This window comes from Cnephaeus nilssonii, assembly GCF_951640355.1.
Source record: "Cnephaeus nilssonii genome assembly, chromosome: 17".
Lineage (NCBI taxonomy): Eukaryota > Metazoa > Chordata > Mammalia > Chiroptera > Vespertilionidae > Cnephaeus > Cnephaeus nilssonii.
The window spans coordinates 11,139,025-11,283,203 of NC_137088.1; the positions used below are offsets into that span (position 1 = coordinate 11,139,025).

Here is a 144,179-nt window from a genome sequence, read left to right on the forward strand (position 1 = left end):
CTGTAGGTCAGGAATGGGGGCAGGGCTCAGCTAGGTAGTTTTTCTGTTCTCTGTGATGCTGTCTGGGGTCACTCAGGTGGCCGCCGTCAGCTAAGAGTTGAGATAGAGCTGGAGCTCCCAAAGGTGGACTCTCATCATTTAGGGTCTCTCATCAGGGCTTCTCTAATCATCCAGAATTTATCCTAGACTTCCTGAGAGCATGGAGCGTGGGCTTCAAAAGAGAAGTAGAAGCTGTCTGTCTTTTTAAGGCCTGGGTTTGGGAGTTCTAAATCCACTGCATTCTAGGAATCGGACAGACACCCACTTAATGTTTACTGAGTTAATACCAATGTTATCAACAGAAATAATTATAGTCGTAGAAGTCATTTGTTGAGAAGTTTTCCTGTACCAGGCACTGTGCTCAGTCCTTTTTTGTATTAATTCACCAATCATCCCATAAGCTCTGGATGAAATTCTAGCATTACCCTGGTTTGAGGAAATGAGAAAACTGTGGTTTGGTTGAAGTAAGGGATGGATGGAGATGCATCTGGCTTCAGCCACACTCTTAACTGCTGCGCTCGACTAGCATTTCAACCTGCCTAGCATACCTTGGTAATCGTTGACAGAGAGGAAGAAATGTGGCAGGACAGGTGCCTCAGCTGAATTGCCTCTCCCATCAGTCAGGGGTGTCTGGGACTCTTTATAGCCAATAAAGAATAATATAGTTTGGAAGCACTTTCTTGTACATTGGCATCTGATCATCTTGTCCTCTGAGAGTTTCCCCCAAGAGATAATGAAGAAGGCCCATCTTTCAACCCCGCGACCTCTTTGGAAGATCACAAGGCTGTGTGGTAACTGCTGTGTGGGCAGTGACTCAAAGAAGCACCTGGCCCTAAAGAACTCAGGAACAGTAGCCTGGACACTTGGGGTTTAATTCTGACATCACTACTAAGCAGCTGTTTGATCTTGAGTAAAGAAAGTAGTAAAGTATTTATTTGATCTTTTTGGTGTTCTTGATCATTGCAAGTTGAGTGGATTGAGGGAATTGATCCAGTTTGTTTCAGTTATAGTTGACATACATTATATTAGTTCCAGGTGTACAACATAGTGCTTAGATATTTACATAACATAAAAGGGTCATCTGGTAAGTCTAGTACCCATCTAACACCATGCATAGTTACTCTGATATTATTGACTATATTCCCTATGCTGTGCTTTACATCCCTGTGACTGTTTTTACAAATGGCAATTTATAGTTATTAATTCCTTCCCCTTTTTCTCCCATCCCCCAAACCCTTCTCCAATTTGGCAACCATCAATTTGTTCTCTGTATCAACGAGTTTTTTTTTCCTGTTTCTTTTTTTTCATTTACTTTGTTTTTATATTTATACTAGAGGCCTGGTGTACGAAAATTCAGGCACTGGGCAGGGGGGTGTCCCTCAGTCCTCTTGCAGTCTGGGAGCCCCCAGGAGATGTACTACGGCCGGCTTAGCGCTGCTTCGGAGGCGGAAGAGGCTCCCGCCACCACTGCTGCGCTCGCCAGCTGTGAGCCAGGCTTCTGGGCTTCTGGCTGAGCGGTGTTCCCCCTGTGGGAGAGCACTGATCACCAGGGGGCAGCTCCTGCATTGAGCGTCTGCCCCCTGGTGGACAGTGCGTATCATAGTGACCGGTTGTTCCGCTGTTCAATCAATTTGCATCTTATATAGGACTAGAGGCCTGGTGCACGAAATTCGTGCATGGGAAGAGGGTCCCCTCAGCTCGGCCTGCACTCTCTCCAATCTGGGACCCCTCAGGACCTCTGGCTCCTAACCGCTCACCTGCCTGCCAGCCTGATCCCCCTAACTGCTCTCCCCTGACAGTCTGTTTGCCCTAATTGCTCTCCCCTGCTGGCCTGGTCCCCCTAACTGCTCTCCCCTATCTGCCTGATAGCTTCTAACCTCCTCTGCCTTGGCCCCGCCAACATGGCTTTGTCGGGAAGGATGTACGGAAGGACATCCGAAAGGTTGCCTGGAAGATGTTCAGTCTAATTAGCATATTACCCTTTTATTAGTATAGATAAGTGAAATCATATGGTATTTGTCTTTCTCTGTTTGACTTATTTCACTTAACATAATACCCTCTAGATCCATCCATGTTGTTTCAAATGGCAAGATTTCATTCTTTTTCATGTATGAGTAACATTCCATTATATATATTTTCTTTATCCACTTGTCTATCAAAGGACACAGGTTGCCCCTGTATTTTGGCTATGTAAATAATGCTGCAATGAACATAGTAGTCCAGTTTTTTTATGGCTCTCTTAATCCAAAACTATTCCTCACCAGGACTCTCAAAGAGAATTCTTTCTTCCATGCCTATTTCTCAGGCTACTAGAGACGCAAATGTGATATTTCTTCTTTCTGGACCTTGCTATACCCCCTGACATGGTTTCATATGATTGTCAATCTACAATTTTCTGAAATATTACTATTTAAAATGCAGTGTTTCAACTATTGCAAATGGTATGAGAGTCCATGATCACTTCATTCCCTTTTAGCATTTATACCAACCTGATCTTAATTGTTATTTGTATGAGCCTCTTTACTTAACTGTGCTTAAAGTCAAGGACTGGGTCCAATTCATCACCCTCTGTTTAGTGCTTATCCATACCTTGCCTTTAGTAGAAATCAATACTGGTTCATTGAATTCCATTTAGCAACATCAACTTGCCCTTTCCTCATCATGTTGTTAGTTTTCAGGTTCCTTTATTCAGCACAGAAAATGCCATTGGCTGTGATCAACTTCTCACTATTATATTGCCTGCACTCAATAGATTCTAGTCTTCAGGTAAGAGCTTCTCCTTCTAAAGGTTCTGAGTGGCAATATGGAAGGGAGATTAAGATGACAAGTTCAAAAGACTTGGGATTGAATCCAGGCTCTAATATTTGTAAGTTGTTTGCCATATAAAATCTCTCTGAGCCTGAACCCCCTCGTTGCCAAAATGGGGATAATAATTGCTATTACAGAGGATGACCAGAAGGATTAAATTATATACTATATAGCAAGTGCTTATTGCCATGGCTGGTACATAATAACTGCCAAATAAAGAATATGATGATTATTATTACCACTACCACTATTACTATTTGCTACCACTACCAACTACTGAATATAATTCTAAAAAGCAAGTATCAACCTGTAATTGCTGCTTCAGTAACTGAAAGTATGTTAAAGGATGGTCTGGCTCAGAAACAAGGGCTGTATGCCCTTAGAAACAATAATGACAATGCACAATTCACGTTAGCTCTGATTGATGGATGGGGGAAGAAGAAATCATATTTTTACAAACATAAAGATATAAAGTTAGTTAACTCCTCTTCCTGAAGAGCCCTAGTGTTGTCTTGTTTAGTTCAGGAAATGCAGTCAGCTTGCTAAGGCAGATTTCATTATGGTTGTTCATTTTGATGCAGATTGCAAAGTGGGGGGAGGGGAAGGAGAGAGAGAGAGAGAGAGAACAGGATAGCTGTCCTGCAGTCTGTGCCAAGGAAGATGCAGATTTACAAATGCAGCAACAGCTACATTGCCAGGCATCTTACTCACTACCACATACAGCAGGATCCCTGCTGGCATATGGTACACACACACACACACACACACACACACACGCACACGCACACGCATACACACGCATACACTACATCCTATTTGACACAAGGGAAATAAAGAAATCACCAGAGCTTCAGAGACATGGACAGCTTCATCTAAGAACTCAGGGATAAAAATGGAAATTTCAATTTTCGGTGAGTGACTTGTTTGTTCAGCCTCACAAAGTCCATTTTTCTCCCTGACTGATCCCATTTTCAGATAGAATCATCACACGTCCAAATGCAATTGCCTAAATTGAATACGTGTGACTCATAGCCATGTTTGCATAGTATTCTTTCAACTCAGGAGACGGAGCTAGTGATTTTGTCATCATCAGCCAGCCTCCATCAAACATCCAGGACTCATTTGTTCTCATTAAGAAACAAAATTACTGACCACCTGTGCCACTGACATATGTCTTGGGAAGAGGTGCAAAAACTGCAGAGTTGGGGGAAGTGGCTCATAGGCTTTCAAGACTATTGATTTCTGAGTCTTACCAACCTGAACTATTTCCTTTTATTTCTTTAGCCTGCAGTTATTCTGTACACCTATATCAGAGTCATTTCCCCAACGCGTAGTTCAGACCCAGTACTACTCAGGCCAAAGTCATCTTTGACATTTTGACTCTGAAAAGTGATTTCTAGAGAAGACTGAATTTGGCTTCTATAGGATTGGTAGGATTTCTACAGGGTGGGGCCCTAGAGAAGATAATGCAGGGGAGGGAAACAGCATGAACAAGCAGATAGGGCAGAAGGAGTAGAGGGAATAGAAAATAATTCTATATTGTGGAAGCATAAAGTCTCTCTAGTCAAGCTAATGCTGCAATGCTCACAGACTTACCTTGTAAGGTCCTTGAATTAGATCAGATTAAAAATAGATGAGAGAGAGAGATAGACAGACAGATAGAATTAGATTTAAAGGGTGGGGGAGTAGGGAGGAGAGAGAGAGGGAGGAAGAGTGAGAGAGAGTGATAGAGAGGAGAGATGTATTAAAAGAATAGAAAGAAAATTTTTTTTTCAAAACTTAATACTTATACACAAATAAGTCCAAGATCATGAAGAACATCTCAGATGACGTGGACACTCAGTGCTTGCACTTTAATCTGTTTTCTACAAATGAGGCAGATATTTATGGTTATTGAAAAATGGTTCATATTGGAAAGGACAAAAGTCTCTGAAATATTTTCTTTCATGTTTTCTAACTTACCTTTATAACTGCTACAAAGGTTAAAAGGAGTGGGAAAATTTTGAACACAATGCACGCATTTGAATCAACCATTAGGATGTCTGCCCAGATTCTGTCAAATAATTGTCCGGGGTCGCTCTGTTCCCCATTGCTGTCTAAAGCTCTGTAGAACTGCCCACCAGCCCTACATGTTCTAATCCCTGCCTAGTGCACCAGCTTTCTCTTCCAGCTCTCCCCTGGCTTGCTTAGCTTAGTAGCAACCACAATGGCCTTCTTGGAGTTGCTACCAGAAAGCAAGCTGAACCGTACTCAGATCCCTTCACCCCTGAGGTTCCACATTAGAGATCTATTTTCTTAAACTTGATAGGACTTGCTTTCCCTTCATTCAGTTATCTCAAATGACATTTCCTAAGGAGATCTCTGATCACACTGTCAAAATTAGCCCCCAAACACCCTTTCCACATTACCACTATCAATTATCTCCACTATTTTAAATGATCTTATTATTTTGTCTACATGTGTATTATCTACTTTGTAGAAAATGATAACTGATTGTAAAATTTCATGAAAAGGCAAAAGGCCTTGACTAAGCATCAAAACACTGAAGAACAAAGCTAGAAGTCTCACCACTAATATCCAGACTTACTATAAGCATGGCCATTGTAGCTCAGTGGTTGAGCATTGACCTATGAACAGGAGGTCATGGTTTGATTCCTGGTCTGAGCATGTGCCCCAATTGTGGGCTCCATCCCCAGTAGGGAGCATACAGGAGGCAGCCGATGAGATGACGATTGGCTCTCATTGATGTTTCTGTGCCAGTCTTCCTGTCCCTTCCTCTCTGAAATCAATAAAAATATATTTTAAAAAATAGACTTACTGTAATACTGTAGTAATCAGGACAGCATGCCATTGTTGATAGAAGAGATACATAGACCGATGGAACAGAATTCTATGCCTGGAAATAGACTCACACAAATATAGCCAACTGTTGATACTCTGTCCTCAAGTAGGTGGTGCCTAGCTTCTCACTCATGAAGGGTGAGCTGAGTAAATTACCTCCTCCAAAGGAAATGGAAACAGAAAAAAAAATTGATAAACCTGACAAACACTCAGCCAGGCGATCAAGGTCAACATCGACAATAATGAGTCATGTTGGTAGTGTGTACACTTGCTGTACTATGATGAAAATGGCACTTTCTCTTGTGGTCTCATCCCCAAACCCTTAACCCCAGTCTCATTAGGAGGAAACCATCAGCTAAGTCTCATTTGAGGGACATACAAAATACCTGAACATTAGTATCAAAACTGTTAAGGTCATTAAGAGCAAGGACAGAGACTCTCACAGTCAAGAGGAGCCTCAGAGATAAGATTGCTAAAATTTACCGCACTATCCTTCATGGGATCTGGAACAGAAAGTGGACAGATAAATCTAAGGACACCTGAATAAAGAATGGACTTTATTAATAAGAACATATCAGTACTACTTCATTCATTATACCAATGGACCATACTAATGTAATATATTAACAGTGGGGGAAACTAGGTGAGGTATGTACAAGAACTCTGTATTTTTGGCAGTCATTTTATAAATCTAAAACTGTTCTAAAATAGTTTTATTAAAAAAAAAAAGCAAACTCTGAGCTTGAATTTTTTCTCACCCAGGGGAGTGCAGGCCCTGAATTAAACTGAATTTGATTTAGATAAATAATGAGGCATTTTTTAAAACCTCAGATGGTGGAACAAGGAACATAACCACTGCACATGTTTAGAAAAACAGATCAATCTGATGAAGAATTTTACAGGCTGTCGAGAACGGTTATAAGTACATAAACACCTAGCCAAAAGGACATCGTGTCAGCTAAATTGATTGACTGTTAAATGGAGGGTAGCTTGTGATTACATCTGTTCGACAGACTCTGTTGTATCCACAGCATCAAAGCGGTGTTAGTGTGGGCCAGGAGCCAAGAAGGGGAAAGAGCCACGTTTCAGGGACTGGGTGCTCTGGTGGCGTTCATTAAAGTCGGAAGCTGTCAGGCATCGTGAGTGATGAACTGGAACAGGAAGCAATTGCCATTTGTTCAGATCTTTCAGGGGAAGCAAGATGTGCGAACAAGAAGAGTTTGAAAAAGATCTTCGTTAGTGATGAAGTGATGCATCAAAGCTTGCAGGGGAGGCTTTGATGCCCAGAGGCCCAAGAAAATGGATGTGTCAAAATCAGAAGTGAAGCCCGGGTTGCTTTTTTTTCTCCCCTCCTTGGGCACCAATCACCTTGCTCATGCAAAATTAATCGCACAGCATCCATCTATCCTGAATAGTTAGAAATTAAGACACAACTGAAAATGTCTGTGTAGTCAAATAGAATTGAACTGTGCCCTTTTCCTTTAGAAATTGAACAGGTGATGTATTGTGAGCAACCCTCTGCTCTGAGCAGGGGCTGTAAAAGAATGCAGGGATAAATCAGCCTCGGGTCCTGTAATCAAGGTTCTACTTTTCAGATCAAGACATGAACAAAAATGACGTACAAAGTCATGCCACGTGAAGGATACTGTGAAATATGCTAACATTTATTATGAGTCCAGGAGCTTTATTCTACTTGAGAAGATTGGAGGGGACGATTAGGGACAAGTTGATGAAAGACGATGTAGCCTTCTTCTTGGGTCTTTAAGATATTGGTAGGATTTGACTTAATGGGGAAGGCCATTCTAGGTACAAGAAGAAACTTATACAAAGACATGGGGGCATTGAAGCGTGGGCATATGTGAAAACCCTAACATGCTAGAATGGGAGGCTCTGAAACACATATGCAGGCTGGGACTGCAATAGTGAAAGTCCTGATCTGAGTGATGCCAATGCTGTCGGTTGCCTGCCTGTGTTTTTTTGTTTTTAGAAGACTTTATAAAACTCTTACTAATTTCTGGCATATTCTTATGTTCAGATGCAGTATCCTTTGGTTTTTCTCATTCATAATAACCCAAACTATGGCTGTGAATTAGAAGAAATGGTATATGTATGCAAAGAGCTCTGACTTTCCCAGATTAGCATCAGTAGAGTGTTACAAAATTGTCTATAATTCCTCCCTTCTCATCATCCATGCTCCATACAATGTGACTTTGCAGCTCATGCCACCAAGAAGTGAAGACCGTTTTCTCCACCACCTGAATCTGGTTGGCTCTGTTTTTGCTTTGGCTACTAGGATGTGATAGAAGTGACATGTGTCACTTCTGAACCTTCTTTCTTGAAGCCCCTTGTTGCCATGGGGCAACAAGCAGGATAGCCTGCTGGAGGATGAGTGACCACATGGAGCAGATACAGTCCATCTTAGCTAAGGCTGTTCTGCAGCATCCAGCCTTCTGTCAACTTAGCAGCTGATCAATCAGACCCGTGAGCTCAGCCCAAATAGCTCAAAAAAGGTGTGATTTTCTCTGTATTAATCTTGTTTGGATTTTGTTGAGTTTCTGAAATCTGTGGGCTGATCATTTTTAACATGTTAGGAAACATCTTGACCATTTACTCTTTATTGCATCTCTCTGTCCTCTTTGGGACTACAATTACATGTATGTTACACCATCTGTGTCCAACACATTTCCTATGCTTCTTGGTCTTTCACATTATTTTTGTGACTCTGTACTTCAGTTTTGATATTTTATCTTGTCTGTCTTGAGTTCACTAATTATGTCCTCTGTTAAATGCCTCTTTCCACCCATTCAGTAGTTCTCAGTTATATGTGCTATATTAGAGGCCCGGTGCATGAATTTGTGCATGGGTGGGGTCCCTCGGGGTGATCTGCAGGGATCAGGCCCCAGCTCACACCCCCAGTCTCGCTGCCCTGCAACCCCACCTGGCACCCTACTGTGGCCTGCTGCCGCCTCCTCACCTGCTCCACCATCCCGCTTGCGGAATGATCAATTGGGGCCGGTCCCCCCCAGCCCCCTGCCGGGCTCCCTCAGCACCTGGGAGCCAGGCAGTGGCCCCGCCCCAAGCTGGTATCACTGGTCACCGTCTGTGGGGAAATCGGCAGGGTGATTGTGACTCAGCTCGCACACACCTTGCCATGGCACTGCCCGCTCACCTGCTCCACCATCACGCCGTGGTAGTGGTACTGCTCTCATTGGGGCCCATCGGTGCCCATCGGTGCCGGCAGCACCTCCACTGCTGCCTGCTGCCAGCACTGAGTCACTGATGCCCACCATGTTCCATGCTGCCCCCTGGTAGTCAGCGCACATCATAGCAAGTGGTCCAACTCCTGTTTGAACTCCCAGTCGAACAATTTGCATATTAGGCTTTTATTATATAGGATTTTTTCAATTCTAGAATGTCCTTTGGATTCCTTTTTGTAGATCCCAAATCTCAATTGAAATTCTTCATCTTTTTAGCTATTTAAAACACCTATTTTCTCTAACTTATTTGTGATGGCCATTTAGAACTTCTCTAGTTATTCCTGTACCTTACTTATCTCTGGGTTTGTTGCCATTATTTGAGTTTTTTTATATTCTCTTTGCATTTCTTATACCTTTTTTTGAGTTGGACATTGTGCATAAAAATGTAGAGACTTATGAGGTTACTTTTTACTCACATAGAGAAAAATAATGAAGTAAACTCATTTTAAAATGAATAAATAAAATACTAAGTTGGAAACCAGAACATCTGGACTGTACTCCTGACACTCACTGTGAGTTTTCAAAATCCACCCTACAGAGTTAGGGCCTCTGCTAACATTAAATGCTCTCAACAGTCTTGTTAGGTGACAGTTTACAATTCAGTGACTTCCTACTGCTACAGTGATGTACAAAGTCTTATGGGAATGAGAAGAATAAACAGTGGATAAGCTTATAATACCTTTCTGATCTGAGGAAACTGGGGCCCACAACATTTATTTACTTGCCTGGAGTTGTAGAAATGACTTAGTGCTTTCAAGAAATCAGGACTCTGAAAAAGCATATTTATTTTAAGAAAAATTCTAAATGTGGTTAATGCAGTTGTTCAGTTAGTCTGTGCTGTTGGTATTCAATGAGTGTCTAGTAAATGTGATTTATAGCAACAGTGAAACTAGAGATGAAATGTTACTTGAATTCAACAGAACACCCCAATTGTCCCAAAGTTCTGAGATATCCAATATTATTTACTTTAACAACTAATCCACAGCATGAGACATGAAGTACACACACACATTCTAACACCTGGTACTTCTTTTTTTCCACTAACATAGGTTCAGTTCTATTTTCTCTTCTAAGAGAGTTTTATACCAAAACTAGAGGCTCGGTGCATGAAATTCATGTACGGGGGGGGGGGGGGGTGGCGGGAGAGGGATTCCCCTGAGCCCAGCCTGCACCCTCTTCAATCCTGGACCCCTCAGGGGATGTCTGACTGTCGGTTTAGGCTTGATCATGGGATCGGGCCTAAACCAGCAGTCAGACATCCCTCTCACAATCCTGGACCACTGGCTCCTAACTGCTCACCTGCCTGCCTGCCTGATCACCCCTAACTACCCACCTGCCATCCTGATCACCCCTAACAGCCTCTGCCTTCTGGCCTGATTGCCCCTAACTGCCCCCCACCCCACCCCGCCGGCCTGATCGCCCCTAACTGCTCCCCACTGCTGGCCTGATCACCCCCTACTGCTCTCCCCTCCTGACCTGATCGCCCCTAACCACCTCTGCCTCAGCCCTGCCACCATGGCTTTGTCTAGAGGGACGTCTGGAAGGTCTCCCAGTCTAATTAGCATATTACCCTTTTATTAGTATAGTTTCTTTACTTCAGCTTCATTGAGGTATAATTGAGGAAACTGTGAGATATGAAAGTGTACTCCATGATGATTTGATCTATGTATGCATTGTAAATGGATTTCCCTCATCATGTTAGCTAAAATATCACCTGACTTATTTAGGATTTTCATCTACTTTAATCTAGCAGAAATTGGAAACTAAGGCAGGATTTCAGGAGAAGGGAAAAACAACAGTGTAGGTTCTGAATGCCTGGAGTCACTTCTGAGTCCTCTGCCTTCATGACTTGACCATCGATAGGACACTGAGCCCACAGTCAGGCAGCCACCGTCACAGTGTGCGTCCACCCTGGTGTAGTGTGGTGCTTACACACTTATGTGTAAATAAGGCTGAGTACACACATTGCATCTTCCAACTGTCCCAGGTAGACACACCCAATACATACAGGGGCTAGTGATAGTGTGGGTGTCTCGAATACTGATGGAGACTGAGTAAGGTGTGATATGCCCCTTTTCCAGAGTGAGTTAGGGAATAGCAGGACAGGAAAGGAGACTGCCATGATGGGTTAGATAGCACAAGAGAAGATATCAAATGGCCACTAAAATGCATAGGTTGCCAGTGTACCTTAATAGTGAGAGTTTCGGGGCATTTTGCAGGCCAATGTGGCAGCTTCTTTTTCATTCAGAATCACATACAAGGATGCACTAAAAAACTGACCGTCCTCTATTAGTGAACACTGTTCAGCTGATATGGCATTCCACCTTTCCATGTACACATATGAGTGTGAAGCTGTGAGAGGTCCAAGGGCCTTGCACAACCTCAGTGCAAGACTTAAACTCGACTTCTGACTTCAGGCAAAGGACGCTTTTTACATCCCACAGTGCAGGTAGCGCAATATGTTGGTATGAAGGAACAACCAGGCCTCGCCTCCTCTGCCAGTAATACCAGCTGATTAAAGCCACCAGTTTGAACAAATCAATCAATTAGTTGCTTGAAGATATGCATAAAATTAGATAGATAGATAGAAATAGATAATAGATATGGATACCTGTGTGTTTAAAAATATTGTAAGACACAGAGTAGATTTTGAAAAACTAGAGGCCCCCATGTTCTCCTTGCCTCTGTTACACATATTCCAGTTGTAGCTTTACATTTCTGCACGAAGAGAAGTAGAATACAGACGTCGAGTCCTCTGGTACAGTAAGGATCCCTCCCTGCTGGAAAGTAAGCTCCCTGAGCCTGGTCACTCTCCAGTGAGGATGACATGCAGGCCTCGCTAAGCAATAAATCATGAAACGATCCTCCCGCAGGTTCAGCTGCAATTGTTTTCATCTCCTCTTTTTTTAAACACGTCTTTTAATGGCATCTCCCTGCTTCTCCCTTAGGAAATTATTTCATGGCATAATTGCCCTTGCTTCGAGTGAAATTTTCTTAATGTCCAATTTAAATTGCTGCTTTTTCAGTCGCAGGCCATTGCTCTCTATTACACTGCTATTAGGCACCTTAAGTAACTCCTCTCTCTTTTGAAGAAGATGAAATTGGCTTGTGCATCTCATCGGAAAATGTGGCCTCATTCTTATAGACCAGTGGTCGGCAAACCGCGGCTCGCGAGCCACATGCGGCTCTTTGGCCCCTTGAGTGTTCTACCGCCACTTCTTCAAGATAGACTCGCCCGGGGCCGAAAACCAACTTCTGCACATGGGCCACGAAGTTTCAATTGCACTGTACGTGCGCGCCCGCACGTGGTATTTTGTGGAAGAGCCACACTCAAGGGGCCAAAGAGCCGCATGTGGCTCGCAAGCCGCAGTTTGCCGACCACTGTTATAGACTAAAAATTGGAAACACTTGGAAAAGACAGATCATGCTACTTCTTCAAAGTGGCGATTTTCCTGTGTCTGTTTTTCATCAGCTTGGAAGCAATTCATGGGACTGAGTTATTTGTGTCAAAAAATCCAGACTGTGCTATGTACTTGGTGTGTCTTCCAATGTCCCTGTAATGGAAAGGGAAGCACACACCTATTTCTTCAAGGAAATGGGAACTGGTGTGAGCTGCCTTTTACACAAAAAGGGAGAACATATTTGCACACACAGAGGTGTCTACTGACTTTCTTGCTTAAGAACCCAGGAGAGGCAGCTGCAAACTCCCACCTACAAAAGAAATCAAACTGCAGGAAGCTGGGGAGTCTTATGATAGCATCACGGCAGTGTGAGCATTGATGGTTTCCAAGATATTAACACACTAAAAACTTTGGGGAGACAGAGGAAGCAGTATGGCCCTAACTTGCCACCACCGTTAGCCAGAAGTATTTTCTAGGGCCATTCATATGGGGCCACTGGATCTTTTAGCAAGAAAGTGATTTGAAACTTTCCAGTAAGCTGCTCTATTTTGAATACCAAGACCTCCATCTCTCTATGCCCTATTTTCTCCCTCCCCACCCCTGCAAAGCCTCCAGTCCCCTCTATGTGCCAGACACTGAAGGAGTGAAGCTGTGAGCACTCAGAACGACTCTCCTCCAACCAGCTGCTGCCGGTCTGGGCCTGTGCCTCACCGTGAATCCCTGCTGGGTTTGTTCCTTGACTGTCTATCAAATACACTTTTCAATGTTCACCCCTGTTCAGATTCATGTCTTCCCCTGTTTGCTCAATTTCTGACCTCTCTCCTCTCCTTCTGTGCCAACACTGAGAGTAAAATGGAATAAAGCAGCAAAACAAAACAAATCATAACAAACACAAGCATCCCGGCGCTCCCTGAGCTTCTGCAGTCAGGGGGCTGGTGAATATCGCGGTGGAGAAATCAGCTTCATGCCCAATGGAAGAATCGGATCTGTGTGAGTACATCAATCAGGAATTGATTTTCCTCTGCGGAAGATTATCAGATGCCTCTCACCCCCGCTGTGCGCACACAATGCCTAGAGCCGGAGGAACCGCTCAAAGAGGGAGACACTCTCGCCGCTGATATCACAAAATAGTGGCAAATCGTTTTGTAGAGAAGATGAGAGGTCACAACACCCCACAGAAAACACGTGATACAGATTTGCACTTGAGACAAACACTAAAGTTGCGAACTGGAGGAAAATAATCTCAAGCCCTGTCTTGGTAGAGAGGGCTTGGGGCAAAATCACATGGGAAGAAGCAAGGATTTCTGGTCTTGCGTAGAAGTGGCATCCATAAGGGTACAGAAAACCATTTTATTTTTTTCTGAGCCATAATGAATAAGAGCACTCACTTTTTTTTTTTAAAGAAGAGGGAATAGGAATTCGATATCAGATTCCACTGCATATTGTGTATTGATACCAAATATACTGTGACAAAGACTTGGCAGCCTTCCCAGGCTGTCTCCAATTTCCACTCAGTCTTCGTTCTACCCTGACAGGTTATAGTAACTGTGCCTTGTAATGCAGCCTCGGATAGGGCACTTACATGCAGGCGTTTCTGTCCCAGAGGCAAAAACAAGATACACACCGCGAACGCTTGGCCATGCGTGCAGTGAATTGCTAAGAGTTAAGACTTAGAAGCTAGGACTGGCTCTGACTTACTCCAGCCGTGCTGTAGCTGCAGCTCAGTGCCAGACCTTAACTATCCTGTGTTCATCCCCAGTTGCTGAGGGAAGAGCCTTTTCAACTCGAATCCATCCTACTTCTTGAGGCCCATACTTCCTTATAAACCATGGCTGAGATCATATTACCTTTCATTCAAACATCTTCAGAAGCTTCTGTTCGCCTGTTCACTCTTTGGCTTGCAAGGTCATGATGAATTTCCAAATAATCATCCTGTCCCCTCCTATCTAGTCACCTCCTACTCCAATCAACCTGAATTATGCTCATGTTTCCTGTTTCTTTCCTTTTCTTTCAGGCATGTTTCTTGCCTGGGATTATAACTCTTCCACCATCATGTCTGCATGCCCAAATTTCATTGGTGAGGTAAAAAGCCTCATAAAACCACAGCCAAAAACCATCTGCTCCTTCTCTAAAAAAACACCTCCCTTTAACATGTATTTTTCACATGAGACCTGTGACTAATTTCCTATATCTTTCGTGATTTATAGACTGCTCTAGTTAATTCTGAAAACTCGTAAACTTCCTAAGAGCAGGGGCTTCACCAACTGTGGCTCAAGGTTTTGAAATTAGTAAATGTGCAATAAATGAATGTGTAAGTCACTCATGCCTTTCATACTCACATAGAGTGTACAGGATCATTAGAGATTCCTATACTTATATATCTATAGAACTATTACTATAGTTTTAGATGTAAGTATAAATACCAAGTGCTTCAATGTTAATAATTTTGAAAATAAAAGAGTCTAGAAATATTGGCACTATGGCATACCGTCTAGGTTCACACATTCATGGAGGAAGTGTGCACTCAGTCACCAAAAGCTATCGGAAGTAGGTTGTGATACTGCATTTTTATATTTAACATGGTTTCTATAGAAATAAAGTAACTACACTTGCACTCTTGTTTTAGGACTCTACTATGATTTTTAAAAATGTTCTTCATGATATTAGTCTTTTGCTATAATATTAGTCTTTTGCTATAGACTGTGATAAATGGATATTGGGTTCAATTAAGTTTGAGGAACTGGACACGTTATGTCTCCCTCTTGGAAATTCATGATATAAACTGATAGATTAAAGGCTTGCATAAATCAGAAGGTTTTTAAAAAGATTACTTAACCTTCATCAACCATGTCTCCCAATTATAATTGTCTATGGTCTTTTTCATATAACAACTACAAGTATCCTAAGAAAGGAGTCTTCCATGGAAATAATTGAGAAACTGCTATTCTAAGATATTACTTATATATTATTTAGGAAGCCCAAACCATTTGTTTTAATTCAGCTGTAAATTACCAAGTTGGCTGTGATGGTAAGTGGGGATTATCCAGATATACTTTGCACACCCTCTTATTGGTAATAATAGTTTTTAGGCAGAGAGTATTAACAAAACTACTAGTCAGGTGCTATGAAAGTAAAGCAAAAGCTCTGGGATTTTATTCCTATAAAACCTATTAGTGGGCCAAAGCTGACATTGAGTTCTGCTATTATTTGTCAAATCAATCTTAATTGCAGAATCTACAGGAGAGTACATGTTTTGGAATTAGACAGAAAGAAGGCTCTTTTACTTTTTATTTTATTTAAAACATTTTTATTGATTGATTTTTAGATAAAGGAAGGGAGAGAGAGAAAGAAACATCAAGTTGTTGTTCACTTATTTATGCATTCCTTGTTGATTCTTGTCTGCGCCCTTACCCGAGATCGAACCCACAACCTTGGTGTGTTGGGGCAGGGCTCTAACCAATCAAGCTACCTGGCCAGTGTCTGGAACAAGGCTCTTTAAACAAGTTTTTGCCAATGTTCTGAATCTTTGTGACTAAATGATAGCTATATTTTACCTTATTTTCAGTTACTGGGACAAACATTAGCCTCTGAGTCAATACGAGTGGCACGTGACATCGTATGACCCAATATAATCAATGGAATTAGACCATGCCCCCTTCTAATTTCCCCTTAAGAGAAGAAATATTGTTTTCCAGGTAGATGGAACTTGAATGAAGGTAAAACAGGGTTTGATATAGGACTGCTGTTACCAAGACACTCAGGTTTTCCTAACTGGGGAAGAATAGGTACATGTATTCAATAGGCCTAATACTAAAACCAAAGTATATATTTCAAAAATGTGAAGTCAACAAATGGATGAAATAGATGCCATCTAACTACTGGGACCCATGTTGTATGAGGACAAGGGATTGCAGTTGGCTAAGTGTTTGCCTACTACATCTCCCAATGTGATTCCAGTTCACTTACAAACCCTTAGAACATCTTTTCCGTGCCTTATTAATGAAATAGAGCTCAAAGGGGAAACCAGTGACATATAAGCAAACACATATTGCAAGAGAGAGTAAACCAAACTGGTGGTAAAAACATGACCTTCCTCCATAAGGTCAAATAGTTTTATTTTTGATTAAACACTACAATACAGTATATATCCATTAAAAAAAGAAAACTCTATAGTGTATATAAATTATTCCTTCCAGTCATCAATTCTTTGCTTTTCCATTACAGCTTTGGTACAATATGAGTTCAGCATATAATTTTTAAATACTTTTAGCATCACAAACTCAACACAAAGTACAAAACTAATAATCCAAATTAGGGATATTATGGTCTACACAGTGGTATTCAGTGGTAGGAGAAAATCTTACCTTGATGAATTCATGTCACTAGCTAAGCTATAAAGGCATACCTAGCAGACATGACAGAAATATGCACCATTAACCAGCTAATGTGTGTATTAGTCTTTGTTTTTTGTTTGTTTGTTTGTTTTTACAGAATACCAGCAGCAATCATTTGAGTGTTGAGTGAATAGTTAAGTCCTCAGCCAGTTTTCCCACGTTGCTCCTCTTCCCTTAAAGGCCATGAGTAATGTCTGAAGAAATGTACCACAGCCGGAGCGCTCAGAATTTGACCTGCCACCCGGCATTGCTCATGCTCGCACAGTTTGTCCTGCAGCTAGCTGACATCACGGGGACAGTGCTGGAGGGGCAGTGTGGGCCAATCAGCCTAAGGTTGTTCTGAGGGGTCGGCGGTGTGACATTACAGTAAACAGGCATTCCAGTGGCTGGGAGTGACCCTTGACCTGTCTGGTTAGGTAGCATGATTGGCTGTTGGTATGACTGCTGGGGCAGTCCTGGAGAACCCTGGGTCATTGGCACCTGTAAAAAGACACAAGAGAGAACTGTTCATGAAGAGGTTATTTTGGGGTACGCAGTGAGATACTGTGATGTCGTGAAAAATATTCAAGTTTTTGGGTTCACGAATCTCAGCTCTACCCTTTATTCGCTGTTTCACATTGGACAAGTCACTTAATCTCATTTCCTAGACCATTTGCATAATGTCAGGTACTTCAAGTGCCACCTAGAGGATTGCAAGGATGATGTACACTGCTTGGTACCTGTCTGGCATGCAGTAAATGCGCAGAGGTGTTAGTTCTGAGCCTCTGTCCTCTCTCTTGTGACCATTCTGGGACAGCACTCTGGACCTCCATTCTGGATTTCTCTGTTGGGAAAGCCATGCTCCTATTCTGGTTTTATGCAAACAAAGTGGCCTAGAGCCAACTGTAGCAAGAGGGGCTTTTGTCCCAGGCACCTAAGTCCCTCTCAGCTTTAGAGAACATCTAACATGGAGCTGGAGGTAGACATTGACACAGTGTGAGTAAGGATTGTCAGGGTAGGAGGGCTGAGGATCGGTTCTTCAGGGCCAGAAGTACCTGGTTACCTGGTGCAGCTAAACACGATGATTAAAGCATTTTACTACCCTTCACTTCCTCTTCTAGAGTGCATAACACTATGGGAAATGCAGTTGTTAGGCTCCATAAATGTCCTCTGAATGAATCTGAGATGCCATTTTAAAATCTCATAACTTATAATTGTGGTAAAATGAAGTTTTGGGGGGTATGTAAAACAATGAATGGTAAATTGAGGGCTTTCTCCCAATAAGCAACATTTCTATAGAACGCCCAAAGGTCTTCATCAATAGAAGTTTGGACTAAAGACTTTTCTTGCATGAATAAAAAGTTTATATGGAACCACACTTGGCAAGGAAGGTACATGCCACGGTAATTATAGAAGCAGGCATTTCCCATGTTCTATTCGTCTGTTATAACCTTGCCTCAAAGTCAACCATGAATAGTGGCTGTGCCTAGCACCCGCCCAGCATGGGGGTGTACCCACAGCCTGTTGTTTGGCCAGTGCTATTTTACAACCTTGCTGATGTGCACCTGATAAGAAGACATTGTTGGGTAGGAGACCATCACACTTTGCACCGGAGTTCCTGGTTGGTTGCTCATGACGCTCTGACTCTGAGCCTGCTGCACTCCCATCAGGCCTTGGAACCCCTGTTGACCAGACAAGACGGGCTGGTAACCTGCAAAGGAAAACCATCTTTTGAACTGGCTGTGCCAGGACAAACACAAGTGATATTTGGTGGGGTGAGAGCATTTGTTTACAAGCCAACCTTCAGACATCTCAATCTCCACATTAGGAAAGTGTTATCTAAATGCTTGTTTTGTAAAAATGCTTTTTTGGGTAGGGGTTCTAAGAAGGACAAGAGTATAGCTCTCCAAAATTGATATTTCCATCTTTATGCAGAATAATCCAATGAGCATGTTGTGACAATGGTAAATTCATGACAAACACAGGCACCTCTATTAACATCAGTTGACAGATATAATTTATATCTTTCCTATGTCTTTTGCTTTGGTTTTGCTGACATTTGGAGAATTCACAGATTATCAAGTTCTTTTCTAATTAAATTGACACACTCTTACTTTTTCACCTTTCTGCATAACCTCATGTCACCCAGAGGACACAAACATGCATTTTACTTTCTATGTCTCATGAACAAAACTATTCCCTCCCTGACTGATTTGATGTCCTTTTCCTTAGACAAAAGACCATAACAGCTAGTGAAAGGTATTTCATGTTTTTGTTCTGCGATAACATTCTGGTAAAACACTCCAATAAGTGACCACATACATGTAACAGATGATCCAGAAGGCAACATGTAAAATTTTTATCTGTTTGTGTCCTTCTGGGTGGGTAATTAGTTGAGTTTCTTTTCTTTTGGTGGGCCAGCATTTATTTGTTCTAATTATTTTAATCACCACAAGTAGTTTAAGTATTCTTAAAGGAAGCTATAAACTGTTGTACATGTTGTAGAAAAGTGATGATTTAGGTGAAATGTTATGGTAGCAGAGAAATGAAACAAATTTGCTTCCTGCTGTCAACAAGCTCCTTCCAGAACCCCAAGTTATTAAATGCACTGACTTCCCTAGGAATAAGTGCAGCTTCTCTCTCTCTCTCTTTAATCTTTATTGTTGAAAGTATTACAGTTGCCCCCCCCCCCCCGCTCTTTCCCCCATTAACCCCCTCCACTCCACATCTGTCTCTTCAACCCCCAGGCCTTCACCATACTATTGTTTGTGTCCATGGGTTATGCATATATGTATACAGGTTCTTTGGTTAATCTCTATCCACCCACCCCCTTCCCTACCCCCCCTTCCCTCTGAGATTCCACAGTCTGTTCCATGCTTCTATGTCTCTGGGTCTACTTTGTTCATCAGTTCATTTTGTTCATTAGATTCCACATATGAGTGAGATCATATGAAACTTTTCTTTCTCTGATTGGCTTATTTTGCTTAATAGTGTTATTAGCTTAATTCTCTCCAGGTCCTTCCATGCTGTCTTAAAGGATAAGCGATCCTTCTTTTTTATAGCTGCATAGTATTCCATGGCACAAATGTACCACAGCTTTATCTACTTATCTACAGATGGGTACTTGGGCTGTTTCCAGATCTTAGCTATTGTAAATTGCACTGCTATGAACATATGGGTGCATATATTCTTTCAGCTTGGTATTTTGGATTTCTTAGGATATATTCCTAGCAGTGGGATCTCTGGGTCAAATAGCAGTTCTATATTTAACTTTTTGTGGAAAATCCATACTGGTTTTCCTAGCAGCTGCACCAATCTGCATTCCCACCGCAGCTGCTTTCTTAATACAATTCTCTGAGGGAGAATCTTTAAGATCTTAGATTTTTCTCAACATGAACATTAAAGTCTTACAACTAGATTTCAAAAACAGGACAAAAGTTAAAAAAATTCCTAATCAATATTTATTATTAATAAATAATCTATATTTTGAGTGCATGTGGGAGTTTTACCTTACATTGAGGAAGGTGAAGAAGGATAAAATTATAGTATAGTCTTTATGGAAGACAATATTTTACTACCGTTGGCCATACAAAAAAGTGTATCTTCGTCCATTTTAGAAATATTGTGGAAACATGGCTGGCCAAGAACCACTGAGTTAGGAGGTCGGCTATATTCACCAAAGAGATGGCACAAGGAGTGGTCCGTCTGGAATACCAGAGAGAGCAGCTTGAGAGGCCTGCCTGTGCCCGCCATCAGTGGGTGGAGCAAGTATGTCATCTAGAAAGTCACCTTTTGGCTTTCTCTACATGCCCCATTGCTTTACGTTCATATTCCTCACCTTACTTCATTTTCAGAGTTTTAATGAGTGATTGTGAAGTTTTACAAAGTCACCACCTGTTAAGAATATAATTAAGAGTGATGACCTCCCCAGTAGCCACACTGTGCCCACAGTACCCAGTTACGGCCTTCCTTTACTAGGCTCTGCGGGTTAGACTAGTGACATCAGCTAAAATCGTTTACCGTTTATACAGCAGGGAAAAACCATCAGACTAGGAAACAAGAAAGGTGACTAAGGCCCTGGCACAGTCCTCACTACCTCTCAGAATGCCTCATACGCAGAGACACTTGGGAGAAATTTCTTTTAATATTAATTGCCTATAAAAAATTGTTTTCTATTATTTCCCATTGTCTAGGTCTCCCACTCTAATTCATATATCTGTTGACCCTAAAAAAAGTCTGTTGCTGTTTTACTATTTTGTTTTCACATTTCTCCTAGCCACACACCATTTATTTTCTGGACGTAGAAAGGGTAGCCACACCAAATTCATTGTAACAATAATTGTGAATACAGAGAACATAACAGTATGGTTGTAGAAAACTTGGGACCGAACAGTCTTCCTGACCATTTAGTTCTATAGCAAAGGGCAGGCAGTGTGAACCCATCCATTCTGAAGTCCCTGGGATGGTAAATATAATAAAGCCTTATTTTCCAGTTGAAGAGTCAAAGTACAGGTTGAAAATTAGAGAAATGTCCTAAATTTTTGACTTGGATTTGGCCATATGGTGAAAGGCCAGCTGGCCTCAGTGGACCTTTGGCAGAATACCCACAGCTATCATATAGACAAAAAGAGGGGAGGGCAGCAGGGGAGAGAGGAGGTCAGGAGAGGTGCGGGGGAGAAGGGGCAGTTGCTTCTATTATTTATGTATTTGCTTAGTGACTCCTCCCATCCTTTCACGGAGTCTGTTCAAAACTGAATAGAGGTGGCCTAGGAGAGAGTCACTATTATACCAGCTTTAAGCCCAAATGGGGGTGAAGAGAAAATAAGTCTTATGATAATAGAGATGTGATGACATTCAATAAACAGAACGTTTCGGAAGGCACAGATGAGATAATATTCAAGGAGAGAAAAGAGCGAGGGGGTGGTGTGGCCGCTTCCCAATAAAGGGGCAGAGTCTGTGGGAGCGCGATTCATCTTTGCCGAGAGCCCAGGCCAGGCGCAGAGGCTGCATGCCTCCCTCCCAGCGCCCCCTCTGCCTGATGATTTGTGAACTTTAATATTCAGCTATGCATAGCAATGGGCTACCAGCTCTGTGCTGGGCTTCCCACAGTAAACACACTTAAGGCAAATAAAGATTTATGTGGGGAGCGCATGAAGCTCTACAATTTTGAAATGAAAACTTAAGTATAAAGAAAGCCCAATTTATATTCATGAATCCCATTCGTTACTCCATTTGCTCTCCGGGCAAGAGATTTACACCTGGAATGGTTTAATTGGAGGTACGCATTTCTGTAAATCATGTTACAGCGGGTAGGTAGCAGCGTGGTCCTTCAGACAGGAAGGAGGCCGTGTGGAATGTGAGTCTGAGCTCTGGTCCAGAAACAGACAAATAGACATGCAATAGCGGTGACCTAAGAATGAACTGACAGAGTCTGCCTGGGACACAGCACACCCGAAGGCAGAGATGGCAGCGTCGGTGGCAACCTGCTTATCTCGTCTATTCAAATGAGAAATATGTTCCGGTTTGTCAATTCTCAGCTGTGAAATGATCCATTTTCCATATTTATTGAGGATTAGCAAGATATAGTACATCCTGGGAAACAGAAACAGCACCAGTATCTGCCCTGTAGGCGTGCTATGGAGATCATGAAGACATTAGTGATTTTTATTATTTCTTTCAGTCAAGGTTAATTCCATTTTCAAGTCACATGCCTCCTTTATTTTCTGGAGGTAAAAAGGTTAGGAGTGGACAAATGCCTCCTAGCAAGTAGAAGCATGCATCCCCCTAAGATTGAGGAGTTATAAAATTTCAAATGCCTGGGCCTTATAAATCTGAACATGTAATAGTGTTTCTACTAAAATACAACCGTCATTGAATATTATTTGTAGTTTGAGTATAACTCGTTAATATTCTGTCAAGGATGTAAATGGATTGGGGATTATAAATTGGCATGATTGCCTGATCGACATTATTTAAGCTCGTACTTTACCTGTACTTTCAGGCTTTTGTTTCCCTGGCTATTGGTTTTGGAGGTTGAAGATGGGGGAGGGGTGTAGTTAAGAGGACAAATATCTCCAGAACAAATTAGCTGAGAAGCTAGGCAGTTCTCATCACCTCCCCAACCCACCCAAGCAGTGTACTTTTCATGTTGTGTTTATTAAGTGAAGTATTCTTAATATGACAGAAGGTATTTGCAAGTGATTGAAATTAATAATCTGCTAATATAAAAATCACTGATCTTGGGAGAGTCAAAATACAAATATTTCTCCAGCTTTAAGAAATATTTCTCCCAAGTTCCTAAGGAATGAGCTAGCTGTTTGACTGTGAATCCAATCTCTGCTGTTTGCATATAACTTTGCGATGGAGTTGCAGTAGCTCAGCCGTGGCCTAGCTGGGGAACAATATGAAGAAGAAAAACGCTTTCCCAGGCCTGCCTCTCCCTTTGCTGACTTTTTATAGTTCCTGCATTGCACCACTTTCCAATATCTGCCTGGTTTGTTCCTTGAATTCTATCAGTTCCTCTTCACTTTCATCTCCTTTGAAGCCCTTCCATTATAAACTAGCTAACCAGCTCTACTCCGTGATCACTTACTCTAATCCAAACAGTGAATGAAGAGCTTTTCCCACATTGTCACAACAATCCTGAGAGGCGGTCACTGGTACTAACCTTTTATTAAAAAAAAAAAAAAAAAAGACAACTGCGATTTAGAGGGAGGTAGGAAATTGTCTGAGGCCGCACAGCTAGTAGGAGAGAAAGCCAGAATATAAGTTGTAGTTTTCTGACTTTGGCACCCTTGCTTCTCCTCATTAGATGGTAGTACTATTTCTTATACATTCTTCCAACTTTCATACCTTAACATAACCCCTTCAACGTGGCAGATACTCAATGGCCATTTTACTGTGTTAATTGTTTTCTCAGTACTTAAAACAATTGAGCAAAGTGGACAAGAGTTACGATGTACATGTCGCTGAACGAGATCTTGCTAGTATCCAAGAAAGAAAATCAAAGGCAAAGCATAATTGAAATCAACCCAAACCTCTCAATAACAGTGTTAAAGTTTGTCACTCAGATAATGGGGGCACCAGACACACAATTGGGCTAGAGTGGGGTGGGGTTAGTCAAATGGACTCTAGTCCTCCCATTTACCTCATTAGTTTCTAATGAGCTGATTCTATAGTTTTCAATTTCTAGGACCTTTTCAATGAATGGCTCTCCTCATAGTCTTTGAATACTGTATATTTCCTCTGAATTGCTTTATCAACATGATATTAAAATATAAGGTAAAATAATTTATGTCTACATTAAATGTAAGATCAATTTGGTCATTTGACTCTTCTAGGCAACTGGTTGTCCTGAGGACAGTCTCCTGACTTCTGAAAACAAAAAAAAGTATTCATATTTTGAATGATAAAATAGGTAATAGGAAAAAAGATAAACAGACTGCAGAGTAATCTAGTATGTCAGATGAAGGCCCGGAGAAATCAAGATCCCCCAGGCCACGTAAGAGATTATAGACTGCTGTCATTATGCTTTGTATGCTGTGAACACCATGGATTTGATCCCAAGGTTTACTTCGTTACGAGGGCACTGTCTCTCAGAAAGGAAGTCCTTTCTAGCTTCACCTGCCTGTGGCACTCCGGTGCTCCACATGGCTTGGGAGGGGAGAAGAGATATGCAGCATGACAAACATTGTGTCCCTGTTGTTTCCTGAACCAGGGGTCCTCGGGCACTAAGGAAGGCACCCGATTTCATTGGTCTTGGCAGAGCTGTCCTATCTAATACAAGTCCAAGGTGAAAAAACCCAGGTGTGACAATGTAGGCCAAGGGGGGCCAGCTTTGAGAAGCAAGGGATGAATCTTTTGAAGCATTCTCTATGCCGACCTCCCAGGGTATGGGACCACAAACTCTAATTAGGAGTTTTGAGATGAGAAAGTAGTGTAGATTAACTGGAAGCCTTTGTTAATCTTCAGACTTGTCAATTAAGATATTGGATAAAAATACCTAGCCTTGGAAATCATAATCGGATACTATTCTGTTCTTAGGTATGAAGTAAAATAGCATGAAACACTCCTAAGAATTCAAAAGGAGGAGGACAAGAATTTGCGCTGCCCCCTCCTTAAGACTTATCATGACTTCTTTGGTCTTTGTGTCAATGTCGGCCTTCACCTTATTTATGGACACTCTCTGCATCTATCCTTTCTTTTGCTCACCACTTATTATTCAGTGGTTTTGGTTTCTTAGGAATAGTTGCAGAATGACCTGCAGGGAGGCTGCGTGGGGAACAGGGTAATGTAGCCCGTGTCCCAGGGACGACCAGTCCATCCTAACGAGTTTGAGGAGAGCTGGGACAGGCCATAAGTGGAAGATGCGTCCTGAAGCAGTAGTGTTCTTCGTACGTGCTCTTTTGCTCATTAGCTTTCATACTGCATAGAGTGTACTTCTTAAAAGCCTCTTTACTGTCCCCTGAGAACATCCGCGCATGCATGGGTCATTTTCTAATGGCAATACACATCAGATGAACCATCCTATTACTGCAAGCTCGGGGCCTCTTCACTGCAATTATACCGTCCTGATCCATGTTATCGCAACTACAAAGCTGGTTTTCTTTCTTTTTTTTAAAAAATCGGGGCAAACATGAGAGACATTGTTAAATGACTAGAGGAATGGATCATGCACGGAATTTCAATGAATGCCTCTGAGGGAAGCTAGCATTGAATTCCATTTTAAATGGAAGAGGCTGTCATATTATTGAAGTAATTCTCTGAACTTTTCGGGCCCATAGTGCTGTGCTCACAGCCAGCGAGCTTCAACGACCCAGAGAGAGAAAAGCTGCATGAAGGCGCACAAATGTTTTCAGTTCTTAATGAGGCTGCGTGGCTTAGAAGAAAACGCGGCGTTCTAGTGTCGCATTCTTGCACCTTTACCAGGGTTCATTATGGACGTGCTTAAAGCCAGGCTGGGTGGCAGCAAACTGCTGCTGAAGCAACATAAGGCGTCAGGACAGAGTTGGCTCTAATAACTGTCCCCTCAAATAACATCCCCCCTGGTGGCTATTTTCATTGACGAATTGCTTTTGATCAGTCAGATAGAATGGGATAATCATGAGGTCAAAAGTCATGGGGTCAACATCATTGTGATCAAATTACTGTCACTGTCAGATAGCTACAGGGTGTAACCTAGCCCTGGCCCACTGTTGTTGAAAATAAGTGCTATGGGCACAGATTCAATCTGTAGAAATCTACTTATCACTACAACAGGCAAAATTACCTCATGGGCAACCAATAGTGGGCTAAAAGTGCCAGTGTCCTCTTTATAGAAAAAATATTGTACATTATTTTTCCCCAGTAGTCAAAGATATCTAATTTTCTTTAATTTCAGACTGGCAGGGTTCTTACCCAAAGATCATTTTAGTGGTGGGTTTAAACAATAATACTGTCTCATGGTGGAATCTACTGGAAGGCCATAACCAGGACAGAGACAGTGAAGACCTGAACTTAAGGCAGTTGTGGTGGGAATGGAGAGAAGAGACACTTAGGATGTGAAGGATGTGAGCTGTCAGCAACTGGCATCTAGGAGTTTTAGTGGGGTCACATGTTTGATGGATAAGAGCTTGGATGAATTGACTGTACCAAAATCATGGATATCAGTCGTCTGCTATAAAACTGAACTTTCTGATCAACAAAAACGCTGATTTGTAGTTCTTGATAATTTTCTTGGTGTAAATATTTCTACCATGGTCAATTTCAAGCTTCATATGGCTTAATCAGCTGGCAACATTCCTGACACACACCCCCGCCCCCGTTCCGCTGCTCTAGTGAGCTTGAATGAGAGAGCTCTGGCACACCACTGACTAAATTCAGTGTCAAACAAACTTTCAGTTCACTTACATTTTGTTCCTTTCATCCTTTTTTTCTTCAAGTCTTATTTACTATTTGTTTTTTGACCACTGGTATAAGAATGACTGTAAGCTACTCAGAGCTTATGCAGTCAGTGGAGACAGGCACAGACATCTATAGTACACTGGATGTCTTTAGATAGGAACACATCTCAGACGTATGGACCACTTCTGGTGTGAGTCAGAACCGGGATGCATGTGAGAGAAGGTTTCCAGAAGGTTGTTGGAAAGTAGTATTAGAAGGTGAGCAGGTGTTTGCTCATGGGGTGGGATGAAATGGGAATAATCAAAATAAAGCGGGTATAAACATAAGGACTAGCATGTGAGTAACCCAGAGATGTGAAAAATATGGTCAAGGTGTCTAAGTGTTTAGAGGTGGCAGCAGGTTAGAAACGGGAAGAGGAATACAGAAAGAGAAAAAGGAAGCTGGGCTCAAATCCTAGGGCCTTGAAAACCATTTATAAAATTGGAATTGAATGTTGAAAGAGTAAGAGTGCCATGCGAGGTTTATAAGCAGCACAATAAAATAAGGAACAACCATTTCATCAAGTTTCTTCAGGAGTCACTTGGTGATTGCATATGTAGAGGTAGGGAATTGACTAAGAAGGGCATGGCAATAATCTAGGGTACAGTCAGTGAAGGCATGAACTAAGGCAAAGTGGTAGAGGTGGAGAGAAGGACCACGTTAGAGAGATACTTAGCATGTGAGCTGTCTGAAACTGTCATCTGAGCTGCAGGGAGGGTATGAAAGAAAAGAAAAACCCAAGAACAAATCCCAAGGTTCTCATTTGGTGAGAGTTGATGGTAGTGCTGGTGCGTTGGCCGTACATACAAGAGGGACAGTAAATGGAGATGATCAGTAAATACATAAGCAAAAGAATTCTGGGGCTCACAGAATTAGGCAAACAGCTGGTCTCAGAGATACAGATGTGGAAACCATGAAGACATAGCTGCTCTTGGAGCCAATATATTTATGAGTGGGTACATATTGAGAAGATAATCAAAATGGAGCTCTAAGGCACAATATTACTCAAAGATTGATCTGAAAACACACACACACCTGAGCTTGGTATGAATTTATGTATGCCACCTATAACCAAAGTTTTCCAACGAGAATTTGTCAAGTTTCATTATGGAGTTTGGGGAACATGACTTCCAATTCCCTATTATTCTGTCTCTTCATCAATATTCCAACAAATGGCCTCAAAGTAAAGCCAATGATGTCACAACTCCAAACAGCAATGGAGAGATACTTCCTGTTTATTTAAATAATCAACTCCTGATTATTCTTAGTAATAGCAATAAGAAATATCTTGCATCTCACCATGTGGGAAATTGTTATTTAAATTCATGGTTTTTATCTGGATCGAGACAACAATCAGAAGTCTTCCAGCTTGTGCACACAGATACAAAAATGTGCTTATCTTTTCAGCTGGCTGGAATTGGAGGCTATGGTCAACACTTAAATCCGATTTCACAATAATTAAAGTGAAAATAAAATTGAAGGACAAATGGTCCGTCCTGAAGACTCTTTCAATCATCCCTCTAGGGCAGGCTGTCTCCATGGTGACAGAGCAGTTTTATATTCTTTTTAATGGCCTGCTCCAGGGTAGGAAGAGAAATGATCCAGATCATTCACTTGTTAACTTTTCCCTTCAACCCACGGCATTTAAGGGGACAACTCACACTTCATCATGGTTAAAGCTTTATAAGCACCCAAATGGAGTGTGAGCATCTTAAGAGAGTCTTAGCCTTTGTGCCTGAGGTTCCCTTCCAGGTCTCAGGGGGGCTCCCCTGCCTGGTACAGCCAGCTCTCTAAACCTTTAGGCAGAGGGAGCCCTCTGGGCCCGATACCCCACTGATGTCTTCAGTGTAATGATGATGCAGATACACTCAATCCTGCCTCATCCTCTTGTCTCCACCTCTGATCACCTGCTTCCTGCTTACCCCTCCCCCTAGACCCCTACAAAAGAGCTCTTTTCCCTGGATCCGTGGTTCTCAGCACTGACCTGTTTCTGAATCACTTGGAGGTCCAGTTAGAACATCAATTGCTAGGCTCCATCCCCCACAGGTTCTGATTCAGCAGGTTGGGGCCCAAGAATCTGCCTTTCTGACTAGTTCCCAGGTGATTCGGATGCCACAGGTCTGGGGACCACACTTTGAGAATCACTGCTGGGCCTGCCGCTCAATCGATCCTTCTGCCTTGCATCCATGTTGTTTAATCCACCCCTTTCCCCATCATAGAGTGGGTGGTGGGATCTGACAAACACTCTGTGGGAGGCCACCTCCCCCTCTGACTTCATTTTCATTATCTGTAAGATGGGGACAATCCTTTCCTCAAGGAAAAAGCTGACCAAGGTCAGCTGCTTCCTCTTACCCTCTTTGCCTTCTGGAAAAAAGTTCCTTCTAATAGCAAATCAAGAGGGCTCGGCACTCTTCCTGATCCCTCCCCTTGCTGTTGAGATGGGGCAGACATAGGTCCAGAAAAGAAAGGGAGGAAGAAATATGGGAAGAAGCTGAAAATGGAGTGGAGAGGGAAGAAAACACTCATCTGAAACATCATGTTTGGCATTCTCAGCTTTATGTTAGCATTGGGTGAGACATCTGGGAAAACCAGACTTTTGTAGCCTTGTGTTTTTCAGGACATAACTGTGACTTTGCTAACCAATGGTTATGCTCTCTTGCGATTGAGCCTCAACCTTCCTTTGGCCCAAATGAAAAGCAAGCACCAAGGGACCAGGACCTCCCCTACTTTCTGTGCTACAGCAGACATCTCGCATTCGCTGCTTTTCTGAATCTCTTCTTGGCCTCATCTAAGCTGCTGTCACTCAAATGGACTGGGTACAATGGTTCTAACACCTCCTGGTCCACGGAGCTCTGGTGACGATGCTGGGGTGCAGAGGGCTAAGGAAGACTTGCACAGGATCACACACAGAATTTCTCATACATGGGGTCAAAATCCCACTTCCCTGCTAGTCACTTTGTCAGCATCCATACTATAGTGCTTCTCCAATAGGACAGACTGGACAACTAGGGATTTTTGTTTCCTTGCCACACATCTGTCAGTTCTGCTGCTGCTGTTATATCATTAATGTGACCTTGGAGAATTCTATGTACCTGAACTAGAGCTCATCTAGCTGGCTATCAATAGACTTCTCTAAAATAACACACAGTAGGGCATTAGGGAGAAAGAAAATAAGGGTTCTGAAGATTCAAAGAAGTTATAATGAGTTGCAAAAAACAGAATCAAACCATCTCTTTTGAAACTATCAGCACAACTATATCCCAATATTTGGATGCAGATATTAGCAGTTATATATACCAACAGGCAGCATTCTGTGGAGGTCCTATAGTGGGTTAGTAGAGACCACATTTGCACTCCATCCAGGAAAAGCAAGCATTCTCCATTCTTCATTATTGTGTGTGCCTGACTCTACTCACTGAGCTAAGCCCTTTCGATGTGGGCATAATTATTGTCCTCATTTTACAGAGGACCACAATGAAGCACGGGGAACTGAGTAGACTGTTTGGGGCCACCCAGCCCAGGAGCGCCAGAATTAAGTCACTAGTGTTCTGCTGGTTTCGTTGCCACCACCTGGTCCTGGCAGGCGACAGAATCCCACTCGAAGGGTTCATGGGAGGAGATGCTACTATACAGAACATTGCCAGATGAGTAGGCAAGTTAAGGGGCCAACAGGAGAGAGAGGCATCAGAGCCTAACAACAGTGGGGAAGGGTTTTCTCCCAGCGGCCTGAGGGCCTCAGGGGAGGAGCCAGTGTACAGAGGCCTTCAGTAAGAGCTGAAGGGGCCATCTGGAGAACCGAGTGCACCCAAGGCCAGCGACAGCTGAAGGGACTCTGATCTCTCTCTCCTTCTTCCCTCTGATCTCTTGTCACTGATACCTTCCATTAGGAAAAACACCCTCCCATCCCCACTCCACCTTCCCCTATCCCCTCCTCCCCCCGACCCCGGGAAGCACAGGGCAGAGGAACCTGCGAGAGCAGTGTGTGGTCAGGAGAGAAAGACAGAGAGTGGCTATGTGGTGGCAGGAGAGGCAAAGGGAGACGAACCAGCAAATCCCTCCCCTTCAGTGATTACAGGAATACACTCCTGCAAGCTACAGAGTCCAATGAAGATTTTAAAGAGAGTCAGATGATAATTTCAGCCAAGCACCGTCTCTTGGTTTTATAGATCTTTTTCCCCTTCAGAAATGATCCTTTTTAACACCTGATAATATGTCAGACTGTGCACTTAGCATGACTGCTTTTGGCAATTAAGTAAATGTTAACTCTCAGATTTTTATGTCACTAGATATTGGGGCAGAATATTTGACTCTTTGCCCTAATGCTTGCCTTTCCATTTAGAGGAAATGGCAACATTTGTAGGGAATTGATAATAATGTAGGAAGTACTATTAAGTAATGCTACTGTTTAAATACCCTGTAGGGCAAAGAATAAAAAGTTAAATTATGATTCAACTCGAGCAGTGCGACTCATTTGGTTGAACTTGACATTTTCCTGCGCTGGCTGCATCTCCAGAAGGCTGAGAGCAGATGGATAACAATAGGCAGAGACTATTGGAGGGGAAATGAAAGATAGAAGGGGGGCCTAGTTTATTTCTGCAGCGATACCTGCATTCCCCAAGCTTATTTGGTTTAGAAAATGCTCTGCCATAAATTAGTCTCAAGTTTAGTACAGTTAGCTCTAACTTTTCAAACATTTAAAGCAGCGATCCTAAGATGAAATAGTGTGAAGGGGTATTTAAATGAGACTTGAAATAAGCATTCCGGTGTTAAAGCTGAGTTTCTGCTTCTTAATGGAAAAAAAATCACAGGCTCTGTAATCAGACAGAAGGGACTGACTGCTCTCTCCCACCCCCGGTTCTGAGACTGGGGGAAGTTATCTCAAATCTCTGAGCCTTGTTTTGCTTGCCTGTTAACTGGGGGCTAATAACTTCTAATTCCCAGGGCTTCTGTGAAGGTCAGGTAGATATCGGGTAATGTGACTCACGCATTCTTCAGCACCTGGCATTTCCTACATGGCAGCTGGCATTTATTTCCATCAAATGGTGCTACCTAAATGACAGTGTTTTCATTCCCTTCAGAATCGTTCCCTAAGTGAAAAACAATTGGGAATTGTAACAATACCTGGATGGACTCCACCTGCCTCTTCCTCCCCCCAAAAATCTTGGCACTGCTCCTTCTAGCTGACCATAGTCCCACTTCAGTACCCTCCAATGCCTGTGAGCCAAGGCCCGGTCAAGTGCAGTCCACCTGGACGCCACGATTGTGCTCTTCTGCCCCTGGGTTGTGTGGAAAGGGTAATCAGCGAAGCAGTTCTGTATGGGAGGGCAGGCAAAGCACCTGCAGAGCAGCGAGTGCGAAAGGCAAGCTGGTGTGCCTTGGGAGCAATTACTTGGAAGCAGGCAGGAATCATTAGGAAAGGCACGTGGGCCCGGACTCCAAGCACTGGTGGAACGCTGGTTTCTAGGCTGCTGCTTCAGGACAGCCAGGGCGCCGGATTCTTTAGTTAGAGGCTCTACTCCACGTTTCATCCCACAGACCGAGGCCTCCTTTTGTTCCCATGCAAGAAACAAACCCACTTCCCCTCTGTCTCCTGTCTCCTGATTGAAGCTCTACTGGCACCTCCCGCAGGCTCCATCGGCTGCCCCTGATCCGAGCCCTCAGGGAAAGGAGAGCTCCCTCTCCTCATCAGAAGCTGTCTGAGGGCAACAGGGTGCCGAGTGCATCCTGGGCACCTTCCGGTCCTTTGTGGTGACTTATTAAATAGAGGAACCTGTCACCACATCACAGAGAAGGTACAAAGAGGGGCCCAGCCGCCGCCTCGGCGTCCCAGCACCTAGACCCCGAGATCCTTGCAGAGCCACGGAATACCTCCACTTTAGCAACATTGCTAATCTCTTTTGTACTAATTTTTTGTGCTAGATGATAAAGCAAGTGATTTTTAAGAAAAAACATTTTCAGTTGACATTGATTATATTATAGTATTCTTTCAAATGCAATATTTGATATTCATTATATATATGGACCAATTTTACTTTTTCCCATTTAACAAATGAAAAATGTTCACGTGCTTTTTATTTAACTATGTTCGTAAAAAAAAAATCATGATTTGTGAACAAATATATTCTGAAATGTTGGCCCAAGTGAATAACAACATGGACATTTCAGTTAAAGACATGTTAAAGTATCATAATCGATTTTTAAAATTCTTTTAAACTTGATGTTATACTTTAAGCACTAAAAATTAACTGGCTGGTTTTGATGATTTTGTTTTGTTCCTAACTTATGAGATAAAGAAAAGGATTCAGGCTGCTCACTGCAAGCACTTATCCACAGAAAGACACACTGAAGATTAGAGATACCGAAGTCCTTCTAAACATACAAATGTCACCACTTTCCTCTTTTGAACTTTAGAATATCTTTGTTTACTTTTAGTCATTAGTTTTACTTAGTATACATTGCCCACAGCGGCACAACAGAAAAATTAAAATCTACCTCCTTCAATTCTAATAGTTTGTTTTTTTAAATAACAGAGTCAAAGAGATACATACAGTCACCCTATATATAACTGCACTGTTAATGCCTGTTTCTCTAGTGTAATTAATATCCTCCCTTTTTACTCTCAAATGTGTAGGAGTTCAGGTGATAATTGTACAATGACTATATACGTATACACTGAGTGGCCAGATTATTATGATCTCTGAACGCATAATAATCTGGCCACTCAGAGTGTGTGTGTGTGTATACATATATATATATTAGAGGCCCAGGTGCATGAATTCGTGCATGGGTGGGGTCCGGCCAGCCTAGCCAGGGGGAGGGGACATGGGTGGTTGGCCGGCCTGCCTGCTGGTTGAACTCCTGGTCGAGAGGACAATTTGCATATTAGCCTTTTATTATATAGAATATACACTGAGTGGCCAGATTATTATGCGTTCAGAGATCATAATAATCTGGCCACTCAGTGTATTTATGTATACACACATATACAAACGTGTGTTTGCATGTGTATCAGATGTGTATATATAAATATGCACATATACATATATACTAGAGGTCCGATGCACAAAATTCGTGCAAGAGTAGGCCTTCCTTCCTCCATCTGCTGGCTTCCCTCTGGCACCCGGGACCCGGGCTTCCCTCGAAGCCCCGGCTTTGTCTGGAAGGTCGTTCGGTCTAATGAGCATATTATGCTTTTATTATTATAGATAGGTAAATATACTTTTTTTAGGAAACTAGTGGAGATTTTATTGAAATGAATTTAGAGGAAGTTTACTCTTTCTGTGTTCCTCATAAATTGCATCTCCACATTTGTTGTTCTCTGTCTTTAACCAATGGTCCATTATGCATATGTGTTAAGCAATGTATGGCTTAGAATTGAAAGTATTTAAATGTTTGGCAGATAATTGGGTTCAAAAAAGTGCAAAAGAAATGAGTGACTGAGGCACTGTGTGCTCTCTTCTAATCCCTACTCACAGCCTCCCACTCAGTGTCTTCAGAATTCCTTTTGGGGGAGGGAAGAGGGATGGAGTAGTTATAATAATTTGCAGTATTAATCTTCTTTAAGTTGACAGTTTAATGTTTGCAACAGCAGGTACTTCCAGAAATCCTTAAATCTACTGTTTGGGAATTGCTTCTTAATTTCCTCACTAGCCTTTGAAAGGGGGGAGACCAGGGCAACGAAACAATAGGCACCAGTGGGAAATGTATTGATCAAGGACACTGACATTTAACAGAGAGCTCTATGGATCTCATTGAAAATATGATGAAAGTCTTGGGCTCTTTTTCTAGTCAATTGTACCCTGACACATAAAAAACATTTTGCATAAAATTTTTCTGGTTTCAGGAACTCCAGAAATGTAGTCACAAAATACTGAATTGAAAAGTCCTCATCTAGCCGGAAAGATGAGTAATTCTCATTCTTTTTCATTCAGATGTATGAATGAAATTCTAATGGAGTTCACTTCCCAATACGCTCGCCAGTAAGAAGTTAAGCACTAAAAAGGAGTGGTGGTGATGGGGGGCAGGGCTTGAGGTACCCACAGGGAATACGTGTGCCTTGATGACCAGTATTTTAATGTCACTTAGACAAGCTCAGGCATCTCTGACTGATCCAAGGGAAACTACCAACAGAAGTAAGATGTTCCTTTGAAACATCTTTGTGAATTGAATATTGAAGGGAAGCCTGATAGGGGCATCCCAAAATACAAGGTGGGGCAAAGGTAGGTTTACAGTTGTGTGTATGCAAAACAGTTTATTCTCCTATTGCTCCTTATTCATTATTGTGTTCTTTTCCATACGAACAACTGTAAACCTACATTTGCCCCCCACTGTATAAAGTCTATCATTTAAAATGTTTCTCACTTAGTACTATTTTCAGCCATGTTTTTAAAAATTGTCTGTCATATGAGAAATCCTTTTTAATCTCTTGTTAAATTGGTAAGCACATCTGTAGGGTGGGGTGTTTGACCTTGGCTACAAGCACAGCTGATACTGAGCTTCGAGGCTGAACAGCCAAGGCAGGACACAGACACCCTCTTACCAAAGTGCTTGATGAAAATGGAGTCGGGGGAACCTCCCCACGAACACATGGGCTTAGCTGACACCACACCTCTCCTGCTACCGGGGAACACACAGCCCCAGAAGCCCAGACTGAAATACATGTCGCCAAACGTGCAGCATAGCACAATGATTAGTTTCATTATGAACTTACTAAAAACACACAGAGCTGTTCCACTGGAGAATACAATTTTAATTAAGGAAAGTTAGTATTACAGCAGGTGAGGGCCCTGGGAAAGCTTCTGTGATGAGATTGCATGACCAAGACTTCCTCAGCGGCCTGGAATTATTAACAAGATCTTGATGAAGGGTGTAGTTAGGTGAGTGGCTTAAAAATAGATGATTACAACTGCTTTACCTCGGCGTGAAAGAGCTGCTATTCGATATCTAACACCCAAGGCTATACCTCTAATGATGCCTCCGTGGATGCCAATATCTCATCGTAAGACATTTCTTTGGGAGGAAGCAGAGATGATTACTGTCGTGTTTTGCAGGCACAGATTGTCAAGGCATGAGGGGCCGTGTAGTATTGCCAAGACCTGGCCTTGGGAGCTAGACTCTTTGTGGACCCTGAGGGAGTTTAGCCCTCACCCCCTCACCTTGTCAAACCTCTGTTCCCATCAACTGTAAAATGGGGAAGGTGATACAATTGTTGACAGCAGTCTCCTAGGATTGGGGAGGATTAAGTGGTAGAAAGCTGTAAGCATACTGCCTGGTATATGGAAAGCACTCAGTTGCTTTTATTTAAAACTTAAAAAAAAAAAAAAAAGATCTGAAGTTAGAACTTCACTTGCTTTTTAAAAGTACTTTCTTACCATGGTTTTCCCAAAAGGCTTCACGCTCTAATAATATTCTTTCTCCCTGAGATGCTGTACTTTTTACTTAAAGACATCGTGTTGAGGCCTATCCTATGAATAACTAGAAACTCGGTGCTTACTTGGGCTGAGGATATGGCTAAGAAAGCTACTTTATAAAGTACAAAATCCTTTTTCATCTCACATCAATAAAAAGTAAAATAGCTACCAGGAACAGGCCGCCGCAGGCAAAAATAATTACAGTCTAATAATGCCAGGCTCCGTGACAGAAGTGAGATTCTGGAAGAGCAGCTGACCCGGCTCCGGCTCGCCCCCTGCACTGGGAGGCTGACATCCACACATCAGCCCAGGCAAAGCCTGTGCAGCTGTCCTCAGACATCCAACGCCCATTCCTTTTCCTGCAACTAAGGGATCTGTGATCACCACACAGATGATTGCCCCAAATAAAGGGGAATAAAAAGAGGGGAGGATTGTATCTTGTAGAGGTGAATTCACTGGACTGGAAAGAAAACAGGTTGGCTTTGAAAAAGGCATAATGGAGATGTGAATAGAGGACCACCCAGGGAGACACTGCCTCACCTCTGAATGCAGTAAACATACCCCATCTCTCACAAGGATTGACATGCCATGCCGATCACTGGGCAATTGCTTGGCACCCTGAAGGCCAGCTCATGACTTTTACGTCGTCGTGTCACCCTGAGCTAGTGACAACTACCCTGGGCCCGAGTTTCCTCACCACCATGTCCCTGTGTAGCTAAGGACTCGAGCTGAGTCGGACCCGTTTAAGACCTCCTCTGAGTCATTCCGAAGTTCAAACAGAATTGCTTTATTTGAGGATAATGAAGAAATTATGCCGACACACCCTTTTTAAGCTCTGGAAGATGCTTTCCATTGATATATCTCTCCTTTTTATCTCCCTCCCAAGAATAGCTGGTCCTGATACCAGATCCTTCAACAGATGCCCCCAAATGTTTCAAATACATTTGTCAAATTTATCACAGGTTCCTTTCTGACGGCATGCAACAACCAGATGCAACCAGAATGAGAACTTGAATGACTTAAGAAGAACTGCTACACTTGCTACCCAAGAAGATAATATTGAAGCTGAACCAAATCCGATATTAAGTTAAAAAAAAAAAAATAGAACTCTGCCTGATGTGAATTGGATTTTTCCAAAATCTATGAAGATCAGTCTATATCTATATCTTTTGGGAGGAAACAAACAAACCAAAAAAAGTCCTCTTGATTTGAATCGAGTACAACGTCCCAAAAACCTTTAAAAATATACTGTTAATGTATATGCAGTGATTTAAAAAGTCACCTTTCTTCTCCTTCCTGATGACAATCCCTTTAAAGAGACTGCATCTGGGTTATGTATCTTTGTTTCACTGTTCTGACTGTGCTTACTCCATACCCTCCATGCAGTTACAATGCCTGCACACAGCAGATGCTCAGTACATGCACTATTACCGAGTGCATGTTGATAGAAAAAAACAGCATTACTTCCCAACGTTACGTAGAATTTCACCTAGACGTTTTGTTTCTAAAGAGTGGAACCCGGGGGCCCAGAAGTAAAACGGGCAATGGACAGCGAAGTGCCGAAGGCCAGGGAAACTGATCGAAAGCCCAGCAGGGAAGAACGGTCATCCTCAACTCTGATTTCCCTTCTGGCCACGGGTGACTCTGGCTCTCTCAGGAGTGAGAGAAAGGAAATTGTCTCAGATGGAGCCTCGGGTCACACACAGACGATGAATGCTATAGCGTTGGGCGCAGCACAGAACTCGCTAGACCTCAGTTGCTTAGATGACAAATGAGAGTACTGGGTGATTCCTTCAGCTCCAGCCACTCGTGACCTTAATGTTTTGCCAATATTGGCAGGCATTCTCCTGCTCTACTTTGAAAACCGTGCATCTTTATTGATGATTCATCAATTCTGTCACACCAAACTGCCACCATGGACCAAAATGACACACGACAGCATATCCTCCCCATTGTCACAAAAGACACATAAATGACAGGCCGTCATGGAGAATTGTGACATGAGAATACAGTCGGCAGACTCCTGCTTATGGCTTTAACATGGGAAGTTTAAGTCTGCAGGCTTTCCACCAGGCTCGAAGGTTGCTCAGCAACTGTGGCAATGACCAACGTTGGCGCAGTCACTGCTACCAGTGAAAACTCTTAATCAAGTATGTTCTCACTTCTGAAGGTTGGGCGTCATCCAGCCCATTCTTCTGAAAACATGGCAGCGGCTGTGTCACCACCAGTGGCCAGTGCTGTTTGTGGGGGAAAGAACCACATGCTATCAGAGTGCTTTGTCCTCCACTCATGGCGATAAAAGGCCGCCATTCCAAGAACCATAGCAGCTTCAACTATAAAAGCATCGAAGAGTTTCTAAGACTAAGAAGGCTGAGCCATTTACTAATATATACCCTAAAAGACTGCAATTGATAAAACCAAGCCAGTCTTTCCTAGGCCAAGATGAAAAGAAATGAGTGAAAGGAGAACTTCTAGACATTTAAAAGACCAAAGATGTTCCTTCTTCAAGAGAGCTTAAAAGCCCAATAATGTTGCTCCTACTGGGAAGAAGTGCATCCTATACAATAGGTTTGCCTTTAATCCCAGAGATAACAAAAAAGAAGTGTGGTTCAGATGAGTGTTTTGCAGTCAATAGATACTGTGAGTGAGAAGGCTTCTAACTGCTTTTCTATTTGCCTGGATGCAGTGGGTTCTATTAACCATGACAACACAGCGGATTTAAGCAGTGAGCAACCTGGATTGTGAAAACTCTGAGTGGGCTACGTACCCCCACACTCCCACAGCTGTACACTTTTTATTTTTGTAGGTAGAGGTACACTCTTCAAGCCAAAGCAGCATATGCTCTTCTAAGCAATGCCTCTACTCCCACACTGTTTCTATCTCAAATTGCCTTTTCTGGTTCTTGGGAGGTGGTATGGCTTTAAGAATGTATACCTGTCTAGGCAGGTAGCAATGAGACAGTTTATCAAACTATCACCAAATGATCACCAAGGTGGCCTGGATGGACTACCAAGAATAATACTGTAATCTGACAAAGTATTACTCATTGCAGTGAGGGAAGCCATACAGCAAGGGAAGTATGGGGTGTCTTACCGACAGAGGATAGAAGACAATATAGGGAGTTTAGATGGCATTTAAAGGAAGCAGAGCAGGGCTGTGTCTGGACTGTGTTTCTTTTTGGACTACACCTTTAAGACAGAGGTGGAATGTCTTGTTCAGAAACACCTATCTGAAACCTTGCACATGAGATGTTTAGGCTGCTCCTCTGTGTAGGTCTTCTAGGCAGGAGTGTGAAGTTTTATTCTTCCACTGATATCAATTCAAACAGAAAGATGTGATAGTTTGTCAGTTTAGAGGACAAGGTTTATCTGGTGGCTGGGGCACTGTAGAGCTCCAACAGGATCTTGGGAGACATGTTTCCCATTCATGTTGCTCCTGCTGTCCTCTGTGTCTGTTATTCCAGCCGAATGAATGGCTGGGCACATTACTTGCTCAGTGCAAGCTAATTTTTACTGTCTCAAGTTATAGATATAGAATCATATAGAAGTAGAGAGAACTAGATGGGAGAAAAAGACAGGTGTGTGTAATGCCTCCAAGAATTATCGATAATCATTTCCTTTCACCTTTCATCTAGGCTTAACACAGGTTGACACCCCTACGGAGAAATCCCTTTTTTCTAGCCCTTTCTCATTTCCATAACATCCCTAATGCTTTAGTAAACTGTCTTTAAAAAGAACTCAGGATATTGATAAACGTCACCAATTATCACCCGTGTTTAAAGAACAAAATTGCAAGCATTTAATGATAAAATAATTATAGTCCTAAAACTGTAATATTGTAATAATTTAGAACAGGATGCAGGTGGCCTCTCAGTGAAAAGACAATTAAATGAGAGTGAGTCATGCTCAATTAAGCACTTGGAGAAAAATGTAAAACTCAACATGCCAAAGTGGCATTTTTAGTAAAAAGCAAATTTGTGAATGGGATGCCATTCCAAGCAGGTACCCATGAAGGCATGCTATAATTTATTGTGCAGCTCCTTTCTTCAAAGATGTGCTGCTTTAAATGAATGATATTGCCATAAATCAAATATCAGTAATTTTTCTTTTCTAAATGGGTATTTATAAAACAGTGGTACTTCCATAAATGATTGTAATCACAAATATCTGTCTTAGGCCATGTCCCATATTTTGGAAAAATGAGTAAATCTTCCCAAAATTATAGTTTGCCTTCCAGTTAAGCTGCTTGAAGCAGAATTTCCCCACTGAATCCATTCTAGGCAATGGGATCCCTTCAATGGACTCAAAGAGGGAGGGGCACGGGGTGGAAACAGAGGTAGTGGGAAGGAGAGAGGTAAATTGCACCTACTTACTAGTAAAACAGTCGAGACTCTGAGATCCATCTTCACCTGCATCCTCTTCATCCTTTTAACACACACACACACACACACACAGGAATGCATGGGCACTGAGGATATGAGCCTGGAGCTGGGGGGCGGTTTACTGGATTAGATATCAGAGAGGCAAGGTGGTGGCTCATGGAGCCAGAAACTGTATAGAAATGCGGGCAATGGAAAGATGAAAAGAATGGGGTGCATCTTGATTAAACTGGGGATGCTGATGGGAGAGTTGTGATGCCAACTTGGATACTTACATTTAGGATTATTTAAGGAGTAGAATGGGATCACTACCTAGAGGTTGGAAAGCACTGGTTTGGAGATACTGTAATTAGGCCTAACGAAGGGGTTTATAGAGTTCTTATTAATAGCTAGTGGGTAGTTTGATATAAAAATGAACAGCACTGCAAACTTCCAGAGATGGGTGGAAAAATCTAAAATTCATACCAGTCCCTTATTGATAATAAAGACAGAAAGAATGAAAGCTAACTCAAATATTACAATATGCATGGGAAAGCACTTGGCTTTGAAACAAATTTGTTTCTAATTATAAGACCTGGCTTCTTTATAGACACTGTTTTCTCTGCTTGGAGTGAACTATTGAGGCAATTACAAACAAAAGTAGTTTCTTATCATGTAAGAAGGGATGGCAAATTAGTTTATAAATATTTAGCAGTTTTTAAGGCAAGCCAATAAAAAAGAACACAGTTTATTGTCCATCATGCTGAATAGAGTCCTGAAATAGTATTAAAATTAGATTGTTTTTCTCATTGGGAACTCCAGACATAATATTGTTATATAATACTATTTTTTTTTTCTCCCGGGAGTCTAAGGGTTCAAATCAGGTTTGAATTTGGGTTCCATCATTATGAAATAAAGAAGAAATTTGAAGTCAGTCCCAGAGATTGCTATGGGCCCAAATTTGATTCTGCAGCCTGATTTATTGGAATGGCTGTCTATAGAATTGTAGAGAGATGGGTATTTGTCAAATATCAGGTTTCTCCATCTTATACCTGGCAGACCCAACAGGACCCATTTGTGCTTAGTCCTATTTCTCTGTCAGCTAGTTTCACCCCACACTGGAGAAATGAAGAGATAAATGAAGTTTAACCCCAACTGCAAGTATTTAATGGCCACATCATTATAGTAATAAATAAGTAATAAATTGCTGCCATAAGATAAAAATTGCTCCCCCCCCTTTTTTTTTTTGGTGAGCTTACACGATTTCCTTGGAATACTTCTGTGCATCTTAAATATATGTATATAATGAGCTTCCTAATTTCATTTTAGGAAATGTGTTATGATGCATTACAGTTTACACAAATAAAAGTCTTGGAGAGCATTGCATCTATAAAGCATGAAGATAACTTATTGTTCTGGCAAATGATAAAACTGCTTACAGTGGCAGCTGTGATTTATGGAGGCAATTCAAACACACTTGGAAAGTATATTAGCTCTGCCTCTGCCCACAAAGGGCGCATTTGAGCAGGGCAGGACACTCCAATGATAAATTACAGACCAGATCCAAGTGAAGGCGATTGGCACATAAAATGCCTAAAGGCTCCAAATTACAGCAAGAATGTGTTTTCCATGATAATCCCTCACATGCAGTGGCATCTAGGGCAGGCAAAGAACCAAATTAGTGCCTGATTGTTTTATTTTGTGATAGTGCTTAAAAAAAAAAAAGTAATGAAGCTTGTCTTGTTTTCATTAATAAAGGGATTGGCACCTCCATAGGCATTCAATATTACCTTAAGCAGGCGTGCCATTAAAACTACAACTGCTGGAGATTTACCGATTGGCTGAAGAATGGAACTTGGCAGAACCACGGGCCTATGTTTTACCAAAGAATCCAAAATGCCCAACTTTCTCTTTAAAGAGTTCAAACACGGCTCTAGCTGTGTGACACGCGTTAGAAACCCAGCAAGTTTCATGTTCAATGGAAGATCATTGAACAGAACATCTCACTTCCTTGGCTATTAGATACTCCCCATATGTAGGAAAGGGAAGACAGAGTCTTCCGAATCACTGTCCATTTTTTCTGCGGGCTTCATGCGGCACTCGGAGCTACAATTACCCATCACTCTTGCATTTAATCATTGATGAGCTAGTCCTAGGATTACCTGCATTTTACAGATGAGAACACGAAGGCGGAGTGGCTAATTTCTTCCAGGTCACACAGCTGTAAAAGGCAGAGATGTGAAGCCTGGTAATCTAACTCCTTAGTTCTTATTCTTAACTATTCCATTATATAGGATGCATTATATGTAATAATTATTGAGGCAGATCTGTTTAAAAGAAAGAATTTTTATCTTTCTGTCTCATTTTGTATCTCAGTGGGAGGAAACTACTTACATTCAATTAATTTAATAAGTATTGAAAGCATTCTACTTGCATTTACATTTTCACGTCACCTCTTTGTTTCTTGGGGAGGCTGAGCTTTGTTCCATGGCAGGAAAGCATGCGAAATCATACCCCAGCTATGCCCCACTGACAAGAGGAACTGCTGATTGATGCTCAGCACGCTGATGCCTCTTCACTTATGTAGTAAACTGAAGGACCCAGGGCAAGAGAGAGGACCCGGTTAACTACACGTTACAGCATTTCTGTACCAGACCCCATGCTTTCTGTTCTTACCTCAGCTGCTTAGCTATCACTCAGAATCAATGTCAGACATGTTTCTAACAAGCTATGTTATCACCCTTTACATGCAAATCAGAGGCAAAAAAAAGGGCAGGGCAAGGCAATCCTGCTAAGAATGTGACATGTTGACAGATGTAAACCAAGAACTGAACTATAGTCTTGGGGGGATGTTTAGGGTAAGAGCAGAGAATGTTATGCTCAGTGGACATGCTCTGTTTGGTGAAGTGGGAAAGTGAAATAACTTCTGCAAAATTTCTATCCAGAATTTAAGTTCTGTTACTTAAAATGATAACTGTCTTTTTCTAAATAAAGTCATTTAAGCAATTTTAAAAATTCTTCAGCGATTGCACATACATTAGACAGTAATGTATTTCTCATTATTTTAACTCTGTGTTGTGACTTTGTATTTCACCGAGAGAAGATAGAAAATTACCTCAGATCCTGAGAAGTCAGGAGGTTCTGGAAACTCCTTGCCATATCTCAAGTATTTTAGAACCCTTTATAGACTCATCTATATGTCTGTAACTATGGATTTCTTATATTTTATATGTAAACCACAGAGCTGTAATTTTAATGTGGTAGACTTGCATTTATCTCTCTACAACCATATAGAAAAACAAAAATGTATATATTTGCAAATGGAAAACTGCAACTATTTATTCCAGAAAAAATTATCCCGGGTAACCCTTTTTGCTAGGAAATCCTGTGTTCTTACTGACCTCTTCTGTGACCACACAAAACTATACTTGAGCAGGTAACCTGGAGTTAGGGATGTAGGTGTGCCACTTTCTGAGGTCAATGCCTGAGCTCACTCACTGTATCCTATGTGGTTTTCTCCCCTCAGGGATGCATGGAGGAAAGCACATAAGAATCCAAATTTAACTTTGAAGGCCTGGGTTTATATCAGCCTTAGAGCAAAAAAAAGAATACATAAAAAGAAAACCTGTGCTAAAATCTGTTGCCATATCACTTTATGTCATTCACAACTGATATTTCTATAAAAGGCTAATATGCAAATAGACCGAACAGTGGAACAACCGGTTACTATGTGTGCTGACCACCAGGGGGCGTGTGCAGAACATAGCAGGCATCGGCTGCCATCGGGGCGAGCCTCTGGTGGTTACTGAAAATTTTTTGCTCCCATGCACTGCAGTCCCGCCCGGCGCTTGCACCTGCTGCTGTCACCTGCCCTGATAGCTTGGTGCTGTCAGCGGGTACATGTGATGGTTGCTGGCCCCAATCGCCCCTGAGGGCTTCTTCACCTCCCCCTGCTCCTGAGGGGAGATTGGGGCAGCAGCTGCCACTCGCACCCACTGCTGGCACCAGTTCCAATCGCTCCGTGCTGTCAGCATGTGGGAGCAGTGGCGGCAGGAGCGGGCTGCCGGCAGACAGGGGCCTACGGCGGAAGGGGCCGCATGGGGGCACGGAGGATGGGCTGAGACCCACCCCTGTGCCTACAGCAGCCTCGCGGCCCACAGTTCCTTTCAAGGTGCATGGATTTGTGCACTGGGCCCCTAGTATATAATACAAGCCATCAGCTTTTAAAAATCAAAGCCATAATATAAAAGTAGACATTTCTAAAATACTATTATCATGCAGAAGTATGCACATTATACAGTTATCATTTCTCCTGACAAATATATGTCAAAAATTTCTCATGGGCTAATGCTGTTGTTTTTCATCTACCTTATATTTGTTTAATTTACCGACAAAAGTTAAACCTTTCACTCTATACTCTTCTATGGGACAAGGATGGACACTAACATTTAAGTTCCTAAAATAAGTTGATTTTTTAAAATGTATCTTTTTTACTTTAGTCATCCTTAGAAATTCAGCCTCCTTTGAAATCTTTGAGCTACAAAATAATTATTAGTAAAAATTTACTGTCAGTGCACAATTTCTGAATGTTTCCACAAATACTAAAAGGTGATGAAAACTTTGAAATGATACCACTTAACACAGGATTTCTGTGCTGGTACTGTGGGATGGCCCTGCCTAAGCCTCTAAATTGCCACTAAGTCAGTAGTGATTCCAAACCCAAGAAAAATGTACTATATTCACTTCTGTGAAGTTTATCAGATTTTATGGTGACCCTATAGGACTTGTGATTGCCAAAAACAGATCCACTGGATTAACCATTTTGGTAATCCACCTGGTCCCTTGGGCTGAGGTAATGGCTCTTTTTCTTAATTGATGTAACTGCCCAGTGAAAAGCATGGTGGAGGAGGCAGCCATTTCCTGACTCCTGAGGCACCTCAATGAGAGACAGGTGGATGTTACATACCAAGATGTTTACACACTTTTCACAAACTACAGTTCTTGGACAGGATTTGAAATCACAACATGGTGTGGACTCCCTCAGCCGTGTCCTAAGGCTATGAAAGAATCCACTTTCCACCAAGAGCTCAGTGGGAATGGAATCATCTTGCCCAAGGCGGGCGAGATGATTCAAGTGGGAGAATTGTTGATCAGAATCACTGGGGTTTTAATGCACGCAAAGCATTATATTAGAGAATTTTTTATGGGTTTCTTCAATCCTAGCTGTGTAGTCATACAGAACCACTAATTACACACCCATGTCCACAGGTTTTCCTCCATCATGTTGAACTATTTGATCCTATATTTGTACCCTTTAAGACTCAGAAAACCTGGTCTATCTGAACATTAGAATCAGTACATTTAGAAGAATTAAGTAATGTTGAGGAATGATGGTGCTCTATGGTTTACTCGGCTTTGTAGGCCAAATCTGGTTTTAAATTTTGGCTGTAAATACAATGCTAAATTAAGACTTAACAAAATGTCAACATATAAAAGTCTTCAAATTAAGGTTAAATTATACACTTAGAATGATCCTCTCCAACATTTAGTCTTTTTTTTTTTTTTGAAACTACCATTTGTTCATTTAAGACATGTTGACTGTGTACCTGCTCATGAGGTTATCAGTAGCAGGGATATGAGTAGTCAGGGTTATATTCTTTCCCTAGCTTTTTTGCCTTTCCCTAGCTTTTTTGCCTTTATGAACCTGACATTTACTAGAAATAAGGAGACATTAAAATAACAAAAATATATGAGGACCGTAAAGTTCCAGATTGAGGTACAATATACTAGTAATCTGAATAGCGTCACTCCTGTGTACATGTGCAATGCCAGTTGCCAATGTTACTGACTTTATGTAGAAGAGCAATTAAGTAAAATCTGAGAAATAGTATCAGCACTTCCCTAGCAGCATCACAAATACGGTGTTCAAGGTATAGTCTATCTTGTTTACTAAAACAAACAAATAATATTTTCCATGTAGTTACAGAATATCTCTGTAATTTTAGCTGATAAATAAGTGAAGAAATAGCAAATGACAACTGACTTACGGAAAAAAATTAAAGTGTAAGGATAATATATAACCCACATGCATGTGAGTGTGTGTGTATGTATGTGTGTATGTAGTTAACAAGTTTCCGACTTTGGTGCTGAGTGCTCTGTGTTTTGAAAAAGCTTTTATTTAAGTGTGTTACAGAATCACAACAGATTTGAAAGGATTCATACACGGGTGGTACCAAGGGCTTCAGTGAGGGATGACACCCTGGGTCTGTGTCTCCAAATATTACGGGATTTCTGCCTGGGCTTATTTAGTAGGGGCTACATAAACACTTTCTTAATTAATCCATGTTTGGCTGCAAAGTCAGTGTTCTGCTTTCACTTGGGAATTAAACCTGTGTTGAAACAGAACTCATGATACATACCCTGAACAAACTTTTTTTTGGCTAATATTCCCAGCGTCCCACTCTCCCCATAGTGCTCTTCCCTAAGAGCATCACCATCACAAGATATTGTGGATATCTCCACCGTACCTGAGCTCCCACTGTCTGTCATTTTGAGGAATAAAGAATCGCACTGGTTCTTCATTCCTCTCAGATCACGTTTCCCTCTGAGCATATTAACCCTTTGCACTCGCTTGCTTTTTCCTCGATTCCTTTATTCTACTCGGGATTCAATTTTTTAAATACCCCAGATTTTACAAAGCACAGCAGTAGAATAAAAAACTGGAGTTTCTTTTCATACAAACTTATTAATTTGGATTTTTTTATATTTCAAATTATTGATACATTCAAAGAGTAATTTTAATCTCAACATCCGAGTGCAAAAGGTTAAAATATGCTCTTTAGAAACAGAGTAGAACACCAGTTTTGCCCACAGCCTCAGTGAGACACCTTCATGGGCATCAAGGCACAGAGAGGAGGAGGAGGTGGTGCAGGAAAGCTGTTCTCCAGTAGGAAGTCCCTGCCTTCGTGTGAGCGATATTCATGTATAAAGAATGAAGACTGTAAGGGTGCAGAGGCCCTACAAGTAGCTTTGTCTTACAAATAGTCAAAAACGCTAGCCAGGTATCACATTTTTCATGTACCTTGCCTACACCTAATTCCTTAGCCATCTCCTAATCTTAATCATCTCTGAACATATCCCTAACCACACAGAAAGCCAACATCTGCTGTATCAGATGGTATTCCTGACAACATAGATACCTTTAAAAATATGAAAGGAAATGTGCACCCAATTTGACCCTGATGCTATTCTGCCCCCCAGGGATTCTTTAGAACCCAGGGAAGGAAACAAATCAAAAGAATTCTTAAAGTGGATTAGCTTTAGGCCAGCGTTCTTAAATACCAGTGGCATATTAATTGCTTGAGGATGCATTTTGGAAAAGCTGATCTGAGTATTACAATGAGTTATACTTAGTTTAAAACAACACAAAACAAAAAAAACTTCTTTGAAGATACTGGAGAAATGCATCTAATAACACTGCTTGGGGAGAGGTGGTGCCCAGCCCTCAGCAATTCAGGGAAATCTAGCTATCTGCGTTATTTATTTATTTAATACTCACCCGAGGACAGGCTTAGAGAGAGAGAGAGAGAGAAACATCGATCGGTTACCTTCTGTAAGCTCCTTGACCCGGGATGGAACACACAAACCAGGTATGAGCCCTGACGGGGAATGAACTGGCAACCTTTTGGTGCACGGGTTGACACTCTTACCAACTGAGCCACTCCGGCAGGCTATCTGCATTTCCTATAAGCTCCCCTCTCAGTGGTAACGCAGGTGGAACATCTCTCTAGAAACAATAATTGAGGAGCCACGAGAGTGCATTTATGTTCCACCACTACCTTTCCGAAGGAAGGGTCCAATCCCCATGGTTCTGTGGTGGGGTCTTTCACTCTTTAAGAGTTTCTGTGGGCTTTCACGATGCCCCCACATTCGTCCAGGTATGGAATGTAAGTTCTGATGAAGTAAGGAGGTTCGCCTGGCGTCTTAAGACATCAGGCTCCCAGATGGTTTCTTTTCCTACCTCCGCACCTGTGAGCTCCCCAAATAAAGCCATCTGTGGAGATTGCACAGGGGTTCTGGCTTCCCTGGAGACTCTCCCAGCTTCCAAAACCAACCGAGGCTGCCGCTACAGATCTAGCAGAAAGAGCCAGGCGGCAGCTGTCGCCATAGAAGTGCTGGCTGTCATTACCAGGCGAATGTACAGAATTCATGTCGCCAGTCTCCAGGACAATACCAGAGACCCCGAGGCCACCAGAGGAGAGGCACAGGCAGAGAGCTCCCTGGTTGCTGAAAGCTGGCATCACCAGCCCACATAATTTATAGTCTGTTACTGTCACCACAGACCAACAGCAAGCACAACAACAAATGGGGGGAAAAGCAAAAGCTTTCCGTTGGCTGTTTCTCACAGACCCTTGAATAAATCTGCGCATGTCCTTCTTAGGTTTTTCATCTCTGTTTATAAACACTCTCCCAGATACAATGTGATGCTTAATACGGGCCGGGGCAAAAGTACGTTTACATGGAAAATATCTATTAATCATAGGTAATAATACAAGAATAAATTGTTTCACATACAACTGTACACCTACTTTCGCCCACCTCTGTATAGTCCACCTCCTTGCTGAGTGCATGATGTAATTCCTGCAGCACTGAGTGGCTCAAATGGGAAGAAACAAAGTTGGGAGAACTTCTGTTTGTGTTCTGGTTGACTCCATTTTGCAGTAAACCAATCTCAAGTGCCAGGGTTGGCCAACAACATGATCAGAACGCGTTGGCAAAGCACACTGGCTTTCTGCACTTAGTATCTCTCTTCATTCCCTCAGTTTAAAAAGCATGGGCAGGCTCTTAAAGCCAAGGAGAGAGGACTCGGGAGAAACCGAACTCGCCCACAATTTGATCTCGGACTTCTAGCATCTTGAACTGCAAGGAAATGAATGTCGGTTGTTTACACCACAAGGGCAGAGACTCATTCTCTTACCTTTTCTACTTGTTACGAATAGAGGTTAATCTATGGGTGGATTCTTAAATTCCTGATGCTCCGAAGTGAACAGGTGGTTTGATGACCAGGAAAAAGAAGAGGTAGCCTCCATTCGCTCAATATCCTTCAGCAACCGACAAGCTCAGCCACAGAATAACTTAGAAATCAACGACTGTATGCGCATGTTCTCTATCATGGTTAAGAGGGAGAAAGTGGGTTGCGAAGAGGTTGAGCTTTGGACTCACTGCTACAGGTTTATTGATCTCCAGGGGCACAGGGAGAGCTTAGGACTTAAAATCGCATCAGTGAATTCCGCATACTTGCTGAGTGAAGTCCCTGAAATTAGGTTGCTTAGATTCACCTTCTATAAATGCACATGTCTATTTTTAAAGTGTTTGAGCTCACGGGGACTTACTTAGCAGCACACTAAATCATTGTGTCATATGTTCTGTCTGCCAAGTACTACATTAATTTTTACAGGAGTTATCCAACATGACATTGTGTCCTGCCCGAGTTTAAAAAATACCTTTTATACACATTTCAGAGACCAAAAATACATGTAAAAATAAGTGCTAGTAGTCATTTAAATTTAGTTCATCTGGACAATCACATTCACGCACACACAAACTTTTTTAAAGCCCCATTTCCCTTTCTATTTGAACGTTTAGAAAAGCTCAAGGCAACAGTGAGAACATGCCCATTTCAGAGCTGAACTGTTTCATTAACGGGAAATAGAGCAAGTGGTGGGCAGGGGGGTCTTACAGTCAATGGCTCATCGGATCAAGAGCACTGGCTCTCATCTCAAGTGTAGTTCCCATGCCTGGCAGCTAGCAGTGCGAAGGGCACTAGGGAAGGAGCCAGGGAGCAAATGCTTCCCTGGGATTTTTCCCAACATGCCTGTTGTCAGGGAAACCACCTCCTTTGTGTGGTCTATTCAGAGGCTCTGGAGGTAGAGCTTAACTCAGAGTGTGAGCTCCTTGCACTGTGTCATTTTTAACAATGGAAAATTAAAGAGACAAAAATGGTTGACAGGAGGAGGAAAACGTACCCTGAAGTTCTGTAGAGTTGTCCCTGTGTTGGAAAAGCAGCAGCAAAGCCAATAAGAATAAGAAATACGTGTTGAGTATAGAACTTAAAGGAGATAAATGAGAGATTTGAAAGCCCTAGTTCCCTCCCCCCAGCCCCCACCCCAATATTTGCTTTCTTCTTGGAGAGGAAACCAGGAGCACAAGGACTAAACTGAGAAACATTTCATGTTGTAATTGCTCTTTCTCTCTGAGGTACTGGTTGGGGGATCCCACATGACTGAGGCAATGTGCTAGGCCTCCCTGGATGTACGAGGTTGGGAGTGGGGTGATTAATTATTGCTATTAAAATTGTGTCACATATGATTACAAATTGACATTTAAAATTTTCCATTTATTTGCTGCCAGTCTATAAAAATACAATTAATTCCTGTATGTTACACTCTGCAACACTGTTAAATTCACTTATTAGTACTAGTACTTTCGTAGACTGTTTTGAAAATTTTAGGTAAGCATGCATGCCATCTGCAAATGCAGTTTTACTTCTCAAAAAATAGTGTCACACAAATGTTGTAAGAATCAGTTATAATGAGGATTTTTGAATAGATAAAAATGCATTAATAAGAATGTGGCATGATCTATGATTTCAACCAGGTATGTGTCTGTAACATGCATAAACAAGCAAAAATAGAATTCATTGTTGTGGTAGTGGGAGTTTTTGTGTTTTTTAAAAAATTACTGTAAGTACTGTTGAAAACAACAATTGTGTTTTCACAATTTATAAAAAGCTACATGCACACACACTATTAAAACAACAAAATTAACATTAGGACTGTCTTGTCTTTCTCCTAATTAATGCATAATTTTTAGCTATGGCGGGAGCTTTTCTGATTTAGTTTTTGTCCTGGGATTGTTCTCTCTGACTCACCTCCCCAGTAAAAGCAGAGCCTTTCCTACCAGATAGATCTAGTTGGTCCTAATTGGGGAAATCAAGGTCTCCATCAAGATTCACTCAAGAGCACATGAACTTCTGTAATGGAATACCATCCACTCTGGTTAACACCGTCCTTGCATAGAGGAGTGATTAGAGTGATATTTGTTTATAAATTGTTTCCTTGAGAAAAAAAAGCATGCAAACCTACTTGGAGCTAAGCCTGAAAGATTCTACTGCCTGGTCTTACAATACCATGGTGTGAGTACTCCATTACAGCATCCTGCATTTCTGGCCTCTATTCTGGCCCCTCTTTCTGCCATTTATTTTTTTATTCTCGAAACAGTTATAACCCACAATAGCTCATAACAAGTGCAATGGTGCTGGACCTACTGCAAAAATAAAAAACCAAAACCAACAGAGTAAGAACATCTGAGAGAACCTTAAAGATGCAGTTTTAATGAGTCTCTGGGAGCCTCCAAGGAAGTGGAGTGGGAGTCAGGGACATGTTAGCAGGCAATTAGGGGTTGGTGGGAGGCCTTGAAGGGCAGCAAGATCTCTGCAGCCTGGGAGGCTCAGCTGACAACTGTGGAGAGCACCTGGATGAAATCACAGAGGGGGGGGGGCGGGCACAGCTTCAGGGATTTGGACAACAGTGTAAGTGCGACAGCTTGTGCACATTGCTAACATGTATTCACTGAAAGAGCATGTGCAAAAAAGCCTCTGCCATAACACCTGGATCAATGAGTGACTCGACGTGCGAGCTCCAGCAGCTCTAAAGAGGGCCTGTGAGTCACTGTGGGTTAAAGGAATTATACTAACTCTACCGGGCACACAAAACCCTGTAGCCTTCCTGGGTTCTAGTCCTAGTTGCTTGGCTCCAGAACCGTTATGTTGCTCTCATTTGGACAGAGGGCCCTTGGCATTTTAGAGCTGGTGGGGCTGATTCAAATTTTGTTCTTCTGCTGATGATTTGGGGAAAGGGCAAGCTAGGGTGGAGGTTTGGCTGGGTTTAAATTGTGTCCCTGCAGAAAGTAGCTATACGCGAAGACGAAATCGTTTTAAAGAGCAAGCTTTTCAGGGCTACTCACTTCAGGGGTAGTATCCTTTCCAGTCGCTGATTTGCAAATTGCTTTCCATTCAAAATTGGAACACTGATGTTTTAAGCAATCATGAACCCCTTGGAAATGACTAATTTAAACACCAGCTGAATGCCTAACCGCTTTCCTGCGGATGCCACTGTATCTTTGAACTTGGAAAGCAGGATAAAAGTCACATCGTTCAACATGCTCTTCCCTCTTTTATCACTAAAGCTCTCTAAGTGAAATCCCAAATCCTGAGGGCTGACTGCATGCTGGCTCCCAGAACAGCAAGGTGAGAGAGAGAAATAGCCAGCACTCTCTGTGTCTGATGGGGGGGGGGGGGGGGCGGGAAGATTCTGCACGTTCTTTGCAAGCATCTGAGTGTTAGATTTTGAATGTCTCTGGAAGAATAAAGTGTCTTGTCTCATAATGCAGAGGGATGTGATGAGTGGAGTGGAAAGAAATGAGACTGATAAAGGGAAAATGCAGACAACTAAAACATGATGTGGAAAACACCCAGAGTTTGAAGTGAAAAGCCTGTTTAATATTAGGAGAAAGGAAAAGAAAAAAAAGTTTAGAGAACTTGTGTAGAGTCAATAATTAAAGACAGAAAATAAAATAAGAAAACAGATTTGAGAATGGGGTGGAAATGGAGACTATGAGCAATTACAAAAAGGGGGCGCTTCCTAAGAAAAATGGGGTCGCTCATAGATCCAGGTGACAACTGACAGCAGGAATTGTTGGGATCAAATGAACAAGAAATAAAAGGAAGATGGGGAAAAAGGGAGAAAACAAAAGTTCTTAAACTTTTCTTAATTTAGTTCCCCTAAATCATTAGGTAAACCTAATCATTAGGTAAACCTGACACTTGGGACAAGGTGTTTGGGTTCTTTAGTTTTTTTTCTAAAGTATTCAGATTCCTTCTTAGAAAAACGGGAAGGTTAGAGTTTTCAAAAACCAGAATTTTTATGCGGATCTTGTCACCTTTTCTCAGCATCTCTAATTTGTTTAAGCTACTGCTTTCCACTTTCCCTTGCATAGTACAAAGAAAATAGGAAGTAAGGCAGATCATATAGCATTATCTTATCTTTATAGAAAAGTAGGAATCCTAACCATGCCAGTAGTGCTTAACTACATAACAAATGAAAAGGTAAACACCAGAAGTTACATCAAATGCAAAGTGCTAGAAAGCAGCTACTCCATACGTGTTAGATAAATCCCTTTTCTTATAACTTCCCAGGGGACAGGGGGAACCTTGCCGTCTCTATTGGCTTGGGAACTTGTTTGATTTCCGGGCTTAAAAATAGCATGATTCCTATTATTGCTCCTAATAATGTTAACTTTCCCATAATCGCAGTTTAATACTTTTCATTCCCATTTCCATAAATGGAATAATTAGACCAATTAATGAAAGAAACATGAGCATTTCCATAGAAACCGTTTCTAGACTAATATTTTCAGAACAGCGTGTTCCACATGGGCTTCTCCATGTGACTCCCACTGATGTTAACAGAAGTGAGACAATTAAATCCTCATGTAACTCTTAGCTAATTGACCCGCCGCTGTTAGTAACATCACGATGCCGACACCCAGAGTACAAACCGCTGCTTCAGGCCTTTCGAGTGGAACAATTTTGGGGTTGCTTCCCTGAGTGGTTATTGGTAACACATTTTTTCTCAAATTAAAAATATATATTAATGGGCCTTTGAATATTAAAATGTAGGAAAAGTATATGTGGAATGCTTACACAAATAAGTCTGCATTAAAATAATCACATTTGGGAATGACCATTTAAGATAAAAGGAGAAAGCCCACTGTCTATGTATTAATCTCTGATGGGTCACACTGGTATTCCAAATTCTTTCATTAGCTGTGGTGCGCCTTCTCCCCGTCTCCAGCCGACCCCAACGGCAGGAGAAAGTCAAGGTGAGGCATCATATGGACAAAGAAAGAGAAAAGGTTTCTTCTTAACATAAAACCTCTCTCAATTCCATTGACACTGACTGCTTAATTCGTCAAGCTACAACTCCAGAATTCGCTGTCCACTTTGCGCAACTGCTCTGCTTAAACAAATTTATAGACTCCATTTAGGTACATTTTGCCCCATTCCAAATGTGTTTCAGAACACTAAAGAGGTAATAATCTCCCTTCTCACTAGGCACTGCTAATAGAAACCACACGCTAATACCACAAAAATATTCTACCTCAAGGGAAAAACAACTAAAGCTAAACGTGTTCTTATTTATTGAACTTGTATGCAGACCTATCGGGAAAGGAACTGGGGCTTTGGCCTATTTCAGATATACACGTTTCATAGCTAATTACACCTTCCTGCCAGAGACACCCCCGAGTCCATTCCTTTACTATGCATCTAGAAGGAAAGGAACATCAAGAAGGAAAGACTTGCTGTGAACCGGGGGTGGGGAGTGGGGCGCGGGGGGAGAGATAAGAAGGTGGCCAGGGCCTGGTTATTCACTGCCACCTGAACTCACCTAAAATGAGTTGTGATAGCAGCATTATTACATTACATTTACAGAAAGTCCCAGATTGCTAAGCCCATGATACCAAACCTGCTGTACTCCTGAAAGTGGCCCAAAGGTTCTATGACATATTCTTTGGGCTTTGAACTTTGAAAAATGTGTTTATTCATTTATTAATGTGAATTGGTTTGTTTGGCTGTCTATCTCCTTGATTTCACAACATTTAACTACAGTTTTGCTCTAAAATCTATGTTTGAATTGAATGGCTGAGAGGTTTCCAATTAGCCTTTGAAATCTTTACATTCTCTTTCTCTCAGACATTCCCTATGCATGCCAACATGAAAATAAGTACACATATTATTCATTCTTTCAACACTTATGAGTATTTGCTATGTAGTAGAATCATGCTGTGTTTCTTTTCTAACTCATAATTTGGATTTGTAAACATTAGCACATTAATTCTAGCTGTATACTAGCTACAATTCATAAAATCATATGATGACTATGAAGTATTAGATTTGTGCCTAAACTACAAATAATGTCAAATAAAAGAGTATCTTTGGGTGGTGCTTTTCTTTTGCAATGCCTTATATATACAGGTCAGTCATGGCTAAAAACGTGCTGTCACATTGTGCTTATGATGGCAGACCAGCAGCATGAGCATCACCAGTGAGTGTGCTAGAAATGCAGAATCTCAGAATGCACCCCAGAATTACTGCATCAAAATATGCACTGAACAAGATCCTGGCAGGCACATATACACATTAACGTTTGAGGAGCACTGGCATCTGAAACCCTCCCTCGAAAACCACACAACCACATGAGAGGGTGGGCGTAGCATTTACAAGCTCAGTTAGGATTCTTTACAGGCCTAGAGTTGAATTGCTCTACCTAACAAGACAAAAGGCACTTTGGACTTTTGTTCCAGAGAGGAACAGAAAAATCGAATGTCCTATTGTATAGTTTGTATTTTCGACAGGCAGACCCCCCCCCTCCCCCAAACTCTGTATTTCTTCCTTGAGGAACACACAACTGGTTTTCAGGGTATTAGAATGAAGGTTTGAATCAATGCAATCTCTATCCTAATGGTCAGACTGTGTATCAGAATGACTCTTGGATCATGCTGTTATCCTATCAGTTAGCAAAGTAAAGCCACCAGGATCTACACTCCCTGACCTGGCTTCCTCTTCCCTCCCCATCCCTCTGTATGCCTTTCTTTCTTTTACAGAGATTTGCAATCTTTATCTCACCCATCATTCTTCTCTCTGATCAACTAGACAACAGAAAGCTTGGTGGAAGGCTTATTTCCATCTTCTCTGTCAGGGCAGGGGAAGATGATGGTGAAGCTCCAATTTCTCTCTAATGAAGGGTGGCGGTGGGGTTGGGGGGGGGGGGTTGTGATAACATATATCCAAGTTTCCTGGATAGTTTCACTTCTCTTTCTGTGCTCTCCTTATAACCCGCATGTTAGAGGGTACTGAGTTCACAGTCAAGGGCCAAACCTCCCAGGTCAGACTCTGTCAGCTTGCGTGAGCCTGCTATTCCACGTTGGGTGGGTGGGGGGTGGGGGCTGGCCTTCAGTTTCCTCATTTCGCAAAACTGAGAGATTAAATTCCTTTTCTATTTCTACTATTCAGGTCTCAGGATGGCCGTTGGACAGAGTGTAAGAGCAAGTCCAAGGGAGACTTCTGTTGAAGAGTGAGAAAAGAAGCTCAAAAACTTCTAAAGACCTCACCATTGTCTCCTGCAAGAGATTCAAGTCCACAGGCTTAAAGAAACATGGCAGAAGCCACGTAAGATTTTGCAATATGATGCATTTTTAAGATGACCTTTTCATAATTTCTTTCTGAACTATACTTTGAAAAGTAAAACATTTTCATGAAAAATGTTCAATACAACTGGCTTTTACCCTAAATGACTCATTCGGCAGATGGGTGGGAGAAGGGGGGATTTTAAAAAGCAGAGGTTAGAGGCATCTTTACAGTTTTCAGAATCCACACCAAATGATTTACTACAGACATAAGTTCATCTAATTGAAATTCACCCAAGTTCTGTGTTTTTTCGCCCTTCCTGCTCTGCAGCCATCTTCTCTTTTTATTCTATTTTCATGATACTTAAGATGATGGTCTATTAGGAAAGCAGAGCTGTTGGATTGTCTGTTTAAACAGTTATCCACATTATTCTTCTACCTAAACCTAAAGTAATATTACCTGACATTAAGCAGCAGTATTGAAAGCTTGGCAAGTAAGAGATATAGGCAGCAACTTATAGATCAGCTATATATGTTCAGAGGGCCTTTACCTTATAGACTATTTCTATGGAATTTTCTAAGTTATTTTAGGGAATGAAACAAAATAATAGCATGCTCTGAATAACTCCCATCCTGAGTCTTTGAGGATACTGGGGACAACCTTTGCCTTGGAATTCATTTTAGGATTTTTAGAAGTCTTATAGTTGGAGTCATGAACATGCACCTCTCAGCAACTGATAAAACTAAAACTAGTAAATAGAAAATAAGCAAAAGTATATAAGTTCTGAACAACAAAATATGATCAGGATTTCATTTACATGTATAGAATGTTCCACCCAACAATAGCAGAATACTCATGAAACATTGACCAAGATAAACCAACATCAACAATTTTATAAGAATTTAAACAATGTAGAATGTGTTCCCTGATATATAACGGAAAATCTCTAAACACACAATACATCTATCTCTACATAATCCATAGTTCCAAAAGGAAATCTCAAAAATTAAAAATACATAGCATATTTATATGTGTAGTATATTCATTTTGTGTGGACACAGCTAAAGCAGAGCTGAAAAGGAAACTCATAGCACTAAATGCTTACATTAGAAAACAGTTTTCAAATCAATAATCTAACAATCTCCAGAAACTACAAAAAGTAGGGCAAAACCTAAAGTGAGCAGAAGAAAGAAAAGAATAAAGGTAAATGCAGAAGTCAACAAAATTGAAACCGTTAAACAATAGAAACAACCAATGAAACAAATAGCTAGTCCTTTGCAAATATCAATAAAATTGATAAAGCTAGCAAGACTGACAAAAATAAAATGAGAATTTAAAAGTCACCACTATCAAGAATGAAACACGGTATCACAACATATCCTGTAGCTATTAAAAGGATAATGCATCCTGCTAACAACTTAGATGAAATGGACACTTCTTCAATTACCACAAACTACCAAAAAGTCAGCAAAGATGAGAGTCTGAGTAGTTCTATAACCATAATTAATTGAATTCATAATTAAAAAGCTCTGGAAATTATCTTCAAATATAAAGTAAACAATAATGTTTCTAAAAATCTCCAGGCCCAGATGGTTTAACTGGAATATTCTATCAAACATTTTATCACCAATTTTACACAATTTCTTTCAAAACATAGGAAACTGGTTAACCAAAGAATTTGCATACATATATGCATAACCCATACACACAGACAATAGTATGGTGAAGGCCTGGGGTGTAGGCTAGAAGGGGTAAATGTGGGAGGAAAGGGGACATCTGTAATACTTGAAGATAAATAAATTTTTAAAAATTAGAAGAGAAACACTTCCCAATTCATTTTATGATGCCAGTATTATGCTGATACCAAACCATGATTTATTCATTCCCAAAAGCCCATTTGTAAACGCATACAGGACCTTACAAGCACATTTTTGTTTCTTTTAGGATATGCCCAAGATTTTGGAGATCCAAGAATGACGCTACATATATTTCCTTCTAAGTGGAGTTGGAGACACTATCTTATAGGAATTCCCCCTGCCCTTTCCAATGTGTGATTTATGCATAAATGTTTCAGCCACTCTCTGCCATCTGCTGTTGTCCAGCTCTAGGAAGTCATGTGGAAGCGCATGGTGCATTGGGAAGCAAAAGTCCAGGTTCCTGATATGTTCTGTTCTTAAGCCAACCTGTGCATTTGAATAATTAATAGTCATCTGCTTCTGTAACAGAGGCCTGGTTATTTAGTTCCAACATGCAAGTTTCTGTGTGATCATCCATGGCACCAATGAAGACAGAACCAGTACCTTTGCTTAAGTTGTTACCATGAAGTGGTTAATGAACACCTGGCTGTTCCTTTCAACTCAACCTTGGGACCCAGAGTAACCTATTTCACCTCTCTGAAAAGCAGGAGTGCTAACAGCTGTATTTCCCTTATAATTTTGCGGTGGGGAGTAAACATTGCAATGTTGGTAAACACTAAGTACAGCATCTAGCCCATAAGAGATCCTGATCTCGTGTTGTATATAATTATTGCTAACATTTCTGTGCCTTAAAGATGTTATTAAGAGTAAAATCAATGAGTAGCGGCAGCTCATCCCGGGCTAACCCCCTGACTGTTCCCAAGGCCTCCTTTTCTCTGACTTCTTAGTGAGCCAAAGCAGTCCAACCTGGGCTCAGTTCCCCCACTAGGCCCTTCCTTGTTTCACTGTCCCCCGCTTTAATAAACGTCCTATAAAAAAAGAAAGTAAAACCATGGCGACATAGGTGTTAACTAAAAGCAGTATAATAATTGCCTCCTAAGATGGGCTGGAAGGTTTGTTCCTCAGCACTTCATTTCAGTGTCTGGCCACTGAGCAAAATCTGCTCTCCAGTAAGACACTCTCGCATCCAAATCTTTCAAAGCCAGAATGATTTGAAAACCATAGTTGTTTTTGTTGTGTGTGTGTTTTTTTTTTAGTTGTAACCTAACTGCCTTTCTATGGAGTCTTGGTTATCAACAATTGCCTCATAAAGAAAATTGCCATCTCCTCCACTGTTGTGGGTATCTGCTAATGCCAAATTGACAATAATCAATTTTTCCATTAGAGACATAAATTAAAGATTTTACTTTTCCCCACATAGGTAGCTACAAAGTTCAAATACCACTTTGCAAGCCTGCTAATAATTTCTCCAAAGTTTTTAACATTCATGGCCTTTATTTATAATCATCACCAACATAAGCTGCTCCTGCCACATGCTTAGCACCTTGATCACCCATTCGCAGAGCAAAGCGTTCAAAATCACCCATAGAAGGCTCTTCTGACCCCTCTATGAGCCTCAGTGTCACTTAAGTGTTCTATTTATCAATTATGGAACATCCAATTCGCTTTCTAAAATCCCACTATGGATACTGTTCAGGCTTTAGAAAGATGTAGTAACTTACAGCAATTTCAGGGACACTTTTTCTATTGTAATTAAATAAAGATTAAGAACGATGACAAGAAGCAAATTAGGATTAAAATCTCATTTGGTTTCAGCTGACATACCCTTGTCTTGTTCTAATGCTTAATCACATGATAGCTGGATTTGCTATGCTACAATCTGGTGTCAGTGCCAGTAAAAGATGGAAGAGAGTCAGATCCAGGATGCAAAACTGTAGGAGACAGGAGGAAGAGTGAGGCAGGGCATAGGGGTGTGCCATGCCCACACTGGTTCAAGGTCAGCTTAAAGATAGAGAGGGCCTATCTTTGAGCTCCTTCAAGAAATAATGTTTTTATAGCTATCTCAGAGAGGCTATGTCCTCTATGAGATAGCCCACTGACAAAGAATTGCTCCCCCAAACAACCCTGCCATGTCCCTTTTTGAAAGTCTCAGACATTGTCACTGAATCAGCAAAAGGGCCGCCACCTGTAGGACCAGGAGCCTCCATGAATGTCACAAGACATTGCACAAGTCCTGGATTTTATTAGCAGAGGTGATTCTCAGTGAGGTCAGGCGACATCATCTGCCTTCCCAAACCTTCAGCAAATTCAACACGGCAGTGGATTTTAGGTCTGTTGTCACCTGTGATGACCACAAGAACTAGCTGCTCAAAGGTCTCAGTCCACGTGTGTATACTGATGTTTCACTTCTGGAGAAAGCACTGTTCATGTATCATTTCTCTTTTCTCACCTCCCCAACCACATGCGCTGCCACTCACTTCCTTCCTACCTAAAGCACTTGCTTCTATTTTGAGCACCATACTGCTCCCCAAGGCATTCTTCTAATGGCAGTGTCATTCTCTTGCCTGGGGGTGGCATTTCCATGGTGAGGTGGGAGCAGGGACCAGTCAAAGCCATCAGGCTGCCACGGAACATGGTTGACGCTAGTTAGTGCTCTCTGAGATGGGGAGGGTGGCTCCTGCGTCCCTAAATTCTCTCACTTGTAAAGAGATCACATGTTCTTTCTTATGTGGACACTCGTGAGGAAACCTGAGGCTTGTTCTTAACCTGAGTCCGCTGCCCAGTTAACACATCCATCCAACTTCCTCGGCCCCTCACATGGGCCCAGAGATTACAGGGTTCAAGGGTTCCAGAACATTTATAACCACATTCCTATTCATCAACTACACTCTAACACAAGACCGAAATATCTGTTTCAGTCGCACAACGGCACGAAATGAAATTCCAAATTATTTGTATAATTAGCGATATGCACCTTTCTCCTCCTAAAGGCATTAGGAACCAAAAGCAAACCTTCACCATGGCCTTTGGACCAATAGCTTGAAAATTATGAATAAGATAATTCTTTGATACACATTCGCCAAAGAAAATAAGATAGTGCAGAATGCACACAACACATTACTGTAGTCTATATCGAAACAGATAACACAATTACTACCAGATGACAGAGATAATAACTTTTTCCAACACTCAGAGAAAATTGTACCAAATGCTCTTTTTAAAAATTTTTTTAAACCTTTCGTTTTCTTATTACTGAAAAGGGGTAACGTCAATTCAGAGGTCAACAGCGAATGTTTCCCAAACTGACACAGTGTTGACACAAGACAGTCTGGTTGGATGCTACATGTTTCTCTAGTTCCTCTCCCACAGCCTTTAAATGGCCACGAGGTGACCTGAAGACCATAAAGCTCTCCCAAACACAGAGGAACGTAATCACCGCTCCAATCTGACAAAATGCTGCCGCTGTCAGCATGAGTGTTGTTGGGGGGAGTGGGGGTTGTTATTGGTATCAATCCTCAGCAAGAACTGTACGTTTTGTCATAGCTTATAACAGTGGTACATCTTCTGTTTCTCTCTCACACATACATCTGTAGCTATTATATTCACACACTGAGTGCAGAAATCTGGTGACAGATTACGGAGCAGGCATGGGTGAGCAGCCCTGGGGGGGCACTGCTCTAACAGGACCTACTTACGGAAGGCAGGCAGGCTCCCCAGTCCGGCGGTCTGGTCTTCAGCATGACAGTGAGCCCTGCGGCGTGGTCAGCAGGAGGGACAGACCCCTCCCCCCAGCACAAGTCCCTCAGCCGTGCCAGGCGGCTGCTGCTGTCTGGGCGCCGGCATCCCGTTAGGAGTGTGACACAGTAGGGAAAGAGACCGGTTCACTGTGAGACCTGCTACTCACTCTCGTACAGTGCATCGGCCCCCCTTCCCACTGCACAGTGGCTGCCGGGCTCTGGCCGGAGGCGGGTGGCCCTCGGGACAGGGAGCCGTGGAGTCCGAGTTGCACCGGGACACAGGCTGCAATGTCAGTGGCCTCCTTCTAAAGACAGGGCTTTGTAGGACGGGGTCCCCACCACCTAACGTGGTCCCCTAGCCGTAGGAACTGGGGAAGAATGCTCTTGAAGTTGAAATCGGGAAAAAATAAAAAGGTCTGCACTGGGAAGACGGGTATGGTTGTCTCTCTGCTTCAAAATAAACTAAGAGGATTCCAAACTAGCTCGTGGAGACTGTGCTTAGCATGCATGCCTGGGATGCTGAGTGACGGGGACTTCACCTTCTGGTACCTGTTACTTTCCCACCTAGAGGTAATCCAACGCCCCGTTATCTTCCCCGGAAAAGGGAAAGGAGCTGGTTTAAATTGCTGCACTTGAATATTCCTCCGGAGGGCACAGCTGAGAGATTTACGTGCAAAAGTAAGTGGGTTAGAGGAGGAGACGGGAGACCGATTTCAAGTACCTGCTTGCTGTGCTGTCTGCGGCATCTGCTGGCCTCTCTGAGCACTGTACTGAACCGAGGCCATGGGCCGGTACTGCTGCGTGGTTGAGGTAGGGTACTGACCAGATGGGTAGTAATATATGGGCATCTGTGGGAGAAAGGGAAAAACAGCAGGGAATGACAACTGTACATTAAGTAAAGTTTTTAAAATCTAAAATATATTGTCATCTTATGACATCCTTGTAGTAGATTATAAACACAGCCGTCAAAATCTTCTCCAAGCCTAGGTGGGTGCTATCATCCCATGAAGAGTGGAAATCGATTTCCCATGTCCTTGAACCTGCCCCACGAGGCAGAAATGATGACTCTGAAGACTCCTTAAGAAGACTTGCAGCTTCCACTTTGTGGGAGGAGAGACCAGGCACCAGGACAAGACTTCAGGCTACCCAGCTGGAGAGGATCATGGGGCGAGCAGAGGCACCCCAGTCAACAGGCTACACCAACGTTCTAGGCATGGGGGTGAGGCCATCTGGATGTTCCAGCCCCAGGCACGTCACCCCAGCCAATGCCATGTGCAGAGAGAAGAGCCATCCCTGCCGAGGCCTGTTCAAACTGCTGACCTAGTCATGGTGGTTGTTTGAAAACACTGAATTTTGTGTTTTATAAAAATGAAACAAGTATGCATGACAAGTCAGACAAAACTGACCTTCAAGGTATTCAACAGTTCATTCTCTGCATAAGTTCAACATGTTTCCATGTCTGCCCATGGACTGCATCTCAAGAGTTCTTTTCATTGTTCCATAGTTGAGTAATCAATTTTAAAATGTTTACTAAAATCATTTAAAATCACTATGGGTTATAACCTATACTTTCATCTTTATTTCTTCTAAAATAGAAATTCATGGATGTCCAAACTGATCATGAATAATGAACACTTGTTTTGTTTTCCCCATTCCTCTTTCTACTTTTAAGTCTATTGAAGGGGGAATAAAATAATTTCTGTTGCAGACATACCAGGGGCTCTGAGCTGTCTTTGCTCTGGCTGTCCACTAACAGAAATTCCTTCATGGAGGAAGGACATTTTTTTTAATCTTTCAATTAAATATTCTTCCATCTCTTCTCTTTGACAGCAGAAATGGATAAGAACACTTCTATGCTATTTTATAGTAAAGTATAATTATATGCTACATAATTTTCCCAATAATTATGCTTAAAGTATTTATTAGCAAAATAATTGATATAATAATGAAGCCCTTTCTCCTATAACTTAAAATTATTTTTCATATCTCCTTAAATCCTATTAGCAAAAAGATATCCCCGAGAAGGCCACTGAGGATGAACTATTAATCACTCAAAATAAAATGAACATCTGAGTGAAAATTATTTCATGGTGGAGGGTTTTGCATGGCTTGAAAAGAAAATTATTTATTCAAGATATAATGGTGGTGAAACAAATGATAAGAAGTTGACACCTTACTTGAAGCAGCTCATCCAATACAATATTTCATAATTAGGATGGAATTTGCTTGAGATGTGTGTGCCTTGAAAATGGACCAGCAAATGCCTCTCTGCATTTTACATCTTGACAGTAATCACTTGCAATATTCTGCAAGGGACACCCAGGAGAGTCCCCGAGATGTTTGGTGCTGAACAGCAACACATCATCAGTCTTGGAGAAGACAGTAAAAATCAGTGATCTGTGGCGTCATACATGCTCCAGTCAATTAAATATGATTAATGGCTACTTGTGAGCGCACCAGTGAGCTCAACTTCCCCCTGGAGAAAGGGAAGAACAGTGGATGCTGGCTTAGCTTCCTCCTTTATGTTACCGAGGAGCGCCTGCCTGGAGCACCCGGTTTGCTCCAGAAAATGCTTTGAATCCACAAGAAGGGAAAGAATGAGCTTGGCCGGCATGGCTCAGTGGTTGAGTGTCGACCTATGAATCAGGGGGACATGGTTCAATTCCCAGTCAGGGCAAATGGCCGGGTTGTGGGCTCTATCACCAGTGTGGGGCATGCAGGAGGCAGCCAATCAATGATTCTCTCGCATTATTGATGTTTCTCTCTTTCTCTCTCCCTCTCCCTTCCTCTCTGAAATTAATAAAAATATATATTTTGAAAAATAAGGGAAAAGGACAAATTTCCAGAGCAGCAGCAAGAGAACACTCAGCACCCCCCTGGAGTAGGCTTCCTTCTTGCCCAAGGCTTTCCCTTCCTGGGCAAGCCAGTGAGCAGGGCGCCACAGGGAAGGGACTGCCTCCGTGTGGCCTTGTACCAGCGGGGTCTGGAAAACAGATGTTTCCCCACCGTATCATGGACATTTGGGTCAGTTTCATTGAACTTCCTTTCTGAGCCCCAAGGCTTTGCACAAGGACAGACCAAGCCCTGCAGGTGCGGAATACACGTCTGGACCCGAAGGAACTGGTGATACTCCACATGGAAAGATAGGGGTCCAAGTGCACTACAGATCAACTACATACAGGTCACAGGTGTGAGAAAAGAGCACACTCACCTGTGCAGGTGGAGGCTGTTGCACAAATCCCTGTGGGGAGGGAGGGGCCTGGAGGACTTGTTGAGAGATGGAAGGTCCAGAGCCTGAGAACCCGCCTGTGGGGAGCTGTTGGCCCGTGGAGGCGATGACATAGCTGGGCTGTTGGTTAGGCTGTGGCATGAGGGATGGTGGGTAGACAGGGCCGGATGGGGGCTCAGGGGTCTCTCCTGAGGATTGCCTGCTCAGGTTCATCTGACCGAACTGTGTTGCCACGTCTTCTCTCTGCAAGACACAGAGATTAAGGAGGAAATCAGTGAGATCAGCTTAGTACTGGGAGAGGCAGACACAGGCCACATGCTTGTCACTGTGGGAGAAGCAGGCAGTACACATTGAAAAATAAATAAAAAGAAAGGAATTTTGGGTCCAGAACAAGAGAACATAACAAGAGAAATCAGATTTAATCATCCCAAGGAACAAGATGGCAAACAATTTGACCCAAATCTCCCTCTTTCAGTGGAAACTATTTTTTTTCATTAAGGGCTTGGGCTCCTCAGGATGGTGCTGAGATAAGGAGGGCTTGGTGTTCTGTCCTGAAGGGTCAGCTGGTCTTCCCAACAGTAACCACAGGATCTGTCTCTGTGGAGAGGAAGAAGGACCCATGGTCATGGTCACCCATGGCGGCTGCAAAGATGGAACCAGGACTGGCACCACCAACAGGCTGGGTGGGACCCCATTTGTTTATTAGGGAGTCTTCGCTCACTGGCCCGGCCTGAGATTTAGTGGCGATATTCACTGTTAATTGTCCAGAAGGACCTAGTACATGGAGGGAAAGTGAAGTGGAAATTGGGGGATGGGGATGTGAGAGGAACAACTACATCAGGGGCTTAGGGTGATGACGGTTTCTATCTTGACACTGACTTTTAGGTATTTCCAAACCCTCATACCAAGTTGACATGTTCCTGTGTTTCTGACTTCTGATTCTGAATGCATTCAATTTCTGTTAGCTGGTAAACTCTTTAAAAGGCACCAGCTTGCAGAAGCACTCAACGTGGGGCAGATGACAGAAAGGAAACCAGGATTTTGAAGATAGGTTGCAAAGATGGAATGAGACATTCTCACACACACACACACACACACACACACACACACACACACACACAGTCATAGTCAGCCCAGGGCACCCACCCGGCATCAGCCAGCCCGACACAGGAACGTGGTAAAACCAAGAGAACATAAGCGGGGAAGTCAGACACAGTAAGTCCTACCATGGGGTACTGCTGCGTTGGAGACACAGGCAGGAGATGCTGGGGAGGAAAAGAAACTCCTGGATATTGCACTGACTGGGAGGAAGCCTGCAGCCCCTGGACAGACTGCGGAAAGAAAAAGTTGATCAGGTAACAGGGAAGCATGGGGGTTGAAATCCCATCGAAGGCTGTCATATCTGAAGCTTACCACCCTCCCAACACCCCCTACAGGTCCTCTTGGATCCATGCACTCTGGAGAGGGGAGCCGGCCACCAGGGAAAGTGAGAGCCATGCAGGCCAGGGCAGCCAGCCTTGAGGGAGGCTCGTCTGCTCAGAGTGAACATTCTTGCCAGAAGGTGCTGCTGCTACATGTTCATGCTGTTGGTTAGATCCTCTGGGTCTCAAAATATTGCCCAGAACCTTCCCCCATGCAAAGATTTGGCTGTTTTGGGGCCATTTGGTTAAGCCAGATAATAACGTAAGCAGAGCAATTTAAGATGCAATAAAGAAATCTACCACCTTCAGGGAGATTTGCCAAATAAATCTACCACCTCCAGGGACTAAGAAGTAAGGAAAAAAAAATACTTAAAAGGAAGTTCGCTCCCGCTAACTCCCTGGAACACCTCAGGTTTCACATGTCACCCGAGGCAATGGAGGGCAGCTCTGCATCTCTAAGGCTTGTGGGAACAGCCAGGCCACCTTGGAATTAACTGGTTTCTTTTCTTCCCATTGATTTAAAATTGTAATACTGACTCTCTGCAGACACGAACACTTGTTCTGTGTTGGGAATGGGTGAGCCAGATGATACCAAGGCCTGGGAGGGAATGTAAGTTCCGTTCCCAAGAAGGGCTCTCTGATACATAAAAGTAGCATCTAGACCTAAGAAAAAACTCATCACGCATTCTCCCTAGTTCCACGTCCTCCCCAGGTAAGTCATTGGATGGGGCATCGTTTCTATCTAAACTTAAGGATCCAGGTGAGATCCTGTCCCCCTGCAACCAAGGACTCCAGGCTGCCAGGTTTGACTTAGAAGAGGATGGAGGAGAATATTGAAGACCGCAGTCTCTGTCTTGGACCACATCCCCCTGCCTTCCCACCAGCTCCTCACCTGAGTGACCAGCGGGCCTGCCATGGGCGGCTGCGGTGGCTGCACCTGCTGCTGCGGCTGAGGAGAGGGCTGCTGCCGGGGCTGCTGCTGGGCCGGTCCCACCACGGCGCCTCGCAGGGGCTGCTGACTGGCAGGGGGGTTGTAGATGGCAGGGCTTCCATCGGGATTCACAAAGGGCTGGCCTGCAATGGAGTCAGACAGAGCTCGGTCCAGGGGGGCTCTCGGCTCTCCTTTGCCAGAAAGAACCACTCTGATTCATACTAAAAGGGCAACCTGCCCAGGCGGCATGACTCAGTGGCTGAGCATCAACCTATGAACCAGGAGGTCACAATTCGATTCCAGGTCAGGGCACATGCCCGGGTTGTGGGCTCGACCCCCAATGTGGGGAGTGCAGGAGGCAGCCAATCAATTCTTTCTCATCATTGATGTTTCTATCTTTCTCTCCCTCCCTCTCTAAAATTAAAAAAAAGACCCAAAAAACAAACAAAAAAAGCAACCTCAGGTAAAGAGAGGCAGTGGGAATCCAGGACCCCCCACCTTCACCCTGGGAAGATTGGCTGTTTCTGAGCCATGCGCTTAACCGGGAGAAGAATGTAAGCCAGAGCAATGGAAGAAGCAGCACAGAAGTCCAGCACCTTCGGGGAGATTTGCCAAAGCTGGGGCGGCTGTGTGCAGACGCCCCAGTGGAGAAGCAATCTGCAGGAAGCTCTGTGTTTGCTGCCCTGACCTCACAGCCTTCAGCGGCAAACACACACCCAGAGGGGCTGCTTTCCTCTTGCGCGGCCCCAGCGGCGTTTGTTACACGTTAGTTACCAATACGTTTGTTTAGCTTCCCCTGGCCTTGTGGCCAATGCAGTGTCATTGTCATTTCCACAAACACATGTTCAACAGAACATACCACAGCCATCCACATGCTTCCCTGAATAGGCGCACGGGGGAGTGCATGGGTTTAGATTTTAAAGGTCATGCATAATAAACGTAACACGGAATCATCTTGTAATGGCAAAGGGAAATGTGGTACTTTGCCTTTTTATTGCGAGTATTTGGGGAGTGTTTTAGAGCAGCGGTAGCCAACCGGTGCTCCGTGGACCACTGCTGGTCCGTCCGGAGGTCCGAGAGGTTGGCGCCCGCTGTTCTAGTTTACAGAATAGTAGTATTGGAGCCTCATCTTGACTCTGTGAGGAAGGAAATGAAAGCCCTGCAGAAAGCTGATAGGAATTAGGAGCTGAAGGGGAGTGAGTCAAGGGTAGCAGACGAAAGAGAAATGGGAGGGGGGAGGTAAAAGGGAGGACCAATAGGTTTCCAATGTGGCAGGTACAGTGACAGGCACCTGCCATGCATGACCTCAGCTCTTCCAACAACTCACAGAATGCAATCTCACCTGACTGGAGACAAGGAAATAAGGGCTCAGAGGGAGCAAGCAACTTACTGAGAAACAAACATCAACAACAACAACAAACAGTAAGTGAGAGGACCGGGAAAGGACCATGGTCAGAGTGACTCCAAAGTCCATTCACTTCGCATCACACCCAATAGCTGAAGCCCACCAGCCAAGTCTACATAAAGAGTAGCTGGGACACTGAGGTACCATGGGAAAGATCCACCCATCACTGGAAAGCAACAAGCCATGCACGAGAGGTGGGGCCATGTTTCAAGATGAAATCACACCCAGGACTGGCAGATAAAGAATGAGGAGGATCAGAATATGGGGCAATGGACTGGCAAACTGTGTGAGTCCTTCCTTCCCTTTTCCATAACCCCCACTACCCTATGGGAAAGGGAGCAGTAGGTATGTTTGTCCCCAAGCTAAAGCCACAAAAATATTCTCTAGGAATCTGAGCGAAATGCCTGGGAGGAGGAGGACTCCCAGCATGAGGCTGGTGTCTCCGAAGAGGGTCCCCCACCTCCTGGCATTGGGCAGAGGCAGCTTGCTGAGTCCTTCCCAAGCACGTATCTGCAGCCTCTCCTTGCATTGTTCAGTGTGCAGGGCTTGCATGGGCATCTGATTCGGGAAGGGGCACATGATGGCTGAGGACACCGGCCTTGTGCTTTTATAACGTATGTGAAGAACAACCAAAGATCACCAACGACTTGAGGAAAATTAGCAACGGCAACCGCCAAAAAAAGAACAGAGAGGGAAATATAAAACCTGACCCAAAGGAAATGATAGTCTGGTGAAAAAAAAAATTGTATGCTATTTAACAACAAAGAACAAACTGTTCTCAAATGAGAGCTAAGTTAATTAGATAATGTTTGCTAAGTGAAGGAAACCAGTCCCCAAAGGGTAGCTACAGTACAATTCCATTTCCATTTCATTCAAGATCAGGCATCCTTTACCAACGCAATGGAACTCGGAATAGTGGTGTCTCTAAGGGACCATGAGGGACGCTCCTGGGAGACGAGTCATGCTCTATGTCTTACTCCGGGTGATGCTTACACAGGTGTTCACATATGCAAATATTTACTAAGGCCACACGTCAGATGTGTGCAGATCATGCCCATCACCTTGTGCACTTTGTCAATGACATTAAGAATGGAAACTGGGATAGGTTGGTGAGGCAAATGCTGGTGTTGTAGTGAAATCAAACCAAGTTCTCACAGGCAAAGAGCAATGGATTTGACTTCAGCTCAGTTAGGAACCATATGGGAGCTTAGCATTCCCCATCATTACCAGGAAATTTCAACCCAGATATGTGTGTGTGTGTGTGTGTGTGTGTGTGTGTGTGTGTGTGTGTGTAACAAGCAACTTTATGCTGCATTTCCATGAACATACCTGCCAGAACTGATAACAGTTTCATAACCAATCACACATGCTGTCATGGAAGCAAATGTGCCAGAATTATATTCACGGAACAATCACTAAGTTGAGTAGCATTTTTTTTTCTAATGTTCTTTATGGACACGTGTTTTCCTGTCACTGTCATTTAATTTTATCTCTTTCAAAAAATAGCTTTCTTCTGGATTTTAAATCTGCAACCCATTTTTCCCACAAACCAGCAATTTGGGAAAATATGAAAAATAGTTTAATCTCCCCCCAAAAAATTCTATTAGCCCATTTAGCATTCAAATCCTCTGTGCCCCCACCTCCACCCCATTTTTTGTATCTTTAAAAGAGGAAAAATTTAGGTAGCTAATATTTTTAAAAAATCTTCACAGCAACTTTATATGAAATCATTTTAAAATTAGTCTATGTGCTTACACAAATACACAAACATACAAACATATAAACAACAATAGCAAACTAAAAGAAAGAATCTATTCTATTCTATCTGACTTTCAACATCTCCAGGAAGTGTGAAAACCTGAGCATAATTAGGGTGAAAAACCTAACTACAGATAGTCAGATGTTCTTTTTGATACAGTTTAGATCCCCTTTGTGAAATATTGTCAATATGATGTGGACCAGAAGAAAGAAGTGTTTCTAAATAATTACATAGGAAAAGTACCAAGAATCCACCTCGGTAGAGAGTGATGGCAGGTTCTTCTGGAAGGAGAAGAAAGTATGAAAGATTGATTAGAGGAGAGGTAAAAATAATGGAGGAAAATGAAAGAGGTGAGCTGGATGCCAGGAAAGAGAATGATTTCCTAAGAGAACAAGGATGGGTGAATCTTGGTTTTCAAGTTGGGCAATGATAACCTTTCCACCATCCAGATGCAATGACCACTGAATACAGCAGTTAGTTTGAATGGCAGCTGAAGTCCAAAGGGGCCAGAAAAACTCGCTGACCCAGGGTCTATCCAGCTTAGAAGAGGTCTTCATGTCAGGACCTACACTGGCATGCCCAGCAGGCCCTGGCACGTGTGTTGGCACAGTACAGGGAGTGCAGTCACAGAGGTGAGCCCGTGCTGTGCGCTGAGCCAGGGCCGAGGAAAGGTTCCATGCAGAGTGCTCATTCCTCTCCGATACGTGACATTAGGTGGATCATGTCTCCCCTCTCCTCCCAACATGGATGATGTGTAATAGGTATTATTTTACGAATATATACTTATTGAGCCCTGCACAGTGACTAAGACTTTGTTATCCATTCCAGGATGCAAAACCAAAAATAAACACACAACGAAGTATGACCCTTCGTCCCCAGAAATTCTGAGCTTATAAATATGCCGGTAATAACAAAGTGAACCCATGGGCAACTGACACAAGAAGCAAAGTAGTCACGTGCTCTTGGTTCTTAACACCAAGGAGCGTCTGCCATGTGCTTGGCAGAAGGGTATTTATTTTAAAAGGAAGAAAGGGGGCGAGTTAAAGAGATTTTTCTTTTCTAGGGTTTAAAAGGTGATCAATCTATAATGATAAAAGCATAATATGCTAATTAGGCCAGACATCCTTCCAGACGACCTTCTGGATGAAGCCGGGACTGTGAGGGCCAAGACAGCCACTGCAGCTGAGAGGGCCGAGCCCCTTGGGCGAATTTCGTGCATCAGGCCTCTAGACAGATTATAAGGGAGCTGGTGATTATGGATAGGCAAGGATTCATCCAGATCTTGCAAAGATATGTTTATAGGTAGCACATGGAAACTTCACAGGGCATTTAAGACAAAGGTGGGAGCAGTTTGGGTGAATAGATGCTAGAAGTCTTGTGAAAGAGAAAAAAAGGAGAGGGTCACGGAGGCCCATCGGGACCACGGGGCTGTTCAAAGTGAAGTTCCCGGGGGCAGCCCTCACATCACACAGTCATGCACCTGCACAGATGAAGGCAAAGCAAAGTGGAATGACAACCTATCCCGGCACTGACAAGTACTTGAGGGATGCCAAAGGCGACTGGCATCTCTGGATAGCACTGAGTTGAAAGAAAATAGCCAAACAAAGTTGAGTTTCTGCTAGAAATTTCCGAAAGGAGGCCGAGTCCAAGAAAGATCCAAGTCAAGGCTCAGAACAGGCTTGTCTTGCAAAGACATGACCTAACAGAGGGGTAACTTTGAAACACAGCCTCTAGATGCCTGAAAAGCAAAGGAAGAACAGGTCCAAGGTCGTGAGCGCTGAGTCTAGGGCCAGACAAAATGGAAACTTGTGGCTGTATTTGGGGAATTGCAAGGATACTTGCCCAAATATTTAGTGCTTAGCAAGAGCCAAGTCAATTGTGCTGACAAAGGAAGTTTCGTTTTTGTTTCATTTAGAAGACATGACTGGCAGGAACTTCGTATTTTCAAATCATTGCTTGTCTTACTACTGCTTAAAACAGATATTTCATCAATCCTAATTTCATACCTAGCCACATTCTCAAATATGAGACATTAGATGAAAAACTGCTCTCTGTCTGTCTGTCTGTCTGTCTATCTATCTATCTATCTATCGTAGTTGATATTTCAATTAAAAGTGATTATTGAGCACCCATGCCTAAGCACAGTGCATAAGACTAATTTTTTCTCCAATCTAGGGAAGTAAAAAAAAAAAATAGCCAAATATGGTCCCTTCACACTGGGGCATATAAATGTGCTGGTAACAAGGAAATGAACCCCAGAAAAATGGACATAAGAAGCAAAGTAGTTATATCCTGTTGGTTCCTAACAGCCAGGAATTTCTACTATGTATTTGGCAGAAGATGAGAAGTATGGCTTTCATTCACAGAAATGACAGAGAAAGAGGAGTTCCAGCCCAAAGCAGGCAGATTTCCAGTTTCAGGAGCAGAGTCCTATAAGAGATTAGACAGGTGGAGAGACAGACAGTCATGATCATATACACACCACAAACACACACACACATATATACATACAATTATGTGCATATTTTCAATTTACAAAAACATTCTGTAAAGGAAGAAACATCATAATCCACCTTACATCTCACCACTCAACCATAGTATACAATGTATGAATACATTCTCCTTCTTGTCCAGGGATAGATTAAGGTCTAGCATGTGTCAGATGGGAGAAGTGTGTATGGCAAAGCTGTTCATTCAACAGCTTTATTAGATCCTGTTCCTTAGTTAGGATCCATTCTGAAAGGAGAGATTTTGACAACAGCTCTAAATGACACCATCCGATGAATAAGAATTAGGACTTGGCACCAGAAAGCGCTTGCTTTCTTTTTCTGTAAACAAGATTACAGATGATAATATACACATACACATGCACAGCCACACTGTCATTACAAGTAATATTCTTGCATTATACCCGAAAAATACTCTGTTGTGCTTTTTTGAAACACTCCACAATTTGGCTGGAAATGAAACAACTCAAAACTAATGCTTAGTTTTGTGCTCTTGTCTGCAAAGCCCACCATCTCAATTAAAAGAGAAAGAATTTACGCCAACAGAGTCCGATCGTACTTCGATCAGCGCCCAGAGTAATGAATAGGATGCTGGTTTTCTTTTAATTTATTTTATAGTGCTTTTCGATGATCCAAATAAGATAAAGGCAATCTAATATTCTCCTTAGAAGTATCTAATCAGAAAGCTTTCAAATGGTTTTCAATAAAATGATTATGCCTTCTTTTTCCCTAAAGCTGATGGCATTTTCAAAACGTCTCAAACGCCATGCCTTGAGAATGTGCCATATGTTTTCATGAAACTGTGGCAATTATTCAAGTAGCTTATTTTACTATCATTCTCATGTTTCTCTGAATTTCCTAATTGCTGGTAGCACCATAAATGTGAGAAGATGGAGTCGGATCATTTCTATGAGAGTACATCTGGTTTTGCATTTTCAAGTTTAGCACATCAAAGAAGTACATTGCAATAACCTCAACCAAACCTCAGATATATTTTGAGACAATTCAATCACTACAAAGGCTTCTGAAGAAGTGATGAGTCAAGGTCAAACCTTCTCTCAACCACTGCACTGCTGACATTTTGGGGCTGCGTACTCCTGTGTCGTAAGGAGCTGACCTGTGCATTGTAGGATGTTTAGTAGCTCCTCTGGCCTCTACCTCTGGCCAGAGGAGCTACCTCCTCCTCGGGGTCATGATAATCAGAATGTCTGCAGATATTGCCAATGGCCTTGGAGGCATGGGCAACATTGCCCAGCGTGGGAAGTCTCCCTCATAAAGCAAATGCTCATCCGTCTACTGGCTCAATGCTCTGGGTCTATGGAAGTTAACCAAACACTAGAGAAATTTAAAAAAACTAAGAGCCAATAGCCTTTTACCTTTGAAGAAACTATAATCAGGAAGTTGCCACTTTTCCAAACTCTACCAAAACCAGTGTAGGCCTAAAATCTCTAAAATACACAAGAATTTGCTCTCTGTTCCCTCTTCGCCGCTGATATTCCTTATTGTCCAGTAGGAACTGGGTGAAGTGGCAAGATTAGGAATATCTGCTATAGTCAAGAATCCATTGTGTCCCAATTAATGTCTCAAGTTCATGAAATATTTTGGATGCAGAGACATTTTTAACATCATAACAGGCTATGCATGGATTTATTCTGAGAAACACCACGTTTCAATTAGTGTATCCCAGTTCATCACTCACTGATCCCAGATCTTAGTTCCTGGAAATACATGGGAAACACTGTGGTCAGTGAAGAGCGGACAGAGAACAGTGAGCATTTCTGGAAGCATCTGTATCTATATACCTATATCAATACTGATATCAGTACGGAGATGTAGGGTATAGCAACAGATCCTAAATCAAGACCCTCCATAGAAGAACATGCACCAGGCTCAAGAATTTTCAAACAACTCGCTAATAAAATCCTAAGACTGAGCACAAGAACAAACTTCTGGTCTTGAGTCCCTGGTGAAGCAGAGGAAATGGTACACTAACCTGTGTGCGGATTCAGAAGGATGCTTCCGGGAGGGATGCCTGTTGCAGCTTCCAGTGGCAGGAGGATGTAGCTGGTGCTGCCTGGACCGACCTGGCCCCCCATCCCACTCTCCGCATAGGGCACACAGCCGGGAGAAGTGGCCGCCACGCCCGAGACCAGGGATGTGCTCTGGAGAGGCGGATGGGTGCGGGACAGCGATCCTGAGGAGCCGGCACTGCTGGACGACTCAGAACCTACCACAGAGATACAAATCGACATGTCATTCATCAGAGAGAAGAGGACAAAAACCACAGCTCTGGGTCTAAATGCTACTTTAAATAATCCATCATTAAGGAGTTTGAGGTGAGAGCTGCAGGCAGGAATAATGAATGCCCCTCCCACATTTTGGGCTCATATTTTATTGAAATATCGGCTACATAGTTTTCAGATGTGTCAATTTCCTTAAAAACGAGATTAAGAGTGAACACTCTCTTAGCTTTCTCACATGCCCTAGGGTGATTAACTAACTGGTAAATGGTACCCTAAAGCTCTGAACTCAGTGCCTGAAAACTCCCATCACCCTGAGTAATTAAAGCCATGGGAATGTCTTACTGAACTGGAGTTATGAGAATAAAATGACTGAAACAGAGCTTCAAGAGACCAGTTTAAGGAGGAGTCCTGTGATATGCTAATCATATCGATGGTTCTTAAATACTGGTTCTTCAACATCTGTAAAGTTAAAATGTGAAGGCACAGAGCTGGAAATCATCTTTTCCCCCAGATGCGAGTAGAAGTGGATCATTCCTATTGGGAGAGCTTAAGCTCCGCACTGTAGTTCACACATTTGCAGCAATCTTATTAATACAGCCAACAGGTGGACCAAGGAGGGTTTGGTCTGCATGACAATAATGAAGCATCCTTTAAGTGACACAGAATAGTTAAGTCATAGGGCATGCTTGTGGACTGTGGCTTTCTTACATGTAGGTGACTAGGTCAGTGTGCATGAGCTCCCAAGGTGGAATCTAGCCATAATCATCTCCCTCTCCTTTCTCTGGGACAAAGAAACAGTTGCTACATCTATGTCCGTTAGGCAACCAGAGTCAAGTAGCTGCGGGGACCTTGACCATGGCCATTCTGGGCATCAACCAGATTATTAACCAGAGCATCCGAGAAAAAACACACCAAGCAAAACTTAAATATCTGTGAATTTAAGCCAATGTGTGATTTGGATGCTATCATAGATTACAAGAATGCAGTACAAAAAAATTTTTAAATTATTAGCACACACTATTGACTTTGGACATTAAAAAATGCACTCTTCTATGGCATTAAAGGTTAACATATATAACACATATATTAACCTTGTTTTCAAGATTCTAAAATGTACCCTTAAAATAAACTGGGATTCTTTGAAAATAAGGGATAGAAATAGAACAGGCCATTACAGGGAAGAGGGGCCAGTGGTGAGTGCTGTTTTTTGAGGAGGAGGAGGATAGTGATTTTTCTTGAGCATTCATTATGTGTGAGCACTGTATAAAGCCTAATAATAAGTACTCTTACTGCCTATATGGATAGGGAAATGGAAGCATAGAGAAGTTAGGTAACTCAAGTTGACTCACAGAGCTAGGAAATGACAGAGTTAGGATTTGTTCTTGGCAGACTAATATAGATTTAACCAGGACCCAAGTGCCTCCTAAAAGCATGCATATGAGTATACCATGGACAACCACAGATGTTCTCAGTTGGGAATTTTCTCTTTTTCCATGACTTGGTTCTTAATATTAATAAACTTTCAGGTTAATTCAGGATGCTCCAACTAACCAGTTTAAAATACTAACGTGGTTCTGAATAACATATGGTGGTAGGGGGAAATAAAGGATCTACACAGAATTTTGAAAATGCAAGGAGTAATTCTGGGACCACATCACTGATATTCTGACCCATAAATCACAGCCCCAGTGCAAACCGTAGAGTTTGTTTGAGGACTTGCCATGTATGATCTGATGTTACAGTCCAAGTTTGACACTAGTATAGACTCAACAACAACAACTACAACAACAGTAATCATACAATAAAACTTCTGACCCCCAACATGTAAGGTCATATAAAAATGATCATGCCTATGTCTGGGCGGAGGGGCTAGACAGTGAGAAAGAGCTGGAGCCAATGAGGCATGTCAAAACTCTGATTGGAGGTGTGAGCTAGTGAGGACTTGGGAGCCATCCCTTTAAAATGAGATCAAGAAGAATAGTGCCCTAATGATCTCCAGGTCCATCCATGCTGTTGCAAATAGTAAGAATTCCTTCTTTTTTACTGCAGCATGGTATTCCATTGTGTAGATGTACCACAGTTTTTTAATCCCCTCATGTGCTGATGGGCACTTAGGCTGTTTCCAAATCTTAGCTATGCATATAAGCCTAACCAACAGATACAGACAACAGGAGGGTGAAGGCATGATTGGGTGGGGGGGTTGGAGGGTAATGAGGGGATAAGGAAACATATGTAATACCTTAATCAATAAAGAAATTTTTTTAAAAAAGAATAGTGCCCTGTCTGTCAGTTTCTGTGGGAGGGTAAGAACCTGACTTTGATAAACACCAATTAGCAAACACAGATGATGCAATCACATTGACCAATCACCTCTCTAAAGTCATCCATCACTTTTCCACCAGCTCACTAATGCTCTCCTGCCTTTTGTTTAGCAGGGTTGAGTTTAATCTCCATCCCCTATTGTTATAGTGGTAACTCCTATTGCAATAATTTTGAGATAAAGTCTTCTTTGCCTGTCTAACTCATCTGATGCAATTTTTCTTTTTTTAAGGACCCTCAAACATAAGTATTCTTTTTCTGAATTCAAGAAAATTCCAGTTTCAGGTCAGAATTCAGTATTACAAGGCAGAAGAAAGTATCCAGGCTGCATCAGTGTAATGATGAAAATAAACATGCAGAAGAGGAGTGGCAGCAGGATGAGGTGTCTTGCATTGGCTTCAAAAACACTCTAACTTTCAACAAATTAAAAAAATACTCTAGGGTGTAGACTAGGAAGCGGGCAACAAAAATGCCCTTGCGTCCAGAAAACAAAATGCCAGGCCATGTACAATAATTAAAACGGAAGGCTATCTATTTCTCTAGAACAGTTGTTCTCCAGGCATGGTTTCTGAACAAGCAATCTGCGCTTCAGAAATCCTTCATGTGATACTGATGCAGCTAAAGGTGAGAACCCCTACTGTGGAGGTCAAGAGGGAGGGATGATAGAGAAACGATGGAGAGACACAGGGGTCGTATTCCTATTTTTCAACCACATCACCACTGCCAAGAAACTGCTGAGGTTGCAGCACAAGCACCATCCAAATTCTCACCCCAAGGAGGATGTAATGACATGGTGATGTCATCCACCCCCCAGGGCGTGTGCTGGACATCTGTTCGGTGGCCAGGTGCTCAGTGTGGGGGATGCAACAGGGAAAAGGCAGCCCAGGCCCCAGAGACTGTGCTTGTATGTTCAGACTTCAGTAATATGCTTCCTCTGAAATGTAGGAAAACATGTTTCCCACTTGGAAAAAGTCCTCTTATTGTCTATACAACCTGCTTAGCTCCAACCGATGTCCGATGTCATTCGAGGAGAAGAGCACCCGAAATGTCACTGCTCCAGACTTGGTTTCTGAGACGTAAAAGAACCGTTTGCAAGCCCACTGTGCACAATGAGGTCAAAAATTGGAAACTTGTGCTGCTCTGAAGTTTCCCGACAGCAGAACTGACAGCTCTGCTTCCTAAAAAGCAGCTTGGGAAACTGTGAGTTTGTTCTGACAGCCTATCTTGAGCCCCTTTATTATTATTAGTTTACTTTTTTTTCATTCCATTCCTGCACCTAGACAAGCTTTCAAATGGAAACACTTAGATTTTTAAAAAAATGTCTGAAGCACTTACAATTTCTGACCATTCTTCAAAGAACGTGGCATTTTTGCATTCTTGAGGTGTTTTAAATCTTTCCAAAATGCTTGGCTTTGGAGGGGATTGGGGGTTGGTGCATGGAGAATGCCGATTAATTTAAAAATCATAAGAGCTCTTTAGGTGTACTGGAATTTTCAAGTGTGCCATTTAAGGCACTTGGTTTCTGCCTTTTAAGAAGATGTAAAACTATTGAACTTTTCTTAGTTTACAAGTGCTTAAGTGCACCACAGTGGATTTTCTTGACTTCAGTTGCTGCAATAATGGGATATACCAAGAGCAATTAATTAGAGTTAGAAATCAAGAATTCTCCAATTGGTGAATAAAAATGACAGGAGGCAGTGTGAGCTCACCTGAATCGTTCCAAGTAGCAAGATATGTACATTTAAAGGAGTGACTCTGACTAAATGCTATTAATTTTCTGCCTATGTAGGAAAACACGAGATAATTTCTCTGGAGGCGTCTGTCAACAACATAATTATGTTAAACTATTAGCATAACGAGCCTAGATTTCATAGAACACCCCTAGCATGAGTGTGATGCTTGGTGGGGAAAGTACTCACAGCCTAGGGTGACCCATGTCTAACCTCTGGCTGGTGTTGCCCACTCAGCATTCTCCTCCTGTCTCTGGCCTGCCACTCACCTGAGACCCCAGGCCCTGAATGCACCCCCAGTGTACCCTGAGACCCAGGGCCTGTTAGGGAACATCAGTACTCACCCCCACCCTAGCTGAGAGTCAGGGCCTCCCCACTTCTGAAGTAAGACCCAAACCAAACCAAAACAATGACAAGTACATACTAAACTAAAATGGTGATGGAAGGAGACCTGACTTGGGGTGATGAACACACGATAATATCAATATACAGATGATGTGCTATACAATTATACACCTGAAACCTATACAATTTTACTCACCAAGGTCATGCCAGTAAATTCAATAAAAATAATAAACAAATACCTCAATAAATACAAATAAAAACTTGAGTTCATGGAGTGCTACTAAAGGGTCATCTGTTACCTTCCTGGGATTTTATGAGGTATTTTATTCATAGACATTTGAAAGTGATTTGTAAACGATGGTGAGAGATTCTTGGGAAAAAGAAGAGTTAAAAATGGAAGAACATGTGGGGTATTTTGCAGACTCGTGAAGCCCATGGTGTTGATGCTTCCATCAGTTTAAATTTGTTTCAAGTTCATAGTTCGAGGTCTCTCATCATTATGAACTCCCAAAGCCTGCCCATGCAAACTTGAACTATCAAACTCAAAAGATCACTATTCACTTAGAAGAAGAAAAAAACACCACCAAAAAAAACCAACAAAACAAAAAAACACAATAAAACCCAGATGCATGGACCTGGCTACTTGGAAACTCTAAACCTTTTGAGGACCACTCTCCTTATCTGCAAAGCAAGGATGGAAACATTGCATGGCAATAATAAAAAACAAACAGGAACTGGTGCTTATGAGGGCTAACAACCTGCCAGGTATTGCTTTGACTATATTAACTCTTGGTTTTGACAATAACTTTGAAATATTGGTGCTATTATTATTATTATTCCCATTTCTCAGATGAGAAAACTGAGGCTCACAGAGGTTAACTAACTTGCCCAGGATCATACTAACATTATACCAAAACAGGAATGGAAACTACTAATACCAAAGTTACTATGATGTAGTTTTATGGAATAACTCATAGTGTTAGATTTTTAAAAAGCTAACCTTCACAGGACAGTTGCCCCGTGCACGTGCCTTGGTAACCATTTTTATATCAATCATTGAAATGTAAGTTAAAATAGTCTATTGAGGGGGGTTAGAGTAATATTCTATTATAATCTACATTTTATAGATAAGGAAACTAGAGATTAGAGAGGTTAATAATTGGACTTTCACACACAGCTAGCCAGAGGAGGTACTGGTATGTAAACCAGTGGTCAGCAAACTCATTCGTCAACAGAGCCAAATATCAACAGTACAACGATTGAAATTTCTTTTGAGAGCCAAAATTTTTAAACTTAAACTTCTTCTATCACCACTTCTTCAAAATAGACTCGCCCAGGCCGTGGTATTTTGTGGAAGAGCCACACTCAAGGGGCCAAAGAGCCGCATGTGGCTTGCAAGCCGCGGTTTGCCGACCACTGACTTAAACTGTACCTTCTGACCTCAATCGATCCCAGATGAATATCATCATCATTAGTTTACTCAAAGCCACAGGGAATGGTGCCTTTACGGCTCGGGTAGACTTCAGAAAACCCCCCAGAACTTAACCCCCTCCAGTACTAACTACCTGCTTTGGACAGCTTCCCGGTACTCCTGCTGCTGGACGTGCTGTCACCCCTGGTCAGCACCGTGATGCCCCCAAAGCTCGCCGTCTTGGTCATGGCGGGCCTGAGATTGCGGCTGGAGCTCTCGGAGTCTGTGCTGCTCCAGGCCCTTTGGTGGTCGCACCACTTGAGCTCATTCTCCGAGCTGCTCTGCCGACTCCCCGACGTTCTCCCCGAGCCATCTCGGTTGCCCCTGCAGCACGGCCGGCAGAAAAAGGCACGGGGACAGGGTTACATTCCAGGAGCAGCCGTGGACACACAGTGGGACCTTTCTCCAAAGAGTCGTCTACAGAAGACCCTTCCCGTCAACCCAGATGCCTCACGGATGGGCGGACGCATCACACAGAACGGGTTACAGACAGAGCAACACCCAACTGAAATGCCGGGCGACCCCTCTGCCGGTGAAGGAGAAACAACTAGAAAAACAGGGTGGGAAACATAATTGGAGACTTCTGTGGTGGAGAGGAGGGAGGATCGAGCCTCCCGACCCACGTCAACAAGGAATCAATGCTTGGAAACACCTGAGATCTTGAAAGAGCCTCAAAGCAACGCCCACCCAAGAGGAGTTTTGTCTCTCCCTTCGGCATTAAGTAATTGGACTATGGGAAATGCACACAGTTCCAGAAAGGCCATTTATTAATGTCTTTTCTGACGTCACGAGCTATGTGTCTGAACTCATGAAAGCTTTGACGGACAGCCCAGAAATCACAGGCACTGCCGGTTGGCTGATGGTGAGACTGTTTCTCAGGGATTTACCCTTCACAGGCAGAGGAAGGAGCCTTTTAATCCTTCTCACATGGAAAAGCCGGTGCTAACAACAATGACAGACATTCCAGGGGGACCCATGGAAGTAACAAACAAACACCAAAGCTCCAGAGGTGGAATAATACACTTGCTCAAAATTCAAATAGAAAAAGAGGGAATGTGTTGGAAGAGAGCCAATAGCCACAAGGGAATTTTGAGGACTCCAGAGAATCTGGAAGTAGTGTACCAAATGGCATGTCTCTTCTAGAGAAAGTGGGTGAAATTTGCATTTTCATTGGTTTCCAATCCGCTTAAAGAGTAACTTAACATTTTCAAAGCCTTTTCTGCAGTTGGAAATAATGGATCCTTAAAATATCCTTAGATTCCCATGGATTATAAGTAAACGGGGACGTAAATCACAGGCAGTAGATATAACCCCTATTTTCACATGACTGGGATGTGACATACTCCAGCTTGATCCAAATCTCACAGACCGGATCATTAGCTTTGCTGATCAATATTCTTCTAAAGATAATAATGGACTTTGGGAAGCTAGAGGTATGCCTATCTGATTGAAACATGCGCCAAATTGTACAGAAGGCACAGAGAAAATTTTAGGTTTTACTTCAACTTTACTTACTAAGCTTTTTATTTTATTTCATGAAAATGGAAGGAGGTAAACGGACCCAGAGATAATAAAAATGACGTCGCTCATCTGTGACAGGAACTTTGTAAAGTGATGGGAGGAAGCGGAACAGAAAACTCACAAAATTCACTTCCTGCCCTGCTGTCCTTGGTTAATATTTCCTTACAAACATTCTCTCTGTTCTCAGGGCCTTAGGACCAGTTTTAGAAACAAGGACCATCTTAAAAAAGACAAGGTTGCGAGGAGGAAGTCTCAAACACTCACCAATGGCCGGGTGACCTTAGTTCTTAAAGTCCTTGGAAATTTAAGAAAGCCAGAGGAGGTAGCCTGGAGGAAAAGTACCCTCTTCTGCTAGAAAGAGGAGTTTTTCCATCCCTGATTGTCTCCCTTTTCAATCTCCAAATTCAACGTCATTCTTTTCCCATTGACTTCTGATTAATTGCACCCATCTTTGACAAAGCCTGCCTAAATAGTATCTAGCAACTGTAAATGTACAAAGGATGTGTCAGTAATCTCAGTTGTAGCTAATTTGGAATGCTTATTATCAGGAACATTTGAGTTGGTTCTTAACCTCAGCATACAGGGTGCGTCAGAACGAGGTTCTCCACGTGGGGGTGATCATAACTAATTCTGCTTCACTGGTCCCTCTCCCCGTTAACTCTGCACCTCCCTGGGAGGAATCCAGACTTCCCCTCAATGCCAGTGTTGGTGGGCCTTTCTCTGTAAAGGAGGTGCCCGCCACTATTCCTGGGTGCAAGCTAGGGTGCTGTCATTCACACCCTTCCCTCTGGCACACTGTTTCTAGAATATTGTGTAGTTCCTCTAGACTTGTGCCATATCCCCTGGCTAATAAGGCAACCTAAGGTTTCCTTAAGTTCTTCTACTTCTCCACCAGCACAAATCATCATCCTAAGTCAAGATCTGCGCATGTTAAACGAGGGAAGTTAAGCCCTGGCAGGTGAAGTTCAGTTAGTTGAGAGTTGTCCGGTGCACCAAAAGGTCACGGGTTCAAGTCCCAGTCAGGGCACATGCTTAGGATTGTGGGCAGGATCCCTAGTAGAGGGTGTGCAGGAGGCAGCTGAATGTTTTCCTATCACATGACTGATTCTCACAGTCTCCCTTCCTCTCTCTCTAAAAAAAAAATCTTTTTTAAAAAAAGAGAGAATTTAAGTTGCTGCTTTAGAGACAGCATTAATGAAATTCAGAATAGTGCAGCTAATTCTAATTTATGATCTCTAGATATTTACATGTTGAAATCACATTTTATAATGCTCTATCTATTGATTATTCTCCTTAACACTGGCAAGGTGAGGTCCAGAATTGAATTTCATATCTATTTGGGTGCGGCATCATAAGCATCATTAAAAAAAACAACAACATACCCTCCAGAGACTTTCTAGTCCGGGCCCCTGACTACTGGGAACCAGGAAGACAAGGGAGATGAGATGTCTGGCCATCAGGAGGAGCTAGCCCTCTGTGCACAACTACAATTTGATCCTAGAGTAGTTATAAAGCACATACTCTATTTCTGTGCTGATTAACATAACTGACAACATTTATTTTCCTTTTTGTCTGAAAGTGATTCCCCGCCCCTCCAGGTTAGGTATGATGTACACTTTGAATTATTTGTACCATTGTGTGGATGGCTTTGTGCTCCATCATCTTCCTTGAGTTTCTGTGCGTGGAGATTTTGGTGGGCAATGGTGTCCATATTCAGGATGGCTGATCTGAGGAGGTGGTGGCTCTGGCTAGGGACCAGATTTGGGGCTAAGTAAAACTAGCTGGCCAATCAGGGGCAAGGACCCACATTTTATCTATGTTGCCTAACCAAACCAGGTCATGGTGTGTGAGTGTAGGAGTACTGGTACATTCCAGTCCTACCTTGGGCTTTCGAGAGAAAAAGGCAAGGTTATTTTCTTAATCTTCAAGTGTGAAAAGTATGTAATTATACAAGTGGAAGGCATTAGATTATGCAGTTCAACTAGAAATATGAAGGGGGTTAAAAAAAAAAAAAAGAACCTGTGTCTGTTGCTGCCAAAGTGTAAAGGGAACAATTACTCTCCCTTTTCTAATGATGAGGTCCTAAGTTCAGATTTACTGCAGGGAGATACTAAGCACACAATCCATTTATTTTCTTGGTGTTTTTTTTTTCTTCTAAATGAGCAAGAGTTGTCTTTCTTTGTTTTGCCTGTCCTACAACAGAGATGAATCCTAATATTCACAAAAGCACTAACATATTAATATATGTATTAGGTATTAAGTGTATAAAGAGCACTGTGTATATCCTTAGTTTCATAATGAATGCTAGAAGTACATTTAATAGAGTAGTGATATAGGTATGATCCCTCTGTTTTAATGGGGCTTCTATCCTAGCTCACAACTTAAAAATATATAATTTATATTATAGTTACTTAATTATATTATATAATTTAATATTATAGCTAATTATATATTCATATATATATATAAATATATAATCCAATACCCATAGCCCACAAAAAGATCTTGACTTAAGTAGTTCATTATAATTGGAAGCAATCTCTTATTTTTATTTAGAAATAAAATCTGTTCTTGAAAAAAATACTGTTTGAAATAGCATGATGGATAGTAATAGCTAAAAAACAAGAACTCAAATAGAGTTATCAATGATTTGTTTCCAGTGTTGGGAATGTATACACAATTGCAACCTGCCAGAGAAATTTTAACTCTGTAATTCACCAAAGTTGATTTGGGAATGTTAAATCAGTATGCTTCTAAAGTTAGCCCTTGAGAAAATAAAAACAACCAGAAAATCAAAGGAAGACCGCTGAAGGATTGTATCAAAGTAATGGTCTCCCAGCCCTGGATCTCACATTATCCAATATGGCTTCCACCCTAGCTCTGTAACAAGCGTTACAAAGAGATAACTGAACATATTTTATTTCATGAACAGAGATATTTTACACCAATACACTTATACTTAACATTGATTCTGCCACATAATCTGAAAACACAGTTTTAGAAAAGTAAACCATACCAACCGAAAGAGCTGTCTTTTCCTATAGGTCTCATTGCATATGTTACTGTCTTCCAAGAGCCTACTGGAAATGAAAAACATGATTTTTATGATATAAAACCTAAAGGTAATAAATGGAAGTGTACTCTAGTATAACACACCTGTCTTTCAAATCAATCCCATATACTGTCTTATTTGTATGACATTTAATTTTGCCATAATAAATTAATGTCAGCATGATTTTTCCCTACCCTAGGATTCAAACACTGATGTTAGTAAGTGAAAAGAAAGAGGTGAGGACATAGAGGGAATAGAAGAGGAGAAGACAAGTAATTGATATAGATATAACAGATATTTAATTAAATATATTAGCTGTGACTATTTTTTCTTGAGTAATATTTAAGTTATTCCTTATTTCTTGAGCATAGTGAAATATTGACTTTCCAAAGGCAGGTATCTAAGAGATATATTTATTTTTGTAGGGAATCCATTCCATTAAATTTTTGCTTTATGGGAACATCAAGACTTATTCATATATGCAATGTATGTATGTCACCAATTATTGTATTGATGAATACAGCCTAATAAAATTTAATAAAAGGGACACAGTATATTAGCAGTATGTTTGTATAAAACCCAAATAAATGAATAAAATTATAGAATAAAGTAGGAGAAAATGATTGGCTAGAAGGCTAGGGAATAAGATCTCCCACTAAACTAAATTATAAATGCTCACTTAATCTTTTTGGTAAGGATATAAAATTTTGGAATTATTCAGAACTATCCCTAAGATGTTAATGCTTGTGGATTCTTAACTGTACTGTAAATAAGAAATACCAGTCTGAATCTGCATGAATTTTAAAATTGTTTTTGAATGCTCATGTAGACTTGATTTCTAAGTTAATCTTTTCTTCCAAAATAAGACTATTCAATTGAGGGACTTAGTTACTTGAAGATTTCTAATTGCTAATATAAATGATGGCATTTCCCCCCCACCAATCATTTCTAATGCCCAGTTCAAACTTTCTGTAAGCCTTGGAATTTAATCAAACAGTCTGCATTTTAATCAATTTTGTAGGGGCCACCCATTAAGTTGACACCTGAAATAAAATTAACTGCTACTTTTAAAATAAAAGTAACCACCACTTTTAAAATAACCATATTTCTATTCCAAGTTACCCAGTAATACAGTGAATGTGGAATTCTTAATTCCCCTTAAAAATCTGCAATTAAATTAATGGAGCATTTTAATACCTATGTCAGTTTAAAACTATTTTTAAAAGGTATAAGCTAAATTTGAAAATTTTCTGCTCTTAAGCTCCAGATTTTGTATAAATTTTGTAACCTATTCATTTCATAGCAACCACCTCCTCCTACTAACTCGCAAGCCAAGTGTACTGCTAAATCCAAACTAGTTTAGATAAGACTCCCAAGTTAGGCCTTTTATAAAGACTGGTAGGTTATTTAGAATGAGATACATAAAACAATAGTGTTCTAATTATTATTTGTATAGCTATATATAATTATGGAGCACAGAAGTAGTTCTTAATACCAAATATACAAGTGCTTTTAGCAGCCTCGTTAATAAGCCAATGAAACTGCAAGTTCCTGTGGGGTCTCAACATTTACACTTTTTCATGCCTGGCGAGAACAGTGGCAATTACAACTGTTGGAAGAATCAGAAATTGAGACTTTAAATAACAAAAACATTTAAACTCATGTTTGGAAGTGACTGAGAGAATTTTTTTTCTCAATGAAATAATGTTTAGACATGCTAAGTAACATATATGTGTACATATATAGGTGTGTACGCATAGATATATGTATTTGTTGATACATATATTTAAGCACACGCTTATATATGAAATGTATATCTCTATGAGTATACAGGACACACATGACGCACTTTGTTCCTCTAAAGACACGAAAAAGCAAATTCCATTTTACCTGTTTTCCACAAAAAGGCTTTCCTGGGAGCAAACTGACTGAAAAATAAAGAAAGGATTGTATCAGAGGTTCTGGATATGCTGAAGGGATCCCAAATCCTTGCCTGATTTTAAAACTCATTTTTCCCCTCCAATGGGGGAAATTTTTAAGAAAACATATGTACCGTTTTTAGAAAAAAAAAAAGGGAATAAAAAAGGAAAAAAATAGGTTAGAGTCAGAGTGGAAACCATTCTCATGCAGCACACAGTACTTTTCCACCAGAGCACCTCTAGGTTTCAAATAGATTGAAGCCCGTTCAGCATCAAGGTCAGAAGAAGAGAGAAGTGGATTGAACTGCCTGCCGGAGAAACCTGTGACCCTGGGATCCTGAGCTAGCGGTCTCTTCTGGGGCTGGGGAGATGCAGGAGCCGCCAAGAGCGCCGATGGCAGGTTCAAATCAGGGCAGAGCGTGCAAGCTTGGCACGATCCACCCCAGGAGGGGAGAGCGCAAAGCCACGATCCTGCCGTTATCACCCGGCAATGATCAACTCTCATGAAACAGATTGACAGCAAGACGCTTACAACTGAAGAGATGCCATCAATCAATCTTAAGGGGGAGGGGGGAGCAGAAGACAAATGAAAATGAAATGAAGCTAATTAAAAATCAAAAGGTCACCCTCCATGTAAGATTTCTTCGTTTTTCACATAGAAAACCAAATGACTTTCCTCTTAGCTTCCACGCCCCCCCCCCCCCCCCCCAGTACTTATTTCTCTGCTCTCTTGTGTTTATACACAATGTAGGGAAAATAAAATTCCATGATCATTACATGAGAGGGAAAGGCAGATCAAATTAAATTTTAGCAACAGAAAAAAGAGAAGTCCAAACAAAATCTGGTGCCCTGGTCCTATAATATAGTGACTGTGTGTGTGTAGGAATTAACAGAAAACCATTTTCAAACGGTTGAGTTTCTAAACATAAACATATCCACCCTCCTACAGTGTCCATTTTCTAAATGATGGACAAGTGACCTGCTAAAGGAATAAAAACAGGTCCATTTTAAGAGAGAATAAAACTAAAAAATAATAGTGACCTTTCAATAGCAAATGCTTGAATTTGAAGATGCTGTTAATGTAACCACTAGTCAGAGCAGCGAGCAGGATATTGGTTTCTCGGTCCTTTTTATTGGAGAAATCATTTCCTTCCACTAAAACCAAAGGGCTAGATTTGGGCGTGATGTTTTTCTCAGTGGTCTGAGCATCCTGGTGAGGGCATCTTTAGAACCACTCCTGTTTTAACCTTTGTGCATCTCACATGCATCCTTGAAGTCAAGTGTGCCCCAACCTTATTTAACAACAGGCAAAAACTTTAGTCAATTTCCAAAAAAAGCTTTTCATAAAAGATCTGTGAGTGCAGGAAATATCTTGCTGTCTTTACTTCCTTTAGTTTGGGTTTTGCTACTGGCTTGAGTCAAGTCATGGTAAGGGAAAGAAAGTGAGATTGTCTCAGAGATACATTATGAATTCAGTTCTTTACTACAGCTCAGCTCGGGCTGGGAAGAGGTCAGTTACATTTACAATGTTCTGGCTGGGTTTCGAAATTACTGAAACTCTACCACTACTTTGAAGGAGTTGATCAAAGACATTCTGACCTCTTCACACGCCTGAATCTAATGGCATTTTGGGAAGAGTTAAGCAGTCTAAACTCTTTGAATTAAAAAAATAATAATAATAAAGCACCTACAGGTTAATAATACCTTTCCTTAAAACATATCCCAAGAGTACTTTTTCTGATTTTTGTGGAAAGGTCATAAAAATCATCTCATCATCCCTCCACCACATTTTCATAAATAACACAGAAATGGCTATGGGCCGTCATTCAGTAGCTGATGCATATAAACTTTCAAAAATAAGTAGTATTAATAACTTGCACATTTTAATAGCAGGGAGAGGTAAAATTGTCACAGGGATTAACGCAGCGTTCCAAGCTGTCACGCACTCTCAGATATAAAGGGCTCATTTTTTTTTTTTTAAGGTGAAATCGATTTTGCCTAGTGGGTTGCAGATTTCTCTCCCACATCCCACCCCCAATCCAGGTGGCACCAAGTGCCCTTATCAGTCCTCGCAGAGGAGGAATCCCAGAACATGAAAGCAAGCCAGGATGCGCTCCTCCCCGAGGCCCTGTTTACACATCAATATCCTTCAGAAATCACTCTCCAGACAAAACATGTCTTTTTCAGATATATTGCTTTCTCAAATGAACCCTCCCCAAACTAGCAGCATTACACAGGCTTCATCATGAAGCAAGCTGAAGGAAATAGAAGTTATACTTCAAACATGTCTGACGACCAAAATACACTTATTTATTATTTGAGAACTAAATTGTTCTGTGTTCTGACTTACAACAATTTAGTTCTCAAATAATGAACACATTTGTCTCCAGGTGCCAAAGTTCACAAGCTGGATGTGAAAATTGTTTTCTAGAGAATCCCAGAGTAACCTGGATATTCCGATTGTGCACCTATGTACAAAAAGCACACACACACAAGATACACACACACCTTAGACATCACAATACATTTCATCTATAAACTATCAAGAATGCATCAAATTTTTAAAATCAATTTGAATTTTGCTGAAGTGCAAATGTTTCTCTGGAATTCTCCTTTGCAACTTCAAGTAGAAAAAAAAAGCTGCTTAAGTATATAAATATATCAACTTGTTTGAATGACTCCACTACTTAATAATTAGCAAGGAAAACTGTCTTTATTACCTGTTTTTAAATTATGAAAGCACTATATTAAAGACCAGCTAAGAAAGAGATTAGATGTCTAGAACTTAGTTTCCTTATGCTGGATTCTTTGCATTTGTTTTATAATTGATTTCATAGAGTTTAATTATTATCCGTAGACCTCAACAGTCTGGGCAGCAGTAATGATCCCTTGGGGACCTGGAGTTGCAGAGATGAAGGTTATTAAAGTGTCCTGTCTTTGTATAAGTGATAGGAAGATGTGTTACTATATCTAGGGTGTCCTGCCAAAATGTATACACACGTAACAGCTGATAGCTCAATTGATATTTCTTTCTTTTCAGATTTACCCCATTAGAATGAATAATTATTCAAAGTATGTATACATTTTTGGGGGACACCTATATATACAAGAAAGTTCATATCACTGTTATGTCCTTGAGTTTGTGTTAACAGAGGAGGAACAGTAATATCCTGTTAATGCAGGGTAACCCCCAATGATCCTGACTCTTAGTATTCACTGTCTTGTGTAGTATACTTCTCTCATGGGACCAGGGCCAGAGTATGGGTTCAACAGGATACAGCAGAAGGGGAGGCATGTCACTTCCAGGATTAGGTTATAAAAGACGGTGTCTTCCATTTCAGGCCATCTCTTTCCTCTTGGGTCACCTGCACTGGGGGAGCTAGTTGCCATGTCTTACCGACACTCAACAGCCAATGAGAGGCCCACGTCGTAAACACTGAGATCTCCAGCCTATAACTGAAGGCTTCCATGTGTCAGACTGCACCATCACTAACTCTGACCATAATAAAAATCTAGGCCACCCATGTATAGAATCTTCTAGTGTTCCACCCAAACACCATCCAGCTAGGGCTACCTCCATCTCCGTCTCTCCCACTCTCCTCATTCTAGAGTTCCAAGCATGAGTATTCCATCGGCACAATTTGATTGTAATATATCCAAGAAAGGCAGAGGGGACCCGGAAGAGATGCCGGAAACCTGTATAAATGTGAAGGGAATGGACAGCTAGTGTTGCTTCCTCTGCAGCCGCATATTAAAGGACCAGCACCGGCTGGAGGTCCCGGAATTGGCTTGGGCTGGAACCCACTGAGGACAGCAGTCCTCCTCCAGGCTGAGCTTTGCAAGAGCCTCCAGAAGCAAATGGCAACAGATCTACTGGCAACAGATCAACCCACCTGACTCAGTAGATCTGGAAGTGTCGGCCCAGTCTACACAAAGGAGCTCACACCCCTGCTTCTGCAGACAGCAGACAACATGACAGGAGGCTGCAGATGATTTCACGGGATGGAATGGCTATGGCGACTGCTTGCTCTTCTCATTTTCTTACATTTAAATCCAGCCCCCCCCCTTTTTTTTGGTACCTATTAATTTTTACCTAATTTAATTGCATTTTATTTTGACCAGAGTAAGTAAAAGAGTTAAAAAAAAAAATCCCCACCACATCTTATTAGTGGAAATTTGAACAAAAGAGGTTGTTTTGTCATTATTCCCTTGAAAACTGTTTACAAAACTAATTTGCTCTGAAATTGGGGGGGGGGGGGGAGGAGAGTATCATTATTTAACTTTGCTATAATAAAAGGCCCATGCTTGCTAAGAATGCAGAAATAAGAAAGATAGAAAAAAGTAAGTTCTGTGCGTGTGTGTGATCAGCATACTCTTCTTTTGATTCTATTGCACAGTGTTAACAGGAAAAAGACAGCAACGAGACACCTATCTCCTGGCCAATACTGGCGTCAAGGCATCTCTTCAAACCTGGCACCCTGTCTCTGTACTCAAGGCCTATTGAACTGACCAAAATTATACCGCAGTTCCCACACGGGTCACATGCTAGGAACACGCGCGAGCCCCTGGCTCCTTTTCCATCACTTCCCTGAACCCGGGCCTCTTCCAGAAACACCTGGAGTTTGCTGCAGGTCGATGTGTTCCCTGGCTCCAGCTTCCTGCGTCCCTGCCAGCTCGCTGTCTGGGGAATGAGGCTGCCTTACTGCTGACGGAAGGACCGCACTAAAGAGGCAATTAAAACAACTACTCACATCGTGTGCAAATATTCTGTCCCTCACTCTCTGATACTCCTCTTCTCTCTCTTCAATTGATTTACTTCGTCTGTCATCTCTAAATGGATGCATTCTGTTTTGCTGAACAGAGAAAAGAAATCAGGAGGGTTATCCAAGTCGAGTTGTTAGAAGTCTGCGGTTTAGCAACTGTCAGCTGAGGATAATAAATGTTCACTTAAACAAATGGAGCATGAAAAGTCTCACTCCTTCTGGTCCCCGAGGAAGCTGTGTATGTGTGTGTGTGTGTGGGGGGGGACGGGGCATGTGTGCTGTGTGTGCATGACAAGCAATGCCAGGGCATGTTCGCTGGTGGCCTCCTTGCTGGATGCAAGTAGCACAGGTGTTTCTGAAACGGAAGTACCTGGATGTGCCTCAGGTGTTCAGCCAGTTCAGCTATGTGACAGCTCACCAGTGATGGACTCTGTCTCCTTTGCTAACCTGTGTGGCTTTGACTTCTCAGAAGGAGGCAGAGTGTTGGTAAACATGCAAGTGACGGCTAGATCAAGGTAGCTAAGGGGAGAAATGGCTTTGAAAACTTGGGGACTGGAGAAACCCAGCAAGGGGGTCAAGAAATAATGGGTGGGAAGGAAGACGTGGGCACTATTCCTCTATATCCTATTTTTTTTATTCACTCAATGACTGATTCTGGGAATTGCATCTGGCATAGGAAGTAGGAATTAAATTTGAAATGTGCTTGTTGATCGGGGTCAATATCAAGACATCTAAGGTGACATTCAAAGAACCCAGCATAAAGACTGCTCTTCTTCATCTGAACCACATCCTGCATCTCACCTACCCTCCCATCTTTGTCTTGCCATTCCTCACAAAATGCTCTGCCCTAACCATGTCCATCCATCCATTCAACAAACACCCACTCAGTACACGACGCAGGCACATGTCTCAGAGTCAACTCGAGCCACGGTGGAGCTCGGAGGTGGGTGCTGGTGTCAGTGGTGGTGGGAGGAAATGAGATACAAATGATGAACAGCTTTCTTTCTTTCTTTCTTTTTTTTAAGTGCATCGGAGACGCACATACTGCCTTCCAGTGACTCACCGAGAGTAATTAAAATAATAACTTGAGTGAGATGCTTATTATCTTGCCCTTAAGGGTTTTAAAGCAAAGACATTTTCAAAAAATCTATTTTGATTGTCAGAGACACAAAGTGTAATGGCATTTACATGGCTTTCTACTGCTCTTCTTTGCATGTGAAACTTGTTTTCTTTTGCCATTTACTTAGTCTTCTCCCTAATAGCTCTGGATCCCACACCATCTGGAGAAGAGATTTAGTAAAACATCTCCCCCCTTAGCGAGGTACCATTGAGTCAGGCTACCTACAACAACACAACGTTTTATCACAAGCGAAATACACAGAGAGAGAGAGAGAGAATTGTGCTACAGTTCATGCAAAACAAGCAGACAGTTTACACAGACAATAAAACATGGGCAGGAGGAGGGTTGGGAGACTAAAACATGAACTTGGTTCTTTGCTGTGAAGACTGATTGTAGGGTAGTTGCAAAATCCACCTGTCCTCACCATAACAAGGTTTGTTCTTTACAGCTACACCGGGTGATCAGCGGTCCGCTTTGATAATCCAGCTCAATTTGTGCACAACTGAAGGACAAAGCTGTAGGGAGTGGAAGGACTGCCATAGTTACACAGACATCTGCAAACGCGACTGACAGAGCTTTTCCCAACAGCTCGGAGCCTGTGGCATCCCAACCCCAACTCATGCAGCAGGAACTGCGCCAAGCACCACCCATGCAGCCCAACACAGAGCCATCGCTAAAGCAACCAGGACGTGGGTTTTTGGCTCCCCATTGAATGCCAACGGGGGAGGCAAGGCGGGCAAGGAGGCTGGAGAGAGGGTGGTAGTATCAGAGGCGGGCAGGGAGGAGGAAGGGGGGGCGGGAGGAGGGCCAGGGAGAGGGAGAAAGGGGCCACAGAGGGACGACAAGAATATCAGTCAGCCCACCTTCAAAAACAACGTCAGCCACTCTCAAACTTGAGAACCAACCTGATTGTCTTCTTTATCAATACTAGAGTTATCTCGCTTCAAGATAAACCGCTTCTGGGATTCTTCACCTTTGTCATCTTTTAAATGTTCACAAAACCTTTGCTCTGGTCTGCCAGCAAAGTAAAACATATCAATAAAAAAGTTTTGCCTCCTGTTTATAGTTATTTCTTAGTGTTCTTTTTTTTTTTTTTCCCCCACAGTGGCATTCAACTTTAAAAGAAAAAGTTAACACGCGGTTTTGATACTGGAATCTCTGGCAATATACAGGTAGGTAATGATATGGCCCTTCACTGGTGCGGTTAGAATACCTCTGGTCGGTTTGAATGCGGAGTCTTTTTGGCTGCACGCTGCTCACCATGGCTGAAGTTTAAAAGCTACTGTAAAGGCCTGCACATATACAGTGTGTAGATGTCCCTCTAGTGATCTGGATCGCCATTACTTTTGAATTAAATCAAGTTCCCGCCCATGTTCTAGAACACATTTACGTGTTTAGAACTTGGGAGTAACACATGAATTTCCCAACGTTCGGAAACTAGGAGAGACAATTCCCCGCATAGCCTCCTGTTAAAGAATTTCCTTAATCTGAACGGAGAGAGGATCATTTATAAATTATTGCCTTCTTTCTCCACTGATAACTGTCCTAGAATCTGGCTCCAGGAGGCTCTGACATCCTTGACCAAGTCTTGTAAATCCGTTCAGTAATTGGAGAAACTGGAAATATTTAAACAGCTTAATGACTGATTAGCAAGGGGAAAATGCTCCAAGCAGTTAAACCTTATTGATCAGGCAATTGATTTTTTTTTTCAGGTCCTCTTAATCATTTTGTATTATTACAGGAAAGGGCTCCACTTCCTTGTTAATTTCCCACAATCGTCACTGCACCTCAAAGAGCTCAACGGATGACTTGGGCTTGAGCTCCTCCCCAGAGGAAGTGCTAAAATATTTGTCCTGGGCTTAGAAACAGTTGTTATTTATGGCTCTCATTAAAGCGTCCCTGTCATATCTGATGGATTACTTCTGAAGCTCAGTGGGTTTCCTATCCCTACTGGGTTCATTATGCCTTCAGTCATTAGGAAGCTGCTTCAAAGTATCTGTTTAAAGATTATTGCTTAATCTGGGTGACCAGTGAGTAATATGGTTATGTCACCGTTTCTTTATAGATCCAAAAATAAGTCAATAGCACTTCGAAAACAATGAGTTCATTGAAGGGTATAATTCAAATATTGGTGGGACTCATCCTTTCCTTAAATGCATACACATAAATTATACTGATAGTGGTGAACAGATACTAACAGAAAACTGGAATAATACCAGTTATAGCTTCTAGAACTTTGTATAATGTTTGCAAAATTTGATCATTCTCTTTTTCAACCCTTACAATACAACTTTGACGTATGAGAAGCAAATATATTTTGCCTCTTTTACAGATAAATAAACCACCCCTCAGCGACATTTGGCTCCAAGTTTATAGACCTGTCCACTAAGCCGCAGGCATCAGTCTATTCACATCCTTGCAGAGCTATGAGGTGGCCCCTCTCTGTTAATGCAGCACACAGTGGGCCAGTGGGTTTCAATCCCACAATGAAAACAAAAACCCTGCATCGCATTATCTTAAAGATCAATGTCAATGTTTCCCACCACAATTAAAATGTAGTGAAGCACAACAAACCATCTGGACAGGCAAATGTGACAGTGCTCTAACCAACTGAGCTACCTGGCCAGGGCTAGACCTTCTTTTTTACATACTTAATCCTTAGTGCCTAGAACCGTGCCTGGCATATGGGAGGCATTTGGTTAAACAGCTAAATGAATAGATGTATGAATGAATAAAAATTTAGTACAGCTGTATATAAATCAATGCAATTAAAGGAAAAGATCAACGGGTCATTGAATAAGATATGCAGTCATGCATTGTAAAATTATAAAACATAACAGAAGAGAGTCTGGTTAGTAGGAGCATAAGTTCAATAACAGGGGAAGGGAGACACATTTTAACTTTGTTCCTCATCATTTTGAACACCCCCACCCCATACCTATTTCTATAGCAAGCAAAATCTCAAATTATAAGAAGATCATTATAAGAAGATCTTTATAAGACCATTATAAGAAGATCTTTAAACATCAAATCCATGTTTCACCTTAAGGGGACCCAAAATAATCATGTTATTAAAGTTTTTAAAAATTTGAGGTTATCTTTGGGAGAGAGGTGGAAATAAGAATCTTAGCTTTTCTAGTTTTGGAATTCCTCAGTTTAGAGTGTCATAACTAGGAGAGAGCTATTCAAACACTATTTTTGAAATTTCATTTGCGTTTCTTTGCAAGGCTGGTTTATTTGTTTTTCACAGCAGGACATATTTAGGTAAAATGCTCCATCACATAAGTAAAGGGTAGTTAAAGGAGTTTGTTCTAATCAACAAGGTAAGTAATAGTTAGAGCAAGAATATTTCTTACTCTGATATAAATTATGCAAAGCGCATTTTCTATAACTGCTTTTCAAACAGCTTGTTTAAATTTTTTCAACATTAGAACCTAACATCCCAAATTATTAATCCACTTCATGATTTTCCAAAAATATTTTCAGAGATTATGAAGTAACCATCTGCAGTATGCATAAAGGAAATAAAATAAACCTAATAAGATTTTTCCAGGTCGGTTTTATAGAAAATGATCCATGACTAAAAGCTAAAGAGCAATTTGCAGATGAAACTCATGAAAACTATAATACATAGCTGAAGTATATTACATGTGATTAAACTAGAAATTACTGATAATGTACCATTATATTATACCTTTTAAAAATTCTTTTTATCACTAATTTAACTTCAGAGCAATATTATTTCTTAGCCATAAAATGAACGAAACCAAAGTAATATATGTACCTTTTTTTTTTTTAAAAAAAAAGGGAATACATTATTTTGAATGTATCAATATAAGGATGTAATGCTAAGAAAAACTCCTCAAGGCTGCAAAATGTCATGGTCTTTATGAAGGTATTGATAACTAGAGTTTACTACTTATCTCAGGGGCATGCGTCACAGGTGCTTAAATTTCTTTTTTCTAGTGGATTTTAGTCCATGAGTTATTATTTCTAGCTTTCTCTGTATCATCAAAAAGCAGAAAATATGAATTTAATATTTCTTCTTGATGAAAAAATCTCTTCCCTTTTAATGTAAAAAAAGGTTTTCCCACAATTCATAGCATGCATCCACTGTGAAACTCCTTGTTCATGCATGGTGGATAGCAATGGCATCCCCAACCAAACCTTTCAAAAATTAGAATTAACTCGCCCTAGCCAGTTTTACTCAGTAGTTAGAGTACCGGCCTGTGGACTGAAGGGTCCTGGGTCTGATTCCAGTCAAGGGCACGTACCTCAATCACAGGCTTGATCCCTAGCCCTGATCTGGTCACGTGTAGGAGGCAACCAATCGATGTGTCTCTCTCATATCCATTGATGTTTCTCTCTTTATCTCTCCCCCTCCCTTCCACTCTCTCTAAAGATCAATGGAAAAATATCCTCGAATGAGGAATAACAAAAAAAAAATTAGAATTAACTCCTCATTGTTCCTTATTAGACAGCTCATGAATTGAGAGGAAGTGTGGCTGAGTGAAATACTATGTAAGTCAATCAATTAATTCTTCTAGTCAATTAATTCCAATTACAGTTAGAGTTTTTCTCTCTGAGCTTAAAATAGATGAGCAGTTCTTATAATGATTTTTAAAATCTTTTTGTTCTAGAAGTATTTTCAATGGTTTGCTCTCACTGCCAGTTTCTTGAGGCCAAATTTATTACTTTTCTTCCAAATAGCTTAGTCCTTCCCTGTCTTCTCCATCTCCTCTACACACAAATGAAGAATTCAATTCTATGAAGTATGGAGGTGTACAAAGACTTTGAATTTCATAATGAATAACTAAAAGATGGTCATCAATATGCATAAATATCTTAATAAAAAAAGGTTGCTGCGCACAACAGGATATTTTGGTGGTGCAAGATATCTATCAAAAATTCTTAAAGCCAAACATATTAGAGGAATCTAAGTTTCCCTTAATGCTTTAAAATTTTCAATTAAAGTATTTACAACTGATTTTTTTCTTTAAAAAACAAAGCCCCGCCATTCTTCTTTAAGTATTTCACAATCTCCACTATTATTTTGTCATTTTGTACCATTTTAGTCTCGTTAACTGAGTCTATACCTTATAAATCCAATATAGCCAGTGCTTCCTCTATTAGCATCTTTCAAAAGGATGTTCTCAATTCTCTACACCTTTGAAAAGTTCATTTTATTCTTCTCTAGTTTGATTGTGTACTGTGTGTATAAACAGAGACATGCAAACTAGCATAGGATACACCTTGACCCTCCTCTAATATAGGCTATTCATGAGCAACAACAAAATTAAGCAGAACAGTCAAAGGCCACAAGGGTCAGTAAGACATCTTCTCTTAAATTGGTACCACTGCTCGGGCACACTGGCCATGGGCATTAAGAGCCTTGAAAGTGTCAATCCTCCTTGACACAGTGATTCTATTTCTAAGACTGAAATCATAGGAAATAGTAATGAATTAATACACAGTTCCATTGATCAAGACAGCAAAACAGTGGAAATCCATGGTGGAATGATTAAGTAACTTAAAATATCTCCATATGTAATATGCAACTTTATAAAATGATATTCAATACTTTACTAACATAGAAAAGCAATTTGTAAAAGATGTAGCATGATCAGATTTGTTGAAACTACAATATATAATAAGAACAACACTGGTAGCAGTGATTGTCTCTGGATGGTAAGATAATGGGTAACTTTTACTGCTAGCCTTTGATGTACTTCTGATTATTATAGTAAACATGTAGTATTTCAGAACAACAAATTAACAAAAACTATTATTTTAGAAAGATAGGAAACAAATTCAACAATTTAAAAGTGGTTTGTATTTAATCACTGGATTATGAACAATGAAAATATTCTTACTTTCTGAATAGTTTCTAAATTTTCGTTCATGGCCTATATTATTTTATAATCAGCAAAAAATGTCTTATTTTGCCAAAGCAATTCTTAGTCTTTCTGCTGCTCTGCTACTTTAAAAAATACCAGGATTAATTATGGTCCCTGCTTCTGGTCTTGGTTTATTACATTAAGACCTTCCAATATATATAATCCAATTAGCAAACAAACAAATTTTATTGCTCTGTCTTTGTTGATCTATATGCATAGAAACATGCATTTACTAATGATAATAACTAGGTGATAGTATCTAATCTCAACCTTTTTCTTCCTTTTAAAGGGGAAATCTAAATTATAATGATATAAAAAAATAAAAGGGACAAGGAATAAAGGAGAAAATGTGTAATTTGAAAAAGAGAAATAATCACATGTAAATAAGACCTGGAATATTATATTATCTGTTTGTGAGTTTGGCCATTTCTGAACTGTATGAAGTCCAGTATCAGCAACAATACCAAAGAGGCTTACACACCAGCTAGATCTACTTAGCTTCACAAAACATACACATTGCTACAAGTGTGCCTATACATTGAGAATTTCCATAAAGGAAACATTTAAAAGGAAGAAGGCTGCCCAGCCAGCGTGGCTCAGTGGTTGAGCATCAACCTATGAACCATGAAGTCACAGTTTGATTTCTGGTCAGGGCACATGCCCAGGTTGTGGGATGTGCAGGAGGCAGCCAATGAATAAGTCTCTCTCATCACTGATATTTCTATCTTTCTCCCTCTCCCTTCCTCTATGAAATCAATAAAAATATATATATTTTTAAAAAAGAGGGCTAATACTGATACTGTCTTCTCTTTAAGCTCTCCATTCTTTCATTTCAATATTATAGGAACATCACTAAAAATATTATATGAACATTAAAAGGAAGTAGCATTAATATATCCGATGACTCAAAGCTCTACTCCCCACAAAACACCATGCATATTAGCACAACCCAACAACTTTACATAAAATGGACGTGAACTAGCATACTAAATGTAACATAGCAACAGTTTTAAAATTAAGCTAAGTTTTAAACAATTCACACATAAATTGCTGATTGGCAAGCCTAACAGAATGTGGCTTTTCAAAACACCCATTACTGTGCTTTTTCAGCTCTGCAGCTTAGTAACTGTGCAACTTCTTGCAAGCTACTTAGCATCCCTATGACAGAAGTGTTGTTTTGTTGTAAAAAAAAGGGGGGGGGAGTAATAACACTTATTTCAAAAGGCTTAGGTGGATTAAATAAGATACAGGCAGTGCAAGTAAAGTGCCGAGCCCAATGCCAGGCACTAGCAAAGCTCTCAGGAAATGTTACAAGCTACTCTTAGCACTTTTTACATTTTTCTGAGTAGCCTAGATCTAAAAGTCCACCAATGGATATTAAACTGACGTTTACATTCGTGTTAACCTTAATTAGGATAGATCCAATCTATAATAATCAAATAATGGTTTGATTCATCAGTTCCAAATAAACAAGTAATAATTTTCTTAAAGTAACATGTTCATTGAAAGCTGCTGAACATGACTATTGTTTCTTGGCATTCAAGGCTTTTTGCTTGTATACATATTGTAATGGTGTGTAAACAAGTATTCCATTTAAGCTTATGTGCAAATATTGTATTTTTGCTTGCTGAGAAGGTGCAGAATGATTAGTGTATTTTAATTGACACAGAATTAACCGATAATTTTTGCATGTATAAAGAAATGCTATGTGTTCATATTTCTGGGTTGAAGGCCAGGAGATTGGGAAGTAGAGATTAGGAAGTTTGGGGCTATGTTCCCCTGGGAATGTTGTGGAATCTAGAAAGGCTGAGAAGTTGGAAGGAGTCTGGTTGGGGCATAAAGCATATTAGGTAGATATCCACTTCTCTTGGTAGATTCCAATTTATTGTTTGAAGATCTGTACCAATAATTACAGTCTAGCATTTAAGTACACAACTGAGTGGAAACCAAACACCTTTGACCATTAAACTACATTTTTTTTAATCTACTCTATGCCCTAATTATCTCCTTCCTACAGCCATGGTAATATGCTAATGGCCTCTCTCCAATAACAGAAATCTTAAGATTAGTAAGACACAAGTTCTTCCTATATGAAGCTTCCTATATAAAGTTACTATGTTTAGAAACAACAAGATGCCAACCAGCCACTCATGGATGTCCAAGAGGTACCCGGTCTTCTTCAGAGGACTATCAAGCAAGCATCCATATGAGGATGCCACTCTGTTTATTCATAGCCAAAGGTGAAGAAATATAATAAATATGGGAGGAAAGTATGGTGTTTTTTCTGTTGGTTTTGGTAAAAATGCAATTAATCACTTACAAGGAATGAAATGCCTAAGGGTCAAACACTAAAGATTCCCATTCTACACCTTTGCCTCTTCAGATATTAAGCAGAACTGACGTCCATAGATTCTGATGTACTGCTGTCCACCCCTCTCTGGGTCAGCCCACTGAGACGGTGGGAGGTCCCACAATCCTACCTCCTCATGCAATAGTTATCCTTCACTTCAAGATTCTTAACAAAGTCAACTGGGCTCAACTGCTTCAACCTAGAGAGAAGCTTTACTTAGTGCTAGAACAAGGTGCATGGTTCTTGAGATTCACCCAATAGCCAGCTCAGCTGACTATCTGTTCTGGAACAAACAAGCAAGCAAAGTACCAAATATCACTCATCAAACACCGAGGTCCTTAGGAATCAGGGCATGGAGTTCTTGAGCACTAGACTCTCTTGGTGTTTCCCCAAACCCCTGCCTTTAGACCACTATTCTTGTTTCAGGGTGTCTGGGACCTGTCACCACTCTCCTTCAGTGGATTTGCTCTTTCCTTTCTTGCTGTGTCCTTGTAGAGTAGGGGATTTAAGGCAATGACAGTGGATGAGTGTGAAAGACAAAAGAAAAAAAATTCAAGAGATGACAACCTTTTAACATACAAATGATCTGGGGCTAGTTAAACAGTTGTTACTCTGTCATATGCAGAAACATTCCGATGCGTGTGGGGTTTTGGCCTTGACTGATGTTGGCCCTTTGGAAAACACTAGTGCAAGTAGATGGTGTTTGGTCTCCAAAAGGTATACCCTGGACATGAATCCTTTCTCTAGGTTGAAGAAAAGGAAAGGGAGTGAAAAAATTGTTTAATAAATGAGCAATGAGCTGTTCTGGGCTTAAAAACATAAAAAAAAAAAATAAGCCAGAGAAAGTGTAGATCAAGGAAGAGAGACAAAGAGAAGGGTAAAACTTCTCACATAAAAACAGACTCTTCTATTTGTAGCAATAAAATAGTATTTATAAAATCACTGTTCACACTTTTTTAGCCTCCAAAGGGAATGTCAAAAAAGCAACATTATAGAGAGTATATGCGTTATAAACACTGTTTGCGATACCAAAATAGCACAGAGCCTAATACCTCCGCCCCAGATTTCCAAGAGGCTCATTTGGCGTTGACACTTAATCTGACAGTTAACAAAGAATTCCAATCGAAAACATTTCAAAGTGCTAGAGAGTGAAACCTATTTCTGGAAATATACTGGGGAAAGAGAGCTACAACTAAAGGTTGAAAAACACAATATGGTGAATGTCAACTCAAAATCTCCATTCATGATCAACCAGAAAGCAGTCAATTCTACAAGAGAACGGGTCTCAAACATGGCTACCAAGATTCATGACCGTGTGATTGCAAAATGAGTGTGCATGAAAAAAATAAATGCACTCTCTGTATTGGTTGAAACGATATCAAACAGTCTCGTTGACCTATGGGCTTTTCTGTTATGGGCTTTTAGAGAAAGAGGAGAAAAACAAATGAAAAGAAAATAGTTCCTTGCTTGCCTAGTTTGCAATCAGTGTGTCCCTCCCTGCCCTGTGGCGTCTAACAGTCACTACAACACAGAAAGGAGAATTGATGGAGAGGGAAGATGTGAAGGATTAAAGGACAGTGACCTTTCCATCTCTAAGACTGTTCAAAACAATCAAAGTGGAGAGCTGGTAAATGCTAAAATGTATTTTGCCAGCAAAGTAGAACGCAACCACAAGGCCCGATAATTCTGAAGCTTCAAGGGCTCTTACATAGTCTCCACTTCAAACTCTCCTGCAGATAAGTAATCCCAGAGAAGTGCCCAGTGTCCCTGAGGTAATAGCCAAGCTCAGTCTCTGATCTCCCCGTTTGTGTTTCTCCACTAAGGCCTTCACTCCAGTTCTGCTGAGCACAGACTGGGCCTTGAGTCGAGAAAGAGCCTCATCTCCGTCCCTTCCTGTCCCGACGTCTGGTGATCAGAAAAGAAAGGGTTTTAACCGTGTTTCTTTGCTTGACACAGAAGTTCACTTCAGTGACATAGCGTTCCTAAAAACTATGCAATGCACACAATTTACCAAGCACAGTGAAGAAAAAAAAAGAAAGAAATTATAACACACGCATGTTTTAAGAGAATGCTTTACTTAGGACAGCTTTTCCATTTAACATGTATTTGGCTTATGAAAGTGACTTGCTCTGTACTCAAAAGAGACCCAAGTTCAAGACAACTCCAAATTTCCAAAGCAAATAACTACGCATCTTATGCTCCTGGTGGGACCATGGAAAGATAGTAAGATAGAAGCAAACACTGTTTTTAAGGACAAAAAACAACAAACAAACAAAAAACTAAACCAAAAACCATCCTCTTTTTAGAGCCAGAACGTAGGCATCATCTAGCTCAAAACTGTCATTTTGCAAGGGACAGACACTGAGATGGCAGATTTTAAATGACGCGGTTCAGGCCGCACAGCCAGTGAGTAAAGAACTGGGTCTTAGAGGCAGCATTTCTACCTCCAGGTTTGCTGCTTTTTTCGACTTTAAAAGCCGCAGAAAGAAATAAAAGGCCAATTACCCTGCACATGTCGTGGTTGTTTTAAAATGTCTGTGATTTTTAACGTGAGTTACGTTTTGCCATAAAACGTCTCACGGTTTTGTTTATAACCGCAAGGGGCACGGATGGAAGGAAAGAAAACATGTTTCAGGAGCTCTGTCAGAGATCAGGGAATAAATCCACTTCGTTGCCTGAATTTTATAAACTTCCCCGGTCCTCCGATCATCCTCTACAGATAAATGCCACACGACTGCTGATAAGAACGAGCGATTAAGAACACTGTGCATCTTAAATGTCACGTACGTCGCATTTTACACTGCGCTCTTATAAATGAACACAGAAGAGAAAAGGAAAATAAATGCTAACTAAAGGCAGCGATGGGGCTTACATTCGCGTGCTGCTGGTCTTATTGATGATAACAGATTTCCCCGTTTGATCGACATTGTGGTCCAACCCGAAGTAAGCTGCCACACGGTGGACGAGCATCCTCTGATAGGAGGACATCTGAGGGAACTTTTTATAATGGTTACTGGAAGAGAGGACCGGAAAAAAAGTGGGATCAGCATTTTTGTCTCTGGCCCCAAGTACATTTCACGGGCGCACACACACACAAAACCGTTCCTCTCCCATCCAAACCGCTTCATCTCTGGCATCACTTCATGTTCCCGTGTTGAGACAAACTGTCCCCTTATTGTAGATGCATCGATTAGGCTACAATAAACACCTTTGTTTCCTAGTTGCACATTTCTCCCACCAAGGAGAACGCAGTGTCTGTTTGGAAAGCGTTCCGTTTTAGCCCATGATACCTTATCGCCGGAGCCAGGCGCAGGACCAAACGATACGGCATCGTATGGGAGTGCAGACGCCTAGCTGGAGATGTGTCATTACGTGGTTTACAGTGACAGCGGCACAATTATTTCCAGGCATAACTGACTGCAGCCAGCTGGAGCCCATTAAAACACTATCATAAAAATGAAAAGGGTCGCTTCTTGTTACAGCTACTCTATGCTAATCAGTGGGCCCCGGTTCATAGCCATTTTGTCAGGAATTTAACAAGCAGGAGCAAACATGGTCCAAGCAACAATCCCCATTAGCATAGAGCTCCAATAGAATCTCCACTTAACGGATCAGCAAACGTATTAAATGTTTTATCCATCCCTAAACCTTTCCAGAGTGAATAATTCAACCCAAACGCCAAATTAAGACACATCGTACAAATTAACCAGAACTGCCATTTAACATACTTGTTGTCACTGATGAAATCAATAATTTCCTGCTCCATTTTCAAGAGGATCATCCTGTCCCTGCAAAATAAATGCGAAAATGTAGTTTTTAATGTACTTTTCCACTGCCAAAGACTCAAAAAGTTCATTTGGATGCATGAAAAAGATCGTGCCTCCAAACCCTTATCTAACTCTTCTTTTGACTATGCTATCTAATACATATGGTTTCATTCCTCTTAAGATTATTTCTAAACTCACTAATGGTTAAATATTTTGTAATAATCGACACATTTGCAGTTTTCATGTTAATTAGAATATGCAAGGTATTAGGCTCATAAAGCACATCAAATAAATTGCATATTTTAAATTAATTGGAAACTAGAACAAAGCAAAGCCCAAGCAGGGGGTTATGTAACTGCATTGGAGCATAATTGGTTTATTTGATATTGATTCCCCCCCCCCCTCTATTTTTCCCCTTAACCCGTATCTCTTTGTGACCAGGAAAGCAGAATTTGTAAACTATAACTTATTCACCCAGGAATTAAGACTCTCTATCAATAGTCAACATACAAACCCAGGAGAGGGTTTAAGACATCAGAGAAGGTGTCTATACTTTACAACTCCGCTCTTAGAAGTATTTGGATGAATGAGTTCAACGATAATATTCCATTCGAGTCTTCTAAAAATAAGAGGTTTGTTTAAGAATTTACCTGGAATTATTCTTTAGCGTGTTAATCAGAAACTCATGTAAGTCTATGCCTGTAGAATCCGTGTATTCTTGGCTGCAATCTGAAACAAACAGCATGACGGAGTTGTCAGGAATGAGGAGGGTGGTGGTTGGAGTGAGGGATGGGGGTGGGGGTAGTCAAAAGGTTTTCCCAACCTTTCCTGTTTCCCTCCTGCTCAGGTAAACTTTAGGTGAAGCTGTTGCTATGAAAGATGCCTATTTCAAAACGAGCAGTCTGACAGTCTAACATCAGAATAAAAATTAGATTCAGGGATTGAGAACACCCAATAGATCCCGAGTGTGGCCGACTCTACCATCATGGGAGGCACCGTCCGGGTGGGTGGTGGGCGGAGTCAATTACCATGGGTTCCTTCTGAGCTTAAAATCAGCAAGGGCATGACCTCCACGTGACAGGTACTCTCAACCCACAGAGAGAGCTCTGGAGTTGGAGATCTCATGGAACCCTCTTATTCTTAAAACAGAGAAGGCAAAAAAAAAAAAAAAGAAAGAAAGAAAGAAAAAGAATACCCTATCTTCTGATTCTAGCTAAAGCTTAATTTCTAAAACCATTTTAGGATGCTGTATTTCTTTACTCTTGTATACACCTGGAATTTTAGATATTCAGCAGTGAATATAAGCAGATGATGGTTATAGAGCATAATGTTAGAAGTAGTTGCCGTTCCTCAGCTGATCGAATGCCCTATCCTTTCTCAGTTACTAACCAAAGTCTACTGCGAAGCTATCTGTTTGTGGCATTGTTCATTTCAACTTAATTTCAATTTGTTTTTACTTTTTCTTCTTTTAGATTTGTACAGTTCTATGTATGGCAACAATTTGAAAAGTCTAGATTGTAGGATTACAGATTTAGAAGGAATGACTTTTTTTGGGGAAAAACTTTATTGAAGTAGAAATGTGTATATTTTAAGTGAGATATTATATAGCAGTATATGGGTTGCACAAACCAAGTTCATCTGTGGCAGGTAAAGTGGTAAGTGTGTATTTCACTGACATGGATACTACATACATCTGTGCTTTGGGGAGTATATCACTTGTGGACTGAGCATTGCTAGTCCACTATCTGTCCTTAAAGATAAATATGAAAGTTAAGATATAAAACTGGGTATCACTGCTGTTCATCAATCTAAATGAATGGGACTAATAAACCTGAAACAAGAGCAAATTTATATTCACTGCTCCTATAAACTTATCTTTGAAAATAGGAGGTCCCAATGAAAACCTCCCAAAAATGTGATCCTAAAAATAACCTTTTAGGCTACACAAATAATGACACCATGAACAGGGGGGAAAAAATCAAGTTCACATCTTTTACACACACACACACACACACACACACACACACACACACACACAAAATTAAATACGGAGTTTTGGGGAGGTGAATATGCATGTAAAATCTAGAATTATTCTGATTCTTCATTTTTCTAAATTGAGTAAGTTAAGAAAACTTTTACATTCACCTTTTGATAACATTCTGATCTTGGGTTTTTCAGAGGATTTATCTTTGTTTTTATCCTTTTCTTTTTCTCTTTCAGGGTCATCTTTCCTAGATTTATCCTCCTCTTGCAGGCTGGGGAAACTGGAAAGCTGTAAATGAATTGATTCCTGTTGGGGAAAAAATATAATAATTTAGGGCCAGATTTAATAATTTCTGTCTGGCTTCGTTTGCATAGAGTTTATCACGTACAGGCAAATGAAAGCCAGGTGCAGTTTTTTTTTCTTTCTTTCTTAAATGGCAAAAAAATTCAACCTGTCAGAAAAATAATTGCCCTTGCAGTTGAATTAAAGTTCAGGAGTCAGTGGCAGGTCAGGAGAAACATCTAGCACTAAAACTTTGCCTCACGATGGTTAACCTTAAGCAAGTTACATTCCTGTAGATCAGAACTCTTGTTTCCTCTACAGGTTTACCTGTAAACACCTAGGAAACAGTTCTTTATCAGTGAGCTTGCATCTCAGCCACTGCCATGTCTCAAACATGGAGTGGCTTCCATAGTTCTTTCCTATGAGCTCTTATAAGGAGCAACTGGCACAAATACAAACAGACAGATGTTACGAATCATTACTACATATAGAACAGACATAAATAAAGACCCTACTAGCCAATTTACAAGAGAAAGTCTACTTTACCACTGTATCAACAATGATTTTTTACTACTAAGAAAAACCAAGCTATATAATTGCAGGAATATTAGGTATGCATTATTGTCATTCATGCATGGTTTACAAATGCCCCTAATAAATCATCATAATATATAGTTATAATCAGCATCGCCTTTTAGAAAAGGGTAGAAACTAGAATTATATTTTCCATCAATTATATATAAATATTTAATACGAGTTCAATTTTAGCATCAGTTAATCCTTTCCAAAATGTAAGAGTCTCTTGGACTATTGCTTGGTATAAGATTGACCATGTATAGTATTTGCGGCTGAATCCGCTTTTGTATTTATTTATTTTGCACTGAAAATGAAGCATTTTTGTATTAACTTGTATATCAGCCATTTGGTTGATGGTATGTTCACTGTTTTGAAGAAGAATGAGCCAAATTATGTTTTTTAGTTTTATGACAATCCTATGCTATGATTGAAACGATGACAAATTAGTCAACATTAAGCCCACATGCTCTTATGTAAGAGATCATTTGATGGGAAAGCTTTCTTTCACTAGTGACATTAAAATTTATGATGTAGGGGAAAAAATATTCCCAGTGACTAATAGTGTTTTTCACGGGAAACTAAACTAGTGCTCATCTACATGTGACTAAATGGATGCTGTACACCCTCAAATTATGGCCAATCGGGGATTCTTAATGGTTCTTTGGTTCACTTGTCTGATCGAACAAGCAGAAAATCAAAGCCCTCCAACGCCAACTTTCTTTTTTGGGGAGGGGCTTCATTGTGAATTCATAGCTGGAATAAAAAGTCCACCATGGCTGGAAAGACATGTGCTACAGAAGATGAAATAGACTACATTCTCATGCTACATATTTATCTGAGCTGATGTCCTGACAGTCACATATTGATTCTGGAGATGACCATGTAAGAAATATGTAAAACTGAGTGTTTTTAATCACTTGATTTGGGACCAAAATGTCTTAGTCCACAACGCTTCAGGCAGATTTTAGGGTTATGATTTGTTTCTACTTGCTAAGAAAGCAGCTGGAACATGCCTGTTTCAGAAGACAGGAAGGGGGTGGGGAAAAATCAATTTGACAGCTGATCAGGTGGGAAACTGAGGGTACCAGGCCATGAAAGTGGTCTCATTGCTTCTTCAAAACCAGCTAAACCTCCCAGCCTCCATAAGTTTAAGTCTTAAATCAAAGAGGCTTAGAAATACTCACGTAAGAGCAGAGGCTAACTGACATTATTTACCAAAAAATTGGACAAACTCATGCCATGTGTGGAATAATACTATACTCAGAAAAACACCTATCTGTTCTATACAAACATATACATTATGGTGTTGAAAGAACACACAAAAGTGCTATAGAGTTGGTAAAAAACAATCTGTTATTTTTTAATATTTTTATTGATATGCTCAATAATAAAATACAAGTGTTAATAAATACATCGGTACAGGATAAGTTTATGTCCAACAACAGGAGAAGAATGATTTCAAGTTGCAGTAATACACTGATAAAGAGTATCACATTAGAAAAGCAAAACTCCTTTAACTTAAGGACAGACTGAACCATCAACTATGGGTCTGAGATCAAGTAATACAGGTAGCAAGAGTTTTTCCCACACAGGAAAATGAAGGCAGTTTTCCAAATACTGTGAAATATACAAACAGGGGAAGCAATACAATCCATACGCTGTATATGTCTGCCAGTGTTCTCTGGGATTCAGATCCCATACTTTGTAAGTGCCGGTGGTAGCTAATGAAGGCATTGCATATCAAGTTCAAAGGTCTGCTTCTTTATTCTCTAAAAAGTCTAGCACGGCCACTTGCTTACATGTGTGTCTGGCTACTGTCTGGCACCCTCCCTGCTCCCACCACCCCTCAGCCAGTCCAAAGAGAAGCTTGCAAGCTGTACTTCTCTCCTAGTCTTGGTTACTGAGCTTGGAACCAGTAGGAACAAAGCACCATTTGCATCTTATTTCTCTGCACCAATTGTATGGAGAAACTAGACTTAGGTCCAGGACGGGCACTAGGATACAGATGCTCTCTTAAAAAATTTCCTCCTGCCTGGCCAGTGTAGCTCAGTGGTTGAGCATCAACCTATGAACCAGGAGATCACGGTTCGATTCCCGGTCAGGGCACATGCCCGGGTTGTGGGCTCGATCCCCAGTGTGGGGTGTGCAGGAGGCAGCTGATCAATGATTCTCTCTCATCATTGATGTTTCTATTTCTTTCTCCCTCTCCCTTCCTCTGTGAAATCAATAAATATATTTTTTTAAAAAAAATTCCTCCTGGTATCTTGCCAAATGGGATAAAAATCAGATTACGTCTTTAAAGGCTGTCCACCTCTGCCCTGCATTGGAGTAGGGGACAACGGGGACAGCCCTTCTCCCAGAGTCTGTCATTCTGCAGAGTTAACACGTGGCATGTGCAGTACATTACAAGCCGTCAATCAACATTGAAATAATACAAGCCGGGATAGTCACATGATTCCCCCTTTCCAATCTCCAGTAAAAATAGAAGCACAAATAAAATGCTGAAGGAAAGCCACACGTTTCTCAGAACCCAAGGAAAAGAAAGCTTGTGGATGAAACATCTTGATGGCTACTGAAAGGTAGCCTGTTCATGCCCACAACAGGAGTGGCATGTTGAGAAAATGCGGCTGGGGAACAAAAAGTACTCTCAGGACAAAAATCGAGAAGGGTTTTATTTTTGGTCCTTTTAAAGAAAGTGCTCTCAGTGCTCTCTGTAACCATGAGGAGAATTTAGAGGATTTCAATTAAAGTACAAAGAGAAAAGCAAAACAAGACCAAACAAAAAATAATGGTATCTTAAATCAATTTTCCCTCCCCTGGGCTCAGATAAATCATTTCACTTTTGTCTTGACTGCTCTCAGCCTCTGATAAAATAAGGGAAATATCAGCAGCAAGACCATTTTAATAAAAGCTAATATGATGCCTACAAGGCAAACAAAAATAAAGATGATGTGACGTTTCCCGTTTTTGTCAACAAAAGGGTTTTGCTGGAAGTTGAGTTTTTTAGAGCCTTGCTGTAAGTTAGCAACAATCACCGTGCGCATCTGCAGCAAAACATGTATAACATGAACTTAAATTCACCATCAGCTCAGATTCCTCTCTGAATCATTTCTCCAGTATTGAGACATCTCCACTAACAGCCATCAAAGGACTTCTCCCAAGATCAATGCACTTTTTTTTTCTCTATTCCTAACGTTTGATTATAGCCAAGGGTTGTGTTTTTATAGGCAAATGCATTTGGGGGAGGTGAGAGGTAAGACTATCCCGTAAGGAAGGAGATGGGACACTTAGGTCTGCATTTGGTTCAGTCTTATCAAGAGAGAGCCTTTGAGGAAACCCAGCCCTTACTGGGCTTACTTTTTAGGTTTTAATCTAAATTCTTTTGAATTCCTTTCCATTTGCAGTTTTCAGAGGGTCTGGAAAAAAAACAAACGTAATACTCTGTGACAAACCGTGACACTAGTTTCAAACGTCTCATACACAGGGGATGAAGCCAGAGAAACACTTTCTTTCTTCCAATGATGTTCCTTCGCCCCCAAAACACTGTCTAATGCCAGATTCACACCCATGCACACAAAGGTGGGTCCCGCTCGTGCAAGTAACCATAGTAACGGGGGCGTATACCTGATCTTGGAGACTTTCCCCTCCGGGTCTGGCTGAGGATTCTTCACAGACAGCGAGACTGCGCGTCAGTTTCCCTTTCCCTGCTCCTGACTGGGGAGGGGAGAGAAGAGGGGTGGAGGAGAAAAGGAAGGAAACACACACAAAATATTCTCAGGCCGCCCAATCATCTCCACTGCCATGTGACAACCCCAAATCGGAGCTCAACACTGAGCTTCGGGTCCGCCCCTCAGTGCTGTCCACATTAGCTCAAAGCATCAGGCCCTGGTGGTGGTGGGCACAGAGGTGAGGGAAGATGTGAATGGATGGATTTAAGGGACGCCTCCAGCCAACTGTGCCCACCACATTGGAAACGCATGAGGGATGAGTCGCTGCCATTTCACGGAAATGCCAGAAGAGGAAGGTGAGACAAGAGAATGTCTACTGAAACGAAGCTGGGAAGCGACTTAACTGAGAAGATGCTTGACAAAGAGGACAAACATGTCCTAGACACCGGCCCCTGTCTACTCCCAGACGGAAAGCAATTGGGAGGCTGAAACAGTCACCCCGGATTTTACTTACACAGAAAACAAAACAAGCAGCTGTTGGCTTTGCAAAGCATGTCAACTCTGCAGGTGGGAACTGGGGTTCAAATGGGTACATTTGCAGCTTTGGGAACCCTAAATGCTCTCATGGAAAAGCACCCAGAGCAAGAAAGGAAGGTAGACGTGAACGTGACCCCGTTGAAAGCAGACAGCACCAGTACAGCCCAAATCTACCACAATCTCTCCACACGACCCGCCAGATGGATGGCAAACCCGTTAACTCAGGCGTCAAATATGCAACTGCTACCCATGCCACCAGGTCTACGTAGAATCCCCAGGACCCTACCTTTGATTTTCTTCTTTCTTGGTTCTGAGCTGCCAGCCGCCTCTGTGTGTTAGAAATAAAGCAAAATAAAACAAACCAACCATAAATGGACAGTGAGAGAAGGAGAGAGAGAGAGAGGAGAGAGCAAAGAGGAGAGAGCAAAGAGGAGAGAGAAGAGGAGAGAGGAGAGAGGAGAGAGAAGGAGGGGAGAGAGAGGGAGAGGGAGAGGGAGAGGGGGGAGAGGAGAGAGAGAGAGAGAGAGAGAGAGAGAGAGAGAGAGAGAGAGAGAGAGAGAGAGAGAGAAGCAAAATAAAGGTGTCACTACAGTGGAGAAATCAACAGTGAGAGCCACAAAGGCATTCTAGGCACTGGGAGGACTCCTCCCCAAACTTCTGACCATTGAACTTTTCGCTCTCTTGTTTAGCAGCTATTAGAGAGAAGAAAACCCGACCTTGAAGCTTTGGGCCATTATGTGGTTATCTGCCTTTGCTCACTGGTAAATAAAAAGAGTTAATACTTTTGTAGGTATGTTCAAAGAAAACCCATACAAGCTGTCTGCAAGAACAGTTTGTTTTTTCTCTATGAACCCCCTTTCCCTCCCCTCATAACTCATGACATATTTAATCATGTCACTTTTTCAATATTTCAATCACCCTGATTTCTATTTCTACCCCTTTTATAGTTCTCTATCTGTCCATCTATCTTTCTCTCCACCTCTGGCTGGGAATTCTAGGACTTAGGTTTGTCTGTTAATAAGAATCTAACCTTAGCCTGCCTGTGACGGTCAGCAGAGCTCATATCTTTGATTTTTCCTAGTCTTTCGTGAGCTGAGTCTTCATCTTTCCAAGGAATAGCAAATTCATGTTGTTTTTTTAAACTCAGCTCGCCTAAAGAAGCCTTCCCCAAACTCCTTGAGGTGGTCTGGAAATTAGTATGGTGATGCTGTGTGCAAATTCAGTCGTTGGATGTTTTTCATGTCAAAGGGCCATTTCGAGCACGATGTAGTCAGAAAAAAATGAATGACCAATGATTGGGGAGGGAGAGGATAGCTTGATGGATTTCCTAGTCATTCTCCTAGTCAAACTCTTTTGTAGAAAAGAAGAAAGCAAACTTTCAAAGCAGTCTAAAAAGGAAAAGCAGGAACTGTACACAATAGCCTGAGAGTCAGTTTTCCCCAGACTTACCTGCAGTTCCAGCTTCTCCTCTTCGTCCAGACTCTCTGCCTTAACGATGCCATTCTCCGGGGTGGTCCTCTCCTGCTCCGTCCCGCCTTCCTCCACGATGGCCTGACTCAGGTCCCCTGGCTCGGACATTCTCTCAGACGCAAATTAAAATAGCAAGGTTTGATGCCCTGCAAGGTTAGGATGTCAGACAATCAGGTTAGAGCCGGGGGCAGTATTCACCATTATTTTGGAGGTATTTCATCCCTCCCTTCATATCCTCATTCAAATGAGCAGCTCAGGCATCCCTGCCAATTTTATACAAAAGGAGACGGAAGCAAGATCCCACCAGGTACCCAAGGCGGACACAAGAGGCAGAACTGGCTGCCCTAGCCACACCCCCACAAACACGTGCCCTGGTGAATACATTTGCCATCAAAATGGGCAAACAAATAAACAGAGACACATACTTGCACACAACTAACAGCCCCCGGGACCCACTACAAAGCAGAAGAACAAGAGTGAGAGTATGTCTCCAACTGTTGCACAGATACCGCCTGCGCTTCTGAGCCAAGAGGTGGTGCTGGTGTTTGGCAGCGCCTTAAGGATGACTCAGAAACGATTTGCAAGTTTTCACCGTAGACATACTTTCCTAGGGATAAGGAACACTGCACTCAAGGGGCAAACATCAACTTAAGAGGCAACCATTCCGTATAAATATAGGACCTACGCTGGACAATAGACCTTTCAGGGCCAGAAAAAAAACTGGCTGCAAACTGACAGCGACTTGATTCAAAGCAGGAGCCCTCTGCCCAGCTGGTGCAGGAGCCCGCTGCACAGACCCCGGGGAAGGCGCCTCTGGCAGCAGCCCAGGAAGCCGTGGCTCTGAAGGCCGCCGCTGCAGGCTCACAATGGACCACCACGCTGGCACAGGCTCTGGAGATGGCTTGTCCAAGTTCAAGCCTGTTTGCTATTTCTTTCTTTTTCTCTGACCCCTGCCTGACACTTCCCTTTCTGATGGGCTGCGGTCAGAGGAGGCTCATGAATAATTTAGCACTGACTTGCTTCTTGGTTTCTTTTTTTTTTAAGATGTGAGCAAAATAAAGGAGGAGAGAGAGAGAAAGAGAGAGAGAGAGAGAACGGGAAGGAGAAAGGAAAAAGAAAAGGAGAGAAAAAGTCATTGTCGCCTAGAAAGTCAGCTGTTCTTCACAAAACATTTCACAGCCATGCTGGTTCTGTTCCCAGTTGGGACAACGGTAATTAGTATCGGACAAATCCATGTTTTGGTACGTTTCCTGGGGAGCGTTTAATTACCATTTGCTAATTCAGTATCTGGATTTCCGGCAGGCTAAAGGAAATATGAGAAAAAGCAAAACCATGGCAATTTCTGTTGCAAATTTGCTAAGAGCCACCATGACTGGACAGATGGTAGCTAATGATATCCTTAAACAGCACAGGCTCCTGTGGCAAAGGATTGTGGGAATGAAAAGGGGACCGGTTTCCTCGAGGAAGGTGGTTTGGGTCTGTGAGTGATTCGTGAGCCCTGCTTTTGGGTTCGGGGAGGCTGTGGGCTGTCCCATCCAGTGCCCTGTGACTGATTTCTCTTCTTCCCGTGAAACTGGGTATGCACGGAGTTGACAAAATAACCATTTCTGTCTCCCAACGGCAAACAGCTTGTTTCTCAGTGTACTGGGGAGGGGGAGGAGATGGGACTTCTGTCGCCCTAACTTTTTTTCCAGAGCATTTCCATAAAAATCAGATCGCGATCAGATTTAACATGGAAAATGCGATGAACACGTTGAGTTCCAATTTCACAAACGAGAAGCCAGCTGCGTCCCTGATCCAGATCCCTGTCAGTTCTGTTCACCTTTCGTGAACTGTTCGATGCAAACAGGCGCATTTATGCAACAACAGTAATAATAAAATAAAACCCACAGATGAGATGACAGCCAAACCACAAGACTTTGTACCTTTGGCGCAGAATTCCTGCTGTAGGTCTCGGCGACTTCACTGGCGGCTTCTGTCGTTCTGCACCGGGAAAATCCACGCAGATCAGAGGCAACCGGAGTCCCATGTCCCCATTAACAGTTCGGAATGCCCATGTCCCTGCGATGCCCTCACACAGCGCGCCACATCGTCAACCTGCAAAAAAGATGAGAAGTCAGTGGCGAGAAGGGCAGCGAGCATGGCAGGGCGGAGGACGAGGGGGACAAGACCGGGTTCCTAACACGGATGACCGGCTCCCGGCGAACCCCGTTCCCGGCTTGCTCCGGCTCCACCTGTCTCGGGCTGCCTGCTTCTCCGCTAATGAAGGCTCCAGCCGGCTGTTCAAGTCAGCGCGGCACCCACGCAAGGAGCTAAAATTAACAGTTGCATTATGCACTGAAGATTACTCACTTCAATTTTAACCTTTTTTAGTGAAATCTCTCACTTTATATTACAAAAAAAAAAGAAGAAAAAAGCCACACAAGCTTGTGTGTTCGCCTCAATGAGAATCCAGATCACCTGTGAGCACAAGGCTTGCCTCCTTTTGAAAGCAAAGCCTTTGTCTTCACGACAGATTCCTCGCCTTTACCTTACTGTTGTCTCTGGGACTCCCTCCTTTGGGAAAGTTATCCCCAATGAAGCGCATGCAAAGGTTTCGATTCTGACGGAGGCATTCTCTGTCCGGTAAAGGACCAAAGAGCACGTTCCCCTGGGCATGGCTCAGGGAGATCTTCCCCTGGCAGTTGCATCCCTGATATTCCTGTGGCACGGCGAACACAGCCTCTCCGGACCCCTCCCTCCCCAGCAGGCCTGCCACCGCCAGCTGGGCTCCCTGTTTGACAGCAAAGACACGCTGTCAGAGGGATTCAACAGATTTGCAGACTTTGAGCCTGTTGAAAACAACCCAGGCTCTAGCGTGCACTTTCTTTTTTTCTCACCACTCCTCCAGGAGCCCAGGCAAAGACAGCGTGAATGCAAACAGAGAGACGGAGCCCTAACAACACTTGCCAAAAACCAGGCTGTATCTGCCGCCTTCCGCGGCTCTTCCACTCTGTTGCATACCTGCTAATGCCAACGGCATGCACGCCTCTGCCATCGTATAGCCACCTTCGAGAACAATAACTGCATCTCCATTAGTCTGTCTGAAGTTCAGAAACCCTCTTGCCTCCCTCCCTCGTGGCCCCCCTCCCAAGTTCAAATGAGCACAGGTGGCTCCTCACTGGATCTCACTGCGGCTATGTTAACAACATATTGGGTTACAACACCATTTGTTGGGCAAGAGAAAAACAACTTTTGAAAGTGCAATCGCTTATACGGGCAATCATTTCTAGCTTTATTCATGTTTCATTAAAATGGATGATTTGGCTTTGAAATATGTTTCTTTTTTTTTTGTTGTTAGAAATTATACAGCTTCTTGAGAGATAAGCAAACGCTCATTTAGGACAAAAATGATTCGGTAATCAACAGTCATTTTAATTTTTCATTTGGATCAGCTTCACCATGGCTACTTTGACTAACACTCAAATTAAACAGTAGTCAACATGGCTGAAAAATCAGAATCCATTTAAGTAACCAGCCATTGCCGACTGTCTTCGAATAGACACCAAATGCTTTTTGAATTCTGTTTCCATTTCCCAAAGAAAATGAAGTGATCCACAATCATTGTGACCTTTTTGCCTCCTTTCTCTGACGCTCATATTTGTACAGTGGCCTTTCATCCAACAGGTGAATGGCAATGCGTTTCTCAAATCTAAACCTAGTCGCATTATTCCAGTCCCAGTAGGTGGATGCAAGATATACTTCTTCCCATGAAGAAACAGAAAGAACAAACTGATACCCACTTAACCAACTCAAGGCGCGAACAGCCTGGATATCTGTGTGTGCGTAGTTACCAGGACACGTTTTGAAATAGCACTGAGCGCTGAAGCCAGCGAGGTATTATTCTTGCATGCCTGAATCATAGAGTCATCATCTACCAAGATAAAAGTGAATATGGGCATATGGGGATGAGCAGAGAGTAACATATGGATCACAAATATTTTTGTAACTGATTAAAATTGTTCTCTTTGCTAAGAAAGCAGTGCCAGGAATTCAGCTCTACTCCCAGCTTTCTGTTCACCAAACTACCCTAACTCTTCCAATGCCGTTTAATCTGAAGCTGTTCCAATTTCTCCCATTTTCACAGAGGAGCAAAACTATTTTTAACAAATACCTTTAATCCAACATTCCGTTCATAGATATCCTGGTCTAATTTCAATTGTTATAGTCGGAGGGGTGGAGGAAGGAAGAGAAGACTCTATCCATAAGATAATAGTTACTGCAGTTCTTTCAATGAGAGTAATATTTTAACCATAATTTAGAGCAGTGATTTTTCAACCTTTTTCATTTCATTGCACACATAAACCGATTACTAAAATTCTGCGACACACCAAAATATATATTTTTGCTGATCTGACCAAAAAAAAAGGTGTAATTTTGATTCATTCACACCAGATGGCTATTATTGTGTTGACTGTTGTCATTTTTTTATTAGCTGGTCTAAGAGAAAATAGATCAATGCCCCTTAAGAAATAGTCAGGTATTGCACGTTTAAAAAATTCCTGTGACGCACCCATTGAAAGTCTCTGGTTTAGAGGATGGTATTTAGTAAAGGTAGTTAATCACTGCAAAACAATAGATCAGAAGTGCTTGCAGCTCTTTACAATGAGAAAACTCAGTAAAATCATTACCATTTCACGTTATATTTTTGTGGTTTCTTATATCTTCATCTTAGTTTACAGTTGAAAATAGTAGCATTTATGGGGTTGTGGGGATGAGAAAGAGAGGGAGAGAGAAGAAAAGTAGAATGCAAAATACCAAATATTCTGTCCTAACACTTTCTCTCTCTCTCTCCCCCTCCCTCTCTCTTTCTCCCCCTCCCTCCCTCCCTCCCTCCCTCCCTCCCTCCCTCCCTCCCTCCCTCCCTCCCTCCCTCTGGCATATATTAATCTCTGGGCTGTCATGTGGAGAAAGAAAGATCAAACTTGATTCAAATTCCAACAGTAATTTAGCTCTCAGGGGATAGCTGAAATGGGAAATTAAAGTTGAATTCTATTAGCATGTTGGAAGGGTCACTTTCCTAGTCATTTTTCTCACATTTTTTTTTTCTAAAAGTTAACACAGGACGACTAATCTTATCCCAAGGCAGCATCGGTACTTTGTGATGAAATAGCATAACCGAGATTTACTCATTTGAATGATTGAAATGTTTCCCCGCTACGCACTGTTCATTCTTGTTCTAGCCGGTCACAGTTGTTCAAATGTAAACCACTTGCAAATTGTGGTGATATTAGTGATTTGTCAATTTGCCACATGTGATGATATTTAAGAACTGCACCACTTTATAAACCTAAAGACATCTTATTCTCAAGACAGTTATTCTGCTAAAGTTTTAAAAAATATTAGGGATGTGTAAGGTAAAATCAAAAGAATCAAAGTAATTGGAAATGCAATTCTTTCAGAAATAAAAGCAAGCATACTATGAACAATGTACAGCAAGTTTGAGAAAATTTCCCCAGGTGACAAAAAAATCAATAAGAAATTTTCACATAGATTTAATTTCCCAAAGAAACTGTGCTTCAATACAGGTACAAGTAACACTCAAGGAGAAACTCTACCCTTTAATTAAACTCATTTGGTCAACCCAATGCACAGGCATTCGACTACTTTATTAAGCCTTACTACGTGTTGCTACAAAAGTTAGAACTAAGTGGGGAAAGCCTACGTTTAAAAACACAGAACCCAGTAATTCCACTCCTAAATATATGCCCAAAATAATTAAAAACACTCAGACAGATGTTTGTACACTAGTGTTTATAGCAGCATTATTTATTCATAATGACCAAAAAATGAAAACAACCCAAGTGTCCATCAGCAGATGAATGGATAAACAAAATATGGTATACGCATGCAATGGAATAGTATTAAACCTTAAAAAAGGAATGAAATTCAGATACATGCTGCAATATGGATGGACTTTGAAAACGTTATGCTTAGTAAAATATTCCAGAAACTGAAGAACAAATATTATATGAGCCCACTTATAAGAGGAACCTAGAATAGGCAAATTCATAAAGACAAAGTAAAATAGAAATTACTAGGGGCTGGAGGTAGGGAAGAAAAGAGTTATTGTTTAATTGGCGTGAAGTTTTTGTTGGGGATGATAAAAAAAGTTGTGGGTGTAGATGTAGCAACAGTTACACAACATTATGAAAATATTTAACGCCACTGAATTGTTCATTTCTGAATGCTAAGGTGATAAATATCATATTATGTAAATTTGATCACAATAAAAAAACCTAGAAAAAACACTTTTATCTTCCTGAATATGATATAAATTAGGGATAAGAAAATCAACATACATGCAAACAGATCAAAGGCAGAAATGATAGGACTGTTTTACATTTCCCCTGACATATTGAGAACACATATTTGTAAAGACCAGTTTTATGCACGTAACCTGCCCAGGTTTGTCTCTGGCTCTAACAGATACACAATAAATGGGACCCTGAGTAATCTCATCCTCATTTTATCCATCTCATCTTTTATGATTCAGTATGCTTTGCCGTTTAATCATCCAATGTGGACATTGCAAGAATAAAAAGGTGATATTCAGAAAACCCTCCACTGCATCTCTCCCAGAGCCAATGTGTGTATGACCAACGTGTTCTCATCCACAAAAGATAACAGACACCATTTCTAACCAAAACATACAACATGATCAATTTTGATGCCTGGAGCTTACTCTAGGCAGAGTGTTGCTGCCCTACAAACCTCAGGGTGCCAATAACCTGGGAGAGAGGACTGGATGTGACAGAGCAGCTGATCAGCAGTTTTGTCTCATTACTGCCCCCCCCTTTTTTGCATAATTTTTTTTTTATTGCAGATAAGGAGAATCTGCAATAGAATCCATGCCACAGAGAACAGGGCCAATGGCCCTGCTGCCATGTTAGAATATAAATCAAATAATCTGAGAGAGCATTGAGGATTTTTTAAAAATATATTTTTATTGATTTTAAAGAGGAAGGGAGAAGGAGAGGGAGAGATAGATACATCAATGATGAGAGAGAATCATTGATCAGCATCAGCTGCCTCCTGCATGCCCCCCACTGGGGATCCAGACAGCAACCCTGGCATGTGTCCTTGATGGGAATCGAACCCAGGACCCTTCAGTCTGCAGGCTGATGCTCTAGCCACTGAGCAAAACCGGCTATGGCTGAGAATGGTTTTGGTTCAACTATGTGACCACTGGGACTAGCCCCAGGATTTTTAAATAGCCTCAACTTTCACAACCCCCGCAGGCTGGTCACTACCTCATAGTTCCTACCTCATTCTACTAAGAATCTAGGCATGACTTGTCCATACCCAGGGTAGTCTCATCAACCTCCAGATTGGTGCAAACTTAAAATAACAACAAAAAACACAGTGCAAGTACACACAGAACCACAGCTCTGCAAAGAACCTTGAAATCAGCTAGTGCAGCTAACATCAAATCCAGTGACTTGGACAAGATTTACAACCAGATAGTGACAAAGCTGCCCCAAATCTTTTCATTTTGATTAGGGGTCAGAGCTCATTTTAATACACTGTAGTCCTCTACTGACGGCTCTATTAGAAATTGATCAGGCTCATCTAATCTATGCAATCAATTCCCAGAGAGCCCCACACGTGGATTTTCACTGGACCACTATCTTCCTTCCTCTCTCACGGCCAGCAAACACTGCACAGAGGCTGCACACACACATCTTCCGGTATATGTTTCTTCCCTGAGTATATCTTTAAACATGGACCCATCTGGGTTTCTAGACATTATATTTGGTCTTTCTCAGTGAAAAATCCAGAAAGCCCATAAACCATACATAACTATCAGAATGACCTAAAGTTATCTGCTGGCTACTACCCACGTTCCTTCCTTCCTGCACTTCCAGACCTCCCAGTGCCCGTCTTTCCAGAGCCCACACAGGCATTCACAATCCTGCATGGTTTCCAGGTGCGGTGTACCTGGGGTTGCAGAAAGGCATTTGAGTTTGTTAATGTGGAACAATTAGAATCTCTCCTGGAGCCAGAATATATGTAGCATTTAGAAATGGTTGTCCCCTAATCCTCAAGCGAAATGCCAGGATTTCAGACATGCGCAGTAGCCTCCTCATTCCAATTGTAACCAAAACAAAATTTTCCAGGAACTTAAATAACACTGCAGGCATCTTGTGGATAATAATTCCATATGACTTTGTTGAAACAGAAATGTTCCTAGTTAGCTCTTCCAGGCATCCCACGGAGTTATGTATTTATTGTAAATACCCCCTCAATATTCCTGTACCGTGACCTCCTGTCACCAGCAACACTATTTTAGGCATGGGAGGGACCATCAACTGAAATGATACTTTTGCTCGAACCTTGTTAATCTCACTGATTAATTCAGTTCATTTCTGTTCAAACAATATTTTAAAATTTCCTCTTGACCTGGACACCAAAAATAGAATCCACTATTTATTTTCAGTTACTTATATTGACAACACCTTGTAATGGAACGAGGATTTATCACAAAACGCATGTTTTCAACTCTGGCTTAAAGGATTAAAAATGATTTAAAAATCATCATGAAGAGAAAAGGTACTTCTAAAGGTGTGGGGGGTATTAATTATATTCATCACATTTGACATGAACTCTTTCTTCCTTTTTTCCTACAAGACGTGAAAGAGGCATCTGTCATTTCAAAAACAATGAAACCTCACAAACGCGGTGCTGTTATAGGTGCGAGAGTGGGGGCGAAATGTGTGAGTTAGTCAAACCCTTTCCTGCAGAAAAGAGGAACGGAAGAGACATCCAGATGAAATGAATAAAAGTGACGATAAATTGGTAAATTATTATTCTTTCAGATTTTTGAAATGTGATGAAATTTATGTTTTTTCCCCCCATATCTAAATTAGGGAAATAAGAGGTTCCCCTGCTATAATGTCTTTATTTTCTCTCATGTCAGTGCTTGGTATTTGGTCCAACAGCATACAAATATTTCACGCCTTCATACTGCCTTTGTGGAATTATTGTTAGAGATCATTACTGACCCCAATCAAAAGGAATCAATGCAGGAATTTAAATTACCCACCATGACCTCAGCTCTTCTCCCCACCCACCCCTCAACAGCAGGCGAATGAAAGGTTTTCCAGAGAAGCAAAGAAATCGAAGGAAGCAAAGGCACTTCCCCCAAATGAAAAGCCAAGATGTGGGTCTAAAGGATCTATGACCATAGGAGGTGTGCCCCCCAAAGGGAGAGAGAGAGTCAGGAGAGAGAAATTTAGCAGACATGGATGTATGCTGCCATCCCACGTACAGCATGTGGAATGTCAAGAGCCACAGCAACAAAGGGAGTTTCTAGTTAAGGAGGGTTGCTCTGAGCTACCACTGTGTGCTAACATACTGATATTGCTATTACTTCAAGATTCAACAACCAAACTAATCCATGCTTTTATTGAGTATTGACTATGACATGGGTAATTTTGGGCTGAGTCTCTTGCGTTGATTTTTACATTTTTATCCTTATATCCACCACACCAGGCATTATTAGCCTACAGTGGGGAAGACGACAAGCCAGCTTCCTGCTTGTCCTGTCTCTTTAGTGTTAAGTCAGCTGGCTGCTGGCTCCTTCAGCCACTGGATCTCAGGTCTTAGCAATGCCTATGAATTATTCTTTCACAAGGCTTAAGACTTGAACCAAGTAATAAAATTCGCTCTCCTCCCACTATTTTATAAGCTACACCATGACAGAGATTGTTGCCTGCGTATACCTGGGTGTTATCCCCAGTGCTGAGAACAGTGTCTGGCACGTAGTAGGATCTGATGACTCACTGAACAAAAGGAGGCTCCAAACTCTAACTGGATACCAATCCCTGAGGGCTGGATGACTTTACTGCCTTTCTTCCACGCAAAAAAGCAAGGCATCTAATGACTCAGAGACCTATCTACCAATGGCAAGGGTTAAGGGAAAACACCCTACCTGACAGCCATTAAAAGGGAAAACCCATGACATGCTTCTGGATGGACGGGTCTCAAGAAGGTTTTGGCCTGGCTGCGCTCTGAGAGATGGCCTCTCCACTGGGAGATAGAGAGCTGAAGCTTACTTGTTGAGCACCTACTGTGTGGAATACTGTGTGGCCTTCGGGGTAGGATATGAGAGAAAGAGATGGTGCTTGCCCTGAAGGAGCTGCCAATCTAACTAGAGAATTTAACAGACAAAGGGATTTGAGAACAAAGAGATCAGGGGACTAAGCATATGTGTGCAAACAACACACGCCACTTCCACTTAGGTTTTCTTAAAAGTCGTGTGCTCTCAAAGGCTAATTTTGAAAGTCATCTTAAGGGAACTAGTAGATATAATTAAGAGAAAATGAACAATGGGAAAGACATTTTCACTAAAGACAGAAGGAGAGTGCTGAACCCTTGAACTAAAGACACACGCGCAGGTGAGTTTCTTCAGGCTGTTGGTAGTTTCTGAGTTTTTCTGAGTAGGTGATCACATGAATCAGATGCATGGTATATGCTAATAAAACTGACCAGACATCTAGGCCTTGCTCACACGTCCAGGCTATATATATTGTGCCTCTCAATCATCCCCAACTCCACTCCTTACAGTTATTGCATGAAGCTTCTTCCGAGTGCTCACTCTATCTGGGTTCCCACCTAAGGGTCCTCTTCCCTCTGGATGAAGTGCCACCCACTTCAGGTACCAGGGTGCTCGTATGTGGCCACTCTGCCCCTCCTGTTCTGTATTTCCTCATTCTCTACACTGCTTAGTGTAGTGAGACACAAAGTTACAGATGGACACCCTGCAAATGCAGTCATGAACATGCATCAGCCACGGAGCTAGATCCCCACTTTTGCTGGAGAACAAAAGTGCTCAATAAATAATTCCCGCTATCCTCAGACTTCCTGAAAGGAGATGCACTTGAGATATAGGAGAGATGAATTCATTGGACGTCGGTGTGGTTTTTGTTCTAATGGGTAGCAACATTGCATTGGATTTGTTCCTCACCGCAATTAAATCTCTATACAGCCTCCTTAAAGGGGTGAAAGAGTTTGTCAAAGTGCTTCCAAGATGCCTCCTTTCCTCGGACAGTGGGGAGCAACAAGGGAGGAAAAGGAGCTATGTGTCTGCAGAGAGAGAACTTACAGAGACTCGGGTAGAACCAGGGTGCTGTATAATAAATAAAAGCTAATATACAAAACAAAATCTCTAAGCCTTTTCCGCTAAGCCATCAAGGGTTTTGCTTGTGTTTGGATCTTGCTTTAATTTTCAATGTTCTAAGGAAATGTTCCTGATGACCAAGGTGGGCACTAGTCTAAATTCTCTGGACAGAGGCCACTTGGGCCAGTCTATCTTGGACTACTGATAGTACTCATCACACAGTAGGAACAAATCCAAACCAGCTTGCTGAAAGGAGAAATGGATACACTCTTGGGAGGGAGATATTTTCAGGAACCTTACAACGTATTGGGGGTGTGGAGTCTGTGTTTTGCAGTGTCCAGGGCTCAACTAGAAAGTAATTTCCTACTTAAGATACAGGAATTGGTGTGTGCCTCGTTGTGTTGGGCACTATTCCAGGTCCGGGCCATCTGTGGCCATGCTCATTGGATCCCAGATGCCCTGCTTGGAAAGTAACCTAAAACGAGCATGTGGTTGGCCATTTGAAAGAGAGAATCTGTAGTTTAAAGTTGTCTGGCCTGCCGCCATTCAATGTCAGAATTGGAATCACATAATAGTTCTCTACCTCCAAAGGCAGGCCAGGCACAATGATGTACACCCCATGTCCCTGACCTCATGAAAAGCTCCATTAAAACAAACATTCTTGCTTGAAGAGACAGTTAAAGAATTCATTTCATTCAAGACTACAAGCAATTCCATACATTTTTAAAAATAATAAATAAAGACATGTAATGGGGGGAAAACCCAAGATGGCAATAGTAAGTCCTTAGCTTCCATAATTATTTTAAATGTAAATGGATTAAATTTTCCAATAAAAAACCCCACAGAATTGCTGAATGGATAAAATAAAAATATGATTTAACTATTAAAAAAACAAAGACTACAAGCATGATGCAGGTGAATGCCTTCTGCTTGGATGGATTTTCCTGCTTGGGTGCTCCTTGTTCCAAGCCTCCAACAAGACCCTTTAATCCTGAAAAACCCGGGTCAAGGAAAATGGGTGTATGTTTTTAATAATTCTCTATATTTTTAAATATTGATCCATCTAGTTAGTCTTATAATAGTATGAGCTGGTGTAAGCTCTGTGAGTTGTTAGAACCTGTGAAAGCTAGCAGGAGCTGAAGAAAGGAATAACAGAGGTTATCAAACCATTCTATACGAAGGTACTGAAAGAAACGATTGGTGAATTCAGGAGATCCTTAGCCAGTCTTGACTTAGATGATAGGAAATGTTGGCCTGAATGGTGTAACTGCTGTTGAAGGAAAGGGGAAACTACATTGTGTGCAAGAATTCCTTGGGGTTCCTGATGGTGAAGTTGAAGAGTTAGTGTCATTTTTTTCACGGATTCTCTAATGAATACCTAAGCTAAGGGAATGGAAGTGATATTAACTTAGCACGTTTGGTGTGATTAGAACAAAACAGTCTTGAAGCACACTTGCTTCTCAGAGACTTCAAAAAAAGAAAACTACAAGTGGACCTGGTGCAAACTGACATTGTCAGAAGAAAGACATGAAGCTAAAGCACCTACTTTGATGTGTCAAATGTGCAAGCTTGCACTTAAAAATCAAATGGGATATAGTAACCTTGCAACAAAGTAGGACAACCTAATTCCTGGATGGGGACTGGGAATTTGGTATTGCACCAAAGAATGGAAACATGGATGCAGTTATTAAAGTTTGCTAGAGTGCAACCTAGGATACAGATATGGAAATGGCCAGGCTGAAAATATCTGGGGAAAGAATCAAATTTATGTTTTGATGTATCACGGAAATGAAATATCTGTTAATCTTACGTAATATGCAATTGTCAGCTTTTGAGCTGCTAGCTTATTTGTGATACTTTCAAAATTTTAAACATAGATAAGAAAGGAGAATCAGTAGTTACATTCATAACATACAGCAATACACGCTCAGAAGTGAACTCTTTTGTTGAATATGGCCTCCTTAATAAAAATTTCAAGGTGTAAACATGGGGAAAATTATACAGTGAGAAAAATTCACACTCATAATGATAATTAAGGAAGAAATGGAGGAAGGGAGGGAGGGAAGCAGGCTGATCAGCTAGCTCAATTGTCAACAAAACCCACAAAACCTGGCAAAGTTAATATGTGAAAGTGGGACATGGTATATTTGTAGAAGTTCATGATGAAGCCTGCAACAAAATTTAATTTTCACAAATAGATTTAAAACTAGGAAGATGAATTAAAAAAGCCATTCACCCTTTATTATTAGCATCTGAGCAGAGACAGGATTATTCACCATTATAGATAAGTAGTATATTAGGAATAGCATTTCCCTGCATTTATTAAAGTACAGTGTGCAGGAAAATGTGTTCTATACTTCAAATGAGTACACATTTTTACTGAAAAAAATAAAAGAAGGATATAAGGGAAGTAAAGAACACGACGGGATCTGTTGCCACTCAAAAGTCTCGTACATGAACATAAGAAAAGTAATCTGAATCTCTAAGTACCAAAGAATACTAAGCATGTTAGTGTGAATGACTAGTTTTAGCCTCACAAAGCACTGCTAGTACTGTGATTTAAATATTAAGAATTAAGATAGATATAGATAGAGATATACATCTACAGAGAGAGACAATGTGTGTGTCATTTGTGCAATCCCAGGTCTTTGAAACCCTCTGTGGTCCAAAATTAACCTTATCATCTAGCAGGTGGTGTTCAATCCTGGGCACGCCGGCTCCCTGCTGACAACTCTGTGGCCTGACCATCCCTATGGGGGGGTCTGAGCATGCCCACGGGTGCCTATTCCAGGTCGGCTCACACTTTTTCTAAACTTCAGGGGCTCCAGCAGGAGTGTGGGGAGAATAACACAGGAGCAGAAAACAAGGCTACTTCCTCCCTCGGCTGGGGATCCACGGGGCTCACCAACTTGCCAAACTTAAGGGGACTCTGAACAAAACAAAACAACAAATGCTGCCTATATAAATTGTCCCCATCTGCTGTATCATTTCTGCAGGAATTCAGTCAGCCAATTTTGGAAGATTTCTGTTTAAAAAAAAACTGCTCTGGTGATAAGCCAAACCTACTTTATGACCGGCCTTTCTCTAGGCACCCACCACCTGGATGAGTGGTCTGGGCTTTGGTGCAGATTTTGTGTCCTGGCAACATTATTAAGAACTGGTTAGAAACTTTAGGAAGCTTCCTCTCAGGGGGAAGGATGATGCAGCATTTTCACCTATTTTATTTTTTTCAAGTTATATATGCAAATCAGGAGTAAATTTATTCTGTTTGTTGATTTTTCTCTTCTCCTTAAAACCTACAACTGAATTTTGGGGGCAGATCATTTTGAAAGACAATTGCAGCCTTTTCTTGAAATAAACGCTGGAGCAAAAGTTTGTTTTCTGACCGACAATAATAACCTATTGGTGTTACATTCACCATGGCCAATATGAATTGTAGTCTCTAACCACCTTAACATAACCTCTCTACAGATACACATTCATTCTCTCCCTCTCTCTCCCTCCCCCTCCCTCCCTCCCTCTCTCTCTCTCCTGGAATATATCTTAATGATGCAATTAATACAATGTTTGTTAGAAGTAATACATACAGCTTTCCCTCTTTAGGCTCCCCCATTTTTTCCTTTTCTTTGTTTAGTAGAGATGATGCTCCTGCAAAAATGAGCACTTCTATATTTAGGCCTTGCCTAAAATGGGAAAACAAAGTCAAAAATGATACAGAGGTGCCCCAGTCACCATTAGCAGTCCCCACCCGCCATAAGCCCAGCACATAAAGGTCTGCCTCTTAAAAACCAGGGTCTATTCCAAAATGGGGATGCTGTCAAAAATGCCTGCTCCACTGCTAGCTTCCAGCATGTGTTATTCTGGGGGGGGGGGGGGGAGAGAGCGGGGGGGGGGGGAAGGTGGGGGTGACTGTATCCGTGCCATTCAAAATTTCATTATGAATTAAGTTTTTGTGCATTCAAAATTTCATTATGAATTAAGTTTTTGTGCATTGCGATTTCCCACTTCAGACTAAATTGCATTTTTCCTTTAGTTAACTACAAAGAATCTGACCTTGTTATTGTCTCCTCTTGCAATCCAGCGCCTCTCCAAAACACATTGGAAGCCCGTGGAGCTGCACACGAAGCCCAGCTTCCAACAGCCATTGCCACAAAGACCGTCACTTCCTTATGGAGAATCTGCAAATTGTGCTTCTCTTTCTCCCATGAGTTCTTTAAAAACAGGGGCTCATTTTTGTTTTATGAAACACATGGCATTTGGTAATGTTTGACGAAGCAATGATTTAGGGAATTAATATATATAAATTTAACAAGTCATGAGGTTATGGTGCCTATTCATAAGGCAAAACCGCCGAGGCCTCACTTCCAAACTAGCAATTACTTTCTCATTAGCATTATCACTGCCACAAATCACACTGCTAAATAAAACTGCTTTTACTATAAACGCAATCTGAGATGTTACATAGAGTGAAACGCTAATGTAAACAGAGCCAGTTTAAAGCAATTCCAATACACTTAGAATCTAGTCACTCTGTGCCTGGCTTTATTGTGATTAAAAATAAAAAATAGAGGCTAAAAGGATCCACCCTTAAATGTCCTATTTTTTTGGAGTAGAGGAAACTGAGTCACAGAGACAGGAAACTGCATAGCCAACTTTTCACTCTAGGAAAGGGTGGGGCGAGAGTTCAAATTCTGACAGACTGGTCCCAGGACTTGAACTTGAACCACCACACTTTGGAAGGAGCCAGGATAACAGTCACTGCATGCCTGGCAATAAATAACAAAGGCATACCAACGTACTGCCAGGGGCAATTCCTGGCACGGAACCACAGGGGGCATCTGAGGGTCCCTGCCTACTCCAGGGTTCCTAATTCTTCTCAAACGAACCTGTTTTACTTCCATAATCAGAAAAAGTAAACATAGAGAAGAGACCAAAAAAATAATAAATAAATTCAAATTAGCTTTTGCAGTGCTGATTGCCCTGTGAAACATGTTTGCGATTCCAATGCAATTACCCATTTAATCAGAAAACAGGAAGGTAAAGACAAGGCCAAGGACTGTTAATAAACCAGGAGTAAAGAATAAGCACATGGAATCAAATGTGCAATAAGAGGAAGGAAGCCTCTGAAACCGCATGTTTTAAATAAATGGCAAAGATAAAGCACAAGGAAAACGCCCTGCATACAAGCCAAACGGTTTAATAAAATACAAACAAAGCTACTTTATAATGCCAAAGCAATCTCAAGACTAGTTATGTGAATATTGAAATTACCCTACAATATGCTTGTTTTATGCTCAGAATAAATATCAACGTGAAAACAACTCAAACGTCTTAAAAACAAAGTCAAGAATAATTACATGTCAGGCTGGGCTAAAATTTCTCAAGAACTTAAGGATCTTTTTTAATGGGGCCACGGACTTGGATATTGTGCTCTAAGCTTACTTCTCTCTATAAGGAATCAACTGAAAAGCTTCAGGGAAAATTAACAGTTTGTGGGGAGACCCTATAACTTCATGACAAGAAATGTGATTCCCTTCTGTGTAGTCGGTTTGGATTCCGGGGAGGAGGCATGTGTGATACCTGTAATCATTATAGCGTTCTTCATATATACTATTTACTAGCCCCATGGGGGTTGATGGCTTTTAAACAGCTCCTGCCTGCAGCCTCTGTTCTGGGAGGGGGGGGGGGGGCGGCGGTTGGCGCTAAGGGTCTGAGAAGATGGCAAGGGCCAGTTGAGCTATTCCACCAAGAGTGATGATCTAGGGATTTTTAAAACACATCATGATTTTTCCTTTAAGAACTGTACAGAGGATAAATTGAATACCTTTTCATTTGTCCTACTGTGCTCTTAGTAAGTTCCTTGGTAGAAACTGGGGTACAAATTTGATCAGAATACAGCCCATCTCTCCAGACTTGAGGGGAAAGCTGTATTGTTTAAAAATTGGGCGGAGCTCATCAAATGGCTTTTCACCAATAGCGCTTTTACATTAGAGGAGAGTTTCCTGAACTCATGCCATGTTTACCCAGAGAATTTTTTTCTCCTTGTTTCTCAAATATAGGGAGTAACAGAACCCTCAATGTTTAAAATGATCTCTCACCTCCCAGTGGATATCTTTACCTTATATAAGACAACTGTATGGTAAGCCATTTTAAAAGACCTACCAACTAGCGCAGTGTAGAAACAGATGCATAGATGTGTACATTTTGACTGTGTATATTTTTTTAGAGGGTCCATGTACAGCATTTTGCCCAGAACTTGCCACTTACTTCTCCCATAAAAACAAGATCTTATAATCTGATCGGAAAATGTATGGTCTTCAGTTGTCATATTAGAGAAAGGAAGAAACAAAAAATTAGGCTAAGGGCAATGATGATGTCCAAAATCAATCGCATGTCTATGCTTGTAAAGGCCACAGGACAACTAGGACGCATGCATTCTGATTTAGGATCGGGCCCTCACCTAGATTTTTTTAAATCTAATTCATTTAAGATATTCAAATCCATTGATACCTAAAGAGTGAAACTCTAATACTATTTTCACTGACCTAAAAATTTCATGTAATTTGAATGTCAAAAAAGTGTCACTTAAATTAGCCACCTCTTCCCTCTGCCGCCCCCCACCACCAACCCCCGCCTCCTCCCACCACCACCACACACACACACAAAGAGCAGGTGGGTTAAGTCACTCAGAATGTGCAAGTGACACTCCTCCCAGGCCCCTCCCCAAATGCCAGATCAGGCCACACTGCAGCCTGGACTTGGTTCCAGCTCCGAGAACAGAGTAGCAGCTGCTGGGAGTTGGCTGCGGCTCAAGTCTCAGCTGTATTCTTGGCCTCCTGCCTCCTCCAGGCACTCACCAGGGGCGTGTGACCAAGGAAACAGCTGAGCCCCCACCTCCAAGAGGAAATGCAACCGCCGCAACCCCCACTGCCACCTGCTCTGAGGCCGAACAACCAACAAATTCCTGCTCACTCGAGTGGCAGGGGGCAGCGTGGACTGCTGATTCACTCCCGGGCATGCCGGGCTGTTCTGCCCAGGACAGAGCCCGGGCGAAGCCTAACAGAGCTGGGGTGTCATCCTGACCGTGTTGGCAGACCCACTTGGGGACTTGAACTTGCAAAGGACTCAGAAATGGTTTTGATGTTCAAGCCCACAGGGAGGGTTCTAATCAGATCCCTGACATCGCTCCAGATAGCCTTTGTAGAACTTCCCTAAGATACGCCATTCCCAAACAGAAATGGTGATTTGTGATTTGCGCTGGGCTGAAGGTGGCGGGTCACTTCCACGTTCATCCATTGCCAGGGGGCCCCTCACTACAACATCATTACGAAAATGAAGGCGATGCCCTGAGCCTCTCTTGGCCTGTGGCCCTCTTGGGTGCCATGGAACCTGGAGACAGCCTCAGGCACCAGCACACATTCCAGGTTCAAATCCAACTTTCGAGCCTGAGCCGTGCGGCCAGGACATGGAAATGTGAGTGGACAGCCGGGCACTGCTCCACAGGTGTATGGGGGCAGATATGTCCCTTCCCAGAACTGGGGCTCTGACAGCTTCTCCTGCGCTCACGTCAGCACTATTAAGAGCCGGTCCTGACTTCACACGTTGTGAAATGTCACCCTACTCTGAGGACACACCCGTGGGATCTGTCTCAGGTCAACAGGGGAGGCTATGCTTGACGCTGGTCAACATTCCTCTGGAAAGAGGAGGGCAGAGGATTGACACTCCGTGCGTGATGCCTCCCTGGGGGGTTTGTTCCTCAATGACCTCTATTGGTGCGAGTTTGGAACATTTCCATAATAAAAAGATTACTGTATAACCCTTTCTCTGAGATTAGATAATCCTCAGATACTAAGACTATGCAGCAAAACTGGGCTTCAGTCTAGAGGGGAGACGCACTGGTGTGTAGGTGATTGATTATTGTTTCCAGGGAGAATGAGAGAGGTTTGAAAACCTCTTAGAGGCCACAGTGTCTTTGACAACAACTGACCTGTGTCTACCTAAGGCTTTTCTCCCTGAGAGCGACTCCGGGCAGTTTTTATTCAACACAGAGGTCGGCACTCAGATGCACTATGCTCTATTCTAGGGCCTCCTGGGGTTAAGATTTTTACCTTTCTGGTAGACACAGATCCCTCTTCAAGGAAGGACTGTAGTCCCTTGAGGAATAATTTCAGCTGTGAGGGCTGAGTCCCCAGGGCGGCCACTCTTTCTAAGGGCAGTCCACTGGTAGAGGGGGGAGCTTAAGGCCTGGCTGTTTCATCCTCAGCAAGACACTCTGGAGGCCATTCTAGAGGAGAGCTCCCCACAGGGCTGGCCAAGGCTGTTCTCATCCTTTGGCCTGAACTGGCCCGCTCCCTCTGGCCACTCCTGCTCCCTTCCCTGCCCATCACAGTGCTGGTGCCAAGAACACTCCTCAGTAAACATCCTGCACACTCAGCCCCGTCTTAGAGTCTGCTTCCCAGGACCCTACCTGGAACATCTCAGGACATCCCTCGGGAAGGTCGAAATTGCATTGCGTTGGTTTTAAAAATCAGGTTAAAAGCCATTGCTTGGCTTAAGACCCTTACTAGCGCCTCTAAATCACCTTCTCTCATCCCTGGCACCTCATTACTGATCCAAATCTTGCAATATTTAGAAAGGTGATCAAGCTTGTACATTCACTATGCACTTATATGTCATTCATTTCTGAGTAATTGGTTCTTCTGGGACCACATATTCAATCTGGTCAATTATTTAAAAATCTATGATTCTTCCCAAAGTTGTGAATTCTCACCTCTACATGAAATCTGATCCTATTGTTTACCTCCTACTCTCAGAGGCCCCTATTAGGTTTCAGAATCCCCTAATCTCAAATCAAATGTATGTCTACTTATATGTACTTGTGAAAGTTACATCCTTCAATGTAATTTCAAAACCATCAGCAGCTAGCACCATGCCTGGCACACAGCAGGCATTCAAAATATCATAACATATTAGTCAATGCCTATACAATGTTAGGCAGCTTACACAAATGATCAAATTTACTCCCTCTTAATGACTAATAGTTAGAGGTCACTGGTTCCATTATACAGATGGGATGACTGAGACTCAGTAGGGCCAAAAAACTTGCCCAAGATCACACAAGTTAAAAGTCACTTTCACCCCAGGAAATGTTATTGTCTACCTACACTACTCTTCTGGGGAATAGGCAGGACATATAATAAGGTTAATTAGAATTGAATGCTATTTTTAAAATTGTATAGCTGACCATAAGAAATTTGTAAGTGTTCGTATTTCTCTGTGCTACTCCATGCAGAGCAGATGCATTATACGCATGAGCACTTCAAATATTCTAATGAAGGAGCAGTCTACACAATTTTAATAGTAACTAACACTTACATTGTGCTCCTACATGCTGAGCAGTAGTCCATGAACTGTACCGGTAAGGACTCCCAAGTCACTTTTTCTCTTTCCCTCTTTATGATCCTCGTCCATTCTTTTTCTTTGTGGACAGGCCTGGGGGAGGTGAAGACTTAGCAGCATGGATCCTTAATCATTCTCATAAGCACAGCTCAATGACTGATTTTCCTACTATGACAATGAATCCATAAGAGAATGTTAAATCACATTTGATATTTGATGTTTTGCAAAGCTGAGATGACTTGTATTTAAATTGGTCAGAGTAAAATATTTGGTCTCTTAGAGGGCCCGGCTTTCATTGTCCACACAGTCCACATGTGTGTGACATATGTGCACTCAGACCTGTGAATGCCCGTGGAGGCGATGAGCAATGACTCCCTCAGCTCCTCCCAGGTTCAAGGCATTCTATAAGGAACCCCGAGAGGTACAAAGACAGGCATGGCCCAGCACTGCCTTCCAAACATTTACAAGCTGCCAAAAATGAGGACTTGCTCAGCCTTCCAAGGACTTATCTTTTCTGTTTTTCAGTAAGTACAGGGTGTCCCCCAAAACGTATACACACTTTGAATAATTATTAATCCCAATGGGTTAAATCTGAAAAGAAAGAAACATCAATTGAGCTGTCAGCTGTAAAGGGTGTATATATTTTGGGGGACATCCACTATGTTAACCAGTGAATTCCAAATGCATCCTCACAGGGTAGTTCACTAATTTTCAAGGGAAAAAGTTAGACTAGATAATTCTGTATTCAAAGAAATTCCAAGAAGATGAACAGAATGGTATCCTTCAAGTAAGAAAGAAAATATTTACTCAAAATCCTCAGTTGAGAGTTAACCTTTTGCACTCGGATGTCGAGTGTGAATCACCACGGTTAGCATCGGTAGCAGGAATCGAGAAAAAAGCAAGCGAGTGCAAAGGGTTAATAATCCTCCGTTTGCATCTGACAATTGCCCATCAAGAAGAGAACTTTAAGAATGAAGTTTTTCATTACCTTGATCTGTTGTTACACACACTCTGCCTGAGAGCACAAGTATGGCTCTCTCCTTCCAGACCTTTCTCCAAGGATGGGACAAGCAGGGGTCAGAAAGGAGGGCATAAGCTATAGCCGGTGGCAAGGAGGTCTGGAGGGGCAAAGGAGCAAGGTGGCAGTGGGGATGTGTACTGAGGATGTGTGTGCAGGGGGCGGACACAGAGGCAGCATTCAGACAGCTTAGATCTGGAATGACCAGGCCACTGTCAAAAGCTGAAGCTGAGAACAAACACAGATGCAATTGAGCAAACGGTCCTTCGGTGGCTGGGCCACCACCTATAATAATAAAAGCGTAATATGCTAATTAGACTGGACGTGCTTCCAGACATCCTTCTGGATGACCTACCGGATGAAGCTGGGACTGCGAGGGAAGCCCGGGTCCCGGGTGCCAGAGGGAAGCTGGTGCTGGCAGCTGGGGGAAGGAAGGCCTACTCTTGCACGAATTTCATGCATCAGGCCTCTAGTTTATTTATAGATGCCATCCTTGCTCATCCTTCAGAGCATGAACACACCAGTTCCCTGTGTCCCCCTGGAGGAATTAAAAAGAACTATTTAATTGTAAACATTTCAAAGAAACTTCAGCAATTTAGAAGTGAAGTAAACCACCTCTTTCAATGAACCCGGTCAAAGGAAACACAAAAGTCAAAGTCCTTAACCTGAGAATCCCCGAGAAGGATGCCAGAAGGGCTTGTCGGGGCTAGAACACTGGTCTGGCCCTTGGCACTGTGTCTCATGCTCTCCCTGTGCCAGCAGATGGTGCAATGCACACCTGTGACACTTGTCACAGAACAGCTCTCTGACATGTTTATTACAGGAACTTACATGAATCTTCACGCATCCAGGCGTCATCGAGTTCCCACCTGTTTCCTGACTAAGCTGCCCCTGAATAGCATGGTGTGTTTGGTATAAAGCAGGAAGTCCCACCATCATCTAGGACCACGCCCCAGCCACCTCCACTCTCCAACGGATTCTTCTTTTAGAGAAACCCATTTTACAGCATGTGAGCGATCACTGCTTTGAACCAAAAAGATGAATCAAAAGTCACATCTTCCCTGATGGAAGATGACTTGGCTTGGGATGGTGAACACACAATACAGTGTACAGATGATGTGTTGTAAAACCTGAAACTTGTATAATTTTGTTAACCAGTGTCACCCCAATGAATTCAATAAAAAGGAAAAAGAAGTCCCATCTCCCCTAACAAGTCCATGGCTATCTCCTCCCCACTCCTATGGTCTGTTCTTCCTCTGTGCTCACACTGGCCTCTATCAGGGCACACACTTCCATGTCAGCCCTTCTCATAGGATCCTGACATTATCTGAGAGTCGGGCTCTAAGTTCCCCAATGGCAGGGACTATGCCTCGCTTATCTCTGGGTTGCTAGGAACCACCAGGAACATAATAGGAAGTCAATAAATGTTTCTAAAAAGGGAAATGTCTTCCAATCATCTTAACCGGGAAAAGTGTATTCATTTTTCAATTATTTAAAATATTAACTGCTTATATTACATTAATACTAGCCTATTTTTGAACATGTTTATAAGGCTTATGCCTTAAAATAATACTGGCCTGTATTTTGTGTCTGTATAAAGAACAAAGCTCTGATCAGCAGGGACACACTGACCACCTTATTCAAGAAATCACTCTTTTGGGAAACCTGGATATAGTTTAATAATGACTCACACCCATGATTTCCAAAATAATTTATCTGGCTTATCAATAAGTACTGATTGAGTGACTGGATGCCATTACTATCTTGAAAGGGTTCTACCAACTGGCATTTGCCCAGTGGTAAGACTGATGTATTTTGATGAGTGTTTTAAGATCACCTGTAGCTGAAGATCAGAAAGACACAGTAATACCAGATGCACTCCTTCCTACAATTCCTGGGGAGATGATAGGATCAGAAGTAAATTTATTTGTAAATCCATGTTTTTCAAACTTTAGATCGTGACCTGCTGGTAAATCAGGAAGTCAAATCATGGGTTGTAATGTAGACTTTTAAAATGAAGTCAACAAAATGCAAAAGAGAGTGGAATGAAGTGAACTAGAATAGAGTAGATAAAATTTAGAGGCCTGGCCAGCATAACTCAGTGGTTGAGTGTCGACGTATGCACCAGGAGGTCACAGTTCGATTCCCAGTCAGGGCACATGCCTGGGTTGCAGGCTTGATCCCCAGTGCAGGGCGTGCAGGAAGCAGCCAATTGATGATTCTCTCTCATCCTTGATGTTTCTCTTTCTCCCTCTCTCTCTCTCTCTCTCTCTCTCTCTCTCTCTCTCTCTCCCTCTCCCTTCCTCCTGAAATCAATAAAAATATTTTTTAAAAATTAGAGTATATTACCCTTGGTCCAGCTATGCCTTATGTTGCAAAATTCTTTCACATAGTGCATGCAATTATTTGTGGGGTGTGTCTGTGCACATGTATGTATATAAAAGGCACTTTTAAAATGGGTCTGTGTCAAAGTAGTTGTGGGAATAGATAGCATAATTTTTTTCATAGCTGTTTGAGAATAATTTGAGAGCTATACGTAGCTCATGTCTTGATTACCAAAGTCGGGGAGAGAGAAAAAATAGGAAAATACTGGCGGTGACAGGCTTCCTGCTGTGAAACGCAAACAGTATTCATGAGATTCAAAGACCTTATCATTTAAATATGAGGATTGATGCCACTGATGAAGATAGAGCATCTTAGTTAAAACAAACAAATGATTATGTTGGACAACAGTGTAAACAAGACCCTAATTCATGAAGCAGCTAATTGCTCTTCCCAGCTGCAGGAGATTGGCCTGCACTCCGTCTCGCCCCATGCAGACTGTGCGTGACATTTGTACACTTGCCCTTGAAATTCTGCTCAGCACAGTCCAGCTGTACACACCAGAGCCTGGGGGCCAAAGAGGGGTGGGTTTAGAAAGAACCTGTCTAAGAGACAGCTGGTTAAAGGCATCAGGTCTGCATCCTACAGACACACATATTTACCGCTAAGCTGTGCTGGAGTTAAACTCATACTTACATTGCTCAATTTCCTCACAAAACTTACTGCTATTTCGTCAGAAAGCACCTTGAGAGCATCCATTGTAGGCAGAGGAAATTGGTATTTCATATCCGTTTTTTTAAGTAAATCACAAAATTGGTAATCAGATAATGATAATCACAAATTCCCACAGTGCTCATATTTCATTCAACTTAAACACAGATCCATTAACCCATACTATAAAAAAATAATAACCACTGCCCTAGCTGGTTTGGCTCAATGGATAGAGCGTCAGCCTGCGGACTTAGAGGTCCCAGGTTTGATTCCGGCCAAGGGCACATGCCTGGGTTGTGGGCTCAATCCCCAGTAGGGGGCGTGCAAGAGGCAGCCAATCAATGATTCTCTCTCATCATTGATGTTTGTATCTCTCTCTCCTTCTCCCTACCTCTCTAAAATCAATAAAATATATTTTTTAAAAATAATAGCCACCGTGTTTTCATATGGCATATGATGTGCCAAGTGCCACAAAGGTCACCTTACACATAATGTAAAGAAACCTGGGAAAGGTCAAATGGCATCGCTATCATTCAAATGTTGCTCTGAAAAACCCATGCTCTGACCACTGCCTCCCATAGCTAGAAGAAATGAGAAGAACACGCCTGCCCCTGAACTTCGTTTTGGAAGAGACAAAGCTTACAGAAAAGGCTCCTAAGAAAAGCGCTAAGTGAGACAGTAGGAGAGTGCTGCTCGAGGAGCCACAGGTAAGGACTATGCCGGGCAGGTCTGGCCAATTTCTTTTTGCCTAGTAGAGTTCGTAATCCTTATCTCTTCTTTTGAGATGCTGTGTTTTAAAAATAATTTTAAAATCGAAGTCAATTAAACTTTATTCTGAGGTGTGTTTGTTTTGGTATTATACAGCATTCCCTCAATGTTTCAGACGAGGAAACATCAATCATGCAATTCTACAGTGTGCTGAGGTGTTTTATATTTTAGGCCCCCGGTTCCCAGATTGCGGCCTCCGGGCCAGGCACATCAGCATCCCCTGGAAATAGTTGGAAAAGCAAACACCTGGGCCTCACTCCCTCTGCGCCGAATCAGACTGCGTGTGACATTTGTGCACTTGCCCTTGAAATTCAGCCCAGCACAAGGCCAACCGTACATCTTGGAATCAGAGGGGCCGGCTACCTGCACTGGAATAAACCCTGCAGGCGAGTTGTGCTGCCTGTGCAGGTCTGAGAACCGCTGTGCTGGGAATGGCTCTTCTTGGGTAGCACAGGAGGTGGGGTGTCCTAGTCTGAATCTCCCCTTTGAGGTGGCATACACACTCACACTTCCTTCCTTCTGCAACAGGGCTCACATAAAGCACAGGATGGCTCATTTGTGTTAAAACATGAGCCCGAGGTCACCAATTGACACTTGTAAGACAGTTAGTCTGGCTCATTTTGGCCACTGCAGCAAGAGCTGTGGAATCAAGACCTGAAATGCATCGAAATCCCTAAACTCCTCACTTGAAACAAATTCATCTCCCTGCCCTCGATGGCCATCTTGCCATGTTATCAATGCCGGTGGGTAGAGAGCAGGGGTAACCACAAGTTTCCTCTCCTCATTTCCTCTGTTCTGTAACCCTGTCTTCAACGAGGTATTGTTCATTAGCAGTGAAATAAGTGAATTCAGGGGGAAAATGAGATAATAAAGCAGCTAGCTAAGGTCTCCCCATCACTGACCTCACAATTATAGGGGTTTCTCCTTTTATAATATAGCCAGGTTGTGAATTTATATGTATAATGTATATATAATACATGTAATATATATTTGTATGTATATATGTGTATCTAAATGTATATATGAAGACATACACATATATATTTATCACAGAGTAGACGTGTATATTCCAAACAATAAAATTGTAGGTAATCTCACTTATCTAAGTAAAGCTGGCTAGCTAATTCATCTAATGCATTAGAGAGATTAAGAAATTTAGAGCAATATTTTCTCTGTATATAATGTAAAATACATTGATAGCAAATAAATCCTATTTACCAATAAACTATATTTCCATTTCTTTGGGTTAGATAAATGGAGAGACAAATAAGACTATGTTGGTTGTTTAGTTTGCTTCAGGTCACAAAATAGAATCAATAAATAAAACACATCTAATTAGCGCAGTCACTAAATCTCTCCAAATATTTTAACAAAGCCCCTCCCTTTGACAAGTCATTAATAGATTATCATACTGCACTTAGCTTTCTTTTCGGGGCAAGGCTGAAACTTCTGTTAACCCCACCACTTCCTGTATCTGAGAAACGGACTCCCTGAGGGTAGGAGGATAAAAGGGCCACTTTGATCTTGAGCATCTGCCAAAAGCAACCGTCACCCTCTGTGCCAAACACAGGGACAGCACAGCCAGAACGAGCGTGCGCTCCAGGTGTTCGGGCTCTGCTGGGTAGACAACAAATCGAGGACAAACAATCCATGAAGGAAGCTCACACTGGCTACTTCTAATTCAAGTTGAACGGGAAACAATTTCAGGGGAAGCATATTAGTAAAAAAGGATAATTTCATTCTCAATACCTGTAAATTGCAGAAATGTGTGTTGGCAGGTGGGCAGGGAATAGGGTTATCTACCTGGTGTTCGTTCTTCCCTGTGGGACAGAGGCAGGGTATAAATAACTTGCATAGAACTTTTCCCACCCGGACTGAGGGAACACATAGCTGAGGAGCAAGGCCCTATGCCGGAATGAGACGTAATCATGAGAGAGGACCATCAAGATGACTCTGTGAGCCCAAACTTCATGAATTCATCAGGAAAAAAAAAAGAAAAGCAATTTTTCTTTAAACTCTACTCATTTTTTCTTTAAACTCTGATGGGTATCTGCAAAACAATTTTTTCATCAAGTTAGTAAAAAATTTTTTAATTAATATTTTCCCCCTAGTCACTTATCCCTGGCTATCTATATTCACTTAAGTGTGAACTATTGAGTTCCTTAAATAAATAATGTTGCCTCTAAATTGGGCAGATTGGATAGGCTGTAGTTTTTTGTTGTTTTTTTTTTCTTTTCCTTAGCTATGTGACATGTATTGTTAACACCTTACATAAGCCAATGTGAAAGAATCCCCCATCCACCCAAATCTTCTTATCTTCTTTTTCCCCCCAGTAATCCATGGACAGTTAAAAATCTCAAATGATAACTTCATAGCATTTTCAAAACAAGTATTAACATACTTGTAATTTCATTATGCATTTTCTTATAGGTTTCAATGTTTTAATGGATAAAAGTTCCTGTAGGAGAAAGCAGGAAGAAGAGAACATTTCTACATGTTGCAAGTGTTTGACATGCTATACCTCATGAAGGGAGTATTATTGTTCACATATTGCAAGAAGGAAATCGAAGCTCATAATGGTTAATTAACATGGCCAGGCCATTTAGAGGCAGCAATGGAATTCAAACTTGTCACCTTGACCTCAAGCCTACTGCCTTCTAGGACCCTTGGAGAAAGTGTGTCCTAAGGATAGGTGATGTCAGGCGCTGAGAATCCATCCTTGGCCCAAAAGTACAGATTTGAGATGCGCGCAGGCACACAAAATTTCCACCCACTCTGAACCAGTTTCAAAAGTTAAGTTCCATGTCCTTTCTGTCATGACCCCGGTCACATATCCTTCCCCTATCTGGATTCTCAATTCCTGGTTCTGATCTCCAGATAGATCTACTTCTCCATGCTTTCTAGGGTTTTTGTTTTATTTACTTATTTTTAAGATATATTTTTATTGATTTTAGAGAGGAAGGGAGAGGGAGAGAGAGATAGAAACATCAATGATGAGAGAGAATCATTGATCAGCTGTCTCCTGCAGGCCCCTACTGGGATTGAGCCCGCAACCCGGGCATATGTCTTTGACTGTAATTGAACCCGGGACTCTTCAGTCTGCAGGCTCTATCCATTGAGCCAAACCAGCTAGTGCCTTCCTTTGGCTTTTACTTATTACAGTGTACATCGTGTTACCAAGGAGAAATAAAAGAAGGATGAAATATACACCTTTCCTTCTCCTTAGACAAGAATCCCAGGGATGCTACAACAGAAATTTTGCCTCAGCTGTGACCACAACCAAGAACAGATCTCTGAAGACAGCTCATGGGCACACAAGTCCCTTTCACTCAAGAAGTAGTTCATAAATATTAGTTGCCATTTATACTCCAAAACAATAATACAAATTATTTTTCCAAAATAACAATGATCCAATAACTGAGAAAATAACAATAATCCAAAATGACCCAGAGGTAAATTCAGAATGGGTAGAGGAATGCTGAGTTTTCCTTAACACTGTCCCTGTGGCTTCAGCAAATAACATAGTCAGAGCTACAGGAATCTTAGATCTCTATGCTGGTAAGAATTTGTGCCTGGGGAAACAAGGTAATTCAGAGGGCAGAAGGAACAAGCCACGTAAAGAATTCCCACAGAGCCCAACAAATGGCACTAATGACCTAATCAATATAGAAACAAATGCAGATTTCCTCCACACATGGCCACTCAGTAGCTTCCCTGAAAAGTTCAGAAAAGCATTGCATTCCTTTCATTTAGATTTTTCTTACCTTTGTCAGTGTACTGCAGCAGGAGTACCCCAAAATTGACTCTCCATCAATCAAAACATTAGGCAAGTTCACCATATCAGTCCTTCCAAGTGTGCAGGTCTGGGTCTATTTCACTGCCGTAAACAGTCACACCATTTTATCCCTGCCTACACCCAAGGATCTAATCTACAAATGACAACACAAGTGATATCGCCTCATCATTTCTTAAAACATCAAAACTAGTCTATTTTTTACAGCCAGGTCAAAGCAATGAGGTAATGTTTTCTGGTGATTTTAGAAAAATTGATTTTAGAGCCTTCTTCTCTTGCTAGATCATTTCGGTGACTCTCTGACTCTACCAATGGCCTTCCGTTGGACATAATTATTGCTTTTATTCGCAATGTGTACAAATCACAGGTCCACAGTGACTTCATTTGAAATCACTTCTAGGCCTGGAAGCCCCAAATTGCTCCTGGGGAAGATGCTAAGATTAAACTTTCTACACATTTTCTAGACAAATCTAGGAGGCCTAGTTAACTTTCTTTGTAAATGAGCATCAGAGCTACAATCTCCAAGTGAGACATCATTGATAGATAATAAAATATTATGTGGAATTTCGTACACACAGAGAATATTAAATTGTCCATGCTCAACTGTCTTTTTCAAGGCTACAAAATGTCAAGTCTTCGTCTCTGTGCAGAGGA

The 144,179-nt window shown here is 41.7% G+C and overlaps 1 protein-coding gene across 1 annotated transcript; it reads right to left on the minus strand.

The window, feature by feature from the left end:
• Positions 1-16,545: 16,545 nt before the first annotated feature.
• Positions 16,546-116,377, minus strand: ARPP21 (cAMP regulated phosphoprotein 21). The gene is made up of 20 exons (XM_079795493.1): positions 116,279-116,377; positions 114,333-114,499; positions 113,170-113,211; positions 112,303-112,392; positions 107,982-108,126; positions 106,487-106,565; positions 105,798-105,857; positions 104,942-105,082; positions 94,728-94,836; positions 92,691-92,792; positions 87,911-87,948; positions 85,989-86,048; positions 81,542-81,771; positions 75,333-75,566; positions 67,630-67,811; positions 66,543-66,647; positions 65,299-65,559; positions 62,809-62,935; positions 18,285-18,430; positions 16,546-17,220 (listed from the first exon to the last, which is right to left on the minus strand). Exons 2-20 carry the CDS (start codon positions 114,459-114,461, stop codon positions 16,963-16,965), a joined length of 2,538 nt encoding a protein of 845 aa, XP_079651619.1. The 5' UTR covers positions 114,462-114,499; positions 116,279-116,377; the 3' UTR covers positions 16,546-16,962.
• Positions 116,378-144,179: the final 27,802 nt, after the last annotated feature.

Bases quoted from the DNA above. Each gene is read 5' to 3' on its own strand.
- ARPP21 (XM_079795493.1), bottom strand. From the start codon at position 114,461: ATGTCCGAGCCAGGGGACCTGAGTCAGGCCATCGTGGAGGAAGGCGGG. The intron at 108,127-112,302 runs GTATACGCCCCC...TTTCCCCAACAG, and splicing joins GGGAAAGTCTCCAAGATCAG to GAATCAATTCATTTACAGCT. The intron at 87,949-92,690 runs GTGAGTAGTTGT...TTTATTTTTCAG, and splicing joins ACAGAATATTTGCACACGAT to TCAGTTTGCTCCCAGGAAAG.